Raw genomic sequence first — 137,061 nt, forward strand, 5'->3', positions numbered from 1 at the left:
TCCCGCGCCCCGGCCGCCTCCCGGGTCCCCGAGGGGGGGCTCTACCCCTAGAGCCAGCCCCGCCCCCACCGCTGCCCCGACCCCGGCCCCCACGCGCGCACCCGGGCCCCGCCCTCCCCGCGCGGAACCGGGCCCCGCCCCCCCCCGCCCCCGCCCCCGCCCTCCCCTCGCGGACCAGGGCCCCGTCCCCGCCCCGCCCCCACCCTCCCCTCGCGGACCCGGGCCCCGCCCCCCCACGGCCCCGCCCCCACCCTCCCCGCGCGGACCCGGGCCCCGCCCCCCCACGGCCCCGCCCCCGCCCTCCCCTCGCGGACCGGGGCCCCGCCCCCCCCCCGCCCCGCCCCCGCCCTCCCCGCGCGGACCCGGGCCCCGCCCCCCACCGCCCCGCCCCCTCCCTCCCCGCGCGGACCCGGGCCCCGCCCGCGGGCGCACTGGCGGGGCTCGAGTCCCTCAGCTTTGGCTGCGCCCGGGGACCAGGAGGCTGGTGCTGGCGCTCGGGCCACCATGTCCCAACGATTCATGGTGACCCCCGCGGCGAGCAGGGCGGGGGACGCGGGGCCCAGGCCCGAGGGCGGCGGCGACCATCTCCCCAGCCCCGGCCGGGCCGCGGACCTCGACCCCGCAGCCGTCCCCGAGTCGCCGAGGGTTGACGCGCTTCCCATCCTGCGCTACTGCCGCGAGCCAAGCCGCTACGGTAGGTGCCGGCCCGCGGGGACGCCCACCGAGGGCGCCCGGCCACCTCGTCTGTGCGCCGGCCGGGGCTGCGGGAGCGCTGACGGAGCGCCGGCCCTGGGGACAGCCGCGGTGGCGGCGGCTTCAGCGCTGGGGTCGAGCTGGTGTGGCGCGTGCCCCGCGCGCTCCTCTGGGGACCGTGGCTGTGGCCCCGATGCCGCCTTTCTGCCCTGTCGTGCGCCCTGGAGGGCGATGTGCGTCCCTGGGGCCATTGTCGGGGCGGGGGTGGGGGGTGGGGGCGGGGATTGACGGGTGATAGCTCCTGGCATCCTCTGACCTCGTTGCCTCCGGAGCGCGGAGCGTCCAGGGAAGTCACGTTGGAGTGTGGAGGCCGAGTTGGGGCGCCTGGAGAGCGCCAGGGAAATGCTGGGCCCCTCCTCGGAGTGAAGACGGCCCAGGGTCAGGGAGGCCTGGGTCAGAGCTGTGTTTCTAGAACCCCACGGCCCTCTGGTCAGTCCCTAAGCTTGTGTCCTCTTCCCCGTGGGCCCCGCACTCCCTCGCCTTTAATCATCTAGCCCGTACCAGCGACTTTCCTTGGGTTTTGAGGGCTGTGCTGTGCCGGCGTCGCGAAGTGCTAGCGAGCCCCCGGGGTGGTCCCGGCTCCGCGGTCTCGGTGTGTTGGGGTGTACCGACAGGGCCCCTCCTGGCAGCCCACAGCCCTGGGGGGGGGGCAGAGGGGGAGGACAGGCCTTGCCCTCCAGCCTCAGGCCGCTCCTGGGGGCACCCAGCCCTGCTGGACTGCGTGGCCTCCACCTCTGGGCTGATGTCCCAACGACCTGCGGCTTCTCAGGTGCCGGGTCTGAGGTTTCCTGCAGGCCAACGGGGGTCCGTGGGCTTCTGGGCAGAAGGGCCTCAGTCCGGCCCCCAGTGGGGAGGATATTACAGGAGAGCCTGGCCTGCGCTCACGGTGAGGACCAGCTCCAGAGAGCGGAGATTTTAGATTCTTTCCCAGCAAGGCCTTTGTTGACTCGGGACTTTTAATGTTAGGATGAGACCTGAGCGGGCGGCCCTCGGGAGTGACGGGCACTCCGTGTGCACACAGGTTGCAGATGCCCTCTCTTGAGACCGAGACCCCCGAGACCCTGGCGGTAGGACACGTGGTGGGCGCTGGGGTGTGTCTCCATCAGGGGTCGCCATGACACTTGTCACTCTGGTGGCCGCGGGTTCTCAGGTCCCGCTCCCTCCCTGTCAGCCTCTTACCCGGGGAGCCATTGTTTGGGCTCCTGCTGTGGGCCAGGCAGGGCCCTCCCCCACGGTTTCCCTGCTAACCCGGGAGCCCTCGGGAGCCCCGTCTTGTTTTCTCTGTGAGCAGTGACTCTGCTGTTCCTGTTCATCGGTTAGTAGGGGTCAGAGCTGCTAACTGTTTCTGGGGCCGCACTGTCCCTCTGTTCTGAGGGAAAAGGGAAATCGCCGTGACAGTTGAGGTCAGTAGAGACCGGGGAACCTGGGACAGCACGAGTGAGGAGAGAGCCCCCCCACTCCCACCCCCCCCAGCAGTGGCAGGCAGCCTGCGGTGTGGCCTCTGAGGGAGCCCGGTCTCCACTCCCCGCCCCGGGGGACCCTGAGGCCCCGCCACGGTTTTCCCCACAGGAACCGGGGTCTTGGAGGCCGTGTGGCCGGAACGTAGACTCTCAGTGGGCACCGTCCTGCGTGGAGCTGTTCTGCCCAGCAGGGCCCAGGTCCCGCCACCCCGGGCAGGGACGTGGCCCCGGGTCAAACTGACCGTCCGGGTCCTCCCAGTACCTCACTGCCCCTTCTGGCCCCCTCTGCCCCTTGCCCTGGGTGGCCAGTATGCTGGCCGGTGCCCCTGGGGAGAGGGTCTGGTGCCAGACTTGCTCAGGTCAGTTTGTCCCTCTGCCCTTCCTCGGGCGACTGATACTGTTACCCTCACGCTGACGCGGGAGAGGGCATTTCACCAGGGTCCTTGACGTGGTAGATGGCAGGCAGGGGGCTGTTTGGGGACAGGGACACCCGCCTGACCTTAGAATTCGCCCTCACACACCTCCCCCTCTTCCTGTGGGTCAGACCTCCCCCCTCCCCCCACCTGGGGGCTGAGCCACCCCCTCCACCCCCTCCACCCACCTCAGCCCTCAGGCGCGGCAACGGTTCTGAGCTGGGTCCGGCTGACGCTGGGTCCACAATCGGGCTCCAGCGGCACCGTTGGGATCAAAGGGTGGTGTGCTGTGCCCTCCCCGGGGGGGGGGGGGCACAAAAGACCGATTATCTGACGCTGCCCATGACAATGTGCACTGAGCATAAAAAGCAACTCGGGTTTTCTGATGTCGCCCTCCCACTTCTCCTTGTGACCCAGGGGAGCTTTCTGACCCTTGGAGGGTGGCAGCCTCCAGGCTCAGAGGCTCCCCAACTGCGTCAGTAACCGTCGTGCCCCCTGGAGCCGGAGCAGGAACCCGCCGGGCTGAGCCTCCGACTTTGCCCTTAGACTGGCTCCCCTCCAGTGAGTTTGCCCTGGTGCACTTGTGCAGAACGGGCATGTCGGCGGGGTGTCCCTTCTCTCCGCCACGGGACAGGACAAAATCCCAGTCCTGGCGCCCCGTCCCTGTGCCCCGGGCTCAGCCAGCCTTTCCCCGGTACACCCCGGCTCGCCGAGTCTCCTTAGCCTTCTGCGGGCGGCAGGGCTTTGTGTTGGGGCGGGAGCTGGGGTGAGAGGCTTGCCGGCCCGCCCTTCCCGGCCCGGCCGCACCGCTGTTCCAGGCACACCGGGCGGGAGAGTGAAACTGGGCAGTGACAGGGCCGCGGTACCAGAAGGTGAGGTGGCTGAATTAGGGCTGTGCCCCTGTTCCCAGGAAAGCTGTGGTGCCAGCTCCTGGCGCAGTTCCTTTCTGGGATCGCACAGTGGCCCCACATCCAGAATGGAGACCCCGAGGCCGTGGGACACCGCCCACAGCCAGAAGGGCAGGGAGACAGGGAGAGAGTGTTGGCCAGCAAAGTTGGCCTCGGGGAGGCACAGCCACAGGCCTGCCCCTCCAACCTAGGGCCACACTCCTCGGAGCTCAGCCTGGCTCCCCAGGGGCCAGACTCCCGTCAGCCACCTCCCTGTCTCCGGTCTGGACCGGTTTGCAGGTCTGGGGCCATCAGACAAAGGCCTGACGCTGAGAGTCTCTGGAGAGGTCATCCCGCCCCACCTCTGTGGGCTGCCCTGAGCCAGTGCTCCCGGAGGGGTGGGGGCAGCCCAGGGCTTCCCCGAGTCAGGCGGACCCTCGCCCTAGCGTTTGCCCTCGGAGCCAGCAGAGGCCCGTTTCCCCCCGCGGCAAAGCTGACCTCTCTGTTTCTCTGAAGCTGATGTTGGACGTTAGAGTCCTGCAGAGCCTCTCGGAAGGACAGCTGCAGGGTGTCGTGTGCGTTTGTGCATCTGCGTGTGTGTGTTGTGTGCGTGTGTCTGTGTCCGCGTCTGTGTGTTTTGGCTCTTTCTTGCTCAGGAGGAGGTGAGGGTTTGACCGCCCAGCCTTGCAAGGGCTCCGGGCGAAGCCGCGGGACGAGGCCGGGAGTGTGCTCGGGCACGCTGCTGGCCCAGCCTCTGCCAGGTGCTGGTCCCAGACACCGCTGTCCCCAGGGAACAGGCTCCCCAGGCCACCCTCTGGGCTGGGCCCTCTGCCCGGTCCGTGGACACCAGGAGAGCACACCTCCACCCACCCCACCCCCCACCCCAACCCCAGACGGCGCGTCTACACTTGGTGCAACTTCACAACTGGGTCATGGGTTTCTGCTCCAGGGATGTTTCAGGGGAAAGTCCCATTTCCCTGGCTGAACTTTCTCGTCGGGAAGGAGGCCTGGCGATGCCCTCAGCTGCCGGGGAAGGCAGGCTGAGCCGGAGCCCAGGGCGCGGGCTGCCTAGCTCTGGTGTCAGAGAACCCGCCACCCGCTGGGCACACTCTGTTTTCTCTTTACTTAAATATTTCATGGCGCGCGGCCGTCGCGTAGACCTGGGAGCCGCCTCCAGCTCTCAGGGAGCAGCGCTGCCCAGAACATGCTCGGCTTTGTCACTGGCCAGAGAATTCTCACCTTGGTGGTTTCTCAGGGCATGTCGTCACTTCCCTCCTTTGCTACTTATGCCCAGTTTGGCTTCTCCGTGGGGTGGTGTCGTGGATTTGGAGACACCAATTCTCTTTAAACATCAAAAATTACATGATGGGGCGCCTGGGAGGGGCTCAGTCGGTTAGGCGTCTGGCTCTTGGTTTCAGCTCTGGTCATGATCTTATGGTTTGTGAAGTCGAGCCCCATGTCGAGCCCCATGTCAGGCTCTGTGCAGACAGCACGGAGCCTGCTTGGGACTCTCTCTCGCCGTCTCTCTCTGCCCCTCCCCTGCTCACTCTCTCTGTCTGTCTCTCAAAATAAATAAACTTTTTTAAAAAAAAATTACGTGATAAGTCTGTATTCAGTTAGCCACTATGCACACTGAAGTCTGTCTTCAGTTAACCCACTAGGGGGCTGTGCAGGCAGGCCCAGGACCCCGGCGGGAGCCCCCATTCTGCCCAGGGCCGCCCTGTGCACAGGGCCTTCCCCGGGCGCCCAGATGCTCTGCCCTCGCCTCCCCTCCCACCCAGGCCTGTCCCCGTGAGCAAGGGCTCCGCCGTGCAAACGTGGGCTCGGGCTGGGGGTTCCACACGTGTGTCCAGGGATGTTGGCTACTATACAAATATGTAGGGGGGGTGGCAAAAGGCAAGAGGCAGCTACAAGCACAGGGTTAAAACATGCAAACATGCATCAAAGGACACTATCCAAAGCACCCATAGAATGGGAGGCGATGTTTGCAGACGGTGTATCTGATGAGGGATTAATATCCAGAATATATGAAGAACTCTCACAACTGACAACAGCAAAGAGCAGTTTAAACAATGAGGAGAAGCCTTGAACGGACTTTATAAGAATGTCCGGTAAGCACATGGAAAGAACGCCCAACATCACCGACCGTTAAGGACATCAAAATCAAAATCACAAAAAGGTGCCGCCTCGCGCCCATTTGAATGGCTATGATACAAAAGAGAGAGAAGCAGGTGTTGGCAAGGCCGTGAGAAATCAGAACGCTGGGCGCCGCCGGTGGGGACGGAGACCGAGCACCTGCTGGACAGTGTGGCGATTCCTCAAAACGCTAAACACAGAGTGACCGTGTGGCGCAGGGACCCCGCTCCTGGCCACGCACCCGGAGCGTCTGAAAGCAGAGACTTGGACAGGTTCGTACGCCCAGGTTCACGGCAGACAAAAACGTGGAAACAACCCAGATGTCTTGTCGAGGGAACAACGGGTGAGGAAGACACGGTCCCTCCACGCACAGGACTATTTGCAGCCTTGAGAAGGAGGGATATCCTGGCACCTGCTACCACAGGGATGGACGTGGGGGACGGTGCCCTGGGAGCTGAGACACATGAGTGTCCACATGGGAGGTCCCAGGAGGAGTCCCAGGAGGGCCGGACTGCGGGCGCGCCAGGCCCCAGGAGGGGCTGGAGAGTGTTTCACGGGGACAGAGTTCAGGAAGAGGGGCCGCCGTGGAGATGGCTGCCCAGCAGCTGAACCGTAAAGACCTTGGCTGCAAGTTTTTAGCTTCATGTTATATATATTTTACCGCAGCAAAAAAAAACAAAAAACAAAAAAACAAAAAACACCTATGAGAAAAGCAAACCGGAGAGGAGGGTGAGAGGAAACCAAATTCATCCCCTCCCCCTCCCGCCCCTTGCAGAGACGGGCTCCGGATTTCCGAGGAGAGGGGGAGGAGGCCTGAGAGGCAGCTTTGATTAAATCAATTCTCGCCAGCCAGCTCTCCCAGGGGTGAGCCCATTCTCATCTAAATTACTCTCTGCAAGGTGTGACCTCAGGACTTTGGCAGGAGATATTTTTGTGCAGGGACCTTCCTGTTTCAAGCAGCACCCAGGAGAGTTTGGCTTGCTGCCCGGTGGGGAGGAGCTGTGGGCCCGGGACGACCCCCCCCCCCCAACTCCCATACTGCCCTGCCCCCAGCCCGCTCCTCCAGGGACCAAGAAGGAGCCCTGGGCCCCGACCACCCAGTGGGGAAGCCCCCCGCCCCCACCCCGGACACATGGGGGACAGCAGTCTTGGCCACGAGGCCCACAGCCCCTCGCCCTGCTATCCTGAATGCCCCGAAGCAGGAGTTCTCCTCTGAAGGAAGGGCGGGTGCAGGGCACCGGGTGGTCTGCCTTTGGCTCAGCTTGGGTGGCCTGTCCTTGGAAATGGGGACAGCGGCTGCTGCCTGCACTTTCCCCTTCCAGATGCAGCACTTACTGGTTTTTGCCTCAGAGTTGGCCTTGCTGGGGATCAGGGACCCAGCTTCCTGCCGCTGGAGGAACCTGAGACCCCCCCCCCACACACACACACACACACGAGGCAGGCAGCCCCCCCAGACGGCCCCCTGGGTTGTCGTGCTGTGTCTCAGCCACAGGCAGGGCGTGCGGGTGTGTGTGCATACTTGTGTGCGGTGCGCGTGTGTGCAGGTGTGCATGCATGCAGGCGTCTGTGCCCGAGTGTATGCGGGCATGTGTGCAGGGGTGTGTGCACGTGTGTGTGGGTGTGTGTGCACGTGTGAGGTCTCTCCTGCCTGCAGGGCGGGCGGTAGAGCTTTGCCTCCTGGAGGAGACTCCCGCACGATGCCATCAGGAGCCGGGCAGACGCGGCCCCCAGTCCTCGCTGGGCACAGGGAGCCCGAGCCCTCCTTCCTGCAGCAGCCCCAGGCCTGGTGCCACCCCCAGTGGGCCGAGTGGGCGCTTCAGGGCATCAAGTGCTCTGAAAAGTTCCCTAAAAACTGTGGTGGAGCCGTGATGCTCACTATAGGCACCTGGGGAAAAGTGGAAACTTCCGTAGTTGGGGCCCACAGAGAAGTGGAACCAACAGGATGTGTGTATAGAGAGAAAGACGGGGATTTATTTTGACGAATTGGATTGTTCATGCAGCTGTGCCTTGGTGAGTCTGAAATCTTCAGGGTGCACAGCAGGCAGGAGACCCAAGGAAGGGCTGTCGTGCCCACAGGCCGTCTGCTGGCAGGAGTCCTTCCTGCCTGGGGAGGTCAGCTTCGGTTCTATGTAGGCCTTTGACTGATTAGACGAGGCCCACCCATGTCTGGAGGCGGGGGGACCGCTTTACTCAAAGCTCCCCACTTTCAGTGCTAATCTCATCCAAAAAGCATCTTCACAGAAACACCCAGAATAATGTGTGACCTAATAATCTGGGCACTGTGGCCCAGGCAAGTTGAGACATCGAATGAACCATCACAAGAATGGAAAGAAAAAGGCCTCAGAAATAGTCGCTATGAAAAAGCCTCTTCCAGGCCGCCTCTGTGTATCTGTGTGCACACGCACGTGCATGCACACGGGGATGAATCGTGGTGCATATGCTCTTTCAAACTTTATCTCTTAACGGAAATGCTTTTTTCGGAGCAAAAGTGCCTTCATTCTCTGGCCCTGAGTGTTGAAGGAAGCCCTTATAAAGCCCCCAGGACACAAAGCTTGAACAAGGAGGCTTCCAGCCCTCGGCGAGTCCGCAGCAAAAGGCTACACGTTTATTTACCAGTCCTGTTAGGCGCTCTGGGTCCGTGCTCCGAGCCGTGCCCCAGAGCTGGTGGCTCGCTCCTCTGTCATGCTTGTGGCCGACGCTGGTGTCACGGGGTCAGTTTCGAGTGGTTGGACACGTGCTTCGCGAGCTTCGGAGGCTCTGCTGGGATTCGGGGACTCGGAGAGGAGACAGCGTGGCTGTGTGGCTGCGTGGCCGCGTGGCCGCTCTGGAAAGGAGGGAAGGGCTGCGGGGGGGGGGGGGGGGGGGGGGGGGGGGGGGTTGGAGGCGAGGGCCTGTTTTTCCCGTTCGCGCAGATGGTCGCTTCAGAAGAGCACGGCAGCCACCCGCTGTGTCCCGTCTGCCCTGTTATCCGCCCCCCTCCCCCGACCCGCACACACTGGACGGCAAGCTGCTGTGCTTGACGGACCTCCCTGGACGTCGTTCTGCGGGTGCCCGCGGGCGGTCTGTCTGCCCCTCGCCCCGTGGTTGGGCTGCACCCTCTTCTCTCTGTGGTTGGATTCGGGGGACGGTGCAGGTGGGACGGCCTGGCTGGAGACTATTTAGAGTCCGGATTGGAGTGGGGGGCGCGGGGGTTTCACTCGGTGGGGCCAGGTGGCTGGGGGTGCCCCGGAGCATGACCGGGCGCCTCCCTCAGGTCGCTCCACTCCCCTCGACTCCCCTCGGTGGGACCGCGGGTCCTTTCAGACACACTCTGTGAGGACAGTGTGCATGGAGCCTGGCCGCACTGCCTGAGCTCAGGGAGCAGGTTCAGGGCACCGTAGGCGGAGAAGCGGGACTGGGTGTGGGGGAGGACACGCCAGGGAAAATCGACGGAGACCCCACGTTTCTCCTGTTTTCGTTGAGAAGAATGCCACGGAATGCTCTGGAGCTCCAGAGGCTCCCCTTCCTGGGCTGCGGAGGACTCTGCCTTCCGGGAGGTGCTTTCCCTGGGGCACGGCTGTCACACGCGGGCTCTCTCCCGACTGCACGCCCCCGCGTCTGGCACGGGGCGGGGGCCCCCCTCTGCCCCTTCATGGCCTTGCCGAGCACGCGCACGGGACGCAGCGCCACGCCGAGGCGGGGACGCGCCGAGTGGAGCCCCTGTTACTGTCCTCCTGCCCACCTGCTTTTGTGTGTTCTGAGCTCTGCACGCGCGACCCAGCGAGCAGAAGCCACCAGAAGAGCTGGGGGGGGGGGGGGGGGGGCGTGTGGAGGCCCCTCCCGGCCGGGCGTCCACTGCCGGGGTTGGTATTCTGGGCAGCTCAGGGAGGGGAACAGAGGAGGGGGCGGGAGGAGGGCGGGGACCGCGGAGGCAGCCGGTGAGGTGATCTCCCTCCCCCGGTTGGGGCCACGCCTGCCCGGGGAGCTCGCGGGGGCCGCGTGAGGGGCCCGTCCTCATCCTCGGTGGCGGCAGGGCCCGGGGGCGGGCGGGACGGGCGAGGCCGAGTGGCGTGACTGTGGCCGCGTGGTGCGGGGAATGGCGGCCTCTCCAGGGTAACAGCGGCCGGCGGCTCCTGTGTGCCTCTGACCCAGCTCTCGGAGTCGCCTGACGGTGTCCACGGTAACGGTGCCCGAGACAAAACAGCTCGTTTCTCTCTCCCCGTGTGGTGCCCGAGAGCCATTCACTCGCCCGCCGTTCTTCCCCGCCTTCGCTCCTTCCGCCCACCCTCGTGCCCCGTCCTCCGGTCCGAGCTACCCGACAGGCCGCGGGCTCCCCGATGGCAGCCACCGGCCACAGGTGGCCGTGGACCTGTGGACTGTGGCTGGGGCCCACCTAAGAGCTGGATTTAAATTATTCAAATTTTTAACTAATTTGAACTTAAACTTAACCAACCACACGTGCTGAGTGGCCGCGGAACCGCACGGCCGGGCCGGCGCGGAGGGCCCGGCCCAGCAGGACACGGACCAGACCCACAGCCCCAGAGCGTCTGCTCCAGGATTCAGACGATGGAGCAGGGGAGCAGGGAGGCGGGGCGGTGTTAGGGCTGAACTGTGTCCCCACAAAATCCTCCAGCATGTGACCGCACTCGGAGAGGGTCCTTGAAGAGGAGGTTAACAGAGCCTTCCGCACGCCGAGGATACCGGCCTCGGGGGAAAGCGCCTTGCCCACGCCCGGCTCTCGGACCCTCAGCCCATGTGCTGTCTACACCGCCAGCCTGTGCAGCCTGTGTCAGCTCAGCCTCCTTGGTGCCCCCGGTGGCTCCCCTGAGCGGTCTCCCCGTTGTGGTCCATCGCGAGGGCACTGAGCCACAGCCAGCACAGGGACCCTGTGCCCTCCCCGGCCGGGGGCTCCTGGACTGCCTCACCTGGACCGAGGCACACGCCTGTCCCTGCAGCCGCCTCCCTGTGGCTCCCCTGCCCCTCCCCCGCAGGCCACCTGAGCCCTCCCCAGGGCCCCGGGCTCCTCCTCGCTGCCTCTCGTTGCCTGGAGACCCGAGTGTCCCCGTCCCCCTGGACTAGAGACAGAGTGGGGTGGCCGGCTGTGTTGCTGTGTCAGGCTTCCCCGGGGGGCTGCTGGAGGGGCTTGAGGGGAGCAGGTGAGGCCACCAGGCCTGGGGCTGTTCCTGAGGGTCCTGGGGATGCAGACCAGTGGTTAGGGTCGCCCCCAAGAGACTCCAGGGACACCCCCCACTGAGCCACCGGGAGGGAAAAAGCAGCCAAGATCAGGGGCTTCCTCCTGAGAACGGCCTGTATGAGCTCACACAGGCTTGTGGCTCCCACCCCCCCGGTGGGGGCTGTAGGGTCCTGTGGGTCTGGCTGTCCCCACCGTGGCCCGCAGGAAGTATGAACCTGCTTGCACCCACACAGCTCTCTGCAGGGTTCCCTCCCACCCGTGGATCCAACCTGGGCGGAGTGACCGCCCTGAGCTCCCCAACCCAGTGTAGATGTGGGCTTGGAGTCCTCCCAGCTGAGAACTGTGCTTCTCGGGGGTCTTGTGAGGGTGGTTCCTGGGGGGTGCTGACCCACGCAGGGAGGAGCGAGCCCCTCGGCCGACACCCCTCTGGGCCTGTCCCATGCCTTTGGTGCACTGAGACTCAAGGCTGTTCTGGGAGGCAGAGGGGCGGGCTGGTGGATTCTAGCACGTTCCAGCACGCTTAGCACCTGAGGCCGGTCTTCTCAGCTGATCACTTCTGGGACCGGTGGCCCGAGTCACACGCACCAGAACTGTGCTTTAGGGACGTGGAGAAAGCACTCTGGAAACCTCACCGCCCCCTCCCCCTGAGTGTTCGGAGGGCCAGCATGAGGTGTGCCCTCGGACAGCGGGGCAGAAGGAGCTCACAGAACCACGTAAAATGACGCTGCCCCGGGGAAAAGCAGGCTTGCTGCTGGGGTGTGTGTGTGTGTGGGGGGGGTGACAGGGTTGTAGAAATGGCTGCCCAAGGGGTCAAGCAGGCCATGCTGTGGAGCCCCCTTTCCTCTGTGCCCACCCATCGGGACCACTTCTCTGAGATGAGCCACTCTCCTGGGTGGGCCAGGCCTCACTGCCTCTGCCCACTCACAGCTCGGGGAGGGGACCTCCTGAGAACGAGGCTGCCTTCCCGCCCTGTCCACCCCCACCCCGTGCTGCCCTCGGCCCCTGCTTTGTGTGTGGGCCCACGCATCACGGTCCCGGGGGACGGTGCTGTCACCAGCCCGGCTCCCCTCCACGGGGGACTTGCCAGGCCCCCGCGAAGGCCGGGGAAAGCACTCCTTCCCTCCTCCTGCCCGGGGCCCGGCCCGCGAGGGTGAGGGTGAAGCCTGGCTTGTGGGGCCGTTGGGGGTCCCAGGATGCACCTGTTGCTGGCCTGAGCCCCTCCACCCCTGGCAGCCCTTCCAAGCTCAGGACGTCAGCCGTCCCCCTTTGAAAGGCCGGATGGTAGGTGGGGGTCCATAGGGACAGGGCACGGTTGGTCTCCTGCCCCGAAGCTGCTCCCTGAGGACACGTGTTTTATGACCGTGGCAGAAAGCCATGCGTTTTGGGTGAGTTAGTGGCAAGCAGACAGCCACCGGGGGGCCTGCCAGCCTGTCCCGCTGTCCGAGATGGTCCCACTGTCTGCCGAAGGCCACAGAGAAGCTTTGGGGTCTGCCCCTCCTGGAGCCCCTCCCTGGGAACCAGAAACCTCCAAGTCTGGACCTTATCTTGTGTTGGTTTTGAGGCTAGCAGGGGGGCTGAATGATGGCCCCCAAAGGATACGTCTGCGTCCTAGCCCCTGGTGCCTGTGAATGGGCCTGGCTGGGAAAAGCGTCTCTGCAACGTGATTGAGTTAAGGATGTGGAGGTGAAGAGGTCATCCTGGGTTCTCTGGTGGCCTGAGTCCATAACCACTGTCCTTACAACAGACACAGAGGAAGACACAGGCATGCACAGGAGAGACCACGCGAGGAGGAGGCAGAGGTTGGAGGGCCAGGCCCTGAGGGAGAGGCAGGAGGGAGCCCCCGCCCCAGGGCCTCCAGAGGGAGCACAGCTGTGACCCCTGGCTGTGGGACGTGTGGCTCCAGAGCCCTGAGAGCAGGCTCCCGTGTGTTAGACCCCGTATGTGGCTGGGTTCCAGCAGCCGCGGGGTGCTCGTCCTGTCAGGGGTGCCAGAGGGGTGGGCTGGGTTCGCCTGGGAGCCGTTTCTGGAGAGGGTGGGGCGCAGGAGGAGGTGCACAAGCTCGGCGTGCCCTGCTCAGGTGGCATCGTTGTGGCTGGTGCCCTGTATGCCGGCTGCTCCTGGCATGGGGCTCAGCCCCGCCGTCGGCATCTACAGGGGCGAGTAGCCCCCAGCCCCGCCGGGGCCGAGCGCGGCGGACCACCTGCTCGAGGGCTTCCTGGGGCCTTGTCCAGCCGCCGTCCCTGGAGGGAGAGGCTGGACCCCAGCAGGGAGGGGACAGCTGTGTCCCACAGCGAGTGGATGACGGACGGAGCAGGGCCGAGGGGTGCTGGAGGGGCCTGCGAGGCTGGGACCTGACCCGACACCTGGGAAGCGCTGGGTCAGCTGCTGTGTCTGCAGCCACCGGTGTGGTGCCGCCGGCCGGCCGCCGTCCCCGCGGGGAGAGCCGCATCCGCCGCCTGCTCACACGGACCCCACGGGACGGCCCACGTGGGCTTCCTCGCGGAAGCCACGAGAACAGCCCCCGCCGACGTGCTCCCGAGCGCGAGCCCGCGGAGCTGAGCCTGTTTGCGAATCAGCTTTTGCGGAAGCGGAAGCGGAAGCGGAAGCGAGCGGCCTCCTCCGGCCCGCGCTCACTCCGGGCCACCGCTGTCTTATCCCGGGGTCACTGGGGCTTGGCTCCGATTCGGAAACATGCTTTCCTCGAAGTGCAGTCGTGACGGTAAGACCCAGCAGGGGTGAGGCTCCTGGTTGGGACGTCGGGGTTCGGAGCGTGCGGCAGTAAGACGGGACGCAGCCCCGAGGGCCGTGCCGCGGACTGCCCGCGTTTCCGTGCCTTCGTGCGCACGACACCGTCCAGAGCGTGTGTGCGGGCTCCCGCAGGAGGGCACACGCGCTCCGTGCCTCTTTCGCTGCGTCTGGGGACGGGGACAGCTGTGGGGTCAGTGCGCCGGCGCACATGTGAGCCGCCGCGTGCCTTTCCCTTCTTGCCCGGCTGACGGGGCGGGGGAGCCCGGACTCGGGGCGGAGAGCTCAGGGCGGGCCCTGGAACCAGGCAGCCCCGCGCGCCCCCTGCGCCAGGGACTTGGTCCCCGCCGCCCACGGCCCAGGGGCGTCTGGGGAGGCGGCGCACACCTGCGAGGAGCTCCCGGTCCACTTTGCAGTCCGTGGCACCCCTGTGGCAGGACAGCGTGGCCGGGGACGGGCAGCAGGCGGGCTGAGGAGCCCGGACAGGGCCCGTGACAAGAGCGCGGTGACGGGGCGGAGGCTGGGTCCGGGGTCCCCCTGGGGTCAGCGGGTCCGGGCCACAGGGTCAGGCGCGGGCCGTCGTCACGGGGAGAAGGAAGCTGGGGCTTTTCCCCCGGGAGTGACGCTCCGCCCCAGGTTTTCTGTCCCCAACATGGTGACTGTTACCCAACCTGCACGAAGGATGTGTAATTTAGCGGCAGTGGGAGACGGCCCGGCAGAATCCATTCCGTGGTCTCGCCAGGTGCTGGGGGGCAGGCCTGGGGCAGATCTCAGCGCGGGGTGCCGCATCCCCTCAGCCTTGTGAGTTCAGATGAGGCGCTGCAGCAAGGAGCAAGCAGGAAGGGCCTTGAGTGCAAAGGTCACTTTCTGGAAAGGTGCCCTAAGCTGCCCAGATGTCCAGCCCAAGGGCGACAGTGCAAAGGCCCTGGGGCAGTGGCAAATTCAAGATGGGACCTTGGACATGAAGAAGACATGGGGCGGGCACTGGCAGAGGGAGCTGTGGTGACGGGGTGGGCGCATCACTGATCTGGCAGACACGCCCAGGCGGGCAGGGGATTGGCAGAGTGTCACAGCGGAAGGGCGGGGGCTGGCAGGGGTGGGGGCGGGGCTGCGGATGCAGGGACGGCAGGGACGAGGAAACTGCCTCCTGTGTGGTTGGTTAGGGGATCGAGTTGGCTTTCCGTGGCCAGTTCTGGGTTGCATGCGCAGCGGTCACCGGTCAAGTCTTGACCGTCTGGACCGATGGCGCCAAGGCCGTGGGCAGGGTCCTGTCGTCCTGTCCTGTGCCCTGAGGCTGCATGGGGAGCAGGCTCCGAGTCACCCCTGGGCTTGAACCTCTGTTTGCCTGTTTGTGTTCAGATTTCCATGAGGTGGGAGGACAGCCCGTGAAGTGGAGGCAGGATGTGCTTGAAGGGATGGAGACCCCAGGGGATGGAGCGACCTCGAGGTGACCAGTGAACAGCTGCTGGCCGCGCACCACGGGGCCCGTTCGTGATGGTCCTGGAGAAGTACCTTCCGCAAGAGCAAAGGCCCTGGGGTCACCCGTGCGGGGCACGGCTTGCAGGAGGCTCCCAGCGGGGACAGCACACTGGCCTGCTCTCTCGCTCTGCTCTCCAGGTTTGGGGGCTTCCTCGTGCCCACCCCCGGCGCCGGCTGGGCCGGAAAACACGCAGACAAGGCTGTGCAGGTTTCTTTCGCCGTCTGGGCCCCGATGGCCTCTCTGCCTCGGGTCGCTGGCCTTCTCGTGCTGGGAGGGGGTTCTGTCCTGAGGACAGGTCCTTGGACGCTGAGCGGCTGGCGCTGCACCCCCTCCGTCCTGTGCGGTGCCCAGGCCTACCCTGGAAGCACATGGCTGGGGCACCCTCGGCTTTCTGGCAGGAGATAGTGTGGGCTGTAAGAAATGATGAAAACATGCACGTGACTACCTTGCTCCTGCCTAATTCCCTCTCTGGGGGCAGAGTCCCCAGGGAGCACTGGAAAATCGCACACGCCCTGGGAGAGGCAGGCTGGCAGGGACCCTGAAGCCACCGCAGCGCAGAGGGGTCGTGGCCAGCTTTGCCCGCACCCCCACCTCACGCCGCGAGCGTGGGATGGCCAGGCCCAGCGGCCGGCAGGGCAGTGTGCCCGTGACGCTTCAGTGTCAGGTAAACACAAGCAACGCGAGGAAGACTCCTCACCAAAATAAAAGTCAGCATGTATCTGAAACTCCAATTTGACCGGCACCCTGTGTGTCTCTCACGACCCCCATCTGGGGTGCTTTGACCACGGGGTCCTGGAGGGAAGGAGGCCGGGACCACACTTAGCGGAAGCACCCTGAACGAGCTGAGGTGGCGGGGGGGGGGGGGGTGTTGGAACAGCCTCAGCCCAGCGAGCGGGGGTGCGGGGGGCGGGGTGCTCACCGCAGAGGGAAGACCATCTACGCAGGTGGTTGGGGGACTTCCGGTGTCCCTCTTGGGGGTCGGGTCCTGGGGTGACACTGCCCATCTCCCTGTGCCTCTAGGCACATCCTCGACAAGGGGCTGGTTGAGACACCAGGGCAGGCTCCCACCGCTCACCAGGAGCGGGCTTTTGAGGCCTGGGGAGGGACGGGTCACGTAGGGCTCCCAACACAGAGCAGGAGGGGAGATCCCGTGCCTGGACGCCTCTGCTGCCCTCACAGCCTGTGGTGACCGCCCACAAGGGGGCCGTGCAGGGCTGTGTGTATCTGTTGAGTCTCCAGAACCTTCTGCGTGTGGTGCCGGCACCTGGCTCTCTGGTGCGGGCTCCCACACAAGCTGGCAGCTTCTGGACAGACAGGATCCGCTGGGCTGGAGGGCAGCGTCCAGGCCCCTCAGGCCAGTAACAGGGCGGCCAGTAGGGGGCGGACAAGGACCTTGGGAGCCGCAGGCCGTGGTGCCCTGGGGTCACAGTCAGACCCGCTCCCACCTCGAGCTCTGCTGGAGGCCCGTTTTTTGGTGAGGCCGCCTTGTCCTTGGCTTACCTCTGAGACCTCGTCCACACGCCAGACCCTGCTTGTTCCCTTACTGCTGTTCAATCCTGCCGGGAGGCCAGGGGCTGGAGGAGGAGTTCTGGAAAGTTCCAGCCCAGCCTCAGGGCCCTGACTCCCACCCGGTCCCATCCTCCTGCCCTCCCCCAGCTCCCACTGGGGAGTCAGGGGCGTCTCCCCCACCCCAGTGTCCTAGGGCCCTGCAGCCCCCAGGCGGGGCTCCCCGTCAGTCCAAGCTGTCCCTGAGGCTGCAGCGGCCCTTCAGAGAGGCGTGCCCTGCCCAGGACACTCCCGAGGGACCTGCCCCAGGGACCCCACCTCAGGCCAGAGCAAGGGCTGGGGCCTCTGAAGATTCTGAAGGGTTCAGGAGCTGCCCAAAGTGGCTGCCTCAGTGGGGTCCAGGGGGACAGTCACTGCTGCAGCTAAGACTCTAGTTAACCAAGTATGTGCAGTTTTAGGTGACTTTCCATGTACTTTCTCAACCACATCCAGAAATAAAGTCTTGGAGGTGATATCAAGGACTTGGTGGGTTTGCTCACTCCCCTCTTTAGGGGGAAGTGGGGGTGTGTGCAGGGCAGTCCCCTCCCTGGACACCTGACCCCAGCCCTGAGGGCTTGGCGCCCAGGACCTGGGGGACCAGAGGACAGCAGGGCGGCAGGGGACTTCCCACCTCCAACAGTGCGTCTTCCCCTTTCGAATCCCCAGGTCTGGGCATGGCCGTCTGGCAGCTCCTGGAAGCTGAGCTCCAGGGGGCCTCTGGGCACCACCCCAGCCAGAACCTTCTGCTGTCTCCTTTGGTCACGCCTGTCACACCCGCCAGGGCCCAGGCTGCTGCTTCCCCCAGGACTCCCAGGTGCTCTCAGGGTTCTTCCTGTGGGGCTAGGAGGCCCTGGCCAGGCCCCTGGTTGAGGCCAGTGGGACCCGGGGGGCCCTGCGGCCGGTGTGTCCTGCTCTGGTGGGGGCCTGTGCTCCCCAGGAGGGGCTGGAGGGCAGAGGGGGAAGCCCTGGGAGTTTCTGGGGTCTCGGGCTGGTCCTGCATGGTCCCCTGGTGACTCTCTTGGTGGCCTGGGGCAGGGTGTCACCAATGTGCCCTGGCTTTCACCGTGCTGGAGGCACTGCTCAGCCCGACAGCCCTCTCCACTCTCAGACTTGCGTAGCTGAAACTACACAGACTTGTAGAATTTAGCTTTCAATTGTGGCAAAATGGGGGCACTCGGGTGGCTCTGTCGGTCAAGCGTCGGGCTCTTATTTCAGCCCCGGGCACGATCTCACAGTGCGTGGGATCGAGCCCCGCATCGGGCTCTGTGCGGACGATGTGGAGCCTGCTTGGGATCCCTTCTCTCCTTCTCTCTCTGCCCCTCCCCTGCTCGTTCTCTCTCTCTTTCTCAAAATAAATAAAAATAAACTTAAAAGAAATAATTGTGGCGAAACGTACAAAACACAAAAATTTCCAAGCATCTACACTGAGTGCAGCCGACCCACCGGCCATCACGTCACCCTCCCAAACCGGAGCTCTGTCCCCAGGAAACACGCCCTCCCTGCCCTGTCTGACCTCCAGGCCTCGGGGGCCCTGGGGGGAGCCGAGTGGGTGCTCTTGGACGCCTTCCTTGTCTTTACCGTGGTTTTACCGGTGAGCTGGAGACTTGGCCTGGACTGTCTCCTGTCTTCCTGCGAGCTGCCCGCTGCCCCACGCCCTCCTGTGCCTGCCCTTGGCCATCCAGAAACGCCCCGGACACATTCGGCAGCCACTGGCTGGCTCACACTTGGCGTCTGCGTCTCGGTGGCCCCCTCCCCTCCTTGCCCCCAGGACGCGGGGGTCCGGCTCCCCTGCCCCTCAGATGGTACCCACCCCGCCCGCCGGCTGGTGTGGCACACGGCCACGGAGTCCCGCCGTGCTGTGTTTGCTCGGACAGAGGTGTTTGAGTTCCAAACACCTGCAGCCCCACCTGGTGCCGCCTGGGCGGGTCCAAGCGGGCGCAGGGGCTCTGCCTCTCGGAGCCACGAGGCACGGCTTTCCCTGAAGCAGTGAGGGGCCCATGTGGCTACCACACCCACCCTGTGCCCCGTGCCCTGTGCCCCAGCGATGGACGCAGGGGCGGCACCATGGCCTGGTGGTGGCTGTGGGAGGCTCCTTGGGAAGGTGCCCTGACATCTAGAAGACATGGTTGTACCTCAGGAAGGGCAGAGCCCTGGGTGGACACACACGTGCTCACACACACACACACACACACACACACACACACACTTCCATGCACTTCACGGGGACTGATGGGAACCAGGGAGACTGCCTCCTGCCTCCCCCCTCCTGCCTCCCTCCTCCCACCTCCCACCTCCCACCTCCCACCACTGGTGGGACCAATCTTGGGTGGCCAAGCTCATTGGTTAGCAAATACTCATTGAGCACCGTTGGGTGCTGTGTTGGGTGATGGAGGACAAGACACATTTCCTGCATCTGAGAAGGGTAATTCTAGAACCTTCCATCAACAGGGTGAGGAGGAAAGAAACCAGTGTCCAGAAGATGTGCCTCGGGATATCAGGAGACTTGATGGCCCGGGGCCAGCCCAAGGTCCCGGCCTCCCAGACTAGCTGACTGGCTGGTGGGTCTGGTGCTTGTTTACGTTAACTTTGTTTCTCAGCGAGAGATGGTGTTGGGTCTCCAGGCACCTGCCCGGTTCTGCGTGAGAGCTGTGTTGTCATTCGGGTCCTGTTTCTTGTGCTGTGGACAATAAAGACTTTATCTAGGCAACTGGGGCTAAGTGACCTTGATTCACTGGACTCTGGATTGACGCCCACTTCCTGCCCAGGCGGGACCGGTTGGCACGGGGCGGTGTCCCAGCCACGCCCCCTCTGCCCTCCACCGCCGCCCCTAGTCCTTCTGGTGGACACACGCGTGCTTAAGTCAACTTGCACCGACTTGTGATGCGAGGAGTCAGAAATGTACAGTTCCTCCTTGTGCCTCTTCCTGAGCGGCCGGGAGGTGATGAAACCTCCCCCGGGATGAAAACAGGACGCCGTATCCCTGCAGTTAGGGGCACGTTGATGCGTTTGCCGGCCGTGGCACGTCTCTTTGTGGCTCCTCCTTGCAGTTCCTCGATGACCAACGTTGATTCGATAAAACAAGCTAGGCAATATTGCTTTTTTTAACTATCTGTGAAAGTTGAATATAGTTGGTGTTATTTCTTCTTTAAGTGTTTAGAAAACAACCCCTAGGCAGCCATCTGGGCCGTGGGGTGTGTGTGTGTGTGTGTGTGTGTGTGTGTGTGTATGTGTGTGAAGGTTTTAATTTCCTCACGAGATACCGTGCTCTTCAGAGCTGCTCTTTCTTCTTGCGATACTTTGGGTAGGTTGTGTTTCCCAAGGAATTTGTCTACATCTACACTTTAAAAATGATTATCACCAAGTATTCGTCACATCTCCTGTCAGTATCAATGTCACAAACCAGGGATGTGAAACAACAGAAGTGCTACCCTCCACCATCCAGCCGCTACGGGCCCTGTGTCAAGGGGTAGGCGCTGCCCCCAGAGGCTCCGGGTGGCCCTGGGCTGCACGGCTCACCCTGTCTGTGTCAGGCCGAGACTGCCTCCTCCTGCTTTTCAAACCTGTCTCCTCAACACCACCAGTCATCCTGGATCAGCGCCCACCGGCCCCAGGGTGACCTTGCTTGAACTTGATGACTTGTGCAAAGACCCTGTGTCTAAATGAAGCCACATTCACAGTTTTGAAGTGGGTTGAAATTGCTTGTGATTCTGCCGGACGTTCACGCGTCTTTGGGGAGGATACGCTATGTGGCTGTTGGGTGTGTGCTCTAGCATCTGCCGGTGAGGCCAGTCTCGTTACACATGGGTGCAAAGTTCATTTGTCTGCACTGAGCTTTTGTCTTTGTCCACTCATCCCATCAGTTACTGAGAGGTATGTGCGAAAACCCATTAGCGTGGACGTTCGTCCATGTTTGCTTTCAGGGACAAGGGTGCCGGGGCACATGTCCTCAGAAGGGCTTGTGGCAAGGCGTCTGGGTGGCTCAGTGGGTCGAGCGTCCGACTGCGGCGCAGGTCATGATCTCTCAGTTCATGCGCTTGAGCCTCGCATCAGGCTCTGCAGAGCCCGCAGCCTGCTTCGGATTCTGTGTCTCCCTCTCTCTCTGCCCCTCCCCCGCTCACACTCTGTGACTCTCTCTCTCAAAAATAAGTAACAGGGGCGCCTGGGTGGCGCAGTCGGTTAAGCATCTGACTTCAGCCAGGTCGCGATCTCGCGGTCCGGGAGTTCGAGCCCCGCGTCGGGCTCTGGGCTGATGGCTCGGAGCCTGGAGCCTGTTTCCGATTGTGTGTCTCCCTCTCTCTCTGCCCCTCCCCCGTTCATGCTCTGTCTCTCTCTGTCCCAAAAATAAATAAAAGTTGAAAAAAAAAATTAAAAAAAAAAGTAACAAAAACTTCTAAAAATTTTTAAAAAAGAAGGGCTCACCCGTGGTGCGTTCACCCGGTGAGTCAGTGCGGGATCCTCTCTTCTTGCCTTCTCTGGTATTAAACGTGTATTTTCGTCATTCCGTTTCCTCCAGCGGCTTCCTGCGACTCTCGTGGCTGTGCCTGGCTTGTTGGGGTGGGTGTTCACACGGTCACCTCTCACCTGTGGGGCCCGTGCTCCTGAGCAGTTGAATTCAGTAGACGGACTTCGCGTCTCGTGAGTTTGCCACCACGCCGTGTCGCCGTCGCTGTGTGCGTCCTGACCCACCTCCCACCCCCTCCCCGGTGACTGCAAATCTCCGTGCTGCTGTCCGGAACCGCCTGCCTTCAGCCTGGGGGGAGTTTTCTCGGGTGTTGTTTCCTGGGAATGTCATCGTCTTCCCTCGTTTTGCAGGACTGTGTTTGCTGGCGTGGACGGCGAGGTGGCCAGCTGTGGCCTCCGTCCCGTGGTCTGTGGCCCCCGCGGAAGCCGATGTGGCAGACGCTCTCTGGTTCTGCTTCTGTAGTGTGTGTGTCCTCCCTCCCGGGAGCAGGAAGTGGCAGCCACGCGGTCTTAGTCAACCTGCTTTCCATTATTTTCTCTGTGCTCATCACACTTTGACATGTTTTCGGGCTGTGACGCTTGTCTCTGAGAGGACCTTGCTGGTCACCTTCGAGGTTTTGAGCTGTAAGGCCCGAGCGACCTTGCTGTGCTCCAGTTGTGATCAAAGCTTTTTTTTTTCCTTAAATGTATTTTTGACTCATTGCCCCGAGAAAATAGAAATTAATGACTTGTGGCATTTACACAAAAAGTATTTCTCTGTGGATGGCGGCGAGGCTTCTAGCACTTTCTCTGTCAGCTCTCGTGTGATTCAAGCCAAAAATTTAATGTTTGAACGAGGCACTTAAACCCAGAGATAGTTATCTCACTCAGAAACTGTGGCTCAAGCACACTGCCCCTTTTCTCCCCCTAACGGAATAGAAGAAAGTCCAGAAAAAGGTGAATTTGGGTTCAGGCTGCCAAGCAAAATTGGCAGTTTCGAGCTTGAGGCGACGGCTCAGCCGGTTGGAAACCGTCCAGCAGGCAGAGCGCACTGGGTCTCTGTGTGCCCTCGCCCCCGGCTGCCCCTCGGGGTCCACGGCCCCCAGACACGCATGTGTGTCCCCCAGACACGCACACGGGCCGCGCTGGTGAGGAGATCTCAGCCCGTGGCGGGGGGCCGGCGCTCCCCGTGTCTCCGGCCTGGTGGCCTTGCTGTGCGGCCGCCCCCGGGAGGTGCAGGGGGAGGGCTGGCGGGAGGCTTTATGCATTTCTCGGAGGGTCCTCCTGCCTGGATCCTCGGGTGTCTGTCTGCCTCCAGGGGCAGGGCGGCTGGAGCTGTTACACCCAGACGCCCAGGACCCGCCCAGAGCCCGTCTCCCCTCCTCGGGGCTGGCCTCTGCACAGGCCCCCAGCCCTCCCCCAGAGAGAGTCCAAAACCCTGCGCGGCTCCCCACCTTCCTGGGATGGTAGGTGTGACCTTGAGAGAGGCCGTTGGTCACCTTATCAGTGCTGTGGATAATAATAGGATCGAAATCACCGCCCTGGGCGCCTGACTGTGACCTGCTTATCTCGGCCAGCAGCAGCTTGTTTAATTTAAATGATTGTGAAGTATTTTTGTCTCAGCAGGGCTGGCTCATGCTGCAAGCTAGAAGGTATGGGGAGCGTCCCCTTCCTGTGGGCCCAGGGAGACGCCTCCCGCCTCCTCCCAGAAGGCTGGCGTGGGCGCCCGATTCCTCACAAAAACAGGAACATAATCCCGATGCTTTTCTTTCTTACTTAGACACATTGCCTGGAAATCGCCCCACCTCCATCCAGGGGACGTCACTTAGTGAAACACATGATTCGCAGTAGCCAAAAGGTGGAACCAGCCCCCGTGTCCGTCGACAGACGGACGGGCACAAACGATGTGGTCCATCCGTGTAGTGGCACAGTGGTCAGCCTGGACACACGACGTGGCCCATCCGTACAGCGGAACAGTGGTCAGCCTTAAGAAAGAAGGATACCCTGCCACCTGCCACGGCATGGATGGACCTTGAGGACCTTGTGCTCCGTGGAATTGGCTGGTCACACGGGACGTATCGCACGTGACTCCCCTGTGTAAATCATACGTAGAGTCAGAAAGGGGGACGTGGCCTCCAGGGACTTGGGGCCCGGGGTCCGGGGTCAGCGTTTCATGGGGACGGAGCTTCAGTCCTGCAAGATAGAAAGTTCTGGGGGCGGATGGTGGTGACGGTTGCACAACAATATGTTAAAAGGTAAACTGAGGCACCTTACAGGTTTTGGTTTTTTTTTTTTTTTTCCCCAGAGTTTATCTGGAGCTTCCCCAGCAGGAGTGCGGGAGGGGTTTGTACAGGACACAAAGCCAGGAGGTGACCTGATGGGTCATAGGGCACGTGAGGCTGCCTGGCTGCCTGCCTGGCTGTTCTCAGGCCCCCTCCTCTGTTTGCGCATCAGAGCACCCATCCGGCGGCCTCCTTGTCTGACTGTGTTAACACTCGTGAGTGTACTTAAAGCCCCTGAACCACAGTTAAATATGGTTAAAACGGCCAATTTATTATCCTGTGTATTTTGCCACAATTAAACAGAATCCAATTTTCAGAAAGGGGAAGAAAAGTCAAAATGCAGACGTTTTTGTCCAGATGTGAGGTTGGGTGAAGGAGGCAGGGAGGCCCATGTGGTGGCAGGATTCACGGCAGCCACGTCCACAGGGCTACATGCCCACACACGGTCACAGCGTGGCACTGGGTCGCTGTGACAGCCCCCAAGCTGGGGTCTTCACCCCCACTGACTACATTGTGTGAGACCCCGATGCTTGGCCGCCTTTCAAGCCGCCTCCCTCCCGAAAACAGTCACCCAGGCCCTAGCATGGTCCTGAGTGGGGGTCCCGTCCTCAGAGAGGATGCTGGTCTGGTCACGAGGACTCTAGGATGACCCAGTGACCACCCCCACGGGACTTGGGGACAGCGGGGGTCACCACAGGCTCCCATGAACAATAGCCACAGGCCGTGGTGGCCAGCCTTGGCCGTCCCCACAACGTCTCAGGAGCCTCAGGAGGGGTGAGCTCACAGAAGCAGGGTGCCGCCACCGTGGGCCTGGGGGTTCAGCTGCCGTGGGAAAGCAGTCTCCCAAGACGGTGGCCCCTGTGCAGGGCCACCTGGGGTGACCTGGGCAGTTTGTCACTTTGGAGGGGTCACTCCTCCAAAGAAGGGACAGCAAATGAACAAGGGCTGGGGTGGGGGCGGCAGGGGTCTGGTTAGTGTTTGGCCGCTGGCCCGGGCAGGCCCCGACGGCCTCGTGGTGTCGAGGCCATACTCCGCCTCCCCAGGGACAGGGTCCAGGGAGAGAACCTGGATGACCAGCCAAGACCCTTGAGCAGATGCTGGCCCTGGAGGAAGGCCAACGTCTTCTTGGACCTGGTGTGTTCTGTCCACCCACCTCCCTGCCTCTGCACCCCTGCACCTGCCCGTAGCCGGGGTCTCCTTCTCCCAAGTGCCTCCCCGCTTCCCCCCTCCCCCCCCCCCCCCGCCCACCGCACCAGCACTGTGCACAGCCTACCTTCTTCCTTGAGGCCTGGAGACCTTGCCTCCTACACCAGATGGAGCCTGGGATGTGGGGACCCACTGGCCCCCACTTTATGTGTCCAGGGACGGCCGCGGTGCCTGGCACGGTGATGCTCGGTGACGGACTGTTGAATTCTTAGAGGAACCGGTCAGCAAAGGAGCTCACCTTCCTTGGGGGTCACATGACCCCTACCGTTGCACAGCTTGTCCGGACACCACCGCCCGGTGTTGGGGGGGGCGGTGCGGCGACCACAGGACGCTCGGCCAGAGTCCCTTTCCAGGCCGGGTGTGCACACAGCTGCCCTTTCCTGGGAGAGCCCGTGCCAGCTACTGAGGGTGGCCTGTGGCCCTGTGTCCAGGGCTCCGCCTTCAGGGCCTGGGCGAGCTGTGGGTGGGCAGTGGGCTCGGGTCCCCGGAAGGGCAGCTCCAGTCTCCACCCCCCGCCCAGGGTCTGTGGACTCTCGGAGCTGCCTGCTGTCCCAGCCCCCCGCTGTGCTGTGTGACATCTGGCATCCACTCGGCCTCTCTGGGGCCCACAGAACGGGCATCATTGCTGTTGCTGTAGATGGTTGTCTTCTTTCCCTGTGAGTAGTTGGCACAGCACAGATAAAGGCCCTGAGCCGCGCCCGCCAAGGGAGCTTTGGGACATTTCCTGCCCCAGGGCTTGGACTCATGAGACCCGCGGGGCTGACAGACCACCCACCTGGGACCTCCCGCCGGGACAGGTGCACCAGACGGAGTTCTTTGTGATGTGATGGACAGTTCTCCCTGGCGCTCGCCCACAGAAGGACGTGGGAGATGCCGCCCCGGGTGGCCCACTGCCAGGGACACAAGCGACTCGGGGCAGGGGGAGGCGCACCTGGGGCCTCGGGCTTGCTGCCCCCTCTCGTGGAGCTGAGCTCCGTCCCAGGGCATCGGGCTGAGCCCACCTCCGCGTCAGAGGTGGCTCTCAGCTATGCTTTCTCCCCCCAGTAAGGTCACACACGGGACCCACTGCGGAGCCCAGTGGTGTGCCCAGGGCCACCGTCCTGGCGCCTGGCCCTGCCTGCACGAGCTGTCACTGAGCTCTGCGCCAGCACGCATTTGCACAGCTCGGACCCTCCCGTCCGTCTGCCCGTGGTGTTGCCGGGCTTGTGGCTCATCTCCCGCCTGGCTCGCGAAGACCGCGCCGCTCCGAGCATCCGAGTGTGTGTCTCTGTGGGGAGAGGGACCGGGGGCTCCTGGCCAGTGTGTGTGTGTGTGTGTGGGGGGGTTCCGAAGTGGCCACACGCTTCCCACGCCCCGTGTGCAGCACAGGCGGCCCTCTGATGAGGTGCCGGTCTCTCCTTACTGATCCGTGGGGCTGTCCTTACAGACTCCGACACAGGCCTGGGCTGGCTGCGTGGACGACTGTGGTCCTGGCGCCCTGGGGGTCCACCTCTCACTCTGAAGGGAGCCCATCGACGAGCAGAAGTGCCTGATGGTAAGGGAGAAGAGTTAGGCAGCTTTTCTTTCCGGAACAGTGCCTTCGAGGCCGCAAGGGAATCCCATGGCCACCATTTTAATGTCAATCTGTTTCATGGCCCCTGACCACAGACTGTGCTCCTGCAAGCTTGGGGCCTCCTTGATGGTGTCGCCTCACACCCAGACCCAGCCTGGGGTGGGAGCCATAGGGGGTGTCCTGTGAGCCTGCCTGGGGAGCTCAATGGGGGCCTGGGGGTGGAACCTGGCCAGCACCGTCAGCAAAAAGTCCCAAGGTGACATCAGTAACACACACCACAACCTGGGAGTCCCATGTGATGGCTGTGAGGGGGACCAGTGGCTGGGAACAGCCTGCACGTGGACCTCAGGGGGACAACAGGGTATCTGGGCCTGAGGGGAGGTCAGGGGCCCCAAGGCCCAAAGCTGGATGCTCCTGTTCCCCCCCCTCCACCCCCCCCCCCCGCCCCATCCCCTGGAACTCCCCTGGGGAAGTCCAGAGGCACAGGGCACACTCAACAGGCTCCAGAGAGGGATGGAACCTGCTGTGCCCAGACCGCGGCCGGGGTCGGGACCGTGGGAGCCCCGGGAGCAGGCCCGGGGTAGGTAGGTGAGGTCCCGGCACAAGGCCCCGTTGCCCTGGCAGTTTCCACTGCCCCTCACTACCGCCCGTGACACTGGCTCCCGTGGGAGGGGCTGAGGCCAGGTTGCCGGCCAGCCCGGGCCCCAGGACACTGGTCTGGGTGAGCCGGGCAGGAACGGCCAGAGAGGTCACACTGAGGGTATGTGGCCTCTGACATTTCTGAAGGGGGTTTGATGGACCTGCGTTGCTGAGCAGGAATGCGTGCCTGTCCCGGTGTTTCCTCGGAGCTGACCGCCCTCGGGGGTCTGGGCAGGCAGGAGGGCCCTGCCTGTGCTGGCGCAGGCCTGCTGGTGAGGCTGCCCCCACGTTGGTCCCCGGGGAGGGCTTTGGGGAGAAGGCAATCAGGGCCAGCATCTCATGTTCTCAGACCCCGAGGGTGTTGCAGTGAGCTTCTCGAGTTTCCACCAAGATTTATGTGAAAAGAAGTTACTTGTGGAACCAGAACAAGGTGTGACGGCAAAGCGGTGTTTTGGCGTCTGAAGCTCTAAAGAAAGTGGGAGGCCTTCCTTTGTTCTTTGATCACGGGTGTCCTGACCGAGGGGTGGGACGGGGGCACAGGAAACCTGTGCACGAGGACAGAGGACCGAGCCTGGGTGTGTCCGCAGGGCAGGGGACGGTGGGGCCCCTGGGGGGTGGAATCTTCTCGTTAAAGGGCTATAAACCCCGTTTAGTGCTCAAGTCCTACAGGCTTTCTACCTTCCACGCTCTTGGAATGTTACTTGCATCTCGCAAAAACAACATGAAGCCCCAGCAGGGTTTCCGGGGTGCTCTGGAGGTGGGGATACCACCTTCCTGGCTCCAGATTACGCCCTGCAGACGCTTCTTCGGCACCGCCTCCCACCGGGATCCGCCCGCAGGGTGGGGGCAGAGTGGGGCGGTACAGCCAGTCAGGTGGCAGTGGCCATCAGATTACCCTCCAGGGGGCATTGGAGGCTGTGGAGAGGACAGCGTTTTTAAGATACGGCCATTTGTCACTTAGAGCTACAAAATTATTTTGAAAGCTTTCCAAGCTACAGAAAAGTGCCACAGTCGATGGAGTGCTCACACCCCCGACAAGCCCGTGAGTCCTCTCCCTCCGTGGGCCCTTCCACCTGGCGACTCCTGCCTTCTTGTTCCCGTGTCCTCAGGTGACAGTGACGTGTTTGAGGAGTCAGGCCATTGTTTTGCAGGACTTGGAAAGCTTGCCCCTCCCTCCTCGAGAGGGACAGGTGTCCCCAGGGCAGGCCGCAGGGCTTCTGAGCAGGGAGCCGCCCAGAGGGGCCAGACTCAGGGTCACGGGGAGGAGCCTGGGGGTTCGGTGTGAGCCTGGGGCAGAGGGGCCAGACACAGGGTCCAGGCTGCCACTGTGGCACTGTCTGGGCGTCCACTGCCCCTGACTGCTCCCTCTTTCGGAGCCACAGCCTGAGGGCCAGACTTGGGGTCTGCAGGGCCCATCCTGGCCGTGGGTGGTCCCCTCAGACAGAATTCTCCCCGTCCCACCAGCCCCGAGGGTCCTGGTGCCACAGAGCGGTGAGGACTCCAGAAGTGGCCTCTCCCCTCCAGGGCTTCTGTCCCCCCTCTGCCCTCACATCGCACCCTGCCAGGGACGGCTCGCCACGCTTGTTCTGACCAAGTAACTTTGGCTTTAGGTAAAGGGGTCTCCCTCCCCTCCCCTGCTCCTGGAGCCTTTCTGGTTCTTTCTGCTCACCCCACTTCCTCCTCATTTCCCCTCCCCCTTGGCCCTCAGTCCCAGCAGCAGTGTGGGACATCTGCTCCCTTTTCCTCAGGACTGGCCCCAGGCCCCTGGGGTGTGCACCTGGGTGGGTGCCAGGCCCTCCCGGCCTCAAGGCGCTGACTTACTGCCCGAGGTGGTCCCGGGCCTCCCAGAGCTGGCCTCTTCCCTGGACCCAGGGCAGCCGACGCCCCTTCCCTCTCACACCCTCCTTGGTGGTTCCTGGACAGCGAGCTCCCGGGCCGCAAAGACGAGCTGAAATCTTGAGCCTGGAAAGTTGGAGGGTCAGCCACAGCCTCTGAAAAAGAAGGGAGGAGAGAGTCCTCTGCCAGTCCCCCAGCTCCCTGTGAGTGGCCCTTAACCTCTGGACCTCAGTTCCCTCACCCGTGAAGGTGTTGGCCCCACTAAAGAGCTCCTGTGGTCACCTGGCCCTGGCCGCAGACCACTAGGGTGGAAGGGGGCTGGCAGTCCCCTTGCCCTTGCAAGCTCCCCCCACCCCGGGACAATAACTTGAGTTTGGAGAGGCCTGGTCACTGACCTGCCCAGCACCTCCGGGCACGGTGCCTCTGTTCCCGCACCCCTACCCTTCAGCACCACACTCTAGTTTTGCTGAGCGATGCCTGCACCGTTCAGTGAAGCTGGCCCTTCTCTGAGAAGGACACCTGGAACCCGTCTATATTTTGGGTGGGTGGCCTTTTCCCCACCTTTCTGGCTGCTGCCCCGGGAAGGCAGCTGAAGCCACCCAATGCCTTCCACCCGACACTCAGACCTCTCTGGGGGACCCCTGTCTCTCCTTTGTGGGAGGCAGGGTGTGAGGACAGACAAGGTACAGTCCTGGTCCCCTGCTGGCCCAGGCCAGCTGCAGAAAGCTAGTGCTCACACTGGGTGGGGGGTGGGAGCTGGGGGAGGGAGGGGAGTCGGGCCACCCTACTGTCTTCTTTTTTCTGTCTTTCATTGGAAATGGATTTTCTGAATTTGTTTTTATATCGTTCGGTTGTTAATATGAAAAAAGGAAGAGAAAATGCAGAACTTTGTAATCCCCAGGACCTCCCAGCTGCCATTTTTTTAGGCCTATCGGAACATTCTCGCACATTTTTCAAACCTGATCAGACCACTCTGGTTAGCCTGTTATGGTGTGTATGGTGAAATAGTAGACGTGTTTTGGGGTGGGTCACTGCACCAGATGCCATAACTCACTTTCCTTTTGGTGGACGTTCTGTTCTCTACTTTTCCCGTGTCCTTTGTTAATGAGTGCACCAGGGGCTGGAAGATAGGGGGCCGGTGCTTCCCAGGGCTGTGCCTGGCCTTCCTTCCCTGGCTGCAGGGCCCAGATGAAGGCAAAGGAGGGCTCCCCAGGGTGGAGGCCGGGAAAGGCAAGGCCGGCGGTCCTCTGTGGGCCTGGACCTGTCTCAGAGCTTCGGTAACTTGTGTCTGGGTTCTGTCAGTCGAGGACTGAGCCCCAACAGCAGCCTCTGCCCCCCACCCTATGCCAGGCATGGCTCCTTAAGGTTGTGGGTGCTCCTGAGCCAGGCAGGGAGGAGGGAAGGTGGAGACCAGATCCGCGCACGGTGTGGTGAGCGGGTGGGGGGTAATGCTCTGTCCTCGAGGGGGCCAGACTGCGTGTGGGAGGACCTTGCGGGCGGAGGCCTCCAGGGAACGCGGTGGCCTGAAGGCTAGTGCGGGCAAGGGCCCCCTCCGGGCAGGGTGACAGAGCAGGAGCGGATTGTCACCCGCTGGGGGAGGCGCGACCCCGGGGGCGCGGGCCGTCCCCGAGCGCAGGCTGGGGGAGGGGACCTCTGCGGAAGGCGCCCCGCCCCGCTCCGCCCCGCCCCGCTGCGCGCAAACTTTTCCGGAGGCCTAGGGGGACGGCAGGTGAGGTCACGTGGCCAGGGGGCGGGGCGAGCCGGGCCGGGGGGCGGGGGCGGCCGGCGCGGACCCCGCCCCTGCTCCCAAGTCCCGCGGCGCGTCGGCGGAGCGCGGGCCGGAGCGCGGGCCCGAGCCGGAGTCGGAACGCCATGCCCACCAACTTCACCGTGGTGCCCGTGGAGGCGCGGGCGGACGGCTGCCAGGACGCAGCGGCCCAGGGGACCGAGGGGACCGAGGCGCCGGGGCCCCCCGAGGGCGAGCCCGACTGCCAGAGCCCGGGTGAGCGCGGCCGCACCTGCCCGCGGGACAAAGGCGGAGCCGGGCTGCGCGGGGCCCGGGGGCGGCCGGGAGGAGAGGCAGCCCCGGAGGGGGCGGAGGGCGAGCCGGGAGGGGCCGGGAGCGGGGACGCGGGGAGGCCGGCCTCCTCGAGGAAGGGGTGCGGGGCTTCCTTCCACCCACTCTCCCCAACTCCTTCCCTTGGAGGCTCCCCCTCCCCACGGTCCCTCTCTCCCCCTGATCTCACCCCCTTACCCCCCCACCCCTGTCCCCGCACCCCCACTGCCTGCAGAGCCCCCTCGCCAAGCCTGTCCCCGGGGCTCAGGGCCCCTGCTGCGCCTATGCTCCCAGGGACTGTGGGCTCCGCTTTGCTGCCCCCTGCGTGTCCCAGCCCCACGGGGACACAGGAAGCACCTTCTTTCTCGCACTCTCGGTGGGACGGGAGGAGGTATGGGACGCCCAGTGTAGCTATGGAAACGGGGAGGGGCCTCGCCCTGCCTGAGAACCCCCAGCCCCGGGTCCCGCAGTCTGGGTAGGGCCGCGGGGTTGGGGCGGCCCCAGTGCCTTCCTGCTTCCTTTCTGTTGCCTTTGCTCTGCCCTTGCGCGCTGGGGCAAAGGGCTCCGGCCAGATAAGCCCCGGCTGGGAGCCCAGCTTTGGGCGCCGCCTCGCCTGGCCGCCGACAAACCCGCTCTCTGGGGTCGTGGGCAGGAAGGCCGGCAGGTTCCCACGGGCTGGGGGAGGGGCCGCCCCATCCTGCAGAGCCTGGCGCTGGCCGGCGAGGGTCCTCCTCACCCTCTTTGTTTCCGGAATCAGGAGACGTCTAGCGCTTTCACTTTCTCTGGGGGGGGGGGGGGATCCCCGATCCCCGATCCCCCAGGCCTGCTCCCTCTGTCCTGCAGTCTTCAGACCCCGGGTTCTCTGTGGCTGATGAACGGGTCACCCTCAGTAGCTGCCCTCTAGAATTGGGGGTCGTCAGAGGACAGCCCACAGCCCCAGGTCTCACTCCTCTGCGGTTGGGCAGAGGCTCCCTGCTCCAGGGGTTAAGGAAAGAGGGCCTCAGACCGCTGGGGGCCCTCTACCCTGGCTGGTTAGGTCAGGCATCTCCTGAGAGCAACCAGTGTCAGGTGCCCCGGGGAAGGCGCTGTCCTCATTGGGCTGTCCCTCCGTGTCCTTGTCTGCCTGCGGGGGTCTGGGGCTGGTCACCGCCCCTGCCCGGCTCGAGGGCTTGAAAGCGGGTGGCCTGTGAAGGCAGTCTGGGTGCCCGGCCCTCCGTGGTTCTGAGGGTGCTCCTGCGTGGTCTTCCTGGGTGCACTGTGTTACAGCGGCCACATCAAGTGCATCGTGTTCCCAGAGGAGCCTCTCCTGCCTCGCCTGGGTGTCCTGCTTCCCGTCGGCCGGCCCCTTCTCCGGCGGATTGAGACTTGGAGTGCATCTTGTTTTGAAGTTGGGGTGATTTTCTTCCTGCCCATTTCCTCCTGCCCGAGGGCCCGAGGGCTGGGCACTGCCGCTGCCCGGAGAGCTGGGCCTCTTGCCCAGCCGGGCTGGTGGGGGGCCGGGGGCCGAGCCCCCGTCCACCGTCTCATCCTCTGACCCCTTCAGTTCTGTCCCGGGCTCCTCAGGAACCTCACTGCCTGTGGGAGCTGAGTGTCGGGAGCTCAGGCAGATGCCAGGCGTGGGCCGCGTGCTTGCCTGGTGACGAAGCCTCGGTCCCCAGGCCGTGCTCTCGCTCAGCTGAGCCAGCACAGAAGTCAGCTGGGTCTTTGAGTTTTGTGTTCTCCGTTCTTCATCTTCCCTCAGGAAGAGACAGGGTGGAGCCCCCTGCGTGGTCACTGTGCTCGGGGAGGGGCCTCTGCTAGGCTGGACTCCGATGTCGCACGTGAGCTTTCAGAGCCCATTTGGTGCTCAGGGTGCCGTGTGACTGGCACTGTGTCGTGTGGCCAGCGTGACGGTCACTCTAGTGGAGGAAAAGTCCTTAGCGAGCTGGGAAGGCCCGGCAGGAGCCTCTCCTGAAGGCTGAGATCCCCGCCAGTGGCCAAGCCTGGCTCCATCACAGGACCGCTGGTGCTTCTGACTGGCCAATCCCCTGGGGAATCTCCTGGCTTTCTGGGTGGGCCTCCTGGTGGTGGCGGCGAAGCAACACTGAGGGGGCCCTTCTGGGGTGTTTTTGGAAGCCCGGAGCTGTCTGGAAATAGGGGGCCTGAGACTCCAGCTGGGGGTCAGGGGGCAGGGTGTGCTGAGAGCGGGTGGGAGTCAGGGAGGAGTACTGCTCTGCTCATAGGCCCACCTGGCCTGGCAGAGCTCGGCGGGACTGTCGGGTGCTCCCTGCGTCGGCTGCGGTCCTGAGCTGGACGGAGCCTTTACGCCATCGGCCTGCCGCAGCTCCACGCACACCAGGCAGATGCGTTGTGAAGCTGGGTCCTATCTTGTGGCCGTGGAGGCCCCCACTGCTGCCGGCCTTCAGCATGGAGGCTGGAGGACGCCAGCGCTGACCTTAGCTGCCCCGCTGGCGGGCCTGTGGCTGGTGCTTTAGAGCCAGGAAGACATGGCCCTTCACCCGGGTGGTGCTTAATGCAGGCCTGGGCACGGGGAGGCCAGGGTCCGCACCGGCTTCTGCCGTGAACCCTCCTTGCCTCCCTCCCTGCTTCCGGGGAGGTAGGGGCGTGTTCTGGATGACAGCTTTGTCTTGCCTGGGGGGCGGGGGTGGGGAGCCGTGACTTCTTGAGGACCTTTAACGTCCTGCATTTTCTTGTGATTGGAGATCCCAGGCGGAAAGGATGGGTTAGTTCCGTCCTTCGGTGTTGTGTTTCTTGGTGGAAGTATCTTCCGGGAGGGAGGTGGTGGGGAGTGCGGATGCTTCTTTCCTGACTTCCAAGTGTGGGGTTTTTAGGGACTTCTGGGAACCTTCCTGAGTGTTGGGCCTGGGTGGAGCCCCCTCCAGGCCCTGTGGGGGCTCTGGAGCTGGCAGGTGTGCAAGTGAGGCATGGCCGCAGGCCCTGGGCCCCCACGGAGGTCAGTGGGCTCAGCCCTTGGAGGGTTGACCCGGCCGGTAGCCCTATGTCCCCGTCCCTGGCTGAGACTCCTGTTCCTCACTCCCCAGGGCTCTGACCCCAGCCTCGTCCTCACCCCGTCACTGTTCCCCTTTTTGGATTCCTGTTTGTGACTTCTGCTCTGCAGCTCAGCTCCTGGGGGCACCCAAGGGTCTCCTCCCGGCCCTCTGAAGGGGGCTCTGCTTCCCTGGGCGCGGCAGCCAGGGCAGCGGGCAGCGCTCCGAAGCCACGGCCCTGGACCTCAAGCGACTTCTCTCTCGACGCCGCGGGTGGCTGCTGCCCGGGGTGGGGGGGGTCGCCGCTGCCGGAGTGGTCGAGCTCGCCTGGGGTGGGGGCAAGGGTTCAGTGAGCTGTGTGGTTCTGGAGAGCGGCCAGGACGGCGCCTTCCGGGTTCGGTTCTGCTGGGCGAGGACACGGGGTTTCAGGAAGGGAGGGAGGCGGCCCGCCGTCCCGTTGGCAGAGAGTCCGTGGCTGGCGCAAGCTCCCAGCACCGTCTTGGAAACTGCTATCAGCGGTCATTGTGTCTCATTGTGTCGTTTAGGGAGATGTCGTGATACTAGACGGCGGGTGGGGGAAGGGGCTACCACACGTGCGTGTGTGCCCAGAGTCGGTTTCCGGTGGGAAAGCGGCAAGGTGGAAGCACGCGTGGGGCGTGTTCCCATGTCTCTGTGCGCCTGTTGGGCTCCCAGACGGTCTTCCTGGGGGAGGCCCTTGGCTCGACTAGGTCCCCTGCTGGGCTCGTGTGTGTGCACACGTGGGCTGTGTATCCGTGTGCATGTGTGTGCACGCATGTGGGCTGTGTGTGCACGCACGGGGAGGCAGGCACAGGGGCTTGGTGGTCACGTGGTGTTGGGGTGTCAGGGCATCTGTTCTTGCCCTCTCAGCCCAGTGACGTGGCTGGAGGTGTCATTCAGGGGGTGTCTGTTGCCACCCGGGCTGAGGAAGTGGTGGTGAGACACGTCTGTGCCTCTGATGTGAGATCTGTTCCCGTGACCGTTATGAGGAAACGTGCCACATAGATCCCTGAGTGTGTTGTTCTAGAAAGTTCCCTAGACATTCTCAGTGTGATGCTGCTATGCTGGGATGGGTGTCTGAGCTGTGGGCACCATTGGCCGTGGTAGCTGCTTGTGGGGGGGTGGCTGCCGTGAGTTTGGCACGAGGGGCACCTGTGAGGGTCTGCCTCTCGTGGCCGCTCCCCGAGGGGCTGCGCAGTTACAGGGCCCGCAGGGCAGTTCTGTGAAGACTGGAGCGTCCACCACGGCTGGTGTCCATTGTGGCCTTGGGTGCGTCAGTGTTCAGATCAGCGTGTGTCCTGCTCCTGGGGACGTGGAGGCTGCGGGGCCAGCACATGATTTGAGGTGCGTTGGGGACGGTGGAGTGCCCTGTGGTGCTGGGTGTCAGCATGGCCTCGTGGAAGGGGACGCTTGGGTGCCGGGATGGTGGTGCCAGGGGGAGAGTGGCCAGGGGGCAGGCTAGGCCTCTCCATGCAGAGACCGGCCTGTTCTGGTTCTGATGTCCCTGGCTGTGTGGCTGTCGTGACTGGGGGGCGGGGGGGGGCATCTCTGAGCTGTAGCCTCCCCGTGGGGGTGGGGGAGTCCTGGTGAACCCCCGACCCAGTCACCGTTCGCAAGGTGGGCTGTGGCTGACCCCACAGACGGACCCTCTGCTCACTTGGCCTTCCCTGGTGACGCGGGCACTTGGGTCTGTGGCCGTGCCCGTATCCGTGTGCTGGACCAGCAGGGGTCAGGTGGCCCCCCTGGAATGCCGCCCTCCCCCGGGTGTGTGTGAAAAGTAGTGGCCTCTGGGGTGAGCCTGGCCCCAGACAGGGAGGCGCGATGAGTCAGAGTTTGAAGCCATGGGACACTGAGATGACCCAGGGGAATTCCGTGGATGGGCTGGCCGGCGTGGAGCCTTGCTGCCCAGTGCAGGGGGTGGTGGCCGGGGAGGGGGGGTGCGTGGGGTATGTGGGCTCTGCACGGACTGGGAGTCCGGCCTCTCGTGCCTGTGAGCAGGAAGGAGCCGACTCTGGCGGCCGCGGGGCTTGGATGTGGAGGGGCCGCTGTGCTGGGTGTCCTTGGACACCGTCACCTGCCTCTCTCTGCTGGGGGTGCTCCGTGGGGCCTGTGCGTTGTTGGTGTTGTGGGCACGGTCGGAGATTGTGGGGCCCCCTACTCACCTTGCTGAGGGGCTGGGGGCCACGGGGCATTGCCCACCCTCAGAGGTTAAGGCTCAAGTGAGTTTTGGGGTATTTCTTTCAAGGAAATGGCCTCAAGTGTTCCCTGCTTACCCTGTGTCCCTGGGGGGGTGTGGATAGAGTTCTCGGGGCGTTAGGTGCCCCACAGGGGCGGCCGGAGTGGGCCCGAGGTTCTCGTGCTCGGTGGGATCCTGCGGGTGAGTGGCGGGGGGGGACTGCCCACCGCAGAACCCTCTCTCAGGGCGCATGACTGGGTGACCCCTGGGCGGGCCCGGGCTCCTGCGTCGGAGGACCGGTGACCTTGGGCCAGGAACACCTTCCCAGGGCTGCTGTCCGTGGGGGCCGCCGCAGAAGGCCGTTCCTCATCCCTGCACAGCTGGGGCAGCTGGCGTTCGGTTGATTGTGATGGTGGGGACCCTGGCCCAGGGTCTGCCGCTGTCACCCACAGTGGGGTGTGCGTTTTGCGAGCCGGGTCGGGCGCCGCAGCCGTGAGCCCGCAGGGCAGAGCGTGTTGTTAGGTGTTACCCCCGCCCAAGGGCAGGCGCGCTGGCTGGGCGCCCCCTGCGGTGTGTCGCCATAGCCAACAGCTGTGCCGGGCAGGCGGGCGTCTCCAGCTCTGCCCTCGGCGGGGCCAGAGGAAGGCCCGCTGCCCGGGGGGGGGGGGGGGGGGGGGGGGGGGGGGGGGGGGGGGGGGGGGGGGAGCCTTGGACGAGGACCCAGCAGGCCTGCGGAGTTGTGGCACCCGGGAGCACATGAGCCCGTCTCCCCGGCGGTGGGAGTTTGGGCCTTGGTGGTCGGGGCAGCTAGGTGTGGGCACCTGCTGGGGACAGACCCGCGCAGGCCTGGGCTCCCTTCTGGGGGGCTCTAGGGCAGTGCTGTTGGCGGAGACGGCACAGAGACTTAACGTCTGTCTCTCCTTTTGTGAAAAGGAGGGAAACTCCCTGTTCGGAGCAGAGGCCTGGTTTGTGCAGATAAGCTCAGCAGCTCCAGCAGGACTAGGGCCGGACAAAGTGAGGTGCCCCGGCCAGCTGTGCTCTTTGCACCCCGGCTCCCTTGTCCGTGGCTGTTGGCATCATGTGGGTCCTCGAACCTCTTGCCAGGAGCCCCGGTGAGCAGGCCTCAACCAGGTGTCCGAGGGGGGACAGGGTGAGTGGCTCCCGTGTCCTGGGGGGAGGTGGACAGGGTGAGTGGGCCCCACCAGGTGACCCCCGTGTCCTGGGGGATCACAGGGTGAGTGGGCCCCACCAGGTGGCCCCCGTGTCCCTGGGTGGGGGCGGTGGTCCGCCAGGCTGCTTCCCTGGTGGAGGGCTGAGGTGTCCGTGCAGGTCTTGGCCGGGTCTCCCGCTCCTGTGTCTCTGGCCCCGTTGTGCCTTGGGCGGGTTTGCTGTCTTGCGGTTTCTTCTGGAGGGACAGGTGGGGGAGGAGGCGGAGGTGCCGCCCTGAGTCCTGTGTGGTCTGGGGTGGTATGGGGGCGGCCGCGGAATCACGCCGGGGTTGGGGGGAGCTTGCCGACACCTCGGCAGAGAGGGAGCGGCTACCGGGACTCAGTGCCGGGCCGCTGGGCCCGTGTCCGTTCGGGGGGTGGGGGGACGCGTGCAGGTGGCGTGAGCAGCGGCTTCCTGCAGGGTGCTGGCAGCAGCCACCCCTGCGTCCCCATTTGTGCTGGCCTCTGCTCCCGGAGTGCCACGGGGCCTGCAGGAGAGCATCTCGTGCCTCAGTTTCCCTGTCCAGGAGCCGGCCTGTCGCAGGGGTGGCCGTGATCTCTCGGCTGGGTCGTCGGCCGGTTCCCAGGGAGGCTCCGCAGTCACTGGGGAGGGATCGAGTTGGGCCGAAACCAGAGGAGTGGCCGCGGGTCAGTCTTGGGTTTCCTCCTCCTTGAGCCGCAGGGTCTCCGTCACCGCCAGACGGGAGCCTGTGTCCGTAACAGGAGCCGCCCCAGGAGGCGGCTGAGGGCCCGGTGCCCCTGGCGGAATCTCCCCACCCCCTCCTTGGGCCTGGTCGCCAACTGCAGATCCTGACGTGGAGGAGGTCGCGGGAGAGGGCAGACCAGAGTGGGCAAACAGCCAAGTGACCGATGGGAGTGGGGGTCCGTCATTCCTTGTGCGGGGTGGGGGCGGGGGGGAGGCATGCCCCTTCGGGAAAGGCCGTGAGGCCGTCAGAGGTGTGGTCCCCAGAGACGTGTGGGAGTGCGTGTGCCCGGGCGCGTCTGTGCCGTTCGTCTGTCAGTGCGTGTGATCGTGCACGTGTGTGGTCTGTATCTGTGCACACGAGTGTGCCCGCGTGCCGTGCCTGTGCCAGCGCCTGTGACTGTGCACACGGGTGGTCTGTGTGTCCTGGAATTTTCCGGGCACTCCTCCCTCTTTGCAGTTTTTCTTCATTGGCGCCTCCTGGTAGCCAAGTGTCCCCTGGGATGTTCCCTCTTTTGGGGCAGTGAGTGTGGGATCTGAAGAAAACGTCCCAGAGGCGGAGTCTTCGCCTGGTCTCTGGGGTGGCGGCAGCGAGTTGCTGTGGTGGCCTGGTGGCCGTGGTCGGGCTGGGAGGGGGCTGCGCTCCTCCAGCGTCTGAAGCCGACCTTCTCCCAGAGGTCCCCGAGGTGGTTCCCCAGGGAGCCTCCCCCCTTTTGGAAGCGTGGGCAAGCGGGAGATGGGGGGAGCCTGGGGGGCTTTGTCCCCGAGGCCACACTGCCCCTCCGACCATGAGGCTGCTCATGGGGGTCAGCTGCTTTTGGGTCACACCTGGTGTCACATGGGTGCTGGGGTCAGGATGCGTCTGATGCTTTGGAAGTGAGGGCTCCGTCCTTGCCGGGAGGCCTCTGGGAGCCATAGGCAGGCCCCCCTGCCACTCCTCTGTGGTGCCGGGCTCCAGGAGGCCAGCCAGATGCACACGGAGGTCACTCATATGGTGCACCCGGCGTTAGGCAGATCGTGCCTCCGTCCTGTGTCAGAGACCCCAGACTGGAGCAGAAGTGTGACACTGGCCTTAAATAAAGGGATTTGTTTTTGGTGGGCGCATTGGGCGCGGGGTGAAGGAAACAGGTGAAACGGGGTGAAGGAAACAGGTGAAACGTACTATCGTGAGCTAGTCCGTGTGGAACTCGGGGAGGAGTGTCTCAGGCCTCTGTCCCTCCCCCGCGACCCCAGCGGTGGCCCTGCAGGCCCGGGTGGGCGGGCTCAGCGGACACCTGAGGGGGCCCTTGGCTGGGCCGGGGCCGGGCGGGCAGGAAGGGCGTCCGCTTTCCCGTCGGCTTCCCTGTGGGGCACACGCGTCCCTGAGACGGCCCTTCCTTCCGCTTTCCTGGGGACCTGGGGCGGGAAAGGCTGGCGCATGGTCCCGGGATAGGATGCCGTGCATGGTGCGAGCAGGCGTCTGGGGCGGCGGGCGGTGGGGGGTAGTTGTCACGCTTCTTGCCCTCATTCTGTTTCCTCTAGTTTCGACGCGAGAGTGTTTCTGTTTTAGCCAGAAATGTGCCGTGAAAACCGCGGGGACTGTGACCTGAGCCTGGCAGTGTTTGCTGGCTGGACACAGAACTCACCCTCCAGCCCAGGAGGAGCCTGCTGGCCGGGGTTCCGGAATCCAGGTTGCAGCGCTGGTCCTGGATGTGATGCGTGGAGGGCAGGGGGCAAGGCCCAGGGGTCAGGAATCCGCTGTTAGGGGCTGTGGAGCCGAGAAACACCTCATTCCGGCTGTAACGGGGTTTCAGAGAGGTCCTGGCCACGGGCCGTGCTCCGGGCTCTGGCACCGGATGCACCAGGGGGTCACTGGGGGGGACTCCATCCTGCTGGAGGTGCCCTGCATGTCTGGGGCCCAGCACAAGCGGAGCAGAGCCTGCATTTGGGGGCAGGAGGGGGGTGGCCGCCGACCCTCCCAAGTCGGTCTGTGCCCCTTTCTTGGGAGCGGTTCACGGAGAGACACTGGTAAATCCTGGATGCAAACCTGGAGGCGGAGGGAGGTGGGGAGTGATGTGAGGCTCACTCAGGAGGAGGAGACCAAACCAGGGGACGGCTGCTGATGGACGCTGTAACCCGAGAAGGGACAGGGATGGGGGGGGGGGGGGGGGGGGGGGCTTCTGGCCCTCAGGGCTGCAGGAGGACACTGTTGTCAGCAGCAACTGGGGCTCTGGGCTCCGGTTGGTAGCAGACTACCGGGGTCTGGGCTCTGGACTCCTGGTCGGTGGCTGGCCTCCCTGCCTCCTTGAGCCCCTGCCTCCCTGTCCCGGGGCATCCCTGCCCTGCCTGCTGCATTTGCACACACTTCTCTCAGGGACAAGGGAGCCAGGGCTGTGCAGCGCGCCTGGAGTCTGGAGAGTAACCAGCTTCAGGCTTGGGGGAGGGAGGCGCTGTCTGCCAGGATGACCTTGCCCCTGGTCACATCCGATCTTCCCTGACCAGGGGTTGAGATTGCATTTAGCGGAGTCAGAACTGGTGTGTGGGGGGTGGGGGGAGGAGTTGCCTCCAGGACTGCGGGGCGAGCTCTGTACCCTAACGGGGGCAATTATGGGGGCCTCAGGAGGACGAGGCAGAGTCCCTGTCTGGATGTGTGTCCAGCACTGCGGGGGCAGGGGGCAGCTTTCACAGAAAAGCTGAACATTTTGTTGAACGTTTTGTGTTAAGAACACAGTTGTGTTGTGTTGTGAACAAAGCGTGTTGAACATTTTGTGTTAGGATCGCGGGGTGAGGTGTGGCTTCATCTGAAGTAGCCTGCACAGGAGGGGACGAGGACAGCGCTGCTGGCCAGGGCCTCGCACCCCACGCCCACCTGTGCTCCTTCCAGGTTCCAGTTACTTCCTCAGACCTTGGGCCCCAGACCGGCAGCCGCCAGCCGTCCGGTCCGCTCCTGGGCGAGCGCGTCCGTGGTCTCTGGGTCCCGGGCCAGGGTTGGGCCTGCTCACCGTTCGTGTGTCCCATGGAGCAGGTGCAGGTGTTTGCGGTCGCTGAGGCTGTCAGGCTGCAGAGAGCAGTGATCCCCGAAGCACTGGTTTCCGCAGACGTCTCTGGGCTGGCAGGCTGGGTGGGGGGCTTTAAACAGGCTGATCCTATGTGCCGTGAGGCGGGGCAGGGGCAGGGACTGCCGGGCAAGCTGGGAGCGGGTCAGGGTGGGTGGGAGGCAGGACGGCCACCTCCCTGCTTGGCGGCCTCCCTGAGGATCACACACGGCTGTGCGCGGAGAGCCCCCTGCTGGGCTCTCTGCAGCCTGTGGCCTGGCCACCTGCTTTTGTCAGTAAAGTTTTATTGGCACGTGGCCCTGCTGCTTGTTCACACCTTGTCTTTGGTGCACCAGGTGCTTGTGACGGCACTGTGGCCTTTTACAGAGCAAGCTTGCCGGACCCGTGGTCTAGGACCTTGCTTGCCCCCCTTGCTGTCTGTCCTGGCATCAGCACGCTTGAAGGATCTGGGTCAGGAGGCTCGTAGAATGCCACAGAATTTGTGCGTGGCCATTTGCTTGGGGTGGTTTTCAGGAGAAACGCTTTGAGGCAGGAGTGCCACGGGGCGTCCTGTCACTGTGTGGCTCGCGTGGCCCCAGACGACCCTGGTACTGGGCACCTCCCCTTTGTACTGACGATACAGGGATCTCTCCTCTGTCTTTCACCCAGGGGGTTCAGGGTCTCAGATTTTTGCCTGAATTTCTTCGCACACTGGTTACGAGTGGTGGTCTGAGTGAGGCCTGTGTGCCAGCGTGTGTGAATGGTGCCTGCCCGTATGTGTGTCTTCCGGGCCTCAATTCTGAAATTTTCCGTCTGTTGTTTCTTCGAGATAAAACTTGCTTCTTTATGTACGAGTGAGCCCTACACCGTGGGAGTTTCTCTGGCTTTGCTTTTTAACATTTGTTTGTTTTTGAGAGCACACGCGAGCATGCGGGGGAGGGGCAGAGAGAGAGGGGGACCCAGAATCCAAAGCAGGCTCCGGGCTCCGAGCGGTAGGCACAGAGCCCGACGCGGGGCTCGAACTCACAGACTGTGAGATCATGACCTGAGCCGAAGTCAGATGTTCAACCGACTGAGCCACCCAGGCGCCCTGCTTGATATATTTTTTTAAAAGCTCTCACTGTAGAGTTTGTAGAAGCTGTGAGGCCGTGGAGAGTCTCTGGGGACCCGTTTCTGTCCCCTCTGCTGCTCCGTCTTCTGAGCCGCTGTGGGAGACGCCTCTCCTGGTAACAGGCACTTTCTCCCTGTTGCGGCTCTTCCTCTGGTTTCACCAGTCGGCCCGGCAGTGTCCTTTATCAGAGGACGTAGGCCACGTGCTGCTCTCCACTGCCCCGTCTCTGTGCTGTCCCTGTTTCCGGAACATTCCACGCCTGTCTTGGCCCTCTGTGGTGTTGCATCCCTGAGGGGCCGCTTCTGTGCTTGTCTGGCGTTGTCTCAGGCTTTCCGGTGAAGTCACCAGTCACGAGTGTTCTCCCTGGGTGTCGGCTGGCTTGTGACCCTGGTGTTAACCTTGACCTTGGTTAGGTCAGCGGGTCGGGTTCTCCCCCAGGGCGTGCTTGCCTTGTGATGCGGAGCAGGTCTGGCGCAAGCCGCCACTGCAGCCATCGTTCCCGCGGGGGCTTTCCCGTCCCCATCCCTCCCTGTGGCTTAGCGGGCGATGCAGCCTGGCAGGTGCTTGTGCCGTCCCCCGTTGTTCACCCGCGTGTGGACTTGGTACATGTACTGTGACCTTGGACACAGATTGTTTTGGGGGTGGCCAGCGGGAGCCCCGTGCTGGTACTCTGTCCCTTCGATGATGTGCTGGGGTGTCCTCGGCCGACAGGGGGGACAGGCAGGTGTAACGGTCACAGGTGAAGAGCCCACACCCTGCACACCTGCCCCAGCGGCCTGGGTGTGTGCCGTGCGCTCACAGACACACGGGCCGGGTCTGGAAGCGCTCACCCAGGTCTCTGGAAAGGGGGCCCCGCTGAGGCTTTGGTCTCCTTAGCTCTCCGGGGTCTGTAGTGCAGGACTCGGTCTGCGCTCAGGGCACTCGGGCCGCTTCTTTGAGCCCCGCTGGGGTGAGTGTGGAGAATGGCATTCGGTGGAATGCGCTCGCTTGTGTTCTGTTTGCTGTTTTGTCCATCTTTGTTTCTGCCTTTTCTTTCTCTAAGTGTGAGACACGGGTGTGGTTTCAGAGGCCACGCGAGGAGGCTGGCTGGTGAGAGCACGAGGTTAAGGTCCGGAAGAAGCTGTGGGGTGCAGACCTCGGACCGGCTGGGGCGAATGGTGGGTTGTGGAGGTGGGAGGGCCGGGTCTGCCCGCTCGGGCTCCAGGTGCCGTGGGCGGGGACCCCTCGGGGTCTGCCTGGGCTGAGGGGTTCTCTGCCGTGCCCAGTGTGGTGGCCCACCATCGCTGCCCCTCGTCACCTTGAGCCGCCACGGGGACAGACTGGTGGACACCTCCCACCCCTGAGTGTCTGGGGAGGATGGTGACCCTCCTGTCCTTTGGGGATTCTGTCAGAAAGTTGGACCGTGGTGGGGTCACCCCACAGGGCCCGCTGTGAGTCTCACTCGGTGCCCTGGGGTCTGAGAAAGCTGGTTTTGGAGACTTTCCTGGGGTCCTTGCTCTGGGGAGCCTTCCTGCGTGGCGGGTCGTAGGTCAGGACACCAGATGGTGTGGCAGGGGGCTTGGGGCTTATTCCTGAGCAGAAGGCTGCCCCAGAGTCCTCTCCCCGGACCCCGGCAGGTAGTGCCACCACTGCCTGGCATCCCAGCACCCGCGGGTGAGCGCCACGTGCCCTTCCCAGGGGCTAAAACCCTGTCTGTGGTAGACACATTCTGTTCTGTGCTTTTCTCCTGACGTCCGTGAGTGCTGTTCTGTGTGCCCAGGATCTTAAACTTGGGCACACCTTCATCGTGGGCTGAGCTGTCTTGAAAACCACGTGCCCGCCGATGGGCTATGCGGTCGCCGAGCAGTCTTTTTATTCTGACTTTTTTGTAAGAAGCACTGCGGGTCTTGGTCTGGGGCCATCTGGTTATCGCAGGGTTTGCAGACGTGGCTGTGCCCGCCTGGACCCGCCCCTGCGAGCCACACTCCCAGGGTGCGGTGAAGTCGGGGCGTCGCTTTGCCCTGAACACATTACTCGTGAGGTTGATGGGTTTCACGTGGGTTGGGCGTATACGCTCTTCTTGAAGCCTGTTGTGACCCTGGAGAAATAGGTGGGGGGCGGGAGCCATCTCTCACTTACTGGTCGAGGGCCTGGCTGTGACCCCGCCTGCATGGAGGTCGCCCTTGTCCTTCCTTTCTGATGCCATCCATGGCACAGGGTGGCGGCCGTGCCGAGTGTAGGCTCTTGGCAGAGGGCTGGGGGATGCAGGGTCCGGGGGGGGGGGGGGGGCACCGTGCCTGTGGGCGGGGCACCAGGTGGCAGGGCCATGACCCCGGCTTCAGGAGCAGATGGTCAGGGGTCGCCAGCCGCTGTGCAGCGGGGAAGGCGCTCCTTTGGCGCCTGCTCCTTCTGCAGACCCTGTGGGCAGCCGTCTGGCACCAGGAGACACTGCCGCGGCCTGTGTGCGGGCGGCTGACCACCTCCAGCCTTGTGGGTGGAGCTGAGGCACCCTGGCCTGCCCTGGGCCTTCGTGTGGGCACCGAGACCACAAGGTGCAGCTCCCCCAAGGCACGCGGACCGTCTCCCCGTGGTCAGCCTGCTGCCTGGGAAACGGGACTGTCCTGTCCTGTTGCGGGGGGCGGGGGGGTCCTGGATGCAGTGTATGGCCCCCCTTCCCCGGCATGCAGCTTGGGTCTTGCTGAGTCAGTGGGGGCTGCACCTGACTCGTGGGAGTGGGGTCCTGCCTGGGGGGCGGGGGGTGGGTGTGTGTGTGTGCGCGCACGTGCGCACGTGCGTGGGGGGGTTGGGGGGCAGGGTCCTGCCTAGGGGGTGGGGCCGTGTGCCAGTGTGTGTGCGCAGGGCGGGGGGAGCCAAGGGTCCTGGAGTCTCACGGGTCCTCCCCCAGGCCTTTGGGGGAGGGGCTGGGCCCGCACGGGTCTGCAGTGGCCCCCGCCTCCTTGCAGCTGCTCCTAAAACTGACCTGGGCGTTTTCCCCACCAGGAGATGGAAACTCGAGAGAAAACAGCCCGTTTATTAACCATGTGGATGTGGAACCAGAGAACTGCTTTGAAGGGAAGAACATGGCACTTTTTGAGGTGACTCATGCTCCCTTCTACACCAAGTGCGAGGGCCGAGGCTTCACTCGGTCACATGACAGGGCCGGGGCCCCGAGACCCCACGGTCTAGTGAGGGGCTGGGGGTCGGGCGGAGGGCTGGCCTCCTGATTGGGCACTGTGCATGGGGGGAGCCCCACGCCCCGGCTCTGTGGCCTGGAGCCCCGACCTCTGCTCCTGACCCCAACTGGGGACCGTGGTGTGCAGGCGTCCGGGACGTCGAGGGCCCGCATCAGCCCTGTGCGCCCCGGGTGTGGGGCTGGACACCGCAGGGAGCCCTGCCGGCCGCTGCTCCCGTGGGTTGAGGGTCCGGGTACTAACCCACTGCTTGGCCCCAAACAGGAGGAAATGGACAGCAATCCCATGGTGTCCTCGTTGCTCAACAAGCTGGCCAACTACACCAACCTGAGCCAGGGCGTGGTGGAGCACGAGGAGGACGAGGACAGCAAGAGGCGAGAGGTCAAGGTGAGCCCCCACCCTTCCCCCTGTCCCCTCTCCCCCGTCCCATCTCTTCCCTTATCCCTGGGACACTCCCTGAGTCCCAGCAAAACATTGGTTCTGTCTCTCGTCTGCACGAGGTTAGGTTAGGGCAGACGAGGGCTTTTTCCGACCTCCCACGGTGATTATTCCCCCGGCTCTTGGCCCTGCCAGGACTGCCCACAGGTGCTGTGTTTCAGGGATTGTGAAGCAGGGCGGCGGCCAGGCCAGCAGGACGAAGGTGGCCTGGGGCCTGGGCACCTGGTCTCCCCTCGAGGGGTTGAGCATTTTCTGCAGGATTCCTGCAGCTGGCTGTGGCAGCCTGGGGGCTCCCTGGCCGCCTCTCCCTCCTCTGCGCACTCTGCCCAGGGCGCCAGCCCTGCGTGCACGGAGTCCCTCCCGCATCCTGTGTCCAGCCTGACCTCGGCTGTCAGGAAGTCCGGCCACAGAAGGCACCTCTTACTGTAAACCAGCAGAACGGATTCTCCCGTTCCCTTGATGCTTGGGCGCGTTTGCTCTGTGTTTGCCACCTGCTTAGTCTGGAGTGAGGGACGTGGGGTGTGAGGACTGCCTTGCCCAGCCCTGGCCCGGCCGCCCTCCTGGGGGCAGGGAGCAGTGCCCTGAAGGACGCTCCCCAGTCCTCGGGAGCCCATGGTGGCCCTGGTCGCAGGTTATACCATGGATGCTGTGGGCCAGGTGCCATGCTGACAGATGCTCTGGGGGTTCCCATGTACCCCGGGCACTGCCTGTGGCCTCACAGGCTCTTCTCTGGTCCAGACTTTGGGAACCGCAGGCATCTTCTGTGCAGTCAGCACCCATCGGTGCCTGTCCCTCTGTGCATGTGCTGGGGCTTTTGTGATGTCCACTGCCTTCGGAACAGGTGCTTTGCCGTGGTGGGCCCGGGTGTGCCGGCCCCTGCTGGCTCCCCCTGCTGTCCCCAGGCTGCCCGGCTCAGCCCAGCGTTTCCTAGCCTCCCCTGCACGGAAGTGCAGCCCAGACCCCTCAGCGTGGTTTCTGTTGGGACGTAATCTAAGTGTCCAGCCTGGTGGACCTGTACAGCACGTGGCTTGGACCTGTGGCCAGGTTAGGACCTGGGACAACCTGCCCGTGGGGCAGGTCAGCTGTCTGTCCTCTGTCCCCTGGAGACACTGGGGCAGCTGCTGCAGGCTGGATTTCGGTCACAGGAGGGATCCAGCCACCCTGGGACCCTCAGCACAACCATCGTCACCAGGTGGACATATTCTGGGTGGCACGAATCAGCTGCCCCACTGAGGGCTGACCAGGTCCTCTGGGGATGGGGGCTTCCCTTACTGTCCCCTGTGACCAACCAAGCACAGGAGCTCATCCCCAGATGTCCACCCCACCCCCCGGCCCCGCCCAGTGAGGGCTCTGGACCTCCCGGCTGGCCGGGCTGGTCCACCAAAGCCGCCTGTAGGAGTGAACTGCAGGTTCTTCCAGGGTGACTCGGGTCTTGCCCGACGCCAGGTGCAGAACAGCAGTGGACGCCCTGCGTCAGCTGGGGATGGCTGCGTGGCGCTTACCTGTGAACGAGATGCCGCCCCCTGCCTGGCACCACCCTCCCTTGGCCAGTGCGTTTCCAGTTTACACAACTGGAAAGTCCCTGAGTTGCTCTCGCCTGCCCCGTGGCCACTCGAGGGGGCACACAGAAGCCAGGCACCCCATGGGCGGGCAGGCCCAGGCCCTGTGTTAGAGGGAGCTGAGCGTCCCAGACGTGAAGACACCCATGCGCTCGGGGGTGCCCTCAGAGGGTTTTCCCCAGGGTTGTGGGGTCCCATGGGGCTCTGTGGCCCTGCGCCATCCAGGCTCGTGGGGGCAGGCGTTCCTGCGTGGAGACCAGCCCTTTGGTCCTGAGAGTTTACCTGCCTCCTTGAATGTGGGTGCAGCCTGCTGCCCTCGGGGAGCCCGTCCCTGGGCCGCGAGCCGGCAGAGCTGCCTCCAGCCCCTCGATTGCAGCCTGTTCTCTTTCACAGGAAGTGATTTCAAAGCAAATCTTCCCCAGTTTTTTTGTTTGTTTTTTTTAATTCACCTGAACTTGAGAGGTTTTTCCCTTGAATGTCATCTTGCCTCTCCAGACAGCCGTGTACCACCTGACCGTGGTGTCATGTCAGCTGTCGGACAGGACAGGCTGGGCCCCTGGCGTCTGCCCGGCCGACGTGCTGAACTCCTGTCCCGCGGCCCCCGGGGCAGGGCCGTGCAGCTGGAGCGTGTGGTCCCCGCGGCTTCTCCCCCTGTCCTTCTGTCCCGGGGCCCCCGGGGCAGGGCCGTGCAGCTGGAGCGTGTGGCCCCCGCGGCTTCTCCCCCTGTCCTTCTGTCCCGGGGCCCCCGGGGCAGGGCCGTGCAGCTGGAGCGTGTGGTCCCGCAGCTTCTCCCCCTGTCCTTCTGTCCCGGGGCCCCCAGGGCAGGGCCGTGCAGCTGGAGCGTGTGGTCCCCGCGGCTTCTCCCCCTGTCCTTCTGTCCTGGGGCTCCCGGGGCAGGGCCGTGCAGCTGGATGCCTACAGGTGAGGGTCCAGCCTCCCTGGAACCAGAACTGCTGTGCTCGCTTCCAGAGCCCGCGCATGGGCACCTTCATCGGCGTCTACCTGCCCTGCCTCCAGAACATCCTCGGCGTGATCCTCTTTCTGCGCCTGACGTGGATCGTGGGGGCGGCTGGCGTCCTAGAGTCCTTCCTCATCGTGTCCATGTGCTGTACCTGCGTGAGTGACCGCAGGTCCCCGGGCGGGTGGCGTCTGGAGGTCAGGGACCCATCCGTGTGGGTGGCCGGGGGCTCTCCAGGGCGCTGCGCCCAAGGGAAGTCGAGTCTTGTGGGGCCGGTGGGCCAGGACCAGGCTGGTGACGGGCCAGCAGGACTCCTGTACCTGCGTCTGTGAAAGGATGCTGGGGCGCACATCCTGGTGGCCGAGGGCTTTAGAGGGGCGCTGTCAGCACTCATGAGGGTGCTGTGTTTTGCCGAGGTCCCTTTCCGGTTTTGAAGCCCCTGGGCTCCCTGTTCGAAGGAAGGGCCCACGCCAGTGACTTGCTCAGCCCCAGACCCCGGTTCCCCAGACCCGCCTCGCCCTCATGTCGTCTCTGCAAAACTGCACCAGGCCCCCTTCCCCCTGCTCGTGGGTCTGCCGTGGCCTCTGTGTCCTGGGCACCTGCTCCAAGAGCCACAGCCTTTCCTGCCTTGCTCTCACTGTGGGGACCGTAACTGGCTGTTCTGATCCCCCGGTGTCACCTGGAGCCCTCTGGCTAAAATTCAGACAACACAACAGGCGAGAGTCCCTTGACCTGGCCCCCTGGGGACCTGCCTGTGCCCCCTACAGCTTTGTGGGCTGTGGTGTGGCTGCCTGAACTGTGTCCCCTTCCTTCTGTGACACTGCTTTTACTGGAGGAACCTGGAGGTTATCTGGAGTAATTGCCACAGAAACTTACAAACCAGGAATAAGAGAAGAGGCTTCTTTAAGTAGCAAATGTGCCCAGCAGGACACTTAGCCACACCCCACGGCAGGTGGACACTCGGGCAGGAGCCAGCCTTTCACTCCAGGTGGGGTCCTGCGTTGGGTGTTTCTGATGGCCTGCAGGAGCCCAGCTTTGGGGGTTGGGTGGGAGATGATGAGGAACATTCCGGATCTTTCCAGAGCCCATGTGGCTGGTTGCTCGCCAGTTCCTTTGTGATTGGGCCGGTGCGGCTCCCGGCGTGTTCTCTCTTTTGAGAGGATCTCCTGTGTCTTTGCAGACGATGCTGACTGCCATCTCCATGAGTGCCATCGCCACCAACGGTGTGGTCCCAGGTAAGGGTGCCGGGCAGGCTGAGCGGGGGGCCGTCCTCCTCACTTGGTATCGCAGCCCACCGATGCACCGAGAGCTGGTGTCCTGGTGTCCCCCAGGGGCACCAAGGCGGGGATCCTGGGCACACTTGTCCCCTAGCACCTGGCCTGGCGCCCGAGCCTGCTGTGAAATCGGGCTTCTCTGGGTAGGAACCCAAGGTAATACTTCCCCGATACTTTGTGAAATCTCACCTTTGTCCACTGGTTGGAGGTGCTGGCGTTTTACGAGTTGATTCTTGCCTTTGGTTCTGGAGTTAATTTCCCCCAGACCCTCATCCTCTTTCTAAACCGAGTCATTTCTGCGGCTAAACTGAAGCACCACAGCGGGCAGTCCCTGCCTCAGGCACCCTCTGACCGGTGTCAGCGGCCGGGATGCTGGAGGGCCTGCCGGGGCTCCGGTCTGGGGGGGGACCTGGCTTGGCCTGGGAGCCTTGGAGTCACGGCTACTTGTAGTGACTGTCCCCGGGACAGGTGACAGGTGGGCAGTGAGCTCCAGGCGAGGAGGGCAGGGAGGGACCGTGTGTTCCATCTCCAGGTCTTGGGGAGGCTGCCCCCGGCCCGGAGCCGCCCTGGCCCAGTGGGCAGCAGCCGTGTAGGCGGCGTAGACCCAGGTGGCTGTGCTCCCCGCCCGTCGGGGGCTGGGAGGGGCCTGGTGTGGGATCCAGGGTCAGCTAAGGCGTCGGCCGTGCTCTGGTGCAAGACGGTGCCCACACGGCCCCAGGTGTCCTCAGCCTTTTTGGGGCAGAGTGCACAGAATTGAGGCGTTGGGGTCACCTTCAGCAGCACAGTAAGTGGTGCGACCCTAAGCTGTTTCCTCCTCTGGTTCGCAGCTGGCGGCTCCTACTACATGATCTCGAGGTCCCTGGGGCCTGAGTTTGGAGGGGCTGTGGGCCTCTGCTTCTATCTGGGCACGACCTTCGCCGGGGCCATGTATATCCTGGGGACCATTGAGATCTTTTTGGTAAGTGCTTTGGTTTGGGCTGGTTTTCCAGAGCCTGAGGAGCCTGTCCCGAGGCGCACGGGGCCCCTCAACCGGCCCCTCACCGTGTCGCTCTGACACCGCCTCCTTGGGCCCTCGAAGGCTAACTGCGTCCGTCTCCTCAGAGCCCACGCAGCTGTGACCCAGTGTCCGTTGGCCGCCCGGCGGGTGGGCCCCAGCGTTCTTGCCCAGCGGATGTGCTTGCTGGGCCGCAGGCCTGAGCCCAGGGTGGGCCGGGGGGCCGGAGCCCAGGGTGGGCCGGGGGGGGCCGGAGCCCAGGGTGGGTCGGGGGGCCCAGCCTTCAGGGCTGTGGCCGCTGGAGGAGGCAGAGTTCCCAGAAGAGAGCTCCTTGGCCACGAGTCGGTCCTTTCTGCTGCTCGGGCTTGGTTCATGTTGCACGTGCCCAGTAGGGCCTCCCAGGTGGTATCATCGCTCTCAGGTGGTCGGGCCACGGGTGCCCCCTGGCCTTGCGGACTGGGCTGGGGGTGCCACCCGAGGGCCAGCCTCCACGACACCAACCCCAGGGCGGCATTCCTATGAGTCTTTCTTCTCTGCTCTCGGGTCTTGGTGGCAGCACCCAGGGGCCCACCGTGAATGGGTCCTGGTGGGCTGGGAGCCCGCAGAGGGGGAGGGAGCCCAGCACCAGGTCCTGCAAACAAAGATGGCCTCCCCCGGGGGGCCCTCTTCCAGCCGGGGGTGGTCGGCGGCCCTCCTCGACCCCCTCCCTCTGTCCCCCACAGACCTACATCTCCCCCAGCGCGGCCATCGTCCAGGCGGAGACGGTGGGCGACGAGGCCGTGGCCATGCTGCATAACATGCGCGTGTACGGGACGTGCACGCTGGTGCTGATGGCCATGGTGGTCTTCGTGGGCGTCAAGTACGTCAACAAGCTGGCCCTGGTGTTCCTGGCCTGCGTGGTGCTGTCCATCCTTGCCATCTATGCCGGCGTCATCAAGACCGCCTTCGACCCGCCGGACATCCCGTGAGTCCCGCGCCTGCGAATCCGCAGCTCCTCTCGTCAGCCTGGTCTGTGCCCGTGGCCGCGTGGTCGGGATCGGGGATGAGCCGTCAGGACTCTCGTGCGCCTCTGCCGCCTGCGAGGACGGGACGGGTCTGGCAAAGGTCGGGGTGCACAGGGTACTGGTGGCCCTGAGGACGGTCAGGCCCTGAGCTCCTGGGGTGGCCTGTCCTCGGTGCCCTCTGTGCGCGGCTCCCCTCGTCCTCACAGAAGCCCCCGAGTGGGTTCCGTTCTCGTCCCTCCCCCGGATGCGGATGCCGGGTCCCAGGGAAGTGGCCCAAGGTCACAGAGCGAGTGACGAGCTGTAGAATGTCCGGTGCTTGGGCCGGCCAGATAGGCCCAGCGCCCACAGGGCTGATCTGGGAGGGGCCTGGCGGGGTGGGTGGCTGCTGGTGTCGAGCCCCCCGGCCCCTCCACGTGGAGGGAGCTGCCTGTGTCAGATGCCCCAGGACGGGCCATGAGTCTGCAGCACACTGTGAGGAGCCCGGGACCCCGAAGTGTGGTCTCGAGGGGCTGCTGTGTCGACACCCGTCCCTCCCAGCTCACGCAGCGTTCCCATCACGCAAAGTGGAGCGTCAGAAGCGATTTGGCGGCCCCTGGCCCCGGTCGCCCAAGAAAAGCAGTAGTGGTTTCAGAAGAGGCCCCCACGACTCCTCACGCCCGACCACCCGCTCTAGGGTCTGTCTGCTGGGGAACCGCACCTTGTCGAGACGCGGCTTTGACGTCTGCGCCAAGGTCCACACCGTCAACAACAATACGATGCCCACGGCGCTCTGGGGCCTCTTCTGCAACAGCTCCATGCCCAACGCCACCTGTGACGAGTACTTTGCCCAGAACAACGTCACGGAGATCCAGGGCATCCCTGGCGTGGCCAGCGGTGTCCTCCTGGGTGAGTCCCCCCCACCCCCGCACTCCAGGCGGGCGGGGCCACGCCTCCCCTCCCCCACAGCTCACCCGCCGGGCGGCTGTCTGTCCTCCCCGGAGCTGCTGTCACCACACAGGGTGCAAAGGCCGTGGGGTCAGTAGACCCTTTATATCTAGGAGTTAGCCGCTAGGTGCACAGGAACTTTCCAGGTTCACTGGAGACTCACAGGGCTTTTCCGTTTCTGGTCTGTCTTCTGGGAGGACACACTTCACGTCTTCCTGTGAAGTTGGAGCCCATGGGAGCTTGGGAACCCTTTACCGCCAGCCACGTCTGCTGGGGCCTCCCTGAGTCAGGAGCACCTGCAGAAGGTTCCGGAATCTTGTTACTGGTCTGTTGTCGCCCACAGATAACCTGTGGAGCTCGTATGCAGACAAGGGGGCGTTTGTGGAGAGGAAGGGCACACCGTCGGTGCCTGTGCCCGAGGAGAACAGAGCCAGTGGCCTGCCCTACGTCCTCACTGACATCATGACCTATTTCACCATGCTGGTCGGGATCTACTTCCCCTCTGTGACCGGTGAGGCCCCCCGACCGCGCACACGTGCCCTGGTCCCCTCACTCTCCATTTGGCCCAAGAAACAAGCCTCAGGATCTCTGCTCCTGTGTGCTGTGGTTGGGGTGCAGGAAGGGGCTTTGTCCCAAAATCTCCTGAGAGGCCGTTGTCACTCAAAGGAACCGTGATCATGGCGGCCGGGAGTGGACACGCTCTCTTCCACACCGGTGCCTCCTCCCCTGCACGTGTGCACGTGCACTTCCTGCCGGGACACCCCTCAGCGGCCGCGTGTGCAATGGGAGCCTGCCCCACGCCGGCCTGGCCCTGGCTCCCTGAGCCGCCCGCAGCCCGTGTCTGCCCGTGTGGCTCTTGCCAGGGGCCGCTCGCAGCTGTGCTCCTGCTCCGGGAGCCCGGTCCGCATGGCTGCCTCGCCAGGCTTCACCTCCGCACCCTCTGCAGCCACGCCGTCTGGGGACTGGGGGCTGGGGGGCTGCTGAGCGCTTCTCTCTGGTCCTACCCTCCCTGTGCATCGGGGCCAAGGGCCTGGCGTGGTAAGCTGCGTGTTCTTCCTGTGGGCTTCTGTAGGTATCATGGCGGGCTCGAACCGGTCTGGGGACCTCAGGGATGCCCAGAAGTCCATCCCCACTGGGACCATTTTGGCCATCGTGACGACGTCTTTCATCTGTATCCTTGAGAGGGCCGAGTTCGGGGGTGGCTCTGATGCTCTGCCCGCCGCTGTGTCCCCGGCCACTGGGGTGGGCTTCCCAGACTCTGGCAAGTTCTGGCCATCGCCCCCGAGGTGGAGCTGGGCAGGCCTCTGACACCGACCTTCACGGCTGGTTCTGGCGCAAGTCCTTGTCCATAAACCACACGTACCACCACGTCATCCCACGTAACGTGTCACTAACGTGTAGCCGCTCCCTGCTGAGTGAGCCAGGGTGACCTGCCCTGTCCCTGTGGCAGTCATATTATAGATTATAGGCCGTGTGCAGCCTGACTCACCTGGTGGATGGGGTGGCGAGGAAGGTCCCCTGAGGGCCGCCAAGATGGGGTAGGTGGGGTCAGGGTTGGTCAGGTCCACCTGCAACCAGGGCCCTATGGCCCGTGCGTTTGGCCTGCCTCTTCCTTGACGTGAGATGCAGACCTGTCCTGCATCGTGCTCTTTGGGGCCTGCATTGAAGGAGTGATCTTACGAGATAAGTACGTTTTCACTTGCAGTTTCTGGAAGCTTCCGTGTGCTTTTTCTAGATGATTGTAGCGTTGACCTGGATTTCAGGCTTCGAGCGGTGGAGCAGGAGGCCCCGTGGCCCCTTTGTGGGGATTCCGTTTGGCCTGGTGTGTCCACCCTCTCCTGCTCCAGCCTGGAGCTGGGGAACCACAGGGCAGCCTCTGACCCCGAGAGAGTGTGAGGGGGCCTGTGCGGTCCCTGAGCGTGACCCGTGGCGATGCTGCTCTTACACGAGTGACCGTGGCTTCCCTGCTCCCGAGAAAGGACACCGAGGGTGGGAGCGGCCTCGTTCCTGCCGAGAAGGTGTCTGAAAGCCCACCTGCCCCTGCCCCGCAGGTTTGGGGAGGCCCTGCAGGGGAAGCTGGTCATCGGCATGCTGGCCTGGCCGTCCCCCTGGGTCATCGTCATCGGCTCCTTCTTCTCCACTTGCGGTGCTGGTCTGCAGAGCCTCACGGGCGCACCACGCCTGCTGCAGGCCATTGCCCGCGACGGCATCGTCCCCTTTCTGCAGGTGAGCTGGGAGGCCGTCCTTCTGCGAGCGTGTCCTCGAGGGTCCCTGAGGGTCTGCCCCCAGGGCACGACCTTCACTGGCCTGCACTGTGGGCCCCGGGGACCCCTGCCAGCCTGGTGGCTCCCCGCAGATGGTCACTGTGCTGTGGGAACAGTGAAGAGCATCCACCTCCTGCCAGGGCTGGGGGCGGGGGGCAGTGTCTGTCCCGAGCAGGGCCGGGGGGGGGGGTGGGGGGTCTCTCCGGGAGGGGCATCTATTCTGCGGGGTGTCTGTCCTGCAGGGAAGCGTCCTCCACTTGGGATGGAAGCTTTCTGGAACGAACTTGACAGTTTCACGTCTCAGTGTCCTGGGGCCACCCTACCACATGCCACGGGCTGGGGGCTCAGACAACACGAGCTGATTTGCTCACACTCTGGAGGCCGAAAGCCCGAGATGCAGGCACGGGCAGGGCTGGTTTCTTCTGAGGTCTCCCTCCTTGGCGCGTGGACGCTGTCTTCTTCGAGGCCTCACGTGGCTTCCCTGTGCCTGTGTCTTCATCACTTCTTGCAAGGACACCAGCCGGGATTGGGGCTGCCCCCACGGCCTCGGTTCCTGTAAAGCTCACAACCTGCAGACATAGTCACCTCCTGGGGGGCAGGGGGGTTGGGGCTGTGGATGTTGGATGTTTGTCCTGATCCCGGCTGGAGAGGGTCTGGGAAGAGTGGTAAAAGTCTGCTTCTGCCTCCGTCCCATATCTGAGACCTTCTGGAGCTGCACCTGAGACCCTGGGCTTCTCATCAGGATGACAGGTGTGCCCGTGGCCCGTCAGCAGCCCACCTGCCCTTCCCCTGCAGGTGTTCGGTCACGGGAAGGCCAACGGGGAGCCCACGTGGGCCCTGCTGCTCACGGCCCTCATCTGTGAGACCGGCATCCTGATCGCCTCCCTGGACAGCGTGGCCCCCATCCTCTCCATGTGAGCGGGCGTGGGCATGGCGGGAGGCATGTGGGGACAGGCTGTGGAGGGGTGGCTGCCGCTCTCACCTGTGCGTCCCTGCTCAGGGGACAAGGGACGTGTATGGTCACGGGGACGGAGGGGGCGGGGAGACCCCTGTGGGGGGGGTGGTGGATAATGCTGCAGCCGAGGGGTCTTCCTGGGAGCAGGGGGCCCAGGCGCCTGCAGGACGGGAGCTGCCGTGGGACCTGCCCCCGCTCCTCTGGTGCTACGTTTGTGCCCCAGGTTTTTCCTCATGTGCTACATGTTCGTGAACCTGGCCTGTGCCGTGCAGACCTTGCTGCGTACCCCCAACTGGCGCCCGCGATTCAAGTACTACCACTGGTGAGCATTGGAGCCCGCGGGCGGCCGCTGCCTGGGCCACGCAGGCGTCTCGTGGCATGTGGCCCCCGCTGGGGGTGTGGCCTCAGTCTCCCTGGGCCCAGAGCATTTGACCGCGGGCTGCTCGGTCCTCCTGCCAGCGTGCGTGGCTGGCCTGTGTGGGGGACCGCTGAAGCCAGCTGTGCTTTGTGCCCTGGGGGCGGGGTGGGCGTCCGGTGGCTGGGGCCAGGACTGTCTCAGCCCCCGGAGAGGGGTCAGTGGCAGGGACTGATCTCGGGGCATCACTGCTGCTTTCTCACGGGGGCTGGATGAGGTCTTTGTGGGGGACCCGTGAGGTTTTGGGGTTCGGCCACGGGCAGGCACGTGAGCTGCGTGTCCCCCGCAGGGCGCTGTCCTTCCTGGGCATGAGCCTGTGTCTTGCCCTGATGTTCATCTGCTCCTGGTACTACGCCCTGTTTGCGATGCTCATCGCCGGCTGCATCTACAAGTACATCGAGTACCGCGGGTAAGCCGCTGCAGGGCCTGGCCCCGGGGCACAGGCGGGACCCAGCTGTCACAGTTGCACACCTTCGTCATAGCAGCTGGAGAGTGACACGTTTTTTACGGCGTGGTTTTTGAGAACTTTGAAGTCCATCCAATGACAGCACTGATGTGTTGGCGGATTTCAAACTTTCCGGAAAGTACCCCGCATCCCACAGCACCTGGTCCCTCCCTGGGGCGTTTCCCTTGGGTGCCTGGCCCCCTCTGGGGAGGGTGCTCTGGGCCAGGGTCCCTGCTGCTGCCCCCCCAGCTCTTTCCAGGGTGGTTTAGCTGGAGTGTCAGGCGCCGTGACCCCTTGCACTGGGGAGGCCAGGCCCACTGAGCCAGCTGTGCTCCTCAGCGTCCGCGCCACACACACAGCCACACGTGTTCCCGACTCCCAAGTCCCGCCCTCGGCGGAGACCCCATGGTGGCTCCTCAGGGAGGTTGCCCCTGGGGGCCTGAGGCCCTGGACCCCTTCCCTTGGCACTCAGTGCTGCCCTTCCGTCACAGGGCCGAGAAGGAGTGGGGTGACGGCATCAGGGGTCTGTCGCTAAACGCTGCCCGGTTCGCCCTGCTGCGTGTGGAGCACGGCCCCCCCCACACCAAGAACTGGAGGTGAGCGCCCCAGCTTGCCCTGAGTTGGCCTCCTGCCCTCTGAACCCCCGAAGCACCGTCTCTAACAGCACACTTCGGAGAAGGAAAGTTGCTGCCTCTCTTTGGGGAGCGATTGTCTCAGAAGCTTCTAGCACCTTCCCTCAGTCCACAGTGGTTGGCTGTGGCGCGATCAGCATGTCTCTGGGCACTAGGCCGGACCTGGGTGGCGTGGTGGGTGGGGAAGGGGGCGAGCTGGCCTCGCTGGGGTCCTGCCGAGGACGGAGGGCAAGTGTGTGGGCGTCTCCCTGCCGCCGGGGGCGCGGAGAAGGCCGTGCCTGGGGAACAGCGGTTTTACCCCTACGGAGAGCCCCTCGGCCTCTGGGCACGCGCACCCGCGCACCTGCGCACCTGGCGGGGGCGCGGGGTGACGGCTGTCTTCCCCCCGCAGGCCGCAGGTGCTGGTGATGCTGAGCCTGGATGAGGAGCAGTGTGTAAAGCACCCCCGACTGCTGTCCCTCACCACCCAGCTCAAGGCCGGCAAGGGCCTGACCATCGTGGGCTCCGTGCTGGAGGGCACCTACCTGGACAAGCACTCGGAGGCCCAGCGGGCCGAGGAGGTGGGCAGCGTGGGCGGAGGGCGGGCGGAGGGGCCGGGTGGCCCTTAAGTGCGGTGTGGGGCGGGCCCGTGTTTCCTGCGCGGGCTGGGCCGGAAGGTCCGAGCTTGGGTCCTGCGTCCCGTGGGGCTGTCTGGTTTCAAGGACCGGGGCTTCTGGGTTTGGACGGAGCTGGACGGAAGCTGCTGCGGGGACCTGCTGTGGGCGGGGCCTCGTGCTGGGGCTCAGGCCGAGGGGCGCGACCTCGGCACGTGTGGAAACGCAGGCGTGCGGGTGTTTCCAGACAGAAACGCTTCCGTGTCCGTGACTAGAGCAGGAGGCACGGGAGTACCAGGTGTTCCCAGGCAGCCTCCCTCTTGTCCCCTGTCTTCCCTTCCTCACGGGTGGAGCCCCCCCCCCCCCCCACTCCCCGTCCGGGCGGATGGCGTGTCCTCGTGTCCGGGAGCAGCCACGCTGCTGCCGTGGGCCTGAACCGGGGCTGCACCCAGAGGCTCATTCGGATTCAGAGCGGGGGGTGGGGTCGCAGGACGGTGGCCTCCTACCTGGACAGCCCCGCGCGCTCAGCGGTCCGCAGGTACAGCTGGTTCAGGGAAGGCAGCGGACGCGCTGGGTGCTTATCCCTCCCTCTGGGGCGTCAGGCCCCCCTCAGCGGGACCTCAGCTCAAGGGCTCCGGTGCGGCGGTGGCCGGCTGCAAACCGGTTTAAGCGGTGTCCTCCTTGCGACGCTCACACTGCCCATTTCTGGCCGGGGCTTTGCTCTCCGGATCCCCTCCCGCTCGTGGCGACAGGAGCTCTTGCCCTGACCCGAGGCGTGGCGGGAGAGGCCCTGACGTAGCTCGGGTGCCACGCGGTCTCCGGGCAACTCTCGCCGGGTGGGGCGTCTCTGGCGACCCGAGGGGGAGGTGGGCGTCCGCGAGCCCGGGCCCAGGACGGTTCGGGTGTGGTTGGGCTCACCGTCTCTGCTCCTTTCTAGACTCCACTGCTACCACTTAACACACAAGGTTCTGTTCCTTGCTAACTAAGTCCTACAGAAAGCGTTGCGCGCGCTTTCGTCGTAAGAGTTCAGTTTTGTGTTTTGGAAGAGCGTGTGTTTGTGATGTCTCGTGGTATCTTGTGGAAGCGGGGGATTCCCGTTCTGAGACCCCTCTGTTCTTGTGCGTTGAGGGGCTTCTGACGTTCCTGTGGCAGAAGCGTGGGGGGTGAGCGGTCCATAGACAGGTTTGGTTCCTCGGTGGGGCTCGTGCAGTCAGAGCCTCCCTAGTAGCGTGGACGCCACGGGTCTGGGCCAGGTTCTGGTTTCCTGGTCTGCCTGGTGGTCTGCCTGCCGTCGGATGGCTCCGTGTGCCGGTGGCTCGGCCCCGTTACTGCCCTGGTGGCACGACTGGGTTTCGCCGCAGATGTACGGCAGCTGTGGGGCTGAGGGTCACGGTGTCCCCGAGGGGGGGCCGCCGTCTGAGGGGCTGGCGAACAGGGAGCTGTGTCTCAGGACGAGGGCCCGGGGGCCCCGCGGTGCCCAGACTCCTCCCGCTCTGGTCATCTCCTGCCCTGGCCTGTGTCTCTCTGCCCGTGGAACCGAAGCCAGGAGGCCTGGTCGGTCGCGCTGGGGCTCGCGCGCCGGCTGGGAGGCCGGGAAGGGTGAGGCCCTGCTGCTCCCCGCAGCGAGAATGCCGCCGGGTCTGGCCGTGACCGTGCGGTTGGCCCCTCACGGTCCCCCCGCGTATCTCCCCAGAACATCCGGGCTCTGATGAGCGCGGAGAAGACCAAGGGTTTCTGCCAGCTGGTGGTGTCCTCCAACCTGCGCGATGGCATGTCCCACCTGATCCAGTCGGCTGGCCTGGGGGGCATGAAGCACAACACGGTGCTCATGGCCTGGCCCGAGTCCTGGAAGAGGGCGGACAACACCTTCTCCTGGAAGAACTTCGTCGGTGGGTCCTGGGTCCCCTCCACGAGGCTCCCGGAGGCCCCGGCTGTGCGCCCCGTGGGAGAGTGACCCCCACCCCCCGCCTTGGGAGGGCCTCACTGCCCTGTGCGCGCCAGGCTCTGCCCCTGCAGGCCCCCCGGAGGCCCCTCCAGCCGCGTCCAGGGCAGCGAGGGCCGCCGTCCTCCTGCGCTCCAGGCGGGGCTTCGCAGGGGTTGCGGCCTCCCCGCTCCTGCCACGGTGCTGGCGACCCACCGCCGTCTCTCCACAGAGACCGTCCGAGACACCACGGCGGCGCAGCAGGCCCTGCTGGTGGCCAAGAACGTGGACCTGTTTCCACAAAACCAGGAGCGCTTCAGCGACGGGGATATCGACGTGTGGTGGGTCGTGCACGACGGGGGCCTGCTCATGCTGCTGCCTTTCCTGCTGCGGCAGCACAAGGTGCGCTGGGGTCCTGCGACGGGGGTAGGGGGACGGGGTCCCGTGATGGGGGGTCCTGAGATGGGGCGGGGCTTGGGGTCCTGTGATGGGGGGGGAGGTCCTGAGACGGGGGCGGGGGTTTTGGGGTCCTGTGATGGGCACGGGGGCTCAGGGGCCCGTGATGGGGGGGTCCTGAGATGGGGGTGGAGGTTTTGGGGTCCTGAGGTGGGGTGGGCATTTTGGGGTCCCGTGGTGGAGGATGGGGTCCTGCTATGCGGGCACGGGGGCTCAGGGTCCTGTGATGGGGGGATCCTGAGATGCGGGAGGGGGTTTGGGGTCCTGTGATGGGCACGGGGGCTCAGGGTCCTGTGATGGGGGGGGTCCTGAGATGGGGGTGGGGGTTTGGGGTCCTGTGATGGGCACGGGGGCTCAGGGTCCCGTGATGGGGGTCCTGTGATGGGGGCGGGAGCTTGGGGTCCTGTGATGGGCACGGGGGCTCAGGGTCCTGCGATGGGGGGTCCTGAGATGGGGGTGGGGGTTTGGGGTCCTGTGATGGGCACGGGGGCTCAGGGTCCTGTGATGGGGGGGGTCCTGAGATGGGGGTGGGGGTTTGGGGTCCTGTGATGGGCACGGGGGCTCAGGGTCCTGTGATGGGGGTCCTGTGATGGGGGCGGGAGCTTGGGGTCCTGTGATGGGCACGGGGGCTCAGGGTCCTGCGATGGGGGGTCCTGAGATGGGGGTGGAGGTTTTGGGGTCCTGAGGTGGGGTGGACATTTTGGGGTCCCGTGGTGGAGGGTGGGGTCCTGCTATGCGGGCACGGGGGCTCAGGGTCCTGTGATGGGGGGATCCTGAGATGCGGGAGGGGGTTTGGGGTCCTGTGATGGGCACAGGGGCTCAGGGTCCTGTGATGGGAGGGGTCCTGAGATGGGGGTGGGGGTTTGGGGTCCTGCGATGGGGAATCCTGAGATGGGGCGGGGGCTTGGGGTCCTGTGATGGGCACAGGGGCTCAGGGTCTTGTGATGGGGGGTCCTGAGATGGGGGAGGGGGTTTGGGGGCCCTGTGATGGGCACGGGGGCTCAGGGTCCCGTGATGGGGGTCCTGTGATGGGGGCGGGAGCTTGGGGTCCTGTGATGGGCACGGGGGCTCAGGGTCCTGCTATGGGGGGTCCTGAGATGGGGGCGGGGGCTTGGGGTCCTGTAATGGGCATGGGAGCTCAGCGTCCTGTGATGGGGGGGTCCTAAGATGGGGGAGGGGATTTGGTGTTCTGTGATGGGCACGGGGGCTCAGGCGCCCATGATGGGTGGGTCCTGTGATGGGGTGGGGGCTTGGGGTCCTGTGATGGGGGGGGGTCCTGAGATGGGGGTGGGGGTTTTGGGGTCCTGAGATGGGGCGGGGGCTTGGGGTCCTGTGATGGGCACGGGGGCTCAGGGGCCCGTGATGGGGGGGTCCTGAGATGGGGGTGGAGGTTTTGGGGTCCTGAGGTGGGGTGGGCATTTTGGGGTCCCGTGATGGAGGGTGGGGTCCTGCTATGCGGGCACGGGGGCTCAGGGTCCTGTGATGGGGGGATCCTGAGATGGGGCGGGGGCTTGGGGTCCTGTGATGGGGGGATCTTGAGATGCGGGAGGGGGTTTGGGGTCCTGTGATGGGCACAGGGGCTCAGGGTCCTGTGATGGGAGGGGTCCTGAGATGGGGGTGGGGGTTTGGGGTCCTGCGATGGGGAATCCTGAGATGGGGCGGGGGCTTGGGGTCCTGTGATGGGCACAGGGGCTCAGGGTCTTGTGATGGGGGGTCCTGAGATGGGGGAGGGGGTTTGGGGGTCCTGTGATGGGCACGGGGGCTCAGGGTCCCGTGATGGGGGTCCTGTGATGGGGGCGGGGGTTTTGGGGTCCTGCGATGGAGGGTCCTGAGATGGGGGCGGGGGCTTGGGGTCCTGTGATGGGCATGGGAGCTCAGGGTCCTGTGATGGGGGAGTCCTAAGATGGGGTAGGGGATTTGGGGTTCTGTGATGGGCACGGGGGCTCAGGCACCCGTGATGGGTGGGTCCTGAGATGGGGTGGGGGCTCGGGGTCCTGTGATGGGGGGGTCCTAAGATGGGGGAGAGGATTTGGGGTTCTGTGATGGGCACGGGGGCTCTGGGGCCCGTCATGGGGAGGTCCTGAGATGGGGCAGGGGCTTGGGGTCCTGAGATGGAGGCGGAGGTTTTGGGTTCCTGAGATGGGGCGGGGATTTTGGGGTCCTGTGATGGAGGGTGGGGTCCTGCTCTGCGGGCACGGGGGCTCAGGGTCCTGTGATGGGGGGTCCTGAGATGGGGGCGGGAGCTTGGGGTCCTGTGATGGGCACAGAGGCTCAGGGTCCTGTGATGGGTGGTCCTTAGATGGGGGTGGGGGTTTGGGGTCCTGTGATGGGCACGAGGCTCAGGGTCCTGTGATGGGGGGGTCCTGAGATGGGGGCGGGAGCTTGGGGTCCTGTGATGGGCACGGGGGCTCAGGGTCCTGTGATGGGTGGTCCTGAGATGGGGGTGGGGGTTTTGGGGTCCTGTGATGGGCACGGGGGCTCAGGGGCCCGTGATGGGGGTCCTGTGATGGGGGCGGGGGTTTTGGGGTCCTGCGATGGGGGGTCCTGAGATGGGGGCGGGGGCTTGGGGTCGTGTGATGGGCACGGGGGCTCAGGGTCCTGTGATGGGGGCGGGGATGTCTCTATCACACGGGGCAGGCGGCGGGGGCTCCCTGGGCCAAGTGCAGATGCAAAAGCTGGCCCCCCCCCCCCCCCCCCCCGCCTGCCAGGTGTGGAGAAAATGCCGGATGCGCATCTTCACCGTGGCCCAGGTGGACGACAACAGCATCCAGATGAAGAAGGACCTTCAGGTGTTCCTGTATCACCTCCGGATCAGCGCCCAGGTGGAGGTGGTGGAGATGGTGAGGCGTGGGGACTGCCGGCGGTTCTGGGTTCGGGGGTCCCCGCCCACCTCCCGGGCTCGACCTGATGGTCGTGCCCACACGTTCCGTGTTGTGCAGACCGCCGCTCCAGTGTTCTCTCGGGGCTGGACTGGGCCTGTGAGTTTAGGGGTTTATGGTCAGGGGACCCTAGAGGTGACGCACCCTTCTGGGCATGTCTCCTAAGACGGACGTGACATCCAGCCTGTCACAGGTCGTGAGCCTGGGGTCCAGGCCCCCGTGTTCCCATCTCCAGGCTCTTGGGTGGAAGCAGGTCCCCGGGGCCGTGGGAGCACCGGCGGCCTCTCCCCAGGCAGCGTGCCCCCAGGAGGCTCTCGGGAGCGGTGGATAGGGCTCAGGCCCTGAGGGGGCAGAGGAGGCGGTGTGTGCCCGACACGGACCCCGCCCGGGGCCGGTGGGAGGACCCGGGGTCGCCCACCAAGCGTCATGCCAGGGCTGGGGAAGATCCCGACCCCACGGTCAGCGGGAGAGCTCCGGGCTCACCCTGCGTGGCCGCCGGCTCTCCCGGCACAGAAATGGCTCCCGTTGGCTGTGGTCGCAACTTCGTGCGGGACGTGGCATGAGCTTGGCGTGGGTTCCGTCAGGGGCCGCGCTGCGTGTCTGCGAGCAGATGTGCGTTCAGCTGTGGCGGTTGTCCCCCCCCCCCCACACATGGTCACAGCACGGTCACGCTCCTGCAGGCGTGCCCGTGTGGAACACACACACCTGGGGTACCCGTTCACTTCCGTGCCTGGGGGCTCCCTAGGTCGAAAACGACATCTCGGCGTTCACGTACGAGAAGACGTTGATGATGGAGCAGAGATCCCAGATGCTGAAGCAGATGCAGCTCTCCAAGACCGAGCGGGAGAGAGAGGTGCGCGTGCGGGTGTCCGCTGCGCCCAGCCGGCCTGTGCCCCGCGTTCTCGCCTGGCCAGCAGGACCGAGCCTTGGCGGTCTCTGGAGCCATGCGCCCCCAAGCCGGGTCTTCTGAACGGGCGGTGGCACGATTCTGCCTCCGCCTCCTCTCCCTACCCGCTCCGGGTGTGAGGGCACGCGCCCTCCCAGGCCCCGGTGGCCCCCGTCCACATACACGGGTGTGCTCGGAACCGGCGCCTGCCGTGTCGAGTGCAGAGACTTCTGGGTACAAATGTCCCCTCGTCCTGGGCTTTTCTCCGTGGCCTTCAGAGCCACGAGTTTGGTCTGGGAGCGGGGGGTGGGGTGGCATTGGGTCCCCTGCAGGGAGGCCTGGTCCCGGGGTCCCGGCCTTTCTTCCCGGGAGAGTTTTGGAGACCTTCCTGTTGGTGTGCCCTGATTCCCTGCCAGGCCCAGCTCATCCACGACAGGAATACCGCGTCCCACTCAGTGGTGGCCACCAGGACCCAAGCCCCACCCACGCCGGACAAAGTGCAGATGACCTGGACCAAGGAGAAGCTGGCCGCTGAGAAGTTTAAGAACAAGGAGCCAGGCGCGTCCGGGTTCAAAGACCTCTTCAGCCTGAAGCCGTGAGTGTGGCCCGCGGGCTCCCGGGTGGTAGGGCCTGGCTGTCACAGAGCTGGGGCTGGGCAGGCCCGAGGGCCACAGTCTGCTCTCGGGGCCTGTTTGCCAGATCTGGGATCCCAGCAGTCAGGGCTCAGTGCCCTTAGGGAGCTGGGGACTCCCAGCTGTGACCCCGCTGATTGTGCAGGCTACCTGCCGGGGCCTGGGTGCTGCCTGTGGCGTTGGGCCGAGAGCCCCAGGGTGGGCGCAGGTGCAGGTGGGGGGTGCCGGGTGGCGTGGCTGTGCCGGGAGGCCCCCCCGCCCCGGGGTTTGTGCCCCAAGGCCTTGTGTTGTGGGAAAGGGCATGGGGGTCAGACCCTGTTGTGGAGAAGGACCAGGGAAGCCGGGGAAGGGCAGCTGGGCTGTGCCCGTGGTTTTTTTAAATGTGTTCATCGTGCACGCTCTTGAAGTAACCTGTTCTTGTGTTTTCTCCTCCTTGTAGAGAATGGGGAAGTCTGTAAGTGCTCTCCTGCTGTTTAGGATGCTTCTTAGGCCTGTCTTCTCGCATGCTGGGCACACGCTGCTTGTGAACTGTGCACATGTCCGTGTGTGTGTGTGTGCGTGCCCAGCCCTGGGTGTGTGCATGTGCGTGCACGGCCCTGCATGTATGTGTGCGCGAATGGCCCTGAGCGTGTGTGTGTGCACGGTCCTGTGTGTGTGTGTGTGCAAGCATCGCCCCGAGTGTGTGCATGCACAGCCCTGAATGTGTGTGTGTGTGGCCCCGAGTGTGTGTCTGCACGTGCACGGCCCTGCGTGTGTGTGCATGTGTGCACATGACCCCAAGTGTGTGTGTATGCACACGGGCATGTGTGTGCGCGCGTGTGTATGCACGGTCCTAAGTGTGTGCGTACACAGCTCTGCATGTGTGTGCACGTACAGCCCCCAGTGTGTGTGCATGCATGGCCCCGAGTGTGCACGTGCCCACACGCAGGAGTCTGCCTGCTGCCGCTGTGGCTTTCAGTGGTTTTCTACTTAACTCGCTCCCCTCTGTGCAGAGTGGCTCAGGGCACACGGCTGAATCCCTTCTCTGATGCTGTGAGGGCTGAGATGGGGGGAGGGGGCTCGTCCTGAGCTGCCTCTGGAGCAGAGAGAAGCAGATGCTTTGGTAGCTCTTAGAGAATCTGTCCACACCCTGGGGCTGCGCGTTCGGTCTCTGCAGGGGACCGTACGTCGTCCCACTCTGCGGCCCTGGGTACCGTTCACCCCAGGGAGCTGCCGGCCTTGGTGTGAAGAGGGGTGTGGGCAGATCCTATGTGTGCTCCGGTGCTGGGGGGCAGCTGGACGGGCAGGAGGGGGACCCGCCCTGAGGTCGCTGCGCATACCCCTGCCCCCCACACCTGCAGTGTGTCCCCTGCGGTGGTGGCCACCCGGGGGGTATCCGTAATGTAGCGCTAGAGGCCAGGGGGCCCCAGAACCCTGTGCGTTACACTGAGGACACGGGCGGGTGTCAGTCTGTTGAGGGAGCAAAGCTGTAGATGTGTCTGGGAATCGTGCGGAAGAGCAGGGACATGGGGACTCTGGCGTCTACTTTTCTGTGAACTTCAAAGCGCTCCCCAGATAAGGTCTGTCAAAACCCAGACACGGACATGCAGGACTAACTAGGGTTTCTCCCCTAAAATGCTGTGAAGAACATGGGCCTGCAGATCCTGTCCCCAGGAGGGCATGAGGCTGAGGTGGGGAGGTCAGCCCGCAGGGGGCACGGGGCTGACAATCGTGGTGTCCCCAGGGGTGGGCGTACCTCTGTTGTGCCTGTTGGTTGTCCTGGCCGTGTGCCCACCAGGAGCCGAGGGACCAGAGCCCTGACTTTGCTACGGCACCGGCCCCCCCCCCCCCCCCCCCCCCCCCCCCCCCCCCGGGCTCAGAGCGCTTATGGCAACGTTCTGTACATTGTGGACTCACGGCCCACCGTCGGGAACAAACACAGCTTTCCGTTGGCTTCCTGTCCCTCTCCGCGCCTCTTTGACCTCCACGAGGCACGTCACCCTGGAGCCGAGGGCCCTTCCAGCCAGACCCAAACCCCTGATTTTAAGATTATATGTGTTTTCAAAACTTTCAGCCGTAAGAGACCCTCTAATGTCACACACACTCATTTCTGGAGTTGCTGTCGTCCCCAAACACTGGTGATTGTGGTTTGTTCAGGCAGCTAATGCGTGGTTCTTGTAACAGAGTGTCCCTGGTTGTGGCCCGGACAGATCCCCAGCCTGTAATTTTATCAGGCGAAACTGCAGAGAAAGAAGGGGGCCCGGCTCCCTGCCTTCCTTCTGGGAATCAGGGGTTGTGATAGCATTTATTCAGCTGCAGGGCTGAGCTTTTGAAAGGTGCATCCTGGACGCCACTCCCGTGGGCCTTGCACTGACCCTGGTGTGGGGGGACCTCTGTCCCTGTTGTCTGGGGCACGGCGACCTGCTCCCAGAAGGGCTGCCCGCGGGTTCCGTCCTGCAGGAGACCCGGGCTCAGGGGGCATGCGTGTCAAGGAGGCAGGCAGCTCTCCCAGGCAGTGTCTCCCAAGTGCCTCCCGGGACACGGTTCGGGGTGGGGGTGGTGCCCCACACAGCCACCTGACGCATGTGGTGGCCGAGGAGAGGTCCCGCAGCTACTCGAGCTCCAGGGAGTGCCGGGGGGCAGGCGGCTGCCAGGGACTCTCCCCAGGGGGTCATCAGAGCCCAGCGGGCGCCCTGCCCGCGCTGTGGATCCCGCAGACCCGGGTGGCTGGCAGGGACGGGGTGCGGGGCCTGCTTGCTGAGCATTGGAAGCTCTCGCCCTTCCGCCGTCGGCCAGGAGCGCTGGGTTGAGAACGGGGTGGACCCTGGCGGTGGCTCGTTCTTGCCCAGAATCTCTAGGCCTGGAGCCGCACGGCACGTGCGAGGCTCCTGGGACCCCAGCCGGGTCAGGACGAGGGAGATGCTGCCGTGTGCACCCCGTTGGGCGTGCTAACCTCAAGGCCACGTGTGAGCAGGGCTAGGCCGTGGCGTTGGGGCCTGCCCCGGGGGAGCTTAGAGCCTGTGGGTGTGTGAGTGCCTTTCGTGCCTGGTGGTGAGCTGTCCCCGGCCCCCCGGGGGACACTGCACGCAGATGTAGAAGCTTGGCAGCTTGGTGACACCCGGTCTAGAATGTTCGGGAACCAGAGCCTTCTCGTGCTGAGTGGTCGTCCCCGGCCCGTGCCCGCCAGCCTCGCACGGGGTCACCTCCCCTGTGGGTTCTCTGGGGAGTTGACGCCGTTTGAGTCTGATTTGCTTTTGCCCGGGACCGAGATGGGCAGACGGGGCTCGGGCCGGCACGGCCATGGGCGTCAAGTGGCCATCTCCCCGCAGGAACCAGTCCAACGTCCGGCGGATGCACACGGCCGTGAAGCTTAATGGTGTCGTCCTCAGCAGGTCCCGGGGGGCTCAGCTGGTCCTGCTGAACATGCCAGGACCCCCCAAAAACCGGCAGGGGGACGAGAACTGTATCCTTTCCGTGTGCCGCCTGCGGGGCGGGGTGAAGGCAGTGTCCGTCGGGACGTGTCTGGCTTCGCTGCCCTTGCTCACGGGATCCCAGGGGCTGGGGGATGGGAGCAGCGGGGCCCGGAGCGAGGCCCACGGTGCCTGGGGCTGGGGTCGGAGCGGGGGCCAGCCTGGTCCGAGTGCCAGGAAAGCAGGGTCTGGGGGGCGGTTCCCAGCGAATGGCTCCTGGTTGGTGTTGGGGCGTGGGCAAAGGTGAGGGAACCGTACACGTGCCGAGTGTCCTCGGCGGAGGCCCTCGGTGAGGAACACGGGACCCCCAGGAATTAGTACCATGAGCGGCGACCTGGGACCCTGCCCGGTGCTGGCTCTGCTCTGCTTCTTAGCACGTGGGGGCAGCGTGTTCCCTCCGTTGTGGACGAGCCGAGCGGCCGCAGATGGTTCCCCCGAGTCCTCCCCAGTAGGTGGGCCTGCCGCCCCTCCTGGCTGGGTGGAGGTCCCAGGTCGGCTCCACCCCGAGCTGGGCTCGCGGCCTTTGACCGTGTGCCCCTGTCCTGTGACGGGGTCTCTGGGGTGCAGCCCCCCCCCCCCCCCCCGCCACTGGCACTGGGGACAGGGAGGCTGGAGGGGTTGCTGGCGGCTCTCAGAGGCTGCAGGACTTGTGCTTGCTGACCGGACCGGGACTTGCGGGCCTATGTGGGTCCTCGGGGGACTTGCCCGGCTGCGCCCAGAGCCCCGGGGTGGGGGGCGGGGGGCGGGGGTCTCCTCAGGTCCCGTCGGGCCGGCTGCAGGAGCGGGCTGACCCCCGAGTGCCCTCTGCCCTGCACCTGGCCGAGGCCTGCACTGGGCTTCGTTGGTGCCACCGGCCACGCTGCGGGGCCCCCTCTCCCACACACCCACCTCCCTCTCCCGGGGACTGCCGGCGGTGCCCCCAGCTGTGTCCTTAACTCTGGCGCCCAGACATGGAGTTCCTGGAGGTCCTGACCGAAGGACTCAACAGGGTCCTCCTGGTCAGGGGCGGCGGCCGGGAGGTGGTCACTATCTACTCCTGACACGCCGGGCGGGCTGGGAAGTGTGCCCCGTGTGGCTTCACATACAAGTTTCCAGAATGGCCCCACAGCACTCCTCTCCGGGCCAGGAGCCAGCATGCAGCTGCCGAGGTTTCCTCGTTTGGAGGGGAGACGTCGATGCTCGAGGGGACCTGGGACGCAGCCCTCCGTCTCCTGACCTCCTGACCTCCACACTCGGGCTGTGGGCTCCAGACGTGGTTTCCTTGGCCCGAGCTACCTGGTTTCATGGTTAAGTTTTAGTTCTGCCCCATCCAAGACGCTCACGGGAAACCTCGCTCGGACAGAAGGTCACCCTCGGGCCACGAAGCATCTGTTCAGGAAGGTGGCCGAGGGCCTCGGGTCCTTGGTCAGCCTCCTCAGCACCTGTCCCTGTAATGTCCCTGTTCGTGTTCCTGTAAGTGAAGTCCGAAAAGAGCCGTCCACGCCTACGCCCCAGGCTCAGCCGGGTGGCCTCGCTCGCGAGCCCGCCCAGTGTGGGCACATCTGCCCAGCCTGGGCATGTCTAGAAAGGGAATCCCAGGGGGCGTGGGGTGGTCGTCTCGGTGGGCATTCCGGTGGGCTCCAGGCTGGCTTTGCGGCCGGGATGGCAGCGGGGTCCCGTGTGGGCACAGGGCGCGGGAGTGGTAACTAACTGCTGAGGATTCACCACGTGGTTACCCACCTATACGTGCCCGCCCATGGACCCGGGTCTCGCCAGGCTCCCAGGAAGGGGCTGGCCTGCAGCTGGGCGAGGTCCTGGGGCGGCGGTGGCACTGGGCCGCGTGTCCCCTCCCACCGGCATGGAGGGGACAGTGGCGGCGGTGCGTGGGGGCTCCGTGGGCTGCCTTCCGATGGTCTGTAGACTTTGCACTTCACCCTGGTATCTGTGCTCTAGGTCCCGAATGTGCCACCGTGGGCTGTTGCCCTGACCCGGGCCTGCTGTCTGTACGGCTTATTTAAGCCCCTGGGGAGTTTCAGTGATAATTAAGGTGCCCGTGAAGAGATTGTTTCTGCGAACAGCCCCAAAGGGCCGGGTCCCTGGCTTTCTCTGGCTTCCTTGGACATCCTGGGAGGTCAGCCAAGTCCACGGATCTGAAGTCTGGCACAGGCTGAGTGTGTGCGTCCAGACGTCTCCGAGGCGCAGCTGGGCGGCACAGGGGGTCCGCATCACATCAGAGTGACCGCTGGCCAGAGCGTGTGCCAAACCACGGCAGCCGGGCTCGGGGCGTCCACACTCTTGCCCACCGTGGGTCTGCACCGAGTCAGGTGTCGGGTGGGGGGCGTGCCCAGGGCCCCTTTGCCCAGAGGGCACCTGTGAAGCCACAGCGGTGCTCACACTGGCTGAGGAAGAGCCACCGCGTAGCAGGACCGCCCCTGTGACCCTTAACCCTCGTTCACACGGCGGTGATGTTCGCGGCACACTGCGGGTGAGGGTTCAACTGCGCCCACACACCCTTTTCTGCACTGAACTTCGTGGAACCCTAACTGCAGCCACTCTAAGTTGGTTCCGTGTCTCTTTTATAGCTTCCTTTGTATGATTTTGTTGGTAGAAGAATAAATTGTATAAACCCGAGCATGTTGAAGAGTCCTGTGCCTCATTCGGCAAGAAGACTTGACAGTTGGAGGGGTGTCCGGACCCTCTGTCCGTGGACGTTTGTGGTCTGATCGGCCAGGGCAGACGCTGGTGGCTCAGGAGCTATCACTGGAATTGGGCACGAGAAGTAAACAAAGCCACGAATCCGCAGGGAGGTGTCTGACCCCCGTCTTTAGTCATGCTGCGTCATAACGTCGTATTGCTGTTTGCTGAAATTGTAATTCTCAGAAGGGTGGGTCGGCAGAGAAAACCCGTAATTAGATGGAACCCCGTGTTCCAAAGGCCTACAGTCGGACCCCCGACGGACCGAGCCACCCAGGCGCCCCTCAAGGGAGTGAAACTCCAGCGGGCACGGCGTGGATGAGCTTTGGAAGCACAGAGAAGCCAGTCAGAGGTCAAGTGTCGTTTGGTAACATTTAATGCGAACAGGCCGGGATGGGCCAAGCCAGAGACCGGAAGTGCGGGGTGGTGACAGTTCCCGGGGCAGGCGGGCAGTGAGAACCGGTGACCGACCAGGGCACAGGGCTTCTCGGGGGTGGGGGGGGGGGGGTGATAAAAGTGTTCTAAAGGGGGTTGTGAAGTTTGCACAATCTGGACGACTAAAACGAGGCTGTGCCGTGTGAGCTGTCGGTTCCCGGTGTCTCCCATGGGCCTGACACGTGGTGGACACACAGCACTGCTGGGGAGCAGAGGCCTGGCCTTTGGGGCAGGGGACCGAGATGCCACAGGCACGGAGGTGGCCGGGTGAGGGGCAGGCAGAGACGTGGGGGGAAGGCTTAGCAGAGCCCAGGGGTCCTGACTCAGCCACGGGCCCGCAGGTACTCGTGGGTCAGGTTATGTAGCTGAGAAGCCTGTGTCACACCTTATCAGAGACATTTAGTGAGTCCTGTCTCTGCCAAGAGGGATCCCAGACCCCCCCCCCCCCCGCCCCGGGTCCGAGGGGCAATTGTGTCCTGACGTCGTCGCGGGGACTTCTGCACAGCCGTGAGCATCAGCCTTCCGTCCGTGCCTCAGAGGCAGCGACAGCCGGCGCCCGGCAGGGGTGTGGGGGAGGCTGTACCTCTGGTGTGGATGGGGGGGGCGGGGCGCTGGTGTGCCAAGGGCAGGAAGTGGGGGCCCCCACTGGAAATAGAGGGGAGGCCGGGAAGGGGGCTAGAGGGCTGCCTGTGGCCAGGGAAGCCTAGACTCAGGCCTCAGGATGACGGGGCCTCTGGGCATCGGGAGGAAGGCCCGGGAGATCTTGGAGCTCCGGGTGGTCTGGGCTCCAGGGCGTGTGACCAAATGCTCTGGGCTGCCCTCCAAGCTCCCACCCCGCCTTCCACCTGTGTTTCCAAGCTGGCGGGAGGGCAAGGACGTGAGGATGGGCAGGTTGGGGGACACGGCCGTGGAAATGCAAGACAACAGGGCGCCCAGCGGGGTGTGAAAGGTGAATTCGGGTAAATAAGACCAGAGATTGCCCAGAACAGCTGGTGTTTGACGACAGCACTGCCAGCACACGGCCCCCTCTGCAGGTGCAGACGACCCCGGACCCCTCCTCAGACCCCCCCACACACACCTGGGCTCTGCAGGTGACCCCGGGCCCCCCCGCGGGACTCAGAGGGCAGGAGGGACCGTCTGCACAGCCTTGTCTGCAGTGTCTCCATCAAAGGAAAAATACGTGACCACAGCAGGAGAAAGAAGTAAAGAAAGCCGTGTCACACTCAAAATAACCCCCAGGGGAGGGGGAGGGGGGAGGAACTGACTTCACCCAAAAGAGACACGGAAACGAAGCGCCGTGGCCGTTCGAAGGCGAGGAAGTTGACGAGGCCTCGTCTGGACCGGCAGCCCAGGTCAAGGGTCGGAAAGGTCGCTGTGGTCACTTGCCTAAGGCAGGGGCCCCACGGGGGTGGGTGGGAGGTAAGGCAGGGGTGGAGACCAGGGCCTGAAACCCCGTCCGTAACTGAAGTTTTCATCGGTGGAGACCACGAGGTCACCGCTCCCACAGTCACTCGGGACTCGGGATTCATGCTCTGTTGATACGGGGGTGTCTCTCCTTCCCCGGGGGGGGCAGACCCCTCCAGGACTCCCTTGCCCCGTGTCCCCAGGTGGGCAGGCGCCCCCTCCCTGCAGGGCTGGACTGGGCTGGGCTGCACTGTCCCCTCCGCTCTCACCAGGGGCTGTCACCCAGGTCTGGTGCCGCTGGGGCCCCTTTTCCGGTTGTGGTCCTCGCTGGCCACCCACCCCTTGGCTCCGGCTGCCAGGCCCGGGGGTCCAGCCCCCGCTGGTGCCTCTCCCGGGGCAGCTGGGTGCATCATCGCTGACCGCTGGGGGAGGGGCTGCAACTTGGCAGTGGGACTGGTCTGCATCCGAGCGGCCTGTCCCCAGGGTTCTCGAGTGAGACATCCCACGGAGCACGGCCCCCAGCTCACAGCATCTGTGGAGGCATCTCGCTGAACCTTCTGCTTTTCTCTGCTCCTCGTGGGTGGCAGGAAGCACACTCACCACCAGCTCAGAGGCCGGAAGGTGGCTGTGGCTCTAGTGGCCTGTGCCCCCGCCCCTGCCTGCCAGAGGTCATCTGTCTGCCCAGGGGCGCTGCGTGGGTCTCCATGCCGGGAGGCGCCCCACTGTGGGAGTCCCCCGCTGTGCCCGCCCGCTGTGTTGTCCGCTTGAGGATGTCTGTCCCATGGGCACGTGCACCCTGGGTGCATCCCAGGAGGGGGCTGCTCTGCCACAGGGCCAGTGCGTACCGGCGGCACCCAAGGATGGAGGCGGGACCCACCGACCCGTCACCATTTGGGGAAAGACGTGGCCCACGCTTGTGGGGCCACCGTCATCACAAGTCTAGTGGCTGTCTTTGCAAGGGCCGTGTCTGGGCCTCCTGCCCGGGTCCGCCGCTCGCTTTGGCTGGCCTGGCTCACCGAGCTAATCACCGCGGCCACTCTGTGTCCTGACGGTCAAGCAGGTCACCTGGCTTTTCACGTTCTCGGCCCTTTGCTTCTCCACACACTACAGCATCCGGTGTCGAACCACCGCAGAGAGCCGGCTGAGATTTCACCTGGGACCAAACCACTGCTCCGAGCTGGCAAACCCGGGCACGCGCCACACCCCTCCGTTTGGATCTTTCTGGGCGACTTCCGATAAAGTTCATAGTTTCTGTGTTGAGATCCTATACCGAGGCTGGGAGGCCCCAGGGAGGTCCGTGGGGGCAAACCTGGCCGAGGCCTGAATCCTGAGCCCGGAGCTCTGACGTCAGAGAAGACGGATGTCCCCGCCCAAGGAGAGAGACAGAATTGGTCTCGGCAGAGACAACTTCCACCCCGGCCTGACGGGTCCGCTGGTCGCCGCACACACTGGGAGGTGCTGAGTCAGACGCCAGCACCTCCAGAGACGCCCGCATGGACCCACCTGAAAGTAATGCTTCGCCAGCTCCCTCGCGCCCTCAGCCCCATCAAGTGGCACAAAGTTAACCATCATACCATCTGGAAAAAATCAATTTCTAACCAGTGGTTGTGCTGTGGAAATAAAATTGCTTTTTGACATCGACTTGTATCTAGAGGCTTGGCTAATCTTACTCTCAGGCATCTGAAGACGCTTCTGGATTTTACTCGGTGCCACCTGTGGGGAATCCTAGCGGGTGTGCTGTTCGGACAGTACCTTTGCTTCTGTTCTTTGCCCTGCTGCTCCGAGGCACTGGTCACACACATTCCCTGTCTCGGATGTGGGCTGGGCTGTTTTCCTGTTCGTTTGCAGATACTCTAACTAGATCAGGGGACCCTCCAGTTCCTGGCTTGCTGGCCATCGGCTCTGCATTGTGCGGGGACATCGCCTCAAGAGGCCTCCCTGCCTGGACCCCCTGTCCCCCGTTCTGGGGGCTGTCCGGTCCGCTGGGCTCAGACCCCTCCCGGACGCACGCGGCAGGGTGCTTGGTGGGGAAGGGTGGGTGAGGCCCCCAGTGCCCACCTGCGTTCCGGACCATCAGAAAGTGCCCGGACCTTCCGCTTTCGCTGGACCTCTGGGCCCACCGTCCCGCTGGCCTCCTCCTGACACTTCCCATGGCAGGTCACGCCCACGCCACAGGGGGCTTGCGGGCTGCCCTCCAGTGTTCACTGGGCTTCTCTGGTGTGTTGGTGATGTGCCCGGCACCGAGGATGAGGCGTGGGCCCTCCGGGAGCCTGTGGAGCAGAGGCGTTATGAGGTCCCGGGCAGCGGGTGTGGGTGAGGCGAGCAGGCTGGCACAGACACACAGGTCTCCCCGAGTAGAGACAAATGTGTAAGTTTTAGGCAGAAAAGAGGAAACAAAGCAGGGAAATGGTCCCCTGGTGGGGTGGGGTGGGGTGGGGTGGGGTGGGGGCTCCCCCAGGGCCAGGGGTGGCTTGGGGGTCTCCCGGGGGCTGGGGGTGGGACGTGGGCCCCAGGGAAGACGCCAGATCCTCCGAGATCCCCGCAGACTTTACAACAGCCACGACCCAGGAGGACGTCCTGAAGAGCAGGCAGGGGCAGATGTTACCCCGACCCCTCCAAACAGATCCCTGTGTACAGAGAGCCACCGTCTCCACTTGAACCCTGGTCCTCACAGCCCCAGACGTGGTACCAAGTGTCCCGTTATCACGAGCCAAGCTGGGGACGTAGGTTTTCGGGTTGCTTACACGTTTGAACTTTAGAGCAGAAACACGGGGAGGAAACCCGCAAAGACAGAGTCGCGTGTGCCTGCACGTGCGTCAGTCTTCCCCCTACCCGTGCTCGTGTCGGACGCGCCCTGGGCCCGCAGGCTCCGCACCCCTGTAGCCTCGCGCCGCCTGGGGCGGCGGTCTGCCCGTATCTACCGGAAGATCTCGATTGCAAACAGGGCCCGACGCGTTGCAAATGCACACGCGTTCATTGTGCCTGAGGGGGGACCTCACGCGACGACCACTGACGCTTCATCCTCAACAGCGGTGCCACGAAGGCCAGTGAAAGCCACCCACACAGACACGCAAGCTGCCGGGGAGTCGGAGTCGGCGCGCCTCTCCAGAACAAAGGAGCAGTAACTTCCTGCCTCGGTGGGAGCGCTGGGGCGGGGTGAGACTTCCTGCTGGCCCACAGCCCTCGTCCTGACGCCCAGAGGGAATGGGGATCATGCCTTCCCAGAGGGGGACCTGGCGGAGGCCGGGCCTGCCGCCACGCCGCTTCGGGTCTGCGTCCACCAAGCACGAGGGGCCGGCCTGCCGTCCACGTCTGTGTCCGCGGAGACGCCGGAGGCCCCTCCTGCAGCCCCTCGGCCCTGCCTGGCCTCCCCGCCCCGCCCCCCGCCCCGCCGCCGCGTTTCCTGACGACGCCCCGTCCTGCGCGGCCACCCCCCTGCCGCTGCCCCCTTTGGACTTCCTCGTGAACGGATTACAGGAAGGGCCACGTAACAGGGAGCCCACACCGGACGTGTGGCGTCCGAGCAGAGCCCCTCCAGCACCACAGGGGCCTCGTCTGGAATCACAAACAAGAGCAGATACCGGCTGGGTTTGTCCACCCGCGGAGGGTGTCTACGGGGCACGCGGAGTAGCTTCAAAGCTGAGACGCCAGTGGCGTCCCACGTGTCCGTGCGGACACGGCCTCTGTGGGCAGCACGGCGCGGGGAGGCGGGGGCCAAGGAGGCCCTCCCCACCAGGTCCATCGGCGCCACCTCCGCGGAGCCCATGCCGGGGCCGGTGCGCGCGGTTGGCACTCGGAAGGGTGGTGGTGGTGGTCGTCGTGCTGGACCGCGGGCACCGCACAGCCCTCCCCCACCAGCGGGGGCGGCGGGCCCCGCACCGCCTCGTGCTCCGGCACCGCCTTGGGGGGCGAGTGGCCCTCCCTGCCCCTTCCCTGCCCCTCTGCCGGTAGCGCTTGTGGCCGTAGGGCTGCGGCGGGAGCTGGGGGGGGGCTGGCCGTCCTGGGGGGCGGGGGCCGGGGCCGCCGGCAGGTGGGAGCCAAAGGCTCTCCCGGGCTTGCCTCCGCCGGGCGCCCCAGGTGGCCTCCCTGAGCCCTTGGGGGACCTCAGAGGCTGCTTGTCCTGCCCCTGCAGGCGGGGCTGCGCGTCCAGGGCCCTGGCGGGGTCTGCAGCCAGCAGGGGGTGGTCGGCCAGCGGCTGAGACCTGCGGTGGTGCGCATCGTGTGCATCCGCCTCCTGCGAGTGGGACCTGCTCTGGGGGTGCACGGCCTTGCCCTGATGCTCCTGCTTGGCTGGTGCCGGCGGGGATCCTGCAGACACGGGGCACCCCTGAGACCCACCCCTGACACCCTGCGCAGGCCTGGGACGCGGGACACCCTGCGAGACCTCTGCGGGGCCCGGGACATTTCACGCCGGAGCAGCACACCCCGCACACCCGACTGGGACGCCCACGTTTGGATGCGGGACTGTCGTGAGCTTTGTCGCAGGGACCCGGGGACCCTTGCGGGGAGGGGGCTCCTGTTCCCGGGGCGTCCACACACGGGACTTCAGACCCCGAGCGCTGGTCTCCGGTACCTACCAGGTCCGAACTTAGACGTGTAGTTCTCGATTCCGGCCAGGTCCAGGTAGTGGTTCCTCCGCTCCGTGTTCTCGTCCACGCGGCACGGGCCCCGTGCACAGCAGGGGTGGGGGTCAGCGCCCGGCCTCCTGCGTGCACCGTGGGGATGAGGGCCTGAGTGCTCGCTGCCTCACGGGCCACAGCAGGCCCTGGGGGGACTGGGGGACGCCTGGGCCAGGTGGTCTCCGGATCCCGGGCAGGGAGCCTCTGTCCGGCATCCACTGCCCCAGAGGGGAATGGGAGAAAGGCCCTCGAGGACGGCCAGGTCCCCAGCCAGCCCCGGGGACCCCAACAAGACCCCAGCAGCACCACTGGGAACCCCATTCGGAACTTACGGGGGCTCCAGTGTCCTCCCGGCTAGAGCCTGCAGCCGGGATCGGGCCACCGCCGTGGGACCTCCGCACAGCCCGGCCACCAAGACACCACGTGGGACCGCCGGGCGCCAGAGCAGGTCAGACGCAGGGTCCGAGGCCAACCCACCACTGCCCTTCAAACCTCACCCAGCACTCAGACGCCGAGTGCACTCAGCTCCAGCAGAGCGCCAGCCGCCAGAGGGGCCCCCAGACGGTGCCCTCACCCTGATGGCGGGCAGTGCCCGGGCTCCTCGGCCGGCATCCCACCCTCCACACCCAGATGCCTGACTCGGTGGCTCTGTCCGGAGGGGACAGCCTTGAGGCCTGCAGGCGGCAGGGGTGAGTAAGCTGTTCCCACTGAGGACACCCCCGAGGCAGAGCCCCCCACTCACCTGACATGTGCCGACAGCCTCTTGTCGGCCCCCCGGGGGTCCTCGCTGAGCTCGCCCTCCGTCCTGCAGTGAGTGGGCTCCCGGTCTGCGGGGGGGGGGGGGGGGCAACCCTTCACTCGCTTAGTCGTTGACTCGCTCAGTCACCCACTCACTCACTCGTTTACTGAACAGACAGCTTGCCCTTGGCGGGGATGGGGCACTGATGGTACACAGAGGTGACGGGGAACCAGAGGCTCAGGAAGTGAGCGGTCCGCGCCATGGGGACGGGGTGTGCAGGACAGGCTGCTAGAGGGAGGAGGTGGCTGCCACCTAAAGCAGGGTCTCCGGGGTGTCTGAGCAGGGGAGCCCCTCACCTTGGCCTGGGGGAGGACTCTCCTTTCTCTTGCTGGAGGACTCGGGGCTGACGGTCAGTTTCACACGGAGGGTCCTGCTGCTGCCAGAGGAGTGGCTGACGGAGGCGTCGACGGCCTCACAGATGGTGTGCATCAGGCTGGACACGTCCTGAGGACGCCATCAAGTCACCGGCACAGGCAGATGGGCGGGCGGCCCTCTGCTGCCTCCGGGCCGTCTGCCTGATTCACACGGCCTCCCACACAGACCCAGGGACGCCCACAGAGCTTGTCTCAGTGGCCTTTTTGTGCCCCCGAATTTAGCCCAGCCCGTGCACCGGGCAGCCTGGGACAGCCCTGCTGTTATTGGGATCACATCTCTGGGACCCTTGCCATCTGAAACTGACTCTATGTTCAAAAGACTTAGGAATCAGATAAACTGTCAAAATTTTGCTCGTTAAGCCAAACACGTCCTGCACGCACAGGCCGGCAGAGGGGAGCCCCTGGGACTCTCGGCTGCCCCCCAGCCCCGACCCTCCTCACCGGCCGCCCGGGAAAGGTCCGGGCCACCCCCCTCCCTCCCTGCAGGGCAGGGCTCTGAGAGGGCAGGCGGGGAGGGGGCAACCTCTGTGTGTCTGCTGTCCCAGCCTTCCCCGGGGGCCGCCTGGCACCTCACCTCCCTGGTGGCTATGCCATTGTTGTCGAAACCATAGAATGTGAACGTCCACTCCTGATGATTGTCCTCCTTCACCGAGACGTCGCACTGGAGCGCCTGCAGGGCACACGGGACAGAAGGAGGCAGGCAGGGTCGTCCTCACCCCACACAGGGGGGCCTGGGCCCTGGGCCCTGCCTGCCCTCCAACACCAGCCCCTCCCCCACTCCAGGTGGGCAGGCACAAACCATAAGTCGGGACCTCCTGGGATGGGGGGGGCACCTAAAGGGGGGGAGCACCATCCTGGCCCAGGACCTCCTGAGGGGGGGAAGCACTATCTGGGCCCAGGACCTCCTGACCGGGGAGCAGCATCTTGGCCCAGGACCTCCTGAGCGGGGAGCACCATCCCGGCCCAGGACCTCCCGAGGGGAGGAAGCACTATCTGGGCCCAGGACCTCCCAACCGGGTAGCAGCATCTTGGCCCAGGACCTCCCAAGGGGGGAGCACCATCCCGGCCCAGGACCTCCTTGCCCAGGACCTCCTTGCCCAGGACCTCCTGAGGGGGGGAAGCACTATCTGGGCCCAGGACCTCCTGACGGGGGGAGCAGCATCTTGGCCCAGGACCTCCTGAGTGGGGAGCACCATCCCAGCCCAGGATCTCCTGAGGGGGGAGCAGCATCTTGGCCCAGGACCTCCCGAGGGGGGAGCACCATCCTGGCCCAGGACCTCCTGGCCCAGGACCTCCTGAGGGGGGAGCACCATCTCGGCCCAGGACCTCCTGAGTGGGGGAAGCACTATCTGGGCCCAGGACCTCCTGACGGGGGAGCACCATCCCGGCCCAGGACCTCCTGGCAGGCAGGGAGGAGCAAAGACCTACATCGATGTTCAGGTGCCTCTTGCCCAGCCCTCATGGGCCCTCGCGGCTTGCTGCTTTCTCTCCATCAAGCACGCCAAAGAGCTGTCCTGTGCTGCCTCGGCCCTCGGCTTTCTCAGGGGTGACTGCCACTGGAGGGAGGAGAAGGCTGGGAAGGGTCCTTTCCGGGTGGGGCAGAGGGATACGGCAGGTGTGGCCGGGGAGCCCTGGAGTCCTTGCCAGCCTCTGGTCCCCTCCATCAGGGTCCAAGCTGAGAGCCCACCCCCCAAGGAGGCACCAGGGACCTGTGAGGAGGGCGGGGCGGCCCTCACCAGGGTTAACCAGGTGCACCGTCCTGCCTCTGCCCCCCGCACCCCTGGCAGCAGTGACTTTGGAGCCCAGGGGAGGAGGCCCCCTGCAGGCCAGGACAGGGAAGTCCCTGCCCGAGGGGGGCAGGAGCACCATCCGGGCCCCGCCCAGGATGCCCCCTCTCCCCATCTACTGGGTCCAGTTTCCCCTGGACTCCAGGACCCAAGGGATGCCTGTGTGCTGAGCGTCAGTGGGAAGCACCCAGTCGCCAAACGAGTCAAGTGCTCGTCTCCGGGCTCATTTATTCTCTGGGAGAGGAGCTCAGGCCTGTCCTGGCTTAGCACCTGCTGGCAGGTGTCCATGCTGGTGGCAGTGGGGGACGTGCTCAGGGCCTGAGCCCCCAGCTAGGAGGGTCTCGGAGCCCCTCTGAAGGCAGCCTTGCTGGTGAGCCTCCTTATAACCCCACACGATGCACATCTGATGACAACCTGTCACGCTCCACGGGCGGACTACCCCACTGAGGATGCAGACGTGTGGCCGGGACTCTGGCCAGTCAACATTTCCCAGCTGACCGTTCCCGGCAGCCTTCTGCTGACACAGGATGTCAGACCCAGACCCGACCCTGGATTTGCCAAATGGCTTTTATACAAAGCCTGGCCATCCCACCTGCACGCCGGCTCATGGGGATCCAGACACATAAAAGGTCAGAGGCCCTTGTGACTCCAGCTTTTGCTCACATCCCTAGATCCAAAACCCAAGACCCCTAAGCCACGCAAGGAGCCCTGAGAGAAGTGTTATTTCGAAGTATATTTTAAGGCCAAACTGCCTTTCAGACCGGGGACAGTGGCACCTGCGACAGCCCCCTGGGTTGGCCCGGGTTTCAGGGACATGCCAAGGCGGGCTGTCCCGTCACCAGGGGCTCAGCTCGTTTTGAGCGCAGTTCCTGCTTGTGCCCTGGGTCAGGCTTATCGATGAGGGTCGGGGAAGGAGACTTACCCTGTAGGGGACACTGGTCCTCCCGGAAAGGTCCCTCCTGCAGGTCCCCGCTGAGCAGCTCCTGCAACAGCAACAGGACAGCCAGATGACACAGCTCAGCAGCAGAGACCCAGGCACGAGCCCTGGGCACCCGAACCGGACGCCAGCCTCCCGGGCTGTCATATGCTCTCGGCTGAGAGATATGACCTCTCCACACCTCACTGAGCCTCAGATTTTAGAAAGCAACCCCCACCCCCCGGGGTCTTCCGGATGCGACTGTACCGTGTCCGGAAGGTGTGGCTGCCTGTGCGCACAGCGGCCGCCGTAGAATGCACCCCGCGTGCCCGGGTCGAGTGGCATGGCCTTTGCCTGAGCCCGCAGCATAGCCTTTGCTGTTAGCGGACAGCCCGGCACAGGTGCCGGGCTGCCCTCCCCCTCGGCTGCCAGAGCCCAGGGCGGCGGCGGCGGGGAGGGCGTTCGGGGCAGCCGGAAGGCGTGAGAGGACCCCGTAGCCCATCTCAAGGCCAGTTAGGGAAAAATGGGGAAAGAGCCTCAGCACATCCGAGCGGCTTCGGCAGGAAAACTACTGAATGGAAGTTCGGGGAGTCGCATAAATAATTCACAGAAGCAAACAACGTGGAGAAAGAAACACCAGACGTGACCGGGGAAGCCGCCTTGAATCGAAAGGGCCCCAAGATGGTGTGGAAACCGGCCACCCCAGGAACCAGCGAACCTCCCAGGGGCCTTTGTGGGGAAGTGACGATTCTTGTCCCTGAGACTGGTGATTTCAGACAGATTCGTCCCCGTTACACAGACAGCCTTAAATCTGTGCTGCTTTGGCTGAAGAGGGGGGCAGAGAGCTTGGATTGGGACACATCAAACCCACCGCAGCCCCTGGCCAGATGTGCTGCGGGCCCTGCCCAGGGGGCCCCAAGGGGCCGAATCCCAGATGGCGGGGTCCCATCAAGAAGAGGGCGTAACCATCTGCCCCTCTGGGAGTCCCAGCAAGGGCCCACCTCCCACAGCAGCGCCCTCCCCAGCCCGCCAGGGTGCCCCCACCCCTGCCAGAGCAGCGACAGCCTGCCCACACCCTTCGTTCCCCGCCAGAGGCCACGTCTCTTGCTGAGACCGCCCCCAGCTCAGACTCCCAAGCTCCTCGTCCTCCCTAGCAAGTGGCCCCTCACCGGACAGGCCCTGGAGGAGGCCAGGAGAACCCAGCTCCCCAGGGGAGGGCTGCCAGATGCCCCCACCGCTGCCCATGGGTGCAGAGACACTGGGAGCTCAGACGAAAAAAGTAAGCTTCTGGCCTCCCCTGAAAAGCCAGAAGGTCCAGCCACGTGTTCCCAAGGATCCCCAGGACCCTCCGCCCCTGGGGATACCCCCACACCACCCCCCACCCCTGGGGAACCCCCACGCCATCCCCCACCCCTGGGGGGACCTCTCTCAGGCATCCTTCTCCTGTGGGGGACCCCCACGCCACCAGAACTGTGGCCACGCCGGGCCAGCCACCCCGTGGTGTTAGGTCTGAGAGGTCACGTGCACGTCCTGGCCGGGACCAGCTCCTGTCAAGGCCATGTGGGTGTGGGGGTTTGGGGTTATGCAAACAATCCCCCCAGGAGGAGTCTACTTTTCAGATTTCAGCGTCTGTCTTTCTTGGAAACCCATTTCTCTCACCCCTGGAAATACCCTGAGGAAAACCGCTTTTCTAAGACCTCTTCCTTCTCAACCCGCTAAAGCGTGGGCTCAAAAACTGCTCTCTGTGGAATAATGCTGAGCATTCTGGAAGGATCTCATGGGTCTGCTGTAAACACAAGGCCACGGTGAGAACATCCTGAGCACAAAGGGGAGGCTCAGCTTCCGCCTCAAAGCCAGGCTGCGACCGGAAACGGGGGGCAGGTCGGCTGGAAGGGACAGCTGTGTGTTTGCTCCCCAAGACAACACTCGGCCTGCCTGAGAGATGGGTTCTCCCCCGGATGCTCGCTGTGTGTTGAGTCCAGAGGAGTGACAGCAAGGACCTGAGCACGTTCTGTTGTGACAAGAATCCAGCATCTCCACGGAGGGCGGGGCTGCTGGGACCCACGGTGGGCGGTGGGCGCGTGCCTCCCTCCACCTCGCCCCTGCCAGCTGCTGCCCTGTGAACTGCCCCTTCTTCTGTGTTAAAAAAATGCATAACTAGGGGCAGCCGGGTGGCTCAGTCGGTTGGGCGTCCGACTTCAGCTCGGGTCATGATCTCACAGCTTGTGACTTTGAGCCCCACATCGGACTCTGTGCTGATGGCTCGGAGCCTGGAGCCTGCTTCCGATTCTGTGTCTCCCTCTCTCTCTCTGCCCCTCCCCTGCTCACGTTCTGTCTCTGTTTCTCAAAAATAAATAAACATTAAAAAACTTTTAAAAGGCAGAATGGTCCACTCAGTGCACCTCACAGCTACCTTGTGACTCCCGACCTGGAGCCCTGGAGCCTCTAGGGTCCTGGAAACGTTGGCCTGTTCCTCAAATGTAAGGTCAAGGCTGCTTCCACTTCTGAGGGGCAGGACTGGGAGAGAGGTGGGAGGGAGGTGGGATGGGGAGTCCAGGCAGGGGTGAGAGGTGGGGCGAGGGTGACAGATGGGGTGGGGGTAGGGAGGGAGAGGAAGACAGAGATGGGGGAAGCAGGGGAGGGGAGGGAGGGGAGGGAGGGGCCCCGGGCAGGTGTGTTGCTGGCATTTTCCAGAACCAGATGCTCTTGGCATAACAGCCACTGGGGCTCCCCAGACCCTCAGGGGAGGGTGGCCCGAAATGCCGGGTGGCCCCTCACGACCATCTAGAAGGTGCTGTTCAAGCATCCCCATGAAGTCGGAAACAAGGGGGGTCCCTCCTCGCAGGCCCCACCGGCACGTCCGGGGCTCCCGGCCCCTCCACGGCCACACCACCTGCCCCCCGCCACCGTGGCCCGGCTCACACCAGCTCCACCCCGCGCTGGGGGCTGCCGACCAGCCAGCAGGGTTTCTGACCGTCGGGGACGTGATGACAGGAGAAGCAGGTGGCTCTACAGCAGAGCAGGGAGGGTCTTCGGGTGGCTGGACGGGAAGGAGCCCTCTCAGCCTCCAGCGCGCGGCTCCTGCCGTCGGCACCGCTGACCGGCCGCGGGACTCCCAGAGACCAAGGGCTGCAGCGTCAGGAGCCCCCAGGACCACCTCCCCCGGGTTAATCCCGCCGACGGGGGCCGCCCTGGGTGCTGGGTGGCCGGGTGGGAGGCCAGGCAAGGAGCTGCCTACCGTGTGGCGGAAGACGGTGGAGTGACAGGGCAGATGGGGGTTTGCGGGCCCAGGAGGGGAGGCCGAGGGGTGCAGGGCACAGGCCCGGCGAGCGCTGCGGGTGGTGGGGGCCTCACACTCGGGTTCTCGGGGTTCAGGACACGGGGCGGGATTGACATGGGGTAAGAGGTGGGGAGTCTGGGCTCAGCACACAGACCCGGGCCTTGTGGGGAAAGGCAGAGAGCGAGGCCAAGGGTCAAGAGTGCAGAGCCCTGGGGAAGACGAGGGCCAGGGCGGGAGGCTGCAAGGGTGGCGGGGGACAGGAGCCCCAGCCTGCGGTCCCATGAGGGCCCCTGCCTCCAAAGCTCTTTGGATGAGAAGAACCCCCACGCCTGCCTGCCAGGAATCCGAGGCGGTTGGGGGTCTGGGGGCGCGTCCGCCCACACGCGTCTCGGGACCCGGGGTAGCGTTGCCCCCATACTCTGTTTTGACGAGAGGAAGGCAGGAAGGCGGAGACCCGCCATCGGGTGGAGTGTGACCTCGAGGCGACCCGCCAGCGAGTCTGTCTGGATCGCCTCGGGCGGCTTTGAAGTGCGCCTCTCGGTTTCCGCAGCTAAACAGTTTCAGATGTGACACGGCGGCTTCACGGGCTTGATGATTCCGACACGCGTGCTGAGGCCCAGGGGCCCCGCTCAGGACTCCGGACCCTGAGACCAAGGCTCCCGGGGAGGCGGGCGGGCTTCAGCTTCTGGTTCTTTCTTTCACAATGACAAGGCTTCCAGATCTGAGAGCGGCCTTTCCAGATTTTGTCCATCGGTGCTTCTAGGTTAGGGCTGTCTCGTCAGACTTTGTAATCGCCAATCTGGAATTTATGTCTAGAAACCCGGTCATTTGGGGACCAAATTACCCGAAATAAATGTGTCTGTCTCTTCACACGCCAGCTCTCTGCTGGAACTTACTCCCCAAATGAGGTCGGACAACAAAAATGGTCCCTCTCTGTCTCATCCCCAACACAGTTTGCCATAAAATTGCTTGTTTTATTAAGAAAGACACAGAATGCATTACATGCCCCGCTTCCCCTGGTCTCTAGAGGTTAATAGCACCCACTCCCCCCAGAAAACACCCTGAGACTGTCCCCGAGGACCCCTCGCTTGGACCTTGCTGGAGAATGGTTGCCAAGCGTGTGGCGGGAATGGCTGAGAAACCACAGCACGGGGGACAGGAGCGTCAACCCAGGACACGCCGCGGAAGAAGCAGCCGGCCCCAGTGCATGGGGATGTCGGGGGGAGAGGACACATACGTGTGAATATACACGTGTGGGATGGTATCTCGTGTGCACACACACACGCGCGCACACGGGTATGCACATGCACACACTTGCACACACACACTTCTACCCCAGATAATTGAGAAGGGGCCATAAATATGCTAAAATCATCCCCAGGGACGTTAGCATCCGGGAACTGTTTTCAGTCTAACACTAAATGTTAGAGAACACTTTTCTCAGCTGACCTGCAGACTCAATTGCTCCCAGACACGCCTGCTCCTGTCTCTGTCTTCAGAGTTAACGATTTATAATTTCCCAGAAAAAAGAAAATCAAGGGTGACTGACCTTCTGTATCCTGCTGCTGTCCTCTGAGCTTACTGGCCAGAGGCCACAAAAACACAACACAGAGCCCCCCATCCCCTTGGGAAGCGGCTGCACCCCGGGCCGGTCCTGTGTAGACAAGGTTGAACGCGCCAGGTTTAAAGTGCAGACCCAGAAGCCGGCTCCCCTCTGTCTGAATCTTCCCCGGGAACCCTGACTTCTCCCGTTCTTTCATTTGTATTAAAGCCTTATGTTTCCACTTCACCGGAAGACTAATCCCAAAGCTGGAAAAGAACCCGTGGATTTTAGGTCTCTTTTGTTTGTTTGTTTTTTACTTTAGAAGGCGCTGTCTGCTCTGTGAAGTCCGTGTGCTGAGCAGAGAAGAACGGGCTGGGAGTGTTGAAGGGCTCCTATCTGGTTCCGGCACACGACCCTGAGGACTGGGCTACTCTGGGGAAGGTGATACGCACTGTTTCTTCCTCTGGAACCTTCTCGCTCGCGTCACGTGCAAACACAGCCCTCGAACGGCAGGGACGGACGGCCCCCGCAGCCTCTGGGGAGACCCCTGAGCTCAGAGGGAGCAGCTCGTGCCGGCCATGCCCCTCCTGTGCCCGCACCCCTCCCACCCTCAAGGAGGCCTGCACACGTCTTAGTTAAGCGATGACCCGGACGCAGAACCGGGGACTGCAGGTGCGAAGGACGAGCCCCGAGTGCAGGACACATGCCTGCCGGGCCGCTGGTCACACTGCCCTCTGGCCCGGGACTCGCCCCACCCGGTGTCCCCCCCGTGCCCCGCTGTCTGACTCCCGCAGCCCGTGAGCAGCGCGGGGCCCGCCTGGGTTGGGTCCCGGCTGCACGGCTCTACGCGGCGCGACCCCGGGCCATCCCCTAACCCCACCGTGCCTTGGTTTCCCCTCTGCGGAAGAGGGGAATGGCTGTTGTGACGGGCGGCCCCGACCCTGCCGCTGCAGCGAGCGGGTCGCGGCCAGAGTTCGTAGGCGAGGCCTGCAGGGGTCGACAGGGGCTGCAAGGCCCCCCCCCCCGCCCCGCCCTCCCGCCGCGAGACTGGAAGATGTGGTTGCTCTGCCTGCCTTACAATTTCTCTCCTTGTTGTTGGTTTTCAGCAACTGGATTGTCAGACATCCTGGCACAGTTTTCTTCGTTTGCCTGAAGGCACGGAGCACCTTCGGCCTGTGGTTTAGAGTTTTTATTACGTTGGAAAACCTGGGGCCGTATTTCCTGAAACCCTTGCTGGTCTCCCCCTTCCACGCTCTCTAGGCGCGTCGGACCAGGACGGGGTCCCGCAGCCCCCGGCGCTCTGCGCACACGGCCGTGCAGGCCCCTCTCTGTGCTCTGTCCCGGCCCACGTCTACGGTGCCGCTGGCCGGGCGCTAGCCTCCCGTAGGGAGAGGTCACCGACGTTGCCCGCCACTGCGCGCTGCTCACTGGGGCGCGTGTCCTCCCGTCTGGAACGTGCGTCCGCACTTCCCACCTCCGGTGACGTTTCCTCTACCTTCGTGAACACGTGAGACGTATTACCGTTTTCGTGTCTTCCGGGCTGTTTCTCAGCCCTGTTATGGTTCAGTCTGCGCCGATGGATTTTCTTCAGGTCACGGTCATGAGGTCTCAATCATTCACAAGACCGAGCAATTTCGATCGCACGCTGCAGGTCGGGCTGGATCCTGTGGGGGCACAGCGCTGTTTTGTCACTCCGTGCCGTCCCCCGACGGCCCAGCCTGGATGCACTGCCGAGGGGACCTGACTTCCCACACCTGTCTGGACCCCACAAGCCGCCTACACGCTCCTGGCGGCTCCTTCCCAGCTTCTCACCTGTGCAGGTCGGCCCCCACCTGGGCCCGCGGGGACCCCCTGCCCCTGCTCTCCAGGCAGCCCCTCCTCTGCCGGTGTCCCCGCTCCCTCTTTCTACGCTGCGACCCGGAAACCAGCGCCTGCTCCCCGTGCCTCCCAGGGGTCACCGCCCGCACTGCGTCGTCTGACGGTCGCTGTGTTCCGTGCCCCGTGCAGTCTCCCTGCTGTGTGAGGCAGGACGGCAAACGCGGTCCCTCCATTGTGACATCGGTTTCCGGGCAGCTGGGTCAGCGCCTCCGGCCAGCCCAGTCCCCGGGCCTGCACGGCCCTCAGCGCGACGCCCGTGGAATCTCGCCCCGGTGTCTCCCCTCAGCCCAGCCACTCGCCGTCTTCACTCCTCGTCTCTAGGGAGAGAGGGCAGCCCCTGTTCCCAACTTCAATTTGCCCTCGTTTTAGGAGGCTCTCCCTCATCCCGTGAGGCACGGCGCGTATCACTCCCATGGTGCACTCCCCCGTTTCCGCATTTATGTGTCGAGAACGTGTTGCACACCGCACAAGGTAAACCATAGAGACGCTAGTGCTAATGGTCTGATTGGCCTTCTTTCGTCTAAAAGGATTCTTGACAATTTTAAAAGCCAAGCCCCCGACACACACACGTGAGTAGGGCGTATACACCCATATCGCACTCTCACACTGATCTGGCTGACGACTCTTGAAACACACGAAAACCGCCGTGACCAACCCCAGCCGCGGAGGGAGGGGACACGGAGTTGGCTACACCCCAAATGCAGCCTCCCGGGGCTGTACTGTCCACGTGGCAGCCACAGCCACGGCCACGTGGCCATTTAAATTTCAACGTATTCAAACGGAACCACGTTAGAAATCCATCTCTCTGTTGCACCGGCCACATTTCAAGCATGAGGGCGACCCCTGTGGGCAGTGTGGGTACTTCCAGTCCAGTTCTACTGGACGGCGCCTAGTCCCATGCCCCCACCTACAGATGGAGAAACTGAGGCCTGGAGACGTGTGCAGGCTCCCCAGGCCACAGGAAGAGCCAGCTGGACCCTGGCCCGCCCGGCCATCCTGCCTTGCCAAGGCCTCGGTGAGCGGCTTCAGGCCAGGACCGAAAGTGGGGCCCACTTTGCACATCCGGAGGCCCTGACGTCTGACCTGCCGCATCGTGGCTAGGAGACGACCGCTGTCGGCCGTGACCCCGACCTTGGCGCCCTGGGCAGAGCGGCTGTCTAGGCCCGGGCCCCACCCTGCTCCCAAATTCAGCCTCCAGGCAAGGGCTGTCAAGGGCACCGTGCCCCCACACTGGATGCCCCGGAGGCAGGCAGAGGGAGGACAGCCGGTGCCCAGCCCCGCTCCTCCCGTGCTGTGGTTCACGTCCCGGGTCTGAACCCGGTGTCTGGATGTGTTGGGTCACACTGTGGAGGGCGCTCTGCAGAATGAGAAGGCAGGTGCCAGCAGGTGCCAGCCAGAGAGGGGTCCTGGGCCCCATGAGGAAGGCCACTGCACGGGCAGCAGAGGGCAGAAAGGGTGTGTGCCGGGTGGCCCCTGCCCTGCAGGACATCTTGGGACAGCCCCTCAGGGGACTGTGTCTGGGCCTCCACTCGGGCACTCGGTCGGAGAAAAGCCGGCCTGCGAAGGTGCCTGGAGAGAACGCGCGCATCTCTGGTAGCGCGCACCGAGCCACGTCTACCCCTCCCACCCCACGTCCACGGGACCACGGGGTCCGGGCTTCACCCACACCCCAGCCCCCGCCGCACGGCGCACACGCAGGAGGGGAGAGAGCCCGCGTGCCAGCGGAGCATGAGAGAGCCCGCAGCAGAGGGTCCTGGCCGTCCCCCGCCAAGGAAAGAGGCTGCCGGGTGCAGATAAGCAAACAGGTTTGCCAAAGAGCCAGTAACACCGACGCACGGCTACTGAGGTGTTCCGAAGCCTGACAGGTGACACCCGTGCCTCCTCTGGGGGCACAGCAAACAGCCGACCTGTGCGCCTCGTCACTGCCGAGGTCCCCACGTGACGGCAAGCCGAACTATGCTCCCAGCTCTCTGCCCCCCCCGCGGCGTGACCAGCTCTCTGACCGCCCCCCCGGCCCCGTGACACGACAGACCTGTCACTCGTCTTGGTGGCCATCTCACGCTGCCACAACAGGTCCTCGTGGGGTTCCACGGGAAGGACGTGTCGACGCTCGTGTGGAAGACAGACACGCTCAGGCGTGACCTGGGGCGTGACCTGGGGCGTGACTTGGACCGGTCCAGGCCCTGCCTGGTGGCTGTCTCCTTACAAGGAGCAAGAAGGGGGCAGTTAGCCACCAAGAGCCCTGGACAGACATATGGACGGACGGACCGCTGGCTCGTGTCCCCCTGCAGAGAGGCTTTTGTCTGGGCCTCTCGTGGGGCTGGCTTCCAGCGCTCTTCCCCATTTCCTGGGAATCCCTCCAAGCAACGATCGCTGCATTGAGATCTTTCTGGAAACCCTGTTCCATGCCCAGAAAACAACTCCAGGACCTGGGCAAGTGAAGGCCAGTCCTGAAGCCCACCCCCCCCCCCCCCCAGAGCACACAGATCACTCTATGCCTGTGTGCTTCCACTGGGTGAGGTCTGCAGACCGGGAGGGGCCCGGAAGCTTCCGTGGTTCAGCCTGCCCAGAGGGGCCTGTGGCCAAGCGCAGAGAAGGAGCAGGTCTGCAGAGGCCCAGGATGAGACAGCAGGTGCCTATCCTCCCAGGAGGGGCCCCAGGGCCTGGTGAGCGCAGGGCAGGCCGGAGTGCAGAGGGCACCTGGGGGGACACAGGGACACAGGGCCCACAGAACCTCAGAAATCCAGCTGGGCTGAGGGGCACTCAGATGTCCGCGGGCAGGGCTGAGCCAGAAGCCACACTGGGGCGGTGGGAGGTCAGGCAGGGGGGTCCACGACCACAAAAGACCTGGCTACACTCGGACTCCTGGGGGCGTGGGGAGGCTCCTGTGCAGGGGTGCGGGCACCTGGCTGAGCGGGCAGCAAAGGGCAGAGGCTGAGTGGGAAGCCGGGGCCTGCAGGGGTGTGCGTGGTGAGGACACAAGGGTCTCAGCCTGGTGGAGACCAAGGCCGGTGGAACTGCTGAGTGACAGGGAGACAACAAGGGCCCAGGGTGGCCAGCCAGTCGTCCTGCGTAGATGAGGCCGTGGGCACGGGGCTGGGGAGACACCTCAGGAGTTTAGGCCCAGCACAGCCCTGGGGGACAAGGCCGGCAGGCAGCTGGACAGGTGCTCCTGGGCCGGGCAAGGTTGATGGACACTCCTGACATGTAGCTACCAGGGGGCAGGAAGAGACCCCGAGGAGCAGGAGTGGACGGGCCCCGGGACGGGGTGCTGGTCACCCAGGCCAGGAGCCCAGAGGATGGGGCTGTGGGCACCGTCCTGCTCCCGACACTGAGCGTGAAACCCTGACCTCACCAGCAGGAGGCGAAGAATGTGCCAGAGTCCCACAGCCAATGGGCAGCGAACCATCGGGTCTGGGGAGATCAGCGCTGCCTGAAACCTTCCCACGACAGCCTGGGCTGTCCACACAGTGGGCAGGGAGCTGGCGCAGGTGGGACTGCCTTCAGAAGGAGGCTTCAGGCTGGGGCTGTGGGCTGGGGGCTGCAGGTTGGAGGTTGGGGGCTGGGGGCTGGGGGCTGCGGGCTAGGGGCTGCAGGTTGGGGACTGCAGGCTGGGGCTGGGGGGCTGGGGGCTGAGGGCTGGGGGCTGAGGGCTGGGGGCTGAGGGCTGGGGGCTGGGGGCTGAGGGTTGGGGGCTGAGGGCTGCAGGCCAGAGTGTGTGGAGAGGAGGGTGAGCTTTGGGGAGCCCAGTGGAAGGAAGAACTGAGCTTTGGGGAACCCAGTGGAAGGACAGAGAAGGAAGGACTGAGGGGCTGCTTGCAGGGGTCCCTCTGGAGGGTCAGGCTGAGGCAGAGAGAAGGTAAGGAGAGCCACCCTGGGCCTCCCCTGCCCCTGAGCTCCTGCAAGAGGCCAAGTCCCAGAAGGACACAGGCTTGGGACCCGAGACCCACGGTTACAGGCGGGCCCACGTCTGGGGAGGGTCCTGCCATCACGGCGGGGGCTCGGGGACGAAGTCCGGTGGCCTCACCTTCCCGACGGCAGGGAAGGCTACTGAGTCCTGGCCGTGCTCGGAATCCGAGTCCTCCGAGAAGCTTTAGCGGCCGCGCTAACATAATGTCCAGGGTCAGTTTTGGTGTTAAAACTGGTATGTGGCTTCCCTTCTCTGCTTCAGACCGAGTTATACTCTCCTCGGAGGACATCGCAGAATGAAAGGAAAACAGATCCTTCCAGTTCCGGCTGCTATGGGCTGCCCAGCGCCGCGGGCAAACTCCAGCTAGCACAGCAGGCGGGACAGAAGGGACCCAGTGTGACTGGAGCGGAGACAAAGGCTGCCGGCGGGGCCCCCGAGGCTGCAGGGGTGGCACAGGACACAGGTGGGGTCCCTGTGAGGACCTGCATCCCGTCTCAGCCGGGCTTCTCAGCAGAGGGGCAGCCCCCGCGAGGGTCCTGACACAAGCCAGCTCTCCGTTCTGACAGGTCACTGTCACACACGGTGGAGCGTCCAGAACGATGGCTCTGGCCTCACATGGAAATTGGACGGTGCGGCTCTCCCGTTGAAGGCGGGTGACCCCACGCTCCGGGTACCTGCACCTGGGGTCAAGTTGTACAAATGAGGCGGCACTGAGCCCGTGAAGGCCCATGGTCTCCCTGGGGAGCACCAGCCCAGCCCCTGGGAGGGCCTGAAGGTTCCAGGCAGGGGTCTTAAAAGGCCTCCCAAAAGCTGACGTGTGAGTAGACACCTGAAGGCAGGGAGGCGGTGAGCCGAGCTGTGGGGATGGGCTTCCAGGCAGAGGGCAGCACGTGCAAAGGCCCTAGGGCAGGACCAGGGAGGAGGCAGGGGCAGAGTGGGTGCCCCTGAGCAAGGTCAGAGGTGAGACGCAGGGAGGGGTGTCAGCCTCTCAGATCTTCCTCCCTGAGGAGGTGCTGGCATCAGCCCTGTGTCCCCAAAGCCCCTTCAGCTCCGAGGTGGAGGGCGGGTCGCAGATGTGTGTGGGCGGCGGGGCGTGGGGAGCAGGTCACAGCAGAGGCGGGGAGAAATGGCTGATTCTAACCCTCAACATCAAGAGCCTGAGTTGACGGGTTTCCCGAGGAACGGGGTGAAGATGGGACAGGCGGGGGGACAGGGCCTGCTCGCTGGCATGAAGAGAAGGAGGAGCCTGCGTCCTGCGGGTGGTCTGGCTGGAGAGTGTCCTTGGCACCTGGGGACGCTGGTGCCTGTGGATGCATAGCGCCCTCAGGGTCTGCCCGGCCCAGGGGCTTGCTGGCCTGCGGGGGGTTCCTGAGGTCTCCCTCCTCGAGCTACAGCTCCACACCCCTGACTTGGCCCCAAGTCGACGCCAGCTGTTCCGGGTGCAAAGCGACTGTGTCACGATCCCTTTAACAGACCCCCCGGGAGGGCCCACCTGCCAGCCGCCCTCCCTTCCAGGCTGGCCGCGGAAGAACCTAAAGCTGACCCAGATGGGGCCAACCAGGGATCTGGGGAGCGCGACTACTGTGCCTCAGCAGCCGAGAGCTTGTCTTGACACCAGAGGCCTGTCTGCGTGTGCCCAGCACTGCTCAGTGTTCCTGCTCAGAGAACGCGAGTCTAGAGGTTCGTTCTGGGATCAGCAAATCCCGAAACAGCTATTCAGCTGTGGCTCAGTGTGGACGCTCTCGGGTCGGCCTCAGAACAAGGGCCTCCGCTGACGCGTTAGTGTGAAGGCCGCACCAGCCTCGACGGGAAGCTTTGCTACCCACGGCCGCTGCTAGTCCCTTTTAGGCCAATGAGGAAAGCAGCGCGTTCCAACCTGGCACGTCGTGGAGCTGTACCGGGCGGAGCGGTGCCTCCCGGAACCCGCGTCTCCCTGGAACCTCGGATCAAGACCTTATTGGAGAACACGGTCTTTGCACATGTCGTCTGTTAAGATGGGATCGTGCTGGATCTGGGCAGACTCTAACCAGTGGCTGGTGTCCTTGCAGGAAGAGGAGGGGACACACAGAGACACGGGAAGAGGCCACATGTGGACCTGGGAAGGGATGGGGCTGTTGCGGCCACAAGCCCAGGGACACCGGCTGCCCCCGGAGCTGGAGGAGACCAGGAAGGACCGTCCCGCAGAGCCATCAGGGAGGCACAGCGCTGCTGACAGCCTGGTTTCGGACTCCCCCCCTCCCACCCCGAACCAGCACAGAATAAATGTCCGCGGTTTTAGGCAGTTTGATACAGCAGCCAATACGGGTAGCCCGAGGCTGCTTTTTTATATGATTATTTTAAAACACTTAATTCTAGGGTGCCTGCGCGGCTCAGACGGTTGAGCTTCTGACTCTTGGTTTCGACTCAGGCCATGACCCCACAGCTTGTGGGATCGAGCCCCAAGTGGGCTCTGTGCTGACAGCGCGGACCCTGATTGGGATTCTCTCTCTCTCCCTCTCTCTCTGCCCCTCCCTGCTCACTCGCTCCCTCCTTCTCAAAAATAAATAAGTAGACTTCAAAAAATAAAATAAATAAAAGAAAATACTTCATTCTAAGCCATTCCCAGCACGTGCTTACATTGATCAGCTATCCATCGACTCCGGAAAGATGTGGAACCCGGCGCCCGGTGCCCACATAAGACCGGGGGTCCAGCTTCCTTCAGGAAGAACCACCCACACCCTCCTGCTGGGGTCAGGGGCTGATCTGCTCCAAATCACCTGGGGACCCAGGGACCCCACAGCAGTGGGCTGGCCCCTCCTGGGTTAAGCACACACATGTGGGCGTCCCCAAGGACCAAGAGGATGCCGCACCCTGAGATGGTCAGGGCCCGCTGGGCCTCCCCACAGGCCAGCGAGCCTCCAGCAGGCCTGAGAGAAAAGGAACAGGAGAGGCAGCGGGGGAGAAGGGGGCGCAGGAGGGGCCGAGGGGGGTTTCCCTGAGAAGAGCGGGGGCAGCCGGGCCCCTCAGATGCTTACACGGGAGCCCACGAGTGCAGGGGAAGGAAATCAGTGCTCGGACGTGGGTGTGTTCACCTCACACTCCTCTCTGGGCCCCAGACCCTGTTCCCGGCTGGCACCGGCTGGCCCATCCGGCGGCCCCATGGCTCCACACGGCAGCATGGACACTTGGGGTTGACACTCGGGGCTTCATTCAGCAGCGAGACGGGCGTGTGGCCTGCGGGCCGCTGTGGGTCCTGCCTTCGCTTCGTGCGGAGATCCCGGCACGGCGCTCCCAGCGCGGGGACCACCCTGGTGCTTCTCTGAAGCTCCCCGAGGGCGCCTGTGGATGAGGAGGCTCCACGCTCCCTCAAGCCGCCGCCCATGAGGACACAAGCCGTCACAAGCCCGCCTGTCCCCGGGGCGGGCGGCCGCACCTGCCATGTCTCCCGCAGCTTGCTGGGAGCTTCTCGGGAGACCAGCAGCCCCGGAAAGTGCCTCTGCGACCACGGTCCAGCACGGGGGACAGGCTCTGCCGGCCAGACCCCGGCCCACCGCGGCCAACACGGAGGGGTCCTCTGCCCTGGCCCCCGGCCTCGCCTGGTCCTCACCTGCCGCCCCGAGCTGTCCCCACCTGGAACCACCTGGAACCACCACCCTGCCGCCCGAAGGCCGTGCCCCCGCTTTAGAGACAGCACCGTCAAGTGCTTCTGGTGCTGCTGCCCTCCTTCCTGGTAACGCCCTGCATGTACGACCCGCGGGACCCCCTTCCGGGGTCCTCTGGGCGGCACTTGCCAGCACCCCCCCGTCACGCGGCACAGCCTGGCCCCGCGGGGGGCACTTGGCAGAGGAGACAGGTCCTGCCAATGTCAAACCGTAGCGTTTCCCAGAAGCAACAAGGAAGACCGTTCCAGACCTGGACACAGGCGGTCCAGCTGCCTAGAAAATGCTAATATTTACAAGAGTGTTTTAGACGTGCGCTAAGTAGGCACCAGGGGCCAGCATGGTGCACGGACGTTAAATGGGGGAAAACCGACCTCATTTCCTTTATTTTGGGGGAAGACAGGAGGTGGGCACACACTTAATTTCCACCAGGTGGTTCGCCACAGTTCTGGTGACCACACAGGGCAGCTCGGTCGGCACGGAACCACTGACCAACTGCAGAAAAGGCGCGTGTCCCCCCGGGCCGCGCTGAACACTCCGGCTGGCCTTCCCCGGGCACCCCTGGGGGGCAGGGCCAAGAACAGAGCTGGACGGCGCAGAGCAGAAGGGAGCAGGACGCCAAGCCGTAAACAGGAGGAACGTAGGACCCGACCCCCAAACGTCTCTGACCGAGCAGTTTCCGGGGTCCGAGCCCGTGCTGGGCAAGAGCCGCCCAGGCTACGTTCAGGGACGCGGTGGCTGCAAGGACACCAGTGCTGGAGTGAGGTACACCTGGGCCAGTGGGTCAGCCTGAGGCTGGTGCCGGAGGCTCACATCCCCGCGGCCAAATGAGGGAGACACAGTAGAAGCCACGCTGTTGTTTCAAAGCTGAATGTCTTTCAGGTCATTCTGCTCTTCCTGTATCCTGGTGTGAAGACACCTGCTTCTACCAATCAGCTTGGGCGACTCGAACAGCACACGCTGGGGGCTTGTAAAGACACTCAGTTCTCACACTTTGGACACCGGAACCCCAAGGTCGAGGTGGGGGCAGGTTCCGTGTCTGGTGAGGCCTCTCTCTGATCCTTAGATGGTGTTTCCTCGAGTGTCCTCCCACAGCAGATGGGACAGGGACCTACCTCTGTGGGGCCACTTCTAAGGGACTAACGCTGTCACAGGCACTCTGTCCACATGACCTGAGCACCTCCCAAAGCCCCCACCGCCTGACACCATCACCCCAGGGCCAAGCTTCAACAAACAGACTTTGGAGGAACGCAAACATTCAGATCACAGCGGAGCCTAGAGGGCCCTTCCGGGACCCGTTGTCCTGGAGGGCCACCCCGGGACCCGTGGGCCTGGAGGGCCATTCCAGTCCCAGTGCCGTGTTCTCATCGGCAACAGCGTGTTCTCTGCGAGCCCCGTGGCCCAGCAGAAGCAGGCCGCTTGGTGCTGGGACTGCCCCGTGTGTCACCGCCACGTTCCCAACCAGTGAGTGCGCTCGCCCAGAGACCTCCTGAGTGCACAGAGCCAGGCCCTGCGCCCACGCCCCCAGGCCTGACCTCGATGTGAAGTTACAGGCAGGCGACGTTTGACTGACCACATGCAGGACGGCCGAGCTTTGACGAGGCTCCAGCCCCTTACTGGCACCTCTCTCTGACGAGGGGGAAAAGGCAGAAACCAGCAGTGCCGTCTGGTCCCCTGCACGGAGGGGCACACGTCCAACCGGCGTTATTACGAGGTACCCAGAAAATGCCCTCAGGTGCATTCCCTACTTCACGGCCCTCCCAGAGAGCACGAACGTGACTCCAGGGTGTCTCCTTTTCAGGATACATCTGAGCCCTTTCTCAGGACCCCGCTGCACAAGTGTCTAAACAGACGTGGAATTTTTATTTAGCAACAGCCAGAAGAACGTCCTTCAAATAAGGGAGCTGATGCACTCTGCCTGCCGTGGACTTTGGGGGTGTGGGGGCAGACAGGACAGGGGCAGGGGCCTCGGCCACCTGGGGTGGCCCTCTACAGGGACCCAGTTCACGCCGATGCTGGGACCACCTTCTGCTTGACAAACTGTGGGTCTACTTTACTCAAGGTCCCCCCGGTACCCCAGGCAGGGGCCGTTCTCTGCTTCTAGACCCAACACCTTTCAAACCCACTCTGCCCGACGGCTGGGTCTTGAGCCCACAGTCGGGGCCCCTGGCTGCGCATCTGGAGCCTGCCTTTCCCATGAGCCTCCCTGCAGGCCAGTGGCCACCCACCCCACAGACGGGAGGGGCGGTGGTCTCAAACCCCAGTGCAAACCATTGACCCTAAAGCATCTTGATGCCCAGCCCCTGCCCCCGCCGCCTCCAGCTGGGATCCTGAGGCCCTGGTGCCACAACACCCCAGCCTGGGACTCAGAGGCTGGGCAGGGACGGGCTCTGGGCCCAGCTGGGGTCACCCCGGCGGCGGGCCACCTCGCAGGTCCGGACCAGGGGTCACAACTCTGGCGCCCGCTCCCCGGCCCGCGCCCACCTGCTTGCCGCCGACGCGCCGCTCTGCCTCCTCCGCGCCTTTGTGGCCACTCGCGTACGCGGACACCGCGAAGCTGTCCCCTGCGGCCGCGCGAGCAGACGCGCGGGAAACGAGGCACCGAGGAGGAAGGAGACGCGCGTCAGCCCCTGAGCCCCGAGCCCCGAGCCGGGTCCCCGTCCGGCGCGCCCACCCCATCCCCGCGCGCCCCGGGGCTCGGGACTCAGGGGCTGGGGTCGGGGTGGCGGGTGGGGGGGGGGACCTGCGCGCTCCCGGAGCCCCCGCGGCGGCGTCCCCACACCCCGCGGGCTCTGGGCTCGGGGTCCCGGCCGGCGGCAGCCGCGCGCGCTCACCTTCGGGGTTCTCTCTCTGGGGCGCTGCGGCGCGGCCGGGGCGCGGGGGGCCGCGGGGGGCCGGTGAGTGGCCTCGCTCGCCGCGCTTGGACTGACACTTCCCCATGCCGCCCGGGGCCCCGCGCTCAGGGGCGGGGCGGGGCGGGCGTCCGCGGGGGGGCGCGTGTACCGGGCACCGGGGCGGGGTGGGGGGGGCGGGGAACGAGGACGGGGAGGCGACGGCGGCGGCCCGGCGTCCTCTGAGAGCGCGCGCCCGCCCGCGCCCGGGCTTTAAGCGCGGCCCCCGCAGCGCCCCCCCGCGGCCGCCGACCGCAGCGCATCGCGGCCCGCCCGCCGCCTCCGCCAGGGAGCCCTCGAAGGGGCGCGTGCCGCGTGGGGACGTGGCGGGACGGCGCCCGCTAGCGCGAGGCCCTGGGACCAGCAGCCACGAGGGTGGGCAGGGCCCTCCGTGGACCGGCGGTCCTGTGCGGACTCTACGGAGGGCAGCTCCAGACCCCTCACTAGGCCATCCCCGGTCGGGACACCCGTTCAAGGGGAGCCAGGAGGACCCCCGTTCGCAGGGGAGGATCCTGGAGCACCACCCCGGGGCACCGTAGCTGGTGGGGGCGGGCTTTGGGGGGGGGTGGGGGGGCAAGAGGCTCTGGGGCGGGACTTTGGAGAGAGGTCTGAGGAGGGCAGGACAACTCAGTCCGGGCCTGGCTCCTGTGAACCCGCGGGCTTCTTCTCCAAAGCTCCGGCCCCAGACCCCGCCTCACGTTAATCAAGGACAAGGAAAGGGGCGCCTGGGTGGCTCAGTCAGTTAAGCATCCGACTTCGGCTCAGGTCATGATCTCACAGTTTGTGGGCTCGAGCCCCCCATCGGGCTCCACGCTGACAAACAGCTCAGAGCCTGGAGTCTGCTGCGGATTCTGTGTCTCCCTCTCTCTCTGCCCCTCCCCCACTCATGTTCTGTCTCTATCAAAAAATGAATAAACGTTAGAAAAGTTTTTCAAAATAAAGGACAAGGAAGGAGCTGCCTTGGAGGGACACACCCTCACCCTTCTCCTCTGGCCTTGGCTGCAGCAGAGCCTTCCCTGGACTTCTGGGCAATGGTGGAGGGTGTGCGCTGGCCCTGGGGGGCCCCAGGCACCCTGCACCCCAGGTCAGCTGCACTCGCTCCCTCCACGTGAGGCACAGCGCCACCTGCACACCTTTCCTCCACTCCGCCTCCTTCCCGGAATCATCCAGCTGCGGTGCTGGCCCCTCCCCCAGTGCCCAGCCCCTCAGCACCCCCTCTGTTCCCTCCCTGCAGCCCTCACCCTGGGGGGACTCCTCCTCCCCTCACCCTCTTCACTTGCCTCCAGAAAAACCATCCTCTCTCACCTCTGCCCTGGCCTCGAGCTCGCTACTCCCACACGACTTCCCCCCTCGTTTTGACTCAACCTTCCTTGCCCACTGAGCACTGGTTTCAGCTCAGCAGGTGCCTGTAACCCCATGGTCATTCCCACATTTCTGATCTCCGTGGATGTCCTCACCATGGCCCCGTTCGAGCTCTGAGTGTCGGAGATGGGCTGCCAGGCCCAAGGTCACTCACCTGCCCGGGCCTGGCCCAAGTCCTCAAGGGAGCTAGGCTTCCCCAGCTCACCACTGTAGCTCCCGCCACTGCCTGGGTCTTCCCTACCCCTCACCCCTGGGATGACTCTCACTGATGGGCTGGCATCCGGCCGAGCCCGAGTGGATGCGTTACACGCACTGGTGTCCCCTTCTCAGCCATCAGGGCAGGTGCTGTGCCCCCTTTACAGCAGCCCTCAGTGCACAGAACTGTGGATTATGCCACAGTCCTGCTCCTGACCCTGGCAGACCTCTGCACCTGCCGCCAACCAGGCCCCGGGCAGCACACGGGGCGTGAACCCCGGCCATGGGCAGTGCGCGGCCTTGGCGGCCAGCCGTTCCCGCCATCCGTGCCGCAGAGCAGGCCACTGTGTGTAAGCAGTGCAGGGCAGGGGCCTCGCCTCCGCCTGCGGATCAGGGCCTTCCACGTGGTGCCCAGCCCCTGTTCCAGGCCCCTCTACCTGTGGGCAACCCGCCCAGGCTCTTCCCGTCCCTCCTCGGCCTCCCACCCACCCATTCAGCTTTTAGCCCCCGACTCAGAGTGGGCCGACGGGCCGTCTTCCGTACCGTTGACTGTGTTTGCAGCAACGACACCGGCACGCAAAGCGGCAGCTTGGAGATTGAAGCCCGTGCAGACACGTGTGTTTAGGTCCGTCACCAGACACCGGCTCAAGGACAGGTGTGTGCAGACCTGCTCCCACCATCGTGTGCAGACCTGTGCCTGCGTGGGGCCGAGCGATGATGCCCGTGTGCTCCCACGGGGGGGACGGCTGGGATGCTCGCCCAGGTGTGCTGGCAGGGACTGTGGAGTCTCACGTCTTTGTTGAGGGCGAGAGGGTGGGCGTGTGTCCTGGGGAGACGGGGAAGGAGCTGCCCCCCGAACCGGTCCCACACTGTGCCGTGCTCCGCTGCTCTCCTCCGCCTCCCCGAGGTGGCCCCGGGCCACTGGAGCCACCCCTGAGGCCCGGCCCTGCTCTGGCCGGCATCTGACATCACCTCTGCTTCGCCACACAGAGAGAGCAGGGTCGCGAAGCGGAGATGCCACGCGTGCTCCACGCTGACCTGGTTTACGTGGCGAAGGTTTTCCATTTCTTCTTTAACGGCTTTATCGAGACGTGATTCACAGGCCCCACAACCGCCTGCTCGCAGTAGACAATTGAACGCGTTTTAGTATATTCATAGACACGTGCCGGCATCACCAGGCAATTTTAGAACATTTTCATCACCTCATAAAGAAACCCGTGCCTTTAGCTCTCACCCCCAATCTCCCCGCCGACCTCCTGCCCCAGGGAGCCACTGTCTGCTTTCTGTCCGTGGATCTCACCGTTCTGGACATGCTGTGTGAACGGAATCACACGGCGTGTGGCCTGTCACGTAACGTGATGTGTCCAGGGTGCCCCTGTCTTGCACCCGCGTCAGTACTGTGCTCCATTTTATGCCGGAACAACATTCGGTTGTGTGGGGGACCCCGTTTTGCTTAGGACGTTTGTGTTGTTTCCACTTTCTGGCTGCTGTGAGCGTCCATGCACGAGCCCGGTGTGGAGGGTGTGTCCAGTTCTCTTGGGCGACACCTGGGAGTAACCGGGGGCCACGTGGCACCTCCGTTAACCTCGAGAGGAACCACCTCACCGTGGGCCCGAGTGTTTTCCACAGAGGACACGCCATTTCACAGGCCCACCGGCCACGCCGGACACTCCCGTGTCCCCCCCACGATCGTTCCCGCCTGACTTCACGGTTCCGGCCAGCCCGGCACGTGCGGTGGTGCCTACACCGCGGGGTTGCATTTCTGCGATGACCAACGACGTCAAGCACGGTTTCGGGTGCCGGGTGCCTGCTTGCGTGCCTTGCCGACGCGTCTGCTCAGATCCTTGGCCCTTCTGCGGCACGTAAGTTCTCATGCACTGTGGATGCGAGTCCCGTATCAAATACACGATTTGCTGAGATTTTCCCCGCTCTGTGGCTTGTCTTTTCACTGTCCTTTGAAGCACAGTTTTCGATTTTGATGCAAAATCCAATGTATTTCCTTTACTTTCTGCTGGTCCTGCATTACACGATGCCCTCCGAACGCCTTGGGTCTCAATGTCTGACTTTGTGCCCCCGTGGCCGCGGGGGGCAGATGGGCACAGCCAGACTCTCCAGAAAGCCCCGCGAGGTTATTGGTGTTGAGGTTCTCCACTGTAAGAAACGTGACTGGGACTCACTGGGCCCCAAACAGGCTGGAGCCATGGCGGTGGAGTGGGGGGGCGGGGGGCTGACCTGAGGTGGCCAGGGGCCCGGACACTCACCCGCCGGGACATTTGGGGCCTTTTTTGCCAGATGCCTCTGGATGTCGTCTGTGGGTGCAGCTCCCAGCAGCCCCACCCACGCCCAGCAGCTCTTGCTGGAGGCCTCCCGGAACCGGCCTGTGTGCAGGGCAGGAAGACAGGGCAGTGGGGTCGGCCAGCAGAAGACAGTCATCTGGACTGACTGGGACAATGGCCATGACCATCACAGAGTCCAAATTCCCCCAGGAGACAGGCATCGCCACGCCCCACCTGCCTCAGGTCTGGGGTGCACTTGCTGCTTGAGGCCAGGAAGGGGGTGCCAGGATGCTGGCTTGGAAATGTCGTATCCACGTGTCCTCGGCCCCAGGCCTCTCCTCAGAGGACATCCGTCTCACTCCTTCTCGCTGGAATGGACCGGGGGGTCTTCGGGGTCTCGGGGGACCCGTGGGCCCCAACACTTTGGCTTCCGGAGGCCCCTTCTTCCATAAAAATACGGAAACTTACATCTCATAACGGGGCCAGCCCTGGTCCTGGTGTCAGGCCTTCCTGGCCTCCCTGCCAAAGGGCTGGGTCCCAGCCAACACAGCAGGCCGGGCAGCTGTGCGCACGGCACCCTGTGAGGAGGAGGCCCGCGGCTCTGACCCAGCCGCTGGGCCCCACAGGCCTTCAGTCCCTTCAGGGGAAGCAGTTTCTAGCTGAGTTCTGCCCACCGTGCGTCTCGGCGGAGCCGGGAGCTGGGTGCTGTCCCCGGCCCGCCTGCCAGTCCTACAGGGTGCCCCAAGGTGGCAGCATGGCTCCCGGCCAGGCTGAGGCTCCTGGGAGAGGCCACCTGCCCGGCTGGCCCTGGCTCCCCCGCCGGCGAGAGGGCACAGGCGGGGGACGGACAGGCCCTTTGTCTGCTCCAAATGGTTAACCGTTGCTGTAGTGGCTCGAGGTGAGGGAGATGGCTCCCCGACGCCCGGCACGCGCACAGAGCGAGGGACGCGTAGACGGTGCCCCGACGCCCAGCCCCTCTGCGGTCCCAGCTCACAGGGTGACCCCGAGACGCAGTGGCCCCGACACCCTGGTGCTTGCCAGACTTCCTGTCTCTGGCCGCCCTTCCTGGTGAGGCAGAGCCTACCTGGAATCCTTCTAGAATGTGGACCACCATCCCCAGGGCCCCGCACAGCTGCTGACCTGAACCTTCTTGAGGACTCAGACCTGGAGCCCATCGTGACCCTCCGCAGCTGAATGTGGCCTCCTCCCCTCTGTCGTTCCCGTCGGCGGCCGTGAGCTCAGTGGCGGGCCAGGACCCTGCACTCCCGCACCCGGAGGCCTTGCCTCGTTGCCGGCCTGATTCGCGGGCATCATGTCTGCACTGGTGCTGCTTCCGCAACGGGACCGCCGTGAGCCTGCCGTCTGCTTTCCCCGCGAGCCTCTGGGCGGGAGATGCTTGCAGGCCCCCCTCCCGTGACACTGACCGCCGTGTCCTCTCTGAGGCCCGTTTGTGGGTTAGCCCTCCTCCCGCTGTGTCTGCAGGGCGGACACTCACAGGGGCCTTCGGGGAGGTCTCCTCTCCTGAGATGGGCTCTGAGTGTCCTCATCCCCAGAGACGCCCGGCTCAAGGAGGGGCACTTGTCACATCCCGCCCACCAGCGCCCGGGAGGAAAGGACAACAGAGCGCCCGGACATACAGAGGCCACCACCGGCCCAGGCCCACCGCTGCCCCCACCTCGCCCAGCCTGGCCCCGGCCGGCCCCACGTCGTGCGGGCCCCACGGTGGCTTTGGGAGCGGGAGGCTGAGCCCACACTTCCCTCTGGGTCTTGGAGCCGCCAGGCGAGTCTCACCTCTTGATGAAACCCGGTCTCATCGCTTGCAACGGGAAGGGCTGTGTTTTTGTTCTTACCCTGCGGGTTTCCAAGTGCTTCTCACATCAGTGCTCCGGGGCCCCCGAGGCGGGCAGGGCAGGGCGGCCGGAGGGTCAGCGCTCCAGGACCCTGAGGCGGGCAGGGCGGCCTTGGGACAGGGTGGGGCCCCTTTGTGCGAACAGGGCACCGCCCCTTCGCCTCCCAGCGAATCGTGCCCCGCTGTGCCTCCCCTTGACCCTCCCGCCTGCGCCAGGGAGCCAAGCCCTGGGCCCGGGCGCTGGCGGGCTGAGGTCCACTGGGCCGCCCTGGCACTCACGGAGCCTTGGAAGCAAAGCTCAAACGTCCCACTGGAGCACGGCCGCCCGGAGCGGTGGGCGTGTCCTGCCTCGGTTGTCAGGACCGCGGCGGCCACCGTCCTTCCGTCATTAGCCACCACCCTTGCTGAGGGGATGCGAAATGAGGGTCCACGGCGGGGTGGGGCGTCCACCTGAGGACCGTAACCACACACTGGAAACGTTGCACAGAAAAGCAGATGTGGGACGGGGCAGGGGCCCCTCCCTCAGGTGGGCCGGCCTCGCTCTGTGTGTGCAGACCCTGACTCGTGCCCCGGTGTCCGGACCCCTGGGTCGACGCGGGACGCCTCTCATGTCTCTGCCTGTTGACAAAAACGAGAGACAAGGTGGGGAAACACATAGCCACCGGAGCCTTTGGGGTGCGCGGCCGGGAGCTGCCCTCCGTTGCCTCCCCCCTGTTAGCTGCATCTCTGCTCTCACCGCCTGGCCGCCAGAACTTTCTGGAAGGCATGGCAAGTTGCTCTAACAATGCAGCACACACGGGTCTCTTTGGATGAAGTGTCTCTGCTCAAAGTTTCAGTGTAAACAACCTGCTCACTTAAGCGGGGCCCACTCCCTCTCAGGATGTGCTCGGTCCATGCAGTACAAGAACAGGCTCCCGAGGCAGCAAGTAAGACCCGGATCCACACACGCGCCCACGGGGCTTGCTAAGAGAGCGGTCTGCTCAGGACGGACAGTGCGCACCGGGGAGACACCGGCTCGGACAGGGCCCCACGAGCCAGGGTCCTTCTCAGCAGACGTCAGCCTGGACGCCTCAGTCACACGCACGAGGACCGTGTCAGAGTCTGAGCGCTGTCCCTTCCGTGGGGTGTGTTCCGTGGTTCCTAAGTGGGTTGCTCCGTTGTTGAGGGCATAAAACAACCTCGGAAGGGCCCGCGAAGCCCCGGTCCCCAGCTCTCTGGCGCCCCCCGCCCCTTGACGAGTGGTGGTGTGGTCCAGAGGGGTGTGTCTGTGGGACGGTGACCTAGGACTGCAGACAGGCCCCCCCCCCACCCGTTCTCCCCGCAGACCGCTACGCTCCGCATTTGGGTTCGTTCCTGGGCACGGGCAGGGCTCCACGCAGCCAGCGCGACACGAGAGTCTCGTGTTTCAAACGTGCTCCCCTCGCTGTCTGGTGCTCCCAGGTGCAAGCGAGCTTGTGGTGAATTACCGACGCACCGTGACAGCCTTTCTGGTGCGTCCCGTTAAAGCCGTCAAAGGGAAGCGGGCTGGAGACACCCACAGCTGGGTCCTGGCTGTGTGGAGGGGTAACTACATTTCTGCCAACCCTCACCCACTCCGGCCGTTTGGAAGGTGAGTCACACGCACGGGGACTCTTGACTTAATAACTGCTTCTCGGGGCGTCCGGTCACGATCGGACTCAGGTCACGATCTCGGGGTTGGTGAATTCCAGCCCCAACTGGGACTCTGGGCTGACAGCTCAGAGCTGGAAGACAGCTTCAGATGCTGTGTCTCCCCCTCTCTCTGCCCCTCTCCTGCCCACATGCTCTCTCAATCAAAAATAAATAAACATTTTTTTTTTTAAAAGAAAACTCCAGATCTGAGGGCTTTAAAAGAGTCAGTGCCAACTCTGATTCTTTCCCCAAACACACGGAAACAGAACCAAGACTATGGGGAGCCTAAGTCAAGGAGACGGGACTTACTACCTGCTCCCCCTGAGCAAGGACAGAGACCCACCCCCTCACCCCTGGTCCGGCAGTGGTCGGGGAAGGGACGGGGAGCGGAGGACAGAGTCTCCCCGAAGCCTTCCCAGCCCCCAGGAGGGAGAGAGGCCTCCAGCCTTTCATCCCACAGGTTCTCGCAAAGAAGCTGGACAATTACATCTGACTCAGCCTCGGAGGGACGCTGGCTTCCAGACCCCCGTCCTGTCCCCCTGCAGGAGCCCAGAGGCGAAATGCTGCCACACAGCAGTGGGGCTGGACGAGGGGATGCTGGTGGCACTGTTCTCTCCCCTCCTCCCTCCCCTCCTCCCTTCTCACCCTCCCATCCTCCTCCCCTCCTCTCCCCCTCCTCTCCTTCCTCCCTCCTCCTCCCCTCCTCTCACCCCTTCCTCCCTCCTCAGCTCTCCTCTCCTCCCTCCTCCCCCTTTCCCTCCTCCCTCCCCTCCTCCCTCCCCTCCTCCCTTCTCACCCTCCTCTCCCCCTTCCTCCCTTTCCTCCCTCCTCACACCTCCCCTCCTCCCTCCCCTCCACCCTCCTTCCCCTCCCTTCCTCCCTTCTTTCCCTCCCCTCCTCCCTCCTCACCCCTCCCCTCCTCCCCCTCCCCTCCTCCCTTCCTGTTCTTCCTCCCTTCCTCTCCCCCTTCCTCCCTCCTCACCCCTTCCCTCCTCCCTCCTCCTCCCCTCCTCTCACCCCTTCCTTCCTCCCCTCCCCTCCCCCTCCTCCCTCCCTCTTCACCCCAACCCTTTGGGGAGACTTGGCTGCCTTCCAGATGTGGGAGGAGCCGGGATGAGACCAGCTGGGAGGGAGAAGAATGTTACTCTGACATACCTGGACCCACACATGCTACTGTGACACACGTGGACCCACAGAACGGGCTGCTGTTTGCCTCTGGCATTTTATCTGAATTGTGGCGCCTTTGTCCTTTGGGGGCCCAGAGCACTAGGACCTCCCCCATTGTCTCCCCAGGACTTTGGGTCTCCCTGGGGAGGAGGGCGTCTTAATCTCCGAATGCTAGCAGATAAACATCCACACTGTGTGAGGCAACTGACAATACTTGGTTATTCACGAAAGCTGCTCATCTGCGGAGTAACATCCGAGGGTCACTAGGCACGCGCAGCCCCCTGGAGAAGGGCTGTTGGCAGCAGGCATGTGGTAGGCTGTCCAGGGAACCTTGGTGAGCAGGAGAAAAATACTGCCGTTTCCACATTCCAGTGGGAAGGCTCTCCAGGCAGCCGGGATGCAGGGCCGCTCACTCTGTGCGCCTTCCTGACTGGAGACCAGGGTGGCTGAGCCCTGGCCCTCTGGACAGCAGGAAGGAGCTTCTATCAGCGCCAGGTGACAGAGGAGGGGGACATGGGGAGATGGGCAGGGCAGGGGTGAGAGGCGCGACAAGGAGGGGCGTGGCACCGGCGCGGGGAACTGGCGGGAGAGAGCTTGGCACGGAGGTCAGGGCCTGGAGGGGGCGTGGCTCAGGAGGGGCGTGGCGCTGGGGCGTGTCAAGCGCTAACCCCGCACTGGCGGAGCTTCCTGGGCGGAGAGGAGCCCTGGGCCTGCGGCATCTTCTACGTGACCCAGCCTGGGTGGCAGGGCAGGTCCAGGCACCGCCAGGTCTCCGAGGGGCGTTCCCGGGAGCCCTACTCCGAGCTGACACTTGAAACCCTCTGGTCGCCCCGGGGAAGCCATCTGCTCACTGTGTCTTGGGGACAGCTGGGGCAGGGAGGGTCAGCCCGTCCTTGCCCTGGGCCCACCTGCATGGTTAGTGGTCGCTGCAGTTTGCGGTCCTCAGCACAGGCTATGCAAGGTCAGGTTTTCCAGTTTCTGGGAGTTAATTCGCTCAAGGTACACCATCACCCATTGTCCAGCCTGGGTGAGCTGCGACCTGCTGCTGGGGTTGGGGGACGCTCAAGCAGCAGCTCCCGTCCTGGGTGTCCCGGGAGACCCTGCACAGGGTCCTTCCTGCTCCCACGCTCAGCAGGTGGATTCAAGGAGCCCCCTCCCTGGCTGCCCCCAATTCTCTTCCCCCCACCGCACCCTGGTGGGCCCTCTGGAGCCACACACACAGTCCCAGCCGAGGCTTGGGACCCTTAGCGGGGTCCACGCTGCTCCGTGCCGCCAGGTGCTCACCCCGCAGGCCTCAGGGGAACAGTGGGTCACCGTCCTCCCACGGAGCACCACACATCTCTCTTCCCAGCAGCTCTGGGCTGCCCCTGCTGCAGCCAAGCCCCTGCCCACTGAGGGAGTCAGACCCAGGCCATGCACGCCTGCAACTCAGTCCTACAGGCTACAGCCTGGGGTTTTCAGCACGGCAGGGTGGGGGCTGCTGAGGTGACGCTCCGGGATTCGGAGGGAGAGGGCCTGCCCAGAGTCAAGGCAGGGCTGGGGAAGCCCTTGCCACCCGAGCTGGGATCTGGGAGGAAGGGCTCACGCCTCAGGGAGCTTCCCTCTTCCCCCTTTGGACTGAGCTCAAGTCCGTGTCTATCAGGAGGGTTTGTGGTCCGGCGGCCAGGCACCAAGACCTCACGGTGGACGTGCCCTTGAGGCAGACGGGGTTGCTAGGCCCGTCTAGACGTGGGGAGGTGGCACGGCCCTGCTTGACAGCGGGTCCCCACTCGGCTTGTCTGTCCAGTGTCACCCTCGGTGCTCACTGTGTTTGCAGGAAGAATCCTTTGGAAGTGACCTCATGTCACCGTGGAGACAGGCTGTGCCTCGGCCTGGGGCCAGCGGGCCTGGTCCGTGCTGCCGGGAGAGCAGCTAGAGATCCCACAAAAACTAGTGCGGAGACTGTCCCCGGCCCACCCTTGTCATGACCTCGAGGCTGCTGGGGTCCCGGGTCCCCCGAGCCTGAGAGCCACTGCCTGGGTGTCCAAGAGCCCAGGGCCCAAGGGCACGTTCCGTGTGACCGCCCTGTGCCCAGGGCCCTGCCCCACTGCCTGAGGGCCGCGTCTTGGAGTCTCCACCTCGTCCAGCTACGGGGCCAGCTTCCTGTGCCTTCCGCATACCTGTCACATGGACCCTGGTCCGCTCCCTCCTTCTCCCTCCCTCCCTCCCTCCCTCCCTCCCTCTCTCTCTCTTTCTCAGCTCAGCAAGACAAAGTTGCTGTCAGCTACAGGAGGAAAGTCTGAGGGAAGCAAGAGGGGGTGGCCTTTCCCTCCGGGACCAGCCGAGGTCTTTGCTAGAGGCCACTGGGCCACGGGCTGCCTGGAGGGACAGCGGGCCCTCGCCACCCTGTTTGACGACTCGGTCACAGAGTTTTGGAGACGCGGCCTCTGCGCCCATCCCCACCCTTAGGGGCCCCGAGTGCCCTCGTCTCTTGGGTGACGCCCGTGCCTGCTGATCTGCCTTCTGTCTCTGAGTTAGCTGCTCCAAACCGTCCACACCCTTCCCTTGTCGGAGGCCTCTGTGCCCCGGGGGCGGGCTGGGGTGCGCATCAGGACCACGGCGTGCCTGGACTTGTACCCAACGGTTCTGCCCGGCAAGCGACGTGTGCGTGTTCACTCCAGCTTGACTCGCAAGGGGCAGAACCAGAGCGCCCGCCACGCTCGCTAGCAGGGAGGGAGTCCGCGTCTCCCGGGCGGAGTCCGTGCCCAGGAAGCTTCAGGGGTGTAGGTGCCCGCTTTGTGGCATAACACGGAGAACCCACCCGTGAAGGAGAGAGACCGGGTCCCCACGCCGCAGGGGCCGACATTTAGTGGAGAGTCAGATCACGAACGGGCGGCCGAGCCCCGCGAAGTGTTGAGGAAGAAAGTACAGTGGGCGGCCCGGGCGAGGACGAGGACACGGACATGTGCCGACCCGAGCTGCCGAGGCGCCGTGTCAGTCAGCGTCGCGGTGCAGCGCCCGTCACCGCCTGCGGCTGTGGTGACGTGACGAGTCAGCAGAGCTCACGGTGGCTGGGCCCGGCTGTCCGGCTCCACGGGCCTCACGGTGGGGACACGTGTGCAGCCACACGGGAGGCCCTCGGAAGGCAGGACGCGTGCCCCACACGGGGTGGGCCTGCAGGAAGCTGCCCAGGGGGCTTTCGGGGACCCAGGTGGGCCCAGCTCTCAGCCGGGGCGGCGGGCGGGGGGGGGGGGGGGGGGCGCGGCAGTCCCGGGTCTGGGCCCGTCCAGTGCTCTCGGTACAACGAGGGTCTGATCCTTCTGTACCAGCTGAGGCGCGTCTCTGTGCGGGAAGGTGCTAATGACCCCGCTGCGACCAGCGCGGCCCGTGCGCTCTGGCGCCTCTGCTCCGAGGCGTGTCCACCCGGAGCCGGCGGGCAGGCGCGGGTTCTGGGAGCAGCGCTGGGAGCGCAGAACCTTCTGTCGCGGGAGCTCCGCCCTGCTGCCCCCGCGCTGCCCTGCGGCGGCCGCTCAGCGTGTCCAGCGCCCACGGCCACGGACGCGTCCCTGCAGCCGCGTCCTTCCTGCCTCGGGGCGGCTGCGGGCACCCCAGCACAGTGACGCAGGAGGCTCGGGCTGGGCCGGGGCCAGCAGCGCCCTCTGCGGACGACATCCGGGTCACCTGGCTTCGGGAACCGCCTCCAGCCGCCGCCGCGAGGAGCAGACCAGACGGCGGGGCCGCCGCCCAGGGCCGCCGGAGTGCGACGGGGCCAGTCCTGAGCTTGGCGCTGGCGGGTTGGCACGCCATCAGCAAGGAGGGCAAGGCCGTCGCCTTTCAAAACCACGATCCGCTGAAAACTGCAATCCCGTCTTGGTGCGGCTCTGGTCAAGGGTGCCGTCTGTCCTGAGTGGGGGAAGACAGGTGATTCACTTTCAGAAACACCAGAGAACAGCTGTGCTGTCTGGTTCACAGCAGGGTTGCAACCTCCCGGAAACGCGTATGAACCCCCCCTGCACGATGGAGTCCCAAGCCCTAGGACACCTCTCCTCCTGGTTCTTCCTCCCCCGTCTGTTTCGCGCGGGCTTGTTTTCGCGGGCTTTGCACTGAGCATGCGCCACGGGACTGAGGTCCCGCGTCACCTCCGGGAAGGACACTTGTTCCAGTCAGGCTACTTTTTGCCTTACAGGGGCACAGGTGACGTCCGGGCGAGGCCGTGACCTCCGTCGGCACAGGTGATGTCCGGCCGGGGCTGTGACCTCTGCAGTGCTCTGCCAATGAGGGAGGGACCAGGGGAGGGACTTGTGCGCTAGGAGACAAACTATGTCCTGGAACCGCCCTGGGTGTACCTGTCCATCAGACCCCTGCTCTTGCAAGAAGGTCAATTAAAGCCTCTCTCCACGTGCTCCGAGTCTCCGTCCCTCCTTCTATTGGGTTTGTTTCTCACACTGAGTATCTGCAGTTTCTGTTTCTGTTGTGGCGTTGTTTTTGTTGACGGGTAAGAGCTTTTCGCATACGAAGGGTGTTTTCTCCCTTGCCTCTTAGGTGTGTCGAAGCTTTTCCTGCTTTACCGAAGCCTGACGTTTCCAGCTGTGGGAGACACCTGCCCGTGTGTTTCTTCTTCGATTGAGCGGTGTTGGTCCTTACGGAGTCTCTGTCCATCGGAGCGGGCTGCCTTATAGTGTGGCTGTGGATGGCCCCGGAGTGTCCCCGAGCCCACCGGCCCTGCTGCAGCACCTGGAGGCCCAGCCGGACTGTCCTGAAACTCACAGCGTCCTCAGGAGGGGAGAGGGACGGGGGTCCCGGGCCTCGGGCAGGAGCCAATCGGTGGCCCCCCAGAGGGTCTGTGCCTGCAGGGGTGGGTGAGCCTGTGCGTGATGGGCCAGCACGGCCCCGCGTGTGCCGACAGCCCCAGCAGGCAGGAGCCCCGCAGGCCCCGGGGCTGCCTCTGGAGAAAGACCTCCCGTGGGGCAGGCTAGGCCCTCTGCTCTGGCGGCAGAGCTGGCTTGCAGGGGACCTGCTCGCCCGAGGTAAGCACGTGCAGCCAGAGAGGGGAGACCAGGGCGGGCAGAGGCAGCCCCGAGCGCCTGCTCCCGAGAAGCCCTATCCAGAGGAGGTGTGGGCGGAAGGGTGCTTCACGCATTTCCTGGGGACCCTCTCCGAGGGCGGGCCCGGGTCCACCTAAGACCCCCTCGGGGCACACGGCCCTCCAGGCTCCTGTTGATTCCAGATTGAAACCCCCCAAGGCTGGTGGCGTTCTGACTTTTCTCCCCAGGAGGCTGTGGGGAGGTGTCAGCAGGACATGCCCTGTCATCCTTCTGGACAGGCTGTGGCAGGGTCCTGTCCCAGCAGGTGTCCGCGGAGTGCTCTCCAGGCGTCCTCACTGTGTTCCAGCCAGGACACCACCCGGTCCCCGGCCACCGAGTCTGTTTCCTGGTGCCCGAGGCCCACTCGACGGCCGCTGCCCTGCGTGTATCCGATAAGCTGCCTGGTGGGGGCTGCCCACACGGTGTCCTTCCAGGTGGCTGGGGAGGTGTCCAGGTCCTGAAGGGCCCCCACTGTGTCCCCCTGAAGGTCCAGGTGATTTCAGGGGCGCAAAGGCAGAAGAAGGGTGCACAGGAGGGTCCTCCTTCACCCACGCCCCTAAACACGCTCATGCACACACACCCATATAAACAAGGACACATGTGCACCCATGCGTGCACACACACACACGTCCACAGGCACACACGTGTGTCCACAGGCACAATGCACACCTGTGTTCACAAACACACAGGCCCATGTGTTCGGGGCACCCTTGCCCACGCGTGCATTCACAGACACACGCACACATGCATGCGCGTGGGAAGAGGCACCCTCGGTGTCGCACAGGGCCTTGGCCCTCTGTACTCACACCCTCCCCCAGCTTCTGGGCCCAGGAAATTCTTCAGGACTTGTAAACAAGGGACATTGCATTTCCTGCTGCTTCCGTGGACATTCCACGGAGGAGCCAGGCCTGTCCTAATGGAAGCCCCGTCCCTGGAGCTGGTCCTGGGCAGGGATAGGTGTTAGCTCGGTCGGCAGCTCCCTTCCCCACCCCTCCCTCCTGTCTCTCCTGTCTCCCCTGCCCCTCCTCCCTCTGCCCGGCCCTCCCTGCCTCCCTCTGTTCGCCCTCCCTTTCCTCCTCAACGACATAGGCTTGAGACCTTGTCACCGCCTCTACCTGGGTGCTTCTCCTGGCAAAGATCATCCTCCGGCTGACCCCCCAAGGGGCCGTGGGGGAGCTCTGACCTTGTCCCCACTGCCAGTCGGTGCTCAGCCCATGTGGGCTCCTGCTGGAGTCTCGCCCTGCGCTGGTCCAGCGGGCGGCTCACCTGCTCAGCTCACAGGGAAGGTGGCCCGTGACAGGCAGGGCCCCATGGCTGCTGCCTTCGGTTTCACTGGGGCCTTCCCAGCCTTGGCTGCCCAGAGGGGACTCTGAGTCCGTGGGTCTGGGCGGGTCCCGCACACCCCTCAGATGCCCCTGTGCCCAGTTGTGGCCTTTTCCAGCCAGAAGACGGATCATGAGGACGAGGAGGGGCAGCCGCCAGCAGGAAGCCCGAGCTGCCTCCCTCGTGCCTGCCTGCACCAGAGGGCCTGTGCCCAACACCCGCCATGCTCACCCCCCCCGCCTGTGCCCACCCCCGTGCCTCGCCCAGACCTGTGGGGCTGGTGCCCAGGGGGGGCGGCTGGTGCTGAGGAGACCCCAGGAGCCAGTCCAGCCTTGCCCTGCCCACGCAGGGGACCAGGGTATCACCGTGAGATGGGTCCCCGCTTTGCCTCGGAGCTCACAGGGTGAGCACAGCTCCCCGAGTGGGGACGTCCAGAGAGAGGGCCCCTCAGAAGCAGCTCTGGGGTCAAGTGTCCTGGCCGCTGGGTCATGCCATCTCTGGGCCGTGTCAGAGGCCCCAGGAACGGGAGACCTTGGCCCCCGTGCGGACGCAGCCGACCCAGCAGCCGCCTGCCTCACCAGGCTGAAGGCCCAGGAGCATGTGCGTGTCGGGCCCACCTGCCGAGGGGCTGCACCCCTTTCCCTCGTCCGGCCCTCCTCCCTGCGCGATGCTGTCCGGGTGGGTGCCACACCTGCCCCTGTGACCCGGCGCCTCGGTCTCCCTCCTTTCCAGGCACAGCTGAGCTCCAGAGATGACCATCTCCTGGGAACCTGAAAATCTCGGGGCTGGAGAAGGAGCCCACGTCGGTGGAGAAACCGAGGGAATTCCCGGCGTGAGCTGTGGGGGGCCTGGGGCGCATGTCCGCCTGTCGTGACAGTCCTCTCCCCTGTGGAGCCTGGGCAGGGCAGGAGGAGCAGAGGACCCCTCGGCGTCTGTGGCCAGGGTGGGCTGGTCCCAGTGGGTCTCGGGGGTGCAGGGGGCGTCTAGGGGCACCTCGGCACCTGGGCAACCACAGTGGTGCCATCTGACCCCCAGGCCGTGGGTGGGTGGGGCTCCACCAGCCTACAGCCGCATCCTTCTCGGGGGCTCCCTGCTCAGAGCCCCAGGAGATCTCCCGTCCCTCGAGGAGTAAATGCTGAAAGTCCACCCTGGCCTCGGGGCCCTGCATGGCCTTCTCCACCCACCCCTCCGACCGGACCCTGACCGTGCTGCCCCGTTTCCTCCGCCTCAGCAGCGCCAGCCTCATGGCCACGCAGCAGGTGTCCCAGGCTTGGTCCTGCCTCAGGGCCTTTGCATATGCGGCACCTGTGCCTGAAGCACTCCTTTCGCACACCTCGCTCCTACCACCTGCTCCGGGCACCGGTCGCTGGGAGGCCCCCTCTCCTCATGCACCTGCCTACTGCCCCGTCCACACCGTCTGGCCACTGTCGGTTCCATCGAGCCTGGGAATTTGAGCGCTTGGGCTGCTGCCCAGCCCAGGGCAGGTGCTCAGTACTTACCTGTTGAATGAATGAATGAATGAATGATGAGTGAATGAAAAGAGCAAGGGACCCTTCCAGAGTGCATGGTCTGAACTTGTAGCCTCGGATGAAACTTAGGGAATTAGTCCTCCCTGCGGCATTGACAGAGTCCCAGACAGGACACCATGTCCCTGCCCGTCGGGGCAGCCACCCCCCGGCACCGTGAACAGACACTCGTCCCTCTGGGTCTGGAAACTGCGGGTTCCAAAGGGCCCCTTCTGGGTGTCCTCACGGGCAGACAAGCCCCCTGCTGACCCTCACCTCGTGACCTCCTGTAGCTTAATCAGCAGAGGCCCCGCCTCCAAGTGCCGCCACACTGTGGGGGGCCTTCCGTGTGGGAACCTGGGGACACAGCCTTTAGTCCATAACACACTCTTAATGAGGAGCGTTTTAGATGCCGGGGGTGCTTTGGTCTCAGGGGACCCTCCGAGGACCCTTCCACGTCAGCTTAGGAGAGAAGGTTGTACCCTTCATGCATGGACGCCCCACGTAGTTTCCCGGTGGAAACGTGGATGCATCAGATTTACCTCAGTGAAGGGGGGCACCCGTCCCTGGTCGGTGCGGTCGGGCTCGGCCGACTGAGGACACCACTGCCTTCCCTTGTGCCCTCTTTTCCCGTTGGGGCCGTGGACTGGGGTCCCCAGGAGCGCGTGGCTCCGAGCACCACGCCTGTCATCCGGACACCAGGGGGCCCTGCGGGGCCCGTGCGCGACTCGCGGGACGTTCCCACGGACACCCTCGCGTGTGCACGTGTGTGGGTGTGTGCGTGTGAGCGCGGGCCCTGCTTGCAAACAGGCGAAATCGCCGGAAACCGTCTAAACGTCCAGCAAAGGGAACTCGCGCGTAATCACATCGCCGGGACTCACCCTCACACGCGCTGGCTGAACGCGGTTCTGTGTGGTTCCAAGTACGCAGAAACGATCGCGGCCGCGTGTGCGCGGGGACCATCTGGGAAGACGCCCGTTAGCGGAAGTGCCCTTCGGTACGAGGGGGATGGCGGGCTGTCCCTGTTTCAATTCTGAGCTTTAAGTTCTTACTTATTTATTTATTTATTTATTATTAAAAAAAATTTTTTTTAACGTTTATTTTTGAGACAGAGAGAGACAGAGCATGAACGGGGGAGGGTCAGAGAGAGAGGGAGACACAGAATCTGAAACAGGCTCCAGGCTCTGAGCCGTCAACACAGAGCCCGACGCGGAGCTCAAACTCATGGACCGTGAGATCGTGACCTGAAGTCGGATGCTCAACCAACTGAGCCACCCAGGCGCCCCTTTAAGTTCTTACAATAAACACACGGTCTTCTAAAGATGGGCAGGTTGAGCCAAATGCCAGCTTAAGGAGCGCAGGAGGCAGGCGGAGCGCGCTCACTCGGCCGCGGCGTTCCGGGCGGCGCCTGGGGCTGACCGGGGTCCTCAAGCAGGTTAGCTGGTCCCGAAGCAGCTTCCTTTGTTTTTTTTTTTGTTTTTTTTGTTTTTATTTTTTTAATTTTTTTTTTACATTTATTTATTTTTGAGAAACAGAGTGAGACAAAGCATGAGCGGGGGAGGGGCAGAGAGAGAAGGAGACACAGAATCCGAAGCAGGCTCCAGGCTCTGAGCCGTCAGCCCAGAGCCTGACGCGGGGCTCAAACCCACGAACTGTGAGATCATAACTTGAGCCGAAGTTGGACACTCAACCGACTGAGCCACCCAGGCGCCCCTTCCTTTGGTTCTAAGGTAACTGACCAGCTCCAGGCAGGCGTCTGCACCGGGAGGCGGAGGAAACAGATTCGAGAGACAGAAGGCACCCCGGGGCTTCGGGTCGGCTGTCCCTTCAGGCTCTGTCCCGGGTGCCGGCGGGGTTGCTTCGTCACGCGCTTTGCTGTCGGGGGGAGACGAGCCCACGTGCATGTGCCAAGAACAGGGTCACGACGTCCCAGCACAGAGGCCTGTGTCTTCCGCACCGGACGTGCGGCCACAGCTCGGCCACGCAAGAGGCCAGCGGCAGGGCGGCTGCGGCCGGTTCCCTGACCAGCGGGACCAGCCGGCAGTGGATTGGGTGTCGGGGGGGGGGGGCCTCCGCTGAGAGCAGGCCGTTCGCTTTTTGAGGTGGCTCTTACAGATCAGCCGGCACAGGGACAGGTCACTTTTACGGGAAAGCCGTGCTGCGAAGCCTGTCTTCTTTCCTTCCGGGGGACAAGAGGAGACCAGGGCCCCCTCCGGCCCTGAGAACGCGGCCTCACGCTCCAGAGAAGCTGAGGGAGAAACACGGTCCTTTTCTCCCTCTGACCCTCACCTTCCCTCAGGTCTGACGAGCTTAAGGACAGAGGGTGAATGGGGAAGGGACACGGGGAGCCCCACCCAGAGGGCAAGCCCCCCGCCCCCCACGAGCTGAGCCCTACCTGCTCCACCCCTCCCCCCTTGCTCTGGTCGCTGGCCCGCACCAGGCTCCTGTGCCCTCTGCCTGAAGAGCCTGCCTCTCAGGCGTGTCCCCGCGCCCCCGCTGGGCTGTGTTGTCCCCAACCTCAGCCTGTGAACCGGCTGTCGTCCCCTCTGCCTGCACGACGTAACACGGCCCCTCGCCCACGGCCTCTGGGCGTGTGCCTACCTACCTTTTCAGAGCTTCCCCCTTCCCGTGGGGGAAATGTTGGGGGTCTGTGTCCGGCCCCTCCCTCAGGCCCCGGGTACCCGGAGGAGCAGCCAGACCTGGGGGCTCTAGAGGCAGTTGCCCGCAGCGGGGGGGGGGGGGGGCTCGGCACTTAACCCGCACTTGTGCACACGTGCTCACACACACACGCACACAGCACAATGCCCCCATACGTGTGCACGCAGAATGCACCCACATACGTGCACACGCATACACACACATGCACTCGAATATGTGCACACACAGAGCACACAGCACAGTGCACTCACACGTGCGCACCCACTAACCCACACGCGCACACACCCATGCCGGCACGGTCACGTGGCCAGCAGGCCAAGCTGAGGAGGGACAGGAGGCGGGGCAGGCAGCTTTCCTACAGCGGCGGCAACAGTCCCTCGCCCGTGGCCACAGCAAAGCACCCGGGACCCCAGAGCTGACGTGTGTGTGAGATCTGGGGCCACACAAGGACAGTTGTGAACGGGCTGATGGAGGTGGAGACCCCGGACGCCTGGGGAACGTGCTGCCTCGGGGCCAGAGTCCCGGCCACATTCCCTGCCCCCCCCCCCCCCCCCCGGGCCCGCTGTGCGGGAGGAAAAAGCCCCTCTGGGAACCGTTGGCCTTTGTAGCCTGGGGCTGAGCTTCTTGTGGCCGCCTGGAGGCCACGTGTCCACGGGGAGTGGCCCCGGGGCTAGAGGTTCTGGGGGCTGCCGGGGCCACTCTGTGCCTTTCCCAGCACTGTGGGCCCGCCCCGTCCGAGGACCTGCTTGGGCTGCTTATCTCCAACTGCCCCCCCCTCCCCGACTGCCTCCAAGGACCCCTGTGGTGACCCCGGGCCACCCTGAGAGTCCACCTCAGGGCCACGTGGCCTAATGTGGCCGCTCACACGTCTGGGGACCGGGACACAGAGTCTCTCGGGGCTGCATCAGGCTGGGCTCTGTATCAGGCGGGGGCACAGCTGAAGGTGGGCCGCGTGCAGGGACGTTGGACATCCCCCTGCCCAGGGACCAAGGGGTCCCCAGAGGAGTTTCAGGAAACATCGGTTCTTTCTCCAGCTGGATTCATCCCCAGGCAGGGCCGGTGGCCTGGGGAGGGGCCTGGAGGAGAGCCGGAGCTAGGACAGACGGTGTCTGTAGACCCCACGCCTGGCCCCGTGGGACGAGCCGTGTTCAGGCTGCAGCGGCCCTTCCTGCGTGGGGAAGGCCCCTGCGAGACCGCTGGGTAAAGCTCTGGGGCATTGGGGGCGGGTGCCATGGGGGGCCTGGGACCCGGGCCGGCGGTCAGTGTGAATGACCGTGTCCCTGGGAAAGTTCTCACTCTGTGCTTTATTTCTCAGTTATTCTTAACCCAAGGGACCCAACCAGCCGGGGCTTTGGCGACACCAGACCACCCCACCTTCCTCCAGGGCGCCAATCTCTCCCAGACACACCTCCGGTTTGGTGCTCAGGGAAGGAGCGGCTCACACTGTGGGTCTGCTCCCCTTGAGACGGGACTGTGATCACACAGCACCACGGGTGTACCCCCCCCCCGCCCCATCAGGGCATCGGGACGGCGGCAGGCAGACGCGGGGTGCTGGCCTCTGACCCCGCCGCGTGTGCGGCTGGTCTGCGGGGCAGGCCTGGGTCCAGGGGGGCAGGTCTCACCCTCTAGGGCCTGTTCTCGGCCCTGGGCTCGCCCTCCCCCACACCTGCCACCGGGGCCTGCAGGCCCACTCGGGGGGTCTAGTCCGTGTCCCTGGCTGTTTGGATGCAGAGGCCCTGCTTGCGCCCTTGCTGGTCCCTGGGTTTCGAGCCCCTGTCGCGCCCCAGGGGGGTTCTTCACCTGTGGTGAAGCACCACCCTCCCTTTCTTTTCCGACTGACGCTTTCTCGGCCCGCCCGCAGAACCCAGGCCTGGTCCTCAGGGGACTTTCCAGCTCCTTTCAGACCCTCACTGATTTCATCCCCACGAGGTCTGTGCTCCATTGTGGTGGTGTTTTTCGATGTGAAGTATGGGTCGAGGTTCGTCTTTCCCTCCCACGCAGACATCCGACTGACCTGGCACCACTTAGCGAAAAGACTCGAGGGCACTTGCGGTCCCGGGCCCGTGCCGCTGAGGGGCCGCCGTGCAGGCCCGCCCCTTGCTGGTGTGGGGCCCCGGCCACCGGGCGAGCTCCAGAACCGGGAGAGGGCCAGCGTGAGGGCTCAGCAGAGGAGCCCTGGGCGGGGCAGACATTGCCCCCCCCCGCCCGCCACAGCCACAGAGGGGGGCTCCCTGCCCGCAGCCCCGGGCACCAGGCCCCACAGAGGGCCCTTTATGAGCCACCGGGATGTGCAAAGTGCTCTCGGAGAGAAGAATGCATTGTTTTCCAGGAGAGCGTTTAATGAGACTCGCCAGCCAAGGGAATAAATAAGGCACAGTCGAATCTTTATTTCAGAGCCTTCCCGACGCCCCCGTCTTTACAGACCGCGCTCTGGCACAGTTTTCCTGCCCGGGTCTCCATTAGCTTCACGGCTCTTCAGTGAGCCCCTGGCGTGTCCCTTTGACTGTACTGTTTACTAACTGTCGATTGCAGTCGTAAGAAACGGTTTCTACTGAAGTCGAGAGGAAAGGAAAACAAGTAGACTAGAACGTTTTTGACTTGCTCTTGTTTCAAAAAGCAGGGCGAGGAGTTTCTGCCGTGCCAACAGGCAGTACCACGGAAACAAAGCCCACGTTTGATGTTTGGGCCGTGGCGTCGAGGTTTCCTCTCTGATGGCCGGTGAGGGGGTGGAGGGTGGTCTGAGACTGGCTCTCGGCATACTTGGCATAGGTGAGAAAGCCTTGGTGGCTCATGGGTACATGCGTGAGAGCAGGAATCGAAAGCAAAGGTGGAAAGGGAATCTGGCCCCAGGAGCGGCCACGGGACTCTTCAGGGAGCCGTCCACTGCGGGTCCCGGTGGGCGGTCCCGATGTGGCGTGTGGGGCCAACCCAATCTGTGCCAGGAGGGTTGACAGCTGAGCCGGCCTCGCTGGCAGCCTGAGACTGGTCGTGTGTGATGGGGTGGGGGGGGAGGGGCCTGGTGGAGCACCTGCTTCCGTGGGTGCTCCCCCGACAGCCACGCTCAGTCCCTGCGATTCTCCCCAAACACGCCTGGACCTCTGGGAGGAGACAGGTGTTTCCTGAGGGTGCAGATGTGGTTCCTCATTCTTGAATCTGATTGGGTCTCATCCTGACCCAGGCCCCCAGCACAAGCTTCGGGACAGCACAGGGACCCCTTCTTGTCCTTGGCCCTGGGGCGCCACGGACAGGCCAGGGCCCCCATCAGACAACCCGACAACCCCGCAGTGCGAGGAGCAGCTGTCCTGAGGTGAGCACGTGGCCACCCGCCCCTGGGAGGAGGTGGTGTTTCGGGAAGGAGGGTGGGTCCCGTGGAGACGGCATGGTTTCCCCAGAGGGCCTACGTCCCAGCCCGCGAGAGCCTGCGACTCAGCAGCAACACGGCCGCAGGAAGTCTTGTTCATGGTGCATCCGAAAGCACATGCACGGCTTTCTAAAATACTCGGGGAGGCCAGCCGTCGGGGAGAACGCCCTCCGGAGCCTGTGTGGGAAAGTGGGCACACATCGGCATCCCAAGACTCCAAGCCTCCCGTTCAGCTCTACGTCCTTCAGATCAGTCCGTAAATCCCAACGGGAGATTTGGAAACCTGTTCAAAAATAATTCTTAAGTTTCGGGAAAAAGGGTTCAAACATAACCAGGAGAGTTCGAGAAGAAAGAATAGTTCTCCCTGTGGGCTCTGGGAGTGCGGGGTCCCCAAGTGTCCACGGGCACGTCTGCGGGATGCTCGGGATCCGGGGTTCACCATCAGTAGGGACAGCACTCCAGACCAGCAGTGGAGGCCGGTCACTTTCTAAGTGCTTTTGGGGGAACGGACTCCATCTCAAACTCCGAGATAAATGCCACGTGGATCCCAGTGGAGTGAAAGTGTTCAGCCCTTCCTGGCCTCACCGCCGTGCGGCTGCTTCACAGCACAGAGCTCAGCTGTGGAGTCGGCCGGACTTCTCGGTCTGGGCACGCGACTTGTCCGGCCGTCCCGTCCTCCCCGGCACAGATGCTCGCGTGCACCCGTCTGCTCCGCACACCCTCCCACGGGACGGCAATGTCCCTGCGCGTGTGCCTACACGCAAACATGTGGCTGCTTCCCGAAAGAGCCCATAACGGGCACCGGTGACGTTCACCACGCACCTCATTCCCAGCAGCAACCTAACGCGGCGCGTCTGGCTGCGGCCCGGGTGTGTGCTGTTGTCCCCACGCCGCTGGCCGCTCCTCAAGCCCGGCTGCCCTTGGATGGTCTAGGCGACCTACGTCGGGTCCCAGCCCCGGAGGCTGATTCAGTGGGCGCGAGGTACCGCGGGCACGGCAGGGTTTACGAGTGGCCACGTGACTCCCAGGCTCCGCCGGAGGCTCAGTCCTCGGCCTCTCCTGGTTCGCGGTGTGGCCTCCACCAAACACATCGCCGTCATGCGGCGGGTGCCACATCCCGCCCTGGGCCCCGCCTTCACCGCTGCCCGTGGCCACTGAACACACCGGCTTCCCGCCCATCTGCAACAGCGCTATCCCGGGCCTCGGGGCAGGGCGGGGCAGTGGGGAAGGCTGCCTGCTCTCGGGACGGTGCAGGCCATTTCTGCCTCCCCGGCCGCCTCCCAGACCCACGCCTGCCTCTGAGACCCTGTCCTGGGGGTCCGCGCGGGGGACACCCCGCCGGGCCCGCAGCCCGGCTTCCCTTCCCTGGCCACATGGCCCTCTGAGGACAGGTCCTCCTGAGGGGGCTTCGTGTCAGTGTCGGAGCCCCAGAGCCCGGAGGAGCCCCCCGCCACACCAGGTGGGGACAGCGGAGCCGGTCGGCAGCGGCTGCTCCGAGCCGCACGGCGATGTCCGCTTGGGCGGGTGCAGAAGGGAATACGAAGTGCCCCTCCAGCCCCCCGGGGGGCGTTTCTCGCCGGAGCTCTGGGGTGGGACACGTTTACCGTTGCCCCCCCGTCAGGCTTCCGGGGCCCCAGGGTGGAAAGTCTGCCTCGCACGTGGCTCCGGCTGGATCTCAGCGGAGGAGGCACGGACCTGACCGTGGAGAGCTGTGGCCGGGCTCTGGAAACAGCCCCAGAGCGGCGGCCCGCGGCGGACGTCCCCCCCGCCCCCACCCCACCCCGCCACCCGCCCGGGCTCTGTTCCGGCCTCCCTCATATGGAAATAATATTGTGCCTCGGAAAACATCCAGGCTCTTGTTTCAAATTATGAAACCAACATTCTCCTTGGATAAAACCATGTCCGGGCCACGAGTGAGGTTTTGAATTCCAACTTCAAGGGGAAGTTAAATTAGTTCTAAAGCGTAGCATGTACGTTTGTAACAAATTGGGTGCCGCGTTTTGCTGCCAGTCGAAAGTAACTGTTGGATCTGATGCTTTGAATTAGTTGAATCTACACGCGCGTCGCTAAAGTCATGGACAGAAGTATGACTTTCAGACATAATTAATGCAATTTAACGACGGTAAATAAACGTCAAAGCCCAAGAAGCAGCAAACTTCATCAAAGCAGAAAAAATAAACATGTTTCTAGTTCCGACTTGAAACCCTAACCCCGCGCAGCACGTGATCTCGAGGGAAAGGCCGCAGAGCACTCTGGGGAAGGGTGCGCGCCATCTGCCCTCTTTCTGCACTAACAGAGCACCGAGGGTATGCACGAGCCCACCGCTTCCGAGCTCTCCCATGGGAGAGCTTCTCAGGGTCCGCTGACAGGATTACGCCGTGATTTAGAGGTCCACACTGAGACACTTCCCAAAATGTAGCAAACGGTTTAAACTTTTGCTTTAACTGAACGTTACTCTTCAGAGTAATCAGCTTTTCCGTTCTGGGCATTTTCTAGAAAACCTCACCTTGGGGCTTTGCTATAGACATTTCTCCCAAATGCCTTTGGAAACTGAAAACAAAATGCGTCTTCACTGAATAATATGTCCAGGAGACAGAACTGCAACGCGCCTGGAACAGAACCACTGGGTCAGCGAGCGGCTCCACGGTGAGGCCCACGCCCGGGTTCACCCTCGTCACCTAAGCGTGCCTGCCAGTGTGAGCTGCTGAGTGCTAGTGCCCAGAGCTGAGCCGGCGGCCTCCCCGTCTGTCTTGGGAATCTGGCTTCACACGTAAGCCCCCTCGGGGACCTGTCCTTGCGCGTGAGCCCCCTCGGGGACCTGTCCTCGCGCGTGAGCCCTGTTGGGAAGTTCTTCTTGGTGGGCATTGGCACGACACCAACACATTCAGTCAATGAAGGCAAAAACTGGGTCATCGGTCACAGGTTTTGTTGGCTCAGGGCTGGGCAACGGGGCTCCTGTGCGGTGGGCCCCCATCCCCACCCCGGCACCACCACAGCCACCTGTCATGTCTCCACAGACCTCTCCTTGCCCCCCAAGGGCAGCGGCCGGCAGACCCAGGCCAGTCGCGGCTGGGAGGGCACAGGCAAGGCCCTCACCGTCCCCTCTACCCCCTGTCCCTCACCGCCCACCTGTCCCCTCCAACCGTGTTCCCACCGGGGCTGATGACGGGATCCTTGTCCTGCCCTGGAGTCCTCAGCCTTCCTGGGTGGCCTGGGGCCAGGGTCTCCCGGAGCCCTGCTCACCTGCCACCTTGGGAGGAACCAACACTCCTCTGGCCCAACTAAGTCATAAAGACACGATTGGATGCCAATTTACAAATGTCACCGTCCCAAGGGGAGTATTCTCAGAGACACCACAGAGGCAGTGCCCCTCTTGCAAGGAGCGCTCAAGGGGCATCAGACCCTGGGCACAAAGACCCTGGGCACAGACCTCCCGCCACCCTGTCTGCTCCCTGCAGGTGGGGGTGACCTAGCACCACACACATGGGCAGCGGCCGCCGATGCGGGTGCAGGCACGGAGGAGCCCGTGTGCGTGGCTGCCCGTGGGGACAAGATGGAATGTGAGCCTTAAACTCTGCGTGCAGCGCTGGCCGGTGCAGGGACACGCTTGGCTGCGGCTGTTCTAGACTCTGCCTGCGCGCTGTCACCATGAGAACCGCCAGCAAGGTTGCAAGGATGTTTGGCTGTGAGGCGTTCGAAGGTCAACGTTCTTGTGTGTGCATGTGTGTGCGTGCGTGTGCACGTGTGTGCAGAGGGGTGTGTGCGTGTGTGCACAGGGGTGCGCACGCATGTGTGTGCACAGGTGTATCGTGCACATGGGTGTGTGCGCGCACGTGCGTACAGGGGTGTGTGTGCGTGTGCCCACTCTCGGCAAACCTCGGCTGGCTGTGGGACAGATTTCCACCAGGGAGCAGTGCAGCCAAGGCGGGAGTGCAGTGTCCACAGGACCCGGTGTCCCCCGCTGACCCCGGGTTCCGGGCAGGGACTCGCTCCTCCTGCCACAGGGCCCTGGGTCCACTCCAGTCACATGGGCTCACCCTGGAGGCCTGTCCCTCCTTCTCCCAGCTGTGAGCTGTCCTCTGTGCCGACACAGGAGGGACCTTGGGCACGTGGCACGTGACCCCCACCCATTGGCTGGCTGTCCCCGTCACCCGCAGGGGCCGAGGCCCTGGTCCTGAGTGGGAGCCGCTCTGGGTGGGGGCCAGCGCCCTGTTTGCTCAGTGATGACTGCCCCAGGGCTGGGTCCTCAGAAGGTCAAGCCACAAGCCACGAATCACCGGCTAAATCCCGCAGGGTCAGACACCGTGCATTTGTAAACACCGACTGAAATGGGTTTGTGCTTTTTCTTCTGATTCGGTAATAGACTGAGTCACCCACCTCGAACTGCTGGAGAGTAAGCTTGATTGTCGCGTGTTTTTCTCTTGTGTGGAAAGTGATCACACCATCAGGTTTGGTTTGCTGTCCTGCGTGCGGTCACGGCACTCCTGTCCACCAGCGACCGGCCTTGCTGTGTCCTGTGCTCGGAGGTCGAGGGGGTGGCCTCGGGCCGTCTTCCTCCACCCTCCGGAGCAGGATGTGCAAGTTCGCTGTTAATTCTTTCCTAAACGCTTGGCGGGTTCACCACAAAGCCTGCTGGTGCCCGGGGCTTTCTGCGGGAAGATAAATGGCAGCTTGCGTTTCTTCAGTGGACTCCAGTCTCTCCTTTTCCTCTGGTGTCAGTTCCGGAAAACTGGGCGTGTCCAGAGAGGGGTCCATCCCCTCTGTGTTTTCACAGACGATCAGAATAATCTCATTACTGCACGGTGAAGTGTCCCTGGGACATCTAGCAATGCATTTCTTTTTGCTTTTGATAGAACAGTAATTAAATTCGTCAGTGGTTAGGCACGTCCGTGGTCTCCACGAAGAGCCGTCTTTTTAGAACTTTAAAAAAAAATTTTTTTTTAACGTTTATTTTTGAGACAGAGAGAGACAAAGCATGACGGGGGAGGGTCAGAGAGAGGGAGACACAGAATCCGAAACAGGCTCCTGGCTCTGAGCCGTCAGCCCAGAGCCTGACGCGGGGCTCGAACTCAGGGACCGCGAGATCATGACCTGAGCCGAAGTCAGCCGCTTAACCGACTGAGCCACCCAGGCGCCCTTTTTAGAACTTTTTAAAACATCCTGCAGCATTTCCTCCAGAGCCTCAGGCCTGTCTCTGTGGTTCTTTGCTTCTCCTTTCATCCACTTTGATTTGCTTTTCTCCATCTGATTTTTTTCTTTTTTTTATTAATTTTTTTAATGTTTATTTTTAAGACAGAGCGAGAGAGAGAAAGAGAGAGACAGAGTGCGAGCAGGGGAGAGGCAGAGAGAGAGGGGGACACAGAATCCGAAGCAGGCTCCGGGCTCCGAGCTGTCAGAGCAGAGCCTGATGTGGGGCTCGAACCCACGAACTATGAGATCATGACCTGGGCCCAAGTCAGACACTTAACCCCCAGGCGTCCCTTTTATTTAATTAAACATTTTTAATGTTTATTTATGTTTGAGAGTCTCCATCTGATTTCTTAAGATGGGTAACCAGGCATCGTTTCTAAATCCTTCCCTTCAATAGTCACTTAAGGTCAGAAAGTCACTGCATTCCACTTTTAATTTGTCATATTTTTATTCAAATATGTTCCAACTTTCATTGTGGTTTATTTTTTTGACCTGTGAATTATCTGAAGGGTTATTGCTAAATTTGTAAACACTTGAGGATTCCTTAAATCGTGTTTTTGTTATTCCGCCGTGCCCAGAGCAAATACTCTAAGTGACCCCAACCCTCGCATCAGGTGGGGTTCTGCTCTACGACCAGTTTTACTGCTGAATTGGCGAAACGCGGTACGTGCTTCCAAGGGTTTGTTCTCTTGGGTGTCGAAAGCAGTCTTCCAACCGCCAGTTACGGGAACATGCCTTCCCAACCTGTACCTTTCGGCAGCTTCTCACCAGTTTCAATACTTACTGAGATTGGCATGTCAAATGTCCCAGGATGACCGGACGTGCTGACGGGCACATCACGAGCCTGGCTGTCCAGGCGCCGGGACGCTGGACCACGGTGCCCTCCTGGGGGCCGGCCCTTTGTGGCTCGAGGACTCGTGTCCCAAAGCCGGCTGTGACTGCGGCCACACGGAGCTCTCCAGCCTGGCGTCTGCACAGGATGAGAAGAGGCATGAATTTCTCACCCTTTCATTTTTCTCCCATGAACCACGTGCATTTAAGGATTCGGTCTCAGAGGGAACCCGTAATTTTTGTTCTGCCTTCTGACCCCGGCAAACTTGACTTTGGAGTCTTTGGGGTAATTACAGGTGTATTTGCGTCTGGCCACCTGACGTTATCAAAGTGAGAGGAACGGGGAGTTCCTCATCCCGCTAGTTAAACACAGCCGATGATGGGAGCCCCGCGCTTCATCCACAGGCTGCAGCCACGTGGCCGTCGGGTCTGATGTGTGTGACACACGTCCTGCCCTCCCCTCGCTGTCCCTGCGGTGGCCCGAGCCCCACACAGGCGCCCGCCACCGGGATTATCCAGTGGGCAGGTCCTCCCGACAGCACCCCCTCTCCACTGCCTCCGGCACGCCTCCGCTGCCCGTAACCCCAGCTGTCTCTGTGTCGGCGCCACCCTGGTCACTTGGACGGCCACATTCCTGGTCCTCGGACGCCGTGGAGTCTCCAGCGCCACTGCGTCACGAAGACGAAGAACATTCTTTTCTGGACTCCGTCACCTACTGCTCCTTAAACGTGGTATTTCTGTCCTTCCTCTGGCTGCGTTCGACACGTGTGCCCCTGTCCCTGGTCCCAGCCATGGTTCGTCTGCTGATCCCTCCAGACGGTGGGGGTTCCTGCCCCTCTGGATGCGGCTCCGTGGTGTCAGCTCTTCTCGGTTCGCAGCCCGGTCTTCCGCTCTCTGCTCTTCCGAGGGGGCCGTCCGGCTCACGGTCCAGTTTTCCGAGCCTGTGTCTGATCTGCCCATCGAGCTTTGCCTTGAACTCTCCACAACTTCACGAAGGATAATTAACGCACAAAAATACAAACCAAACGATTACATTCAGTGTGTGACTTGTAAGTTCTGATGTGCCGATTACGTGCCTGAAGCGTCACCGGGCTCTGACGGCAGAACCACACGTCCACGTGCGCCTCCACGGCCGGCTGGCCACCCTCACCGCGTAGGGGCCCCTTCCCGCCTTCTGGCCACACTGGGGGTCCAGAGGAGCCCCGCCTGCCAGTCTGCCGTTGTCCACGGCGCCCTGAAGCCGTCCTCACGGTCTGGGTCTGGGCCTCACACGACACCTGCCAAGCCTTGTCCTGTTTCTCGTGTTCTTTGTCGCCGGTCGCTGGGCTTTTCTCTTCTGTTCCCGAGTCCCTTCCGTGACAGCCAGCTGGGGATTGTCCTCCTCTCCTCCAAGTGTCTTAACCGCCTCTCACTTTTTTCCATCTCTTTCTTTCTGTAACAACGTCTCATGGTGTCTAGTCTGTCCTTCACCCCGTTATTTGTGTCCTTCCTTTCACCGATGACACACGTGCCTCGTAGTGTTCATTATGGACTGCGTGTGTGTGTCCCCCAGCCCCAGCGCGGGGGTGGGGTGTGGAGTGCCCGGCCTCCTGCCAGGTGAGGGCACCGCGGAGGCCGGGTCCGTGGATCAGGTCCAGGCCCTGCCGTGGGAGGTCACCTCTGCTGTTCAAGCCACCCCGACTGATAACGTTTATCTTGATCTTTTAAAAAATCTCCTGTTCGCTTTCCATGTTTTTACGTTCTTTTGGCTTCAGTTCCTACCTTTCTAATCATGGGTGTAAAAGCCGTGGCCGCGTCAGGTGGGGTCCCCGTGATCTGGGACTTGTGCCAGCTCCGTCCCGGCCAGTTTCCAGAGCGACGCTCTCTGTGGGGACCCTGCAGTGCCCTTCTGGCACTCTTTCCGCAGCAGACCTGGCTTATCACCGGCCAGGACCTCTTTCTTGGTAGTAACCTTGCTAGCTCCTGGATCCCAGAAATGTCACAAGTCAAACACATACGGAGACCAGACCTGAAAATTCCCAGAGCAGACAGAACCTATTTGTGACACAGGCGAAGCTTAATTTAGCTTATTCTGCAAGACAAGCCAGGCTAACCTGGCCTGGGTCACCTCTTGCTTGTGTCTCTGAAAATCATAAGGGCATCAGATAGCGCCCCCGATATGAAGCAACCACTAACCTGTTCATTTAAGAAAGTTCCAGTATTGTTTCTAGCCCCGGTGGAGAATACGCATCCCTGCCCCCTCCCGTACGAGCAGCTGCAGAACCACACGGCCCGGGCCTCACTCCAGGTCTGGCTGGCGTGTCCCCGGATTGCGAACCGTTTGGTGTGTGCGCACGGTAAACCTTTCCTCATCACTACCTCAGTGACTCACGGTTTTACTTCTGTTTGTTTTGGTTTTTTTTTTCCCTGAACTTTTGACGGAAGTGGCCCAAATACAGACCCAAGCGTCAGTGCAGACTCACTCATATTAGGCTCATCTCTTCTCATTTTGTCACGCAGAAACTTTTTTTTAATGTTTATTTATTTATTTTGAGAGAAAGAGGGAGGGGGAGTGAGCACACGTGGGGGAGGGGCAGAGAGAGAGAGAGAGAATCCCGAGCAGAGCTCAGGAGAGAGCTTGAACCCACAAACCGTGAGATCATGACCTGAGCTGAAATCAAGAGTTGGACACTTGATCGACTGAGCCACCCAGCACCTCCAGATACTTTTCTGTCTATCGTTTCTTTCTCGTAAGCTCAGCTCTTCATTTAAAATCCGTATTTTTGGTTTTGCCCTGTTTTGCTCAGCATTTCCGCTGGGCCCTTTGCTGGCTCTGAGCATTCGGGCCTCACTCTCTTGGGGCTCAGTCTAGGGGAAGAGGCAGCAGGAAGGCTCAGCACCAGACGCAGGAGGAACACTCCGGCCGGAGCCCCTTGGTGTGGCAGGGCTGGGAGGGATGCCTGCCACAGACAGCCTGTGTCTTGACAGAAGAGTGAAAGCTTCTACCAAGATAGTTTGGCATAAGTTGCTACGAATACAATCAAAACGCTACCAAAACAGTGCAATTATTGAAGAGGAGAGAAACCAGTGAAAGTCTGCATCAGGAAGGAGGGAAGGTCATCCCAGGCTAAGACGCTGGTGCACGCGGAGCCACAGAGCACGTTCCGGGCGCGATTCCTGCTCCAGGGACCCTGCGGCCGGCGCCCTCGGCTCCACCTGCACTGACGGGCACGTGCATCGGCCGATTTCACTTGAAAAGGGACCCAGGGCACCGTGCAGGCACTTAGTTTTAGGCAAAGGAGTGCAGCTGAGAAGTTCGCTGCATCACTGAGACCCCCCCCCCCCGGGGGGGCTCCCTGCTGACAGGAGAGGCCTTGTGTCAGGGCTGGTGGGGGGGGGGCGCGGCCAACAAGGAGCCACAGAATTAAGAAGTCGAAACGTCTGTGTTAGCTGTCTTCCTCCAACTGCAAGGAGAGACGTGAGAAAGGAAGACAATGTAAGTAAAATATTCATTGACTCGCCTTTATTTCTTGGAAGAGGCAATAATTCTTCTAGTCAAAACCCATCGTTGACTGATCTGAAGAATCCTTCCTTCCTCACTCTTTCATTCATTCATTCATTCATTCAGTAAACGCTTCTTTAGCACGAACTACAAGCTAATTTGCTATTCAAATTTCTCTTGCTCAGTGACACCCCGGCAGCAGTGAGCACACCCTGGGCCCAGATCCTGGTCTCTAACGCCGTGGGGTGGACTCCGTGCCGCAGGCAGCCTGCATCCCGACAGCTCACCCTGGGCTCCCGGGTCTTCAGAGACAACGTCGGAGGCGAGGTTTCCGAGCCCTGCCGAAATAAAGGGGCTGCCTCCTCCCCCGCTAACACCTTGTTTTGAGGACCTGAGCCAGGCAGGTCTTTCTGGCTTGGAAACAGAGAGCAGAAAAGCCGAAGACCAGACGGAAAGGTCCAGAAGGGCAGTGGGCGCTGGGCACTCGTCTTGGTCTCTGCTCTCTGACGTGACTTGTTCTTCCCTGCCACGGGCCTCGGCGTAGGCTATGGGGTCTGCGGGCCGGCCGGCAGGGCGAGCACGGCCCCTCTGTGGACTCCGAGTCCTGGGCGGGTCAGTAGAAGATGACCAAGGCGTCTGGCCCACCTGGACACACTTCCCTTCCTTTCTTCTCTGGCTCCGGGATGCTGAGGGGACTGAAAGCGGGCAGCACGCTCACCCCCGGAGGAACCAGGCCTGGGAAAAACCCACAGAGAACACCCAAGCTGCAGTTCAGAAACAACAGATAACACGGCATCAGCGAGCACCCACGAGCCACTGCCCTTCAGGGCCTTTCCGGTGGCTGGGCTTGGGGCAGCACGCGGTCTGCTGTCCACACCCCTGCAGGCCTGGCTCAGACGGGCCCCCAGCTTCCCACCTGCCTCGTCTGATTCCTCGCCAATGTAATCATATTTCCTTTTATTTTTTAAAAGTTACTCATTTCTTTCCAGTTTCATTGAGATATAATTGCCATGTCAGCAATGCAACCACATTTTAGAAATTTGTTTCGGCCATGGCCTGTGTGAAGGCACGCACTTCTGTGTTTGTTAGCCTGGGTAAGCCGATGGGAAGGGTGGGCCCGGGTGTAAGAGCCCCGCGGGGCCAGGTGGCAGGTGGCCAGCCCCACAGCCAGGTGTCCTGTGCTCACACCCTGGACGGGTCCTTCCACCGGGGCTGGGCCGTGTAACCAGGGGCACACGCGGAAGCCCTCGACCGTCACTTCCGAGCTCGGGCCGCGGAGACGCTGCGGTCCCGTCGGGTGCCCCCCGCCACGGGATCGCCCGGACCTAGGCGCTGGGGTCTGCAGGCCATCCGCAGGACCCTTCTGACCCCAGCACGGCCTCAGACGACTGCAGACCCCCAGCCTGCCACGGCCCCAGGAAAGGCTCACGCGGAGTCCCTCCGCCAAGCAGCTCCCGATTCCCCACCCACGAAACTGCGACTCGTGCAGCAAGAGAGGGGAATGGGAGCGCTGGCACCATGGCCCAAGGCCCCCTGGCCACGCCCTCGGCAAGCAGTGGGAGGGAGCTGTGGGCCATCCCGGAAGTGCCCCGACTCCTGTTCTTAGAACTTTGGACTCTGAGGGGCCGGCCGTGCATCCTGTTAGAGGCATTCTGTGGGGGTGCTCCTGCAGGTGGGGGTGGCCAGTCCGGTGACGCCAGGCCCGCAGAGGTCACAGAGGTCACTGGTGGGCGGGGCATGTGGCTGAGGAGGCTCCCCTGTTTCTGCTGACGGCAAGAGGCCGGGGGAGACCCGCCAGAGGACGCAGTGACAGGCAAGGAGCCAGGACCCCCAGCCTCTCCAGGGCCGAAGAGACCAAGCGCACGGTGCTCTCGGGAAAGCGTGGTCAGAAGAGGACACTGGTGGGGGCCTCCCGGAGTCGCCAGGGAGCATGGATGCAGCCACCCCAGGCAGCCGGGGTCTCCGGCCGGGTGCCCAGGGGGTCAGACACATCGCTGCGGTGAGGGAGGCTCAGCCAAGGAGGCACGGAGGCAGAGAGGGCATGGGACGCGGGGTGGGGGGGGGCACCCTGGGTCCCGGGGGCTTGCAGGTTCCCTTATTTCTGGGCATCTCCAGCAGCACCTGGACACACTGGGGGGAGAGTGGGCAGGAAATCCTGCAGCCGCTGGGCCAGCCACACTCTGCATCTCAGGAGGCGGGCTGGGGGCTGCCTTCTTCCCAGGACCGGCCAACGGCCAGAAAGCCATCTGGGGACGTGCAGCCAAAGTGAGGAGGGTCACCCGGGAGACAGATACCATCACTCAGCACTCGCCGAGGAGCCAAGGGAGCTCCCGCGTGACCCCAGCCCGCTGCCAGGGTGGGGTCCAGAGCAGGTGGCGGTGTCCCAGAGAGCCACCGCTGCTGTGCAGTGGGACAGGGCCCGTGTCCACATTCCCTCCAGGAAGGGGGGACGTGAGCAGATGGGAACAGCAGAGGAATTGTCCTGGGTCTGCTAGCCCACGGCTGCCAGGAAGTCGGCGTTGGGGGCTTTTCTTTGGGAAAATGCCACACCCAGCCTCAGAGACTCAGGGACAGTGTCTGTTCGGGACTCCTGCAAATCCACAGAGGTGGCCTCTGGACCTTTGTCCTGGCCTCCCCCGTTGGCATGGGGCCAGCAGCCCAGGGACCCACGGACTGGCTCTGCGGCTACCGCCAGCTTCGGGGAGCAGCTGAGAGACCTGGAATTTTCCATGGCCCCCCTCCCCATCACTGATCGTGGGGTCCTCCTCACCCCCCCCGACAATATGGCTATAACTGCAGTGTGTCCTGTGGCTGCTGTGACAGATGACCACACACTGAGTAGGAATTCATTCTCGCACGGTCTGGGGCTAGAAGTCTGACACGGAAGTGTGGACAGGTCTGTGCTCCCCCAGGTCTGGGGGAGGCGGGGCTTCGCTCAGCTTCCCCGTGGCTCCAGCACTCTTGGAAGACCCTCGCTGTACACAGCCTTCCTCTCATGTCTGCGTCTTTCACCGTCTTCTGGAAAGGCCCACACACTGATACCTCGCCCCATCTCCCCATCCCCCTCCCCGTCCTTGTCCCCATGCTCACCCATCATCAAGGAGTGGACTTTTGATCCTGCCTGTCCACCCACAGCCGAGCTCTGGTGATACGATTCATCTTGGAGACCCCAAGTGCCACGGATTCCCTCTCCCTACTCCTTCCCTGACATTACAGAACATCTGGTGAGTTTGGTGAGCTTTTCTTCCTCTTTGGGTTGGCACAGTCTCCTAGGAGTGCAAGTCATGGCCCATGGCCGTGGCACCTGCAGGGGCTGTCCGCACCAGCGGCCGAGCACGTCAGTGCACCACATAGATGGATTCCACTGCCCTGGGCCTGCCTGAGGCTCCGCTCGGGGTCCACACACGTCCGCCTTGTTGTGTGCAGTTTCCTGTCTCCCATGTGGAATCTGGGGAATTTCAGAGAGAGAGAGAGAGAGGGAGCTCTTCAGTGGAGGCCAAGGGGCCTTCACTCCCTATGTGCTCTGCATGTTCTCAGGGCCCACACACTAGGCTGGGCCCCTGTGGTCCAGAGCTCCACCCAGGTCTGGTAGGCAGCGGAGGAGGAAGGCAAGTCGGAATCATAATCCAGTTACGCTCTCTGGGCCAGAAGCTGCAGACTCAAGTGGCCGTCACTGTTGCGGCCAGGCTGAACTGGGCCAAGTTTGCACGAGAGCTGCTTTATTCGATGCCAGGTGCAGAGGATCGTGGGGTCACCTCTTGACTTTCCCTTCTCCATGAAACCTGGTTGAATCACTGGTGAAGGCAGGCTACGGCTGCTTGTTGCCCTCTCAGAGTTTACAGAGGAATAAGAACACAGCATGGACAAAATGATCCGCCTGTGGATACGAGTCACGTTCTGCTGGACTTGACCTCTGGCCACTAAAGCGGAAGCACAGTTTGCTTAGGGAATCACAGGGGTGTGAGCCGCAGTGTCAGGAGGGTGGGACAGGAGGTGGTGTGGGGCATGGGCTGCAGGGATGGGCAGGGGTCACACACACTGGGCGCCCGCAGACTGGGCCTTGGGGGGAGAGAGAGAGAACAGGGCCCCGTTGATCCGCTTATGTGGAACGCCTGGGGCCGGGCGAGGTGGGAGAGGCCTGCTCTGCATGTGTCGGCATCTGAGAGGACTCAGAAGGGGCCGAGAGGGGACCTGTGTGCAGGGGCAGGTGCTGCCGGTCACCTTACAGCCACCGTTTGGATCCCCCTTGGTCCACCTGCAGACAGTTACCTTGACAATGAGGGAGGGAAGGCGGTGGAGCATGACCTGCAGGAGAGCCCCCAGTGCTGAGAGCAAGAGGCCAGAGCCAGGGCATCATGTCAGGTGGGGAGGGGCCCCCCAAAACCAGTCGTGGGTTGAAGGGGGCCCCACTCACCCTGTTGAAAGGCGCTGACTCTTACAGCCCCTTGTCAGTCATCATCGTACAGACCAGACGAGATGCACCCCAGCTGCTCCCCATATGGGTCCAAACTTGGGGACAGATGAGTTACATGCTGGCCATGCACCCCTGTGTCCTTGCCTGTGGCCGGGTACCCGCAGCTTTTCTAGCAGACCTGCAAGAGGCCCTCTGAGCCAGGCGGGGCTGCCGACTTCCCCTCTGCTTCACGTTGGGGCCCTGGGGATCCGTCCTCCCGACCAGGAGGCTCAGGAGGGGAACAGCTTGGCATGGGGCATCCAGCGCCCCCGGCCCGGAGACCCCTCCCGGGAAACGCTCCCCACCGCCCCCACCCCCCACCCCGGCCTTCCTGTGCCCACATGCTCCAGGAAGCCTGGACAATGCCCCACGTGGAGCCTCTGCTGGCCCGTCCCACCTCCCGAATGCGTCTCCACCCCGGGCAATCCCATCCACATCACTGCACGGAGGAGCCCCCCCCCATCATGCAGGCCGAGAGGCAGTGCCCCCTCCACGGGCACCTTCACCCTGGGCCTCACACACACACACACCCCTGCACCCCCTGTGCTCTCGTTGCCCCAACTCCTGCTGGGTGGCCTCTGCTTTCCTGCAGCGGCGGGAACTCTGGGCCGCGGGTTCCACGGAAACAGGAGGGGCGGGCTCGCTCATCCATCCCTTCACACAGCACCGACTGCCTGCGGGCTCTGCGCCACACGTGGCTCTAGGCACTTGGGCGTGTGGGCTGATACCGTCCCCCAAAGATGTCAGGTTCTCACCCCCGGGCCTCGCAAATGTGGCCTCAGATGGCAGAGAAGAGGTCTTCGGGCTGTGACAGGTTAAGGCTGAGGTGAGAAGCTCACGCGTGGCTGGGGTGGGCCCCGAATGCCGTCCCGAGGGGCCTTACAGAGACGGGAGCCCCTGCAGCGGGGGAAGCGGCGAGGGGCCTCCTCCAGAGCCCCAGGAAGGGGGTCGGCGGGGCCGGACCAGCAACGATGCCAACAGCAACCCCAGGTCTGCCCTCTGGCCTCACAAGCGAGACAATGCGTCTCTGTTTTGGTACAGCAGCTGCAGGAGACAGGCCAGCGCCCTAAGCAACCTTCCCGCCCTCCGCCTTCCAGTGTGGGCAGGACCGTGAAATCGAGGAAAGCACAGGTAAGTGCCGCCACCAAAGTGCAGGGCTGTGTGTCCACGGGGCACGGGGGCTGCCGGCCGGTGTCCCTGCCCACGGGCGCTGAGGCTGAACCCCGTGGTGATGTCGTGGACGCTGCTGGGCAGTCGGTGCCGCTCCCCGCCCTGGGGCCTCATCAGATGCGGGCTGGGGACCCCGCGGGTGGAGCGAGCCCCCAGGGCCCCTGAAGGGGACACAGCTTCCTTCGGAGTCGCCCTCACACCTCGGCCAGAACTGACATCTTCTGCCGAGAGCTGCCGAGGCCCGAAGCACAGAATCCCCAAAACGGAAGTGGCCAGAGGGTGGTGTGGATGCTGGCCAGGCGGCTGCTCAAGGTGACAGGGGCGGGCAGATGCAGGGGAGACACCAGGATGGCCCACATCACCCTGCAGCCAGGCGGTCCCACGGGGTCCTGATGGTGACATGGAGCCTGGGTGCGGTGGCCGCGGGCGGGCCCAGGAGGCCTCGGTGCCACCGCACAGCCATGGAGGATGGGGCGGAGCCTGAGCCCGGTTCCCCCACTGACTGCAAGGCCAGGTCCCGGCTCCGGCCCGGGGACGGCCGCCCACGCTGCTGTGGGGTCCGCGGGTCCCCGTGTCATTGTGCAGGTGCCAAGGTCATCAGGGGATTCCCACCCTTTTTTCAGGTGTTTCGAGTACAAAACCACGGAGAGAGGGGTTCCCAGGCAGCCCTGTGGCCCTCCTGGCCCAGCCACCGTCAAGCATCCCAGGAGAGTCTGCATTGGGCCTTGCTTACTTTGCAGGAGTCCCAGGAACGTGTGATTCCTCATGAGGGGCCGGCGTGTGGAGAGGACCCGAGTGGGGCCGGACCTGGGGGTGCCCGTGGGGCGCAAGCCACGTGTGTCGCTCGCCGAGACCCAGAGCGAAGCCGCCCGCCCCACCTAGATGCGTCTCCCCCCGGGCACCTGCCCTCCCGTGTCCTCTGCACAGAGACTCGGCCCTCAGGGACTGGGGCTCAGCCGCTGTGGGACTGGGGTGGGGTTGCCTCGAGGACCCTGGGGCTTCATGGGCAAGTCCAAAGGCCTTGTGCCCGAGGAGGGGTCTCTGAAGGCGGCCGCTCAGGTCTGAGACCCCAGCGAAGGCACCCTCTGGGACGCGTCCAGGGCAGCAGAGCTGAGGTCAAAGACGGTCTGCTTGGCCACCCAGGGGCTCCTGCTGCCCACCGGTCCCGGCGCCGCCTCCAGCCTGGGTCCCCGACCCTCCCAGAGGCCCGGGTCTCCGGGGTGGACCCGCTGTCCAGAGGGGGAGGCCGGGCACACAGGGGACCCAGCACCCCGTGCTGAGCAGTGGGTGTGCAGCCACGAAGAGACACACGATTCCAATTTCCTGGAGCCTACGCTAATGAAGCAAAGAAGAAAAATCACGTGATCGCTGTATAGAAAAACATCTGAGAACATTCAGTGTTCATCCATGAAAAAATTCTCAGCAGACTAAGAATAGAAAGGCATTTCCTTGACTGAACAAGCAGTTTGCTCAAAAAACCTTCAGCAAATATGATCCCCAACAGTAAAACAGAAGACATTCCCCGTAAGACAGGAATGGTAAGCATGCCTTCCAAAACGTCTTCTCAGCGCGGTAGGGGAGTAACCGCTGTCCTATCGTTCCTGAGAGAGACAGAGACAGACAGGGACTGAGAGACAGACAGAGACAGAGACAGAGAGGCAGAGACAGAGATAGATAGAGACAGACAGAGACAGAGGCAGAAACAGAGACCG

At 63.8% G+C, this 137,061-nt stretch overlaps 2 protein-coding genes across 6 annotated transcripts; one reads left to right on the plus strand and one right to left on the minus strand.

Moving 5' to 3' along the window:
- The first annotated feature begins 489 nt into the window (after positions 1-489).
- Positions 490-70,278, plus strand: SLC12A7 (solute carrier family 12 member 7). Of its 5 annotated transcripts, none has more exons than XM_043601740.1 (25): positions 490-694; positions 44,800-44,894; positions 45,255-45,377; positions 47,957-48,103; positions 49,126-49,180; positions 50,047-50,177; positions 50,936-51,177; positions 51,891-52,102; positions 52,485-52,652; positions 53,214-53,312; positions 53,771-53,828; positions 54,193-54,367; positions 55,201-55,319; positions 55,584-55,682; positions 56,065-56,184; positions 56,712-56,816; positions 57,244-57,412; positions 59,139-59,334; positions 59,599-59,768; positions 62,531-62,662; positions 63,447-63,554; positions 64,004-64,182; positions 64,659-64,673; positions 67,528-67,661; positions 68,617-70,278. In XM_043601740.1, exons 1-25 carry the CDS (start codon positions 505-507, stop codon positions 68,706-68,708), a joined length of 3,333 nt encoding a protein of 1,110 aa, XP_043457675.1. In that variant the 5' UTR covers positions 490-504; the 3' UTR covers positions 68,709-70,278. The 5 variants fall into 5 exon arrangements, with proteins under 5 accessions (XP_043457675.1, XP_043457682.1, XP_043457690.1 ...); XM_043601752.1 differs by lacking the exon at positions 490-694 and adding an exon at positions 30,348-30,549; XM_043601760.1 differs by lacking the exon at positions 490-694 and adding an exon at positions 34,754-34,952.
- Positions 70,279-75,114: 4,836 nt separating this feature from the next.
- On the minus strand, positions 75,115-97,508 carry NKD2 (NKD inhibitor of WNT signaling pathway 2). The gene is made up of 8 exons (XM_043601773.1): positions 97,409-97,508; positions 80,682-80,742; positions 79,401-79,528; positions 78,547-78,642; positions 77,895-78,042; positions 77,542-77,626; positions 76,758-76,885; positions 75,115-76,488 (listed from the first exon to the last, which is right to left on the minus strand). The coding sequence occupies exons 5-8, from the start codon at positions 78,025-78,027 to the stop codon at positions 75,392-75,394; spliced, it is 1,443 nt and encodes a 480-aa protein (XP_043457708.1). The 5' UTR covers positions 78,028-78,042; positions 78,547-78,642; positions 79,401-79,528; positions 80,682-80,742; positions 97,409-97,508; the 3' UTR covers positions 75,115-75,391.
- Between the last annotated feature and the right edge of the window lie 39,553 nt (positions 97,509-137,061).

The sequence above is a fragment of the Prionailurus bengalensis genome, chromosome A1 (assembly GCF_016509475.1).
Source record: "Prionailurus bengalensis isolate Pbe53 chromosome A1, Fcat_Pben_1.1_paternal_pri, whole genome shotgun sequence".
NCBI classification, from domain to species: Eukaryota; Metazoa; Chordata; class Mammalia; order Carnivora; family Felidae; genus Prionailurus; species Prionailurus bengalensis.

What these genes read in the sequence shown, in the direction of transcription:
- SLC12A7 (XM_043601740.1), top strand. Translation starts at nt 505, where the DNA reads ATGTCCCAACGATTCATGGTGACCCCCGCGGCGAGCAGGGCGGGGGAC. An exon ending in AGAACATGGCACTTTTTGAG is followed by an intron (nt 44,895 to 45,254) that starts GTGACTCATGCT and finishes GGCCCCAAACAG; the next exon opens with GAGGAAATGGACAGCAATCC. An exon ending in GGCCAGCGGTGTCCTCCTGG is followed by an intron (nt 52,103 to 52,484) that starts GTGAGTCCCCCC and finishes TGTCGCCCACAG; the next exon opens with ATAACCTGTGGAGCTCGTAT.
- NKD2 (XM_043601773.1), bottom strand. Translation starts at nt 78,027, where the DNA reads ATGCACACCATCTGTGAGGCCGTCGACGCCTCCGTCAGCCACTCCTCT. An exon ending in GAGTCCTCCCCCAGGCCAAG is followed by an intron (nt 77,627 to 77,894) that starts GTGAGGGGCTCC and finishes CCCCCCCCGCAG; the next exon opens with ACCGGGAGCCCACTCACTGC. An exon ending in AGGCTGTCGGCACATGTCAG is followed by an intron (nt 76,886 to 77,541) that starts GTGAGTGGGGGG and finishes CGGTGCACGCAG; the next exon opens with GAGGCCGGGCGCTGACCCCC.